A 144,179-nucleotide genomic window follows, 5' to 3' on the forward strand; every position below is an offset into this window, starting at 1 on the left:
GTGTATTTAGACGATGGAAATGCTGAGGCAGAAATCAGAATTAAATAACAGCAAGGCAATGGAAAAAAGAAAATTTGAACCAAACAGCAATTGGTATCTCTCTCTCTGGTCATGCGAAGAGATGTTAGATTTTTAAGTAGTTTCAAAGGGAATAGAAATGGAATTCATCTCTGATGTTTGTAGTTTCAATGTTGCCTAGAATTAAAAATAATTTATAGTTATGTGAGATACCTTAATGTAGTATTCTCAAGCAAAGGGACACTGTCTTCTGCTGACTTACCCCATTAGGATACAGAATAGGCGATTAAACCAAGATGAACATGACAGAGAGATAATTGCATATCATAATAAAACCTATGCTAACCACCAACAACAATAAACAAGACCCAGATTTTAAACTAATAAAGGCAGGCACAGAAGTGGGAAGTATTTCAACACAACTTATTATGCCAAACAGTATGGATAACTCAATAAAACAAAACTAGCTGCATGCCATCAGCTTTATGTCAGCAGATAATTTATTTGCTTCAGTTCACCACACACAACAAAGCACTGCTCATTAGAGACACCTGAGAAATACAGCACATCTCAGTAGGATCCATAGCTGTGGCTCCAGTCAAGGCTCACTGGCAACACTGACAGAGATGACCCATAATTCCTTTGGTGTTTCTTACACAAGGGAGGTGGAGAAAAGGCAAAGAAAGGGAAGAAAAAAAGCATTTGGCTTCTAGGGCCAAAGGTAGTCAGTTGGGCCCAAGTACCTTTAACCTTGAACATAAAAGAGGAAAAAGTAGACTGTGAATCTTTCCAGAAACTTCCATTTGGGGATAAAGTCACAGTTCTCTGCTGAGCTTGCATTCTATGACTCTACAACACCAGATATCTAAGATTAAGGAAACAGATAGAGCAAAAACACACATCTTAGAGGTATTAAGAAATTGGGGATATTTTGACCAAAAGAGAGACTGATTTTTTAAAAATTCTAATTATTTGTCGACTCGGCCTTTAGTAATTCATTGACCTATACTCACACATAAGCCACACACCTCCAGTGCAATAAATGTCATTCAAATGACACACATCTGAGAGTTAAAGAGGGTCAAATCACTTCTGGTCACTAGTTAAGATATGCAAGCTAAATGTTAAATTTTCTCCAGGGAATGAAAAAGCATAGTTGATATTTCATAAGGATTGAAGCCAGGCATGGTGGCTCATGCCTGTAATCCCAGCATTTTGGGAGGCCAAGGTAGGTGGGTCATTTGAGGTCAGGAGTTCAAGACCAGACTGGCCAATATGGTGAAACCCCATCTCTATTAAAAATACAAAAATTAGCCAGGTTGTAGTGATATGTGCCTGTAATCCCAGCTACTAGGGAGACTATCACTTGAGCCTAGGAGGCAGAGTTTGCAGTGAGCCAAGATAGAGCCACTACACTCCAGTCTGGGCAACAGACTGAGACCCTGTCTCAAAAAAAGAAAAAAAAATTCATAAGAATTGCTTATTTATTTTTTTAACAGTCCATCAATCAATTAATAGTGAGTGCTACAGAAGCTGTTTTGGATTTCTATGACAAAATTGACTTGAAGCATTAATGAGGAAAATTCCATTTAATTAAGGCTTTCTGCAAGATGTGCATTTGTATACTTTGCCTTTAACACATACTCCTTGAAACTTGAAGATAGATGTAGATGATATTTACAGAAGGTATATGCTATAGTTTCCAGACAATGAAGTATTTTATCTTTTTCAGATTTACAGTTCCATCTAAAAACAAAGAGATGGTAGGGTCATTTTGTTTATATTTTATTTGCAGTTAAATAAAAAAGGTAACTGATAACGGTCCTGGAAGGGGGCCCATTTTCAACCTAACAGGTCAATCTCCACTATATTTAGAAAAGTTTGTCCAAGGAGGCCAGGCGCAGTGGCTCACGTCTGTAACCCTAGCACTTTGGGAGGCCAAGGCGGGTGGATCACAAGGTCAGAAATTTGAGACCATCCTGGCCATATGGTGAAACCCTGTCTCTAGTAAAAAATACAAAAAATTAGCTGGGCATAGTGGTGCATGCCTGTAGTCCCAGCTACTCAGGAAGCTGAGGCAGGAGAATTGCTTGAACCAGGAAAGTGGAGGTTGCAATGAGCCAAGATTGCACCACTGCACTCCAGCCCCAAAAACAGAGCAAGACTCTATCTCAAAAAGAAAAAAAAAAAAAAGCAAGCAAGCAAGCAAGCAAGAAAGAAAGAAAGAAAAGAAAAGTTTGTCTAATGAACAAGAATGATTACCCTAACCCACAGCAAATCAAATATCAACCTTTTAATAAAACAACAGCCTATGCAATCTATATATGTGCTTCTTGAACAATCAATTTAATTTTTAAAAGGTTTGCCTTCTTACATTTTATAATTTTATTATTTGAGATGTTTTTCTATAAGTTAGAAAAAACAAGGTTTCTTTCAGCATGCCATCCTGAGGAACTGAGAATTCAGGGTAGACAGGACTCACCACGCTTTCATCTTTCTTTATACTAATGCCCAGACCACCGCTTTGAAGATCTGCTCTTAATTATACCATCAATGGGCTGTAGCTTAATTGTTTCCTGAGACTGACGGAGACACAGTTAGGAAGTGTGAAATGATTGAGGGTCTAATATTTACCGAGCGCTATTCTAGGAAGTGGGGGTAACAAAGACCAGCCTGTCTTCCTCAGGCTTAACCCAGCTGTGGCTGTGCAGAAATAAGGTCACACCAAGGCGTTACCTTCCTCAGGTGGAAACTTGCTCTGTCTCTGGGGTTCAAATCAGAGTTAAAATTTGCTGAGGGTTCCCCATGCACCAAGCACTTTACATGGATGACTTTACTTAATCCTGAGGTGAACCCTATGAGCAAGGCACTACAACCTTCACCTTTCAAAGAGAGAGAAACCGTGGCCTGGAGAAGTTCAGTAACCCGCATGGATCACACAGAGCAAGAGTGGTGATGCCAAGGGGTAGACTGGGATCATCCACCTCCAAACGCTGCTTTCTTTTTGTTTAAGGTGCAATAGAATCCCACGACAGGGAAATGGTGAGTGTCATCTTGGATGGGGACTGGGAGGAGAAAGCAGGAAAGGCTTCAAGGAGGGGGTGATTCTTGAGCCAAGCCTAAAGGTGAGTGGTGCATATGGGGTGAGCAGCTCAGAAGAAGGAAGCCTGGCAAGACGAGGCCTACAATCTCAGCCCTCCAGGGAAGCTTCAGGGCCAGGGTTGGCAGACGTGTGAGCAACACACTGAAGCTGTCTGCAGGGCAGGGCCACCAAATGGTTTGAAGTGGATGCATTCATGTGGTCATATCAGCATTTTAGAATGATCTGGTGACAGGGTGGAAGATGGATTCAAGGGATACCAGGTGGAAGACAAGAAAACCAGGCAGGAAATTGTAGCATTCATATGGGGTAAAATGAGTCTGTTTGCAGCACTGGGGGTAGAAAAGAAAGGATGCAATGAATATAGATGAATGGCAAACAGGATTGTGATTGATTAGCCCAGGGAAGAGAGGGAGAGGGAGTCGGCAGGGAAGGCACCGGGATTTCTAGCCTAGAGGATTGAATGAGGCCACTTCCTAGGTCAGAGAGTGCAGAAGGAGATGCAGCTTGAGGGGGTTGGGGAGAGATGGTGAGCTCACTGTTGAATATGTTAATACCAGGTTCCTAGGGAGTGTCTAAGTGGAGGTATATACAACAGGCCGGTGGATGTGGAATCAGAGCTCCTTACAACAGAACCTATCAAAAACCATTTAAAAAGCAATGGAAGAAGACACCCTGGTTGCCTATGGGTGGGTGTGGACTCCTGTGTATGCACCACCTCAGGAAGCTTTTGAAACTCCAGAGGCAAAGGAAGGCGCATGCTCCCAGTTTCACCACATGAGGGCAGCACAGAGAGCCCTCCTCGTTGGGGATCTGTTGCTCTCCAGCTTCCCTGACACATTGCCTCTAATGGGTGACACGGGGTGGCAATGCTCCACCTGCAAAATGGTCCCTAGTGCTTGCCCTTGGCCTCTTCAGCGAAGAGGCTGGCTGGGAGAAGCAGTTTTCCATTTAGTAAATTAGTCCTAATCATCTGCACCCCTGTGAGGGCTAGGGTGACTTAACCTCTCCTCCGCCCTAAAGTAAGCCAGAGGTAAAGGCCACAGAGGTTTTACGTGGCCATCCCACCACCAATAATTCCACATGCCCCTGCATGGTTTCTCCGCGAAGGTATTTTATAGTTTATAACTGCATGTGCACGTGGTCATTTGATGAACATTTCCCTTACTATTTCTGTAAGCGCCTGTGTCGGTCTACCCACTTCATCCTAGCTGACACGTTACATTCAAAAAATAATATTAAATGTCTGCTATGTGTCAGCCGCCATGCTGGGTCCTGAAGAGGTCAAGCTGGCTAGGTCCGGTCCCCAACACCTAGTTGCTTACAGCCCGCTACGGCCCAGATGGCATCCTCTTGGTTGGCTAAGGACATTAATTCTGACTGTTTAAAAGAGCCTCCCTCTGGTCTGGTCCCATACTAAAGCCAGAGACAGCTCAGGGAGAAGGGCACTGCCGTAGGTCATCACATGAGGCAAGACCCAAGATTCAAAATGACTTTGAACTGCTCTTATAAATGCCATTTGCGATTCTTTAGCGAAATGGAAATTATACTTCCTTTCAGAGTCTCACTTGCCCCCTTCCGTTTTGAGCTGTGAGATGCGTCCCCAGGGCTTCATAATTAAAGGACACTGCCCATTTCCCACAGTAAACACAGCCTCATTTTTGTATTTTTAGTGGAGACGGGGTTTCATTTATCTTGGATATATACCTCGGCATGGAATTACAGGTACATGGTAACTATGTTTAAACTTTTTTGTTTGGTTAGTTCAGGTATTAATCTCTTATCATATATAGGGGTTGCAAATATTTTCTCTCAATTTGTAAATGCCTTTGCACTCTGTTGATTGCTTCCATTGCAATGCAGGAGCTTTTTAGCTTGATACAATCTCACTTTAGTTTCGCTTTTGTTGCCTGTGATTCTGGTGTGATGTTCAAAAAAAAAAAAAAATCATTGCCCAGACCACTGTCAAGAGATTTCTGCCCCAGGTTTTCTTCTAGTAGTTTTATGGTTTCAGGTCTTTCTTATATTTAAAAGTCTTTAGGCCAGGTGCAGTAGTTCACGTCTGTGATCCCAGTACTTTGAGAGGCCGAAGTGGGTGGATCACTTGAGGTCAGAAGTTTGAGACCAACATGATGAAACCCCGTCTTTACTAAAAATACAAAAATTAGCCAGGCATGGTGGCACACACCTCTAATCCCAGCTACTCAGGAGGCTGAGGCAGGAGAATCACTTGAATCTGGGAGGCAGTGGTTGCAGTGAGCTGAGATCTTGCCACTGCACTCCAGCCTGGGTGACAGAGTGAGACTCAATTCTCAAAAAAAAAAAAAAAGTCTTTAATCTAATTCAAGGTAGTTTTTGTACATATTATGAGACAGGGGTCCAATTTTATTCTTCGCCTGTTGATATTGGTGTCTCGTTTTCCCAGCACCCTTGACTGAAGAGACTATCCTTTCCCCATTGTGTGTTCTTGGCACCCCTGCTGAGGATCAATTAACTGTAGGTGTATGGTTTTATTTTGGGGATTTCTATTCTGTTCCATTGGTCTCTGTTTGTTTTTATGCCAGTATCGTGCTGTTTAGATTACTGTTATTTAACCTTTTGAGAAACTGCAAGACTGTTTTGCAAATCACTACACCATGAATTTCTCCCAGCAGTGTATGAGGGCTCCACTTTCTCTGCACCCTCATCAACACTTCGTAGGATTGGATCATAAGAAGTTAGTCTAAATTTATAAAACCCATCTAAACCCACTTTTTGGATGGTAGCCATCCGAGTGGGTAGGAAGGGGTGTGTCCCTGAGATGATTTGGGTTTGCATTTCCATGATGGTTAATCATGCCCATGGCTTTTTGAAACATCAGTTTTTGGATATCATCTAGATTTTTTTTTGCCTGCACTGAAATGAAAATCAGCACTTCCAAGAAGTTCAAAAAATAATAATAATAATAAGCCGGCCAGGCACGGTGGCTCATGCCTGTAATCCCAGCACGTTGGGAGGCCAAGGCAAGCGGATCAGGAAGTCAGGAATTCAAGATGGTGAAACCCCATCTCTACTAAAAAGAAAATACAAAAATTAGCCAAGCTTGGTAGCATGCACCTGTAATCCTGGCTACTCAGGAGGCTGAGGCAGGAGAATCACTTGAACCTGGGAGGCGGAAGTTACAGTGAGCCAAGGTGGCACCACTGCACTCCAATCTGGGTGACAGAGCAAGACTCCATCTCAAAAAAAAAAAAAAAAAAGCCATGAGATCTATAAGGTCCCTATAATATCAACAGAAGTTGAAAGTGCCAACAGCAGTTTCAGGGGAGACACTGGAAGATGCAGTCAAGATAAGCTGTGGATGGAATGTGTTTATGTTCTTGGGCCTCCAGAGAGAAGGGAATTGAGAGTTTCATCAGAACTCCACCACGCAGGGAGGGTTTGTCTAAGATTCCATGAGCAAGGCCCACTCCCAACTGCCCCAGTCAGTCCTCGTGTCAATGACTTTATGAGAAAAAAAGTCATGACCCAGTAAGATATGTAGGAATCTAGGGCAGAGCGAACAGGTGGTCTTGCTGAATTGCCTCTGGGGAAGATCTGGGTTGGAGTTTAGGAGGAGTTTGGACCAAGGATCAGATCATAAGAAAGTTAGTCTAAGGTTCTACAACCAAAATCAGGGAGGCTGTAATGAGTTCAATCTGGAATTTCTGGCATTGCAAACCAGTTGTCAGCACAGCTGTGGTCATGGCCACCGTTAGGTAAATGAAATGTGTATGTGCCCACAGTTCCTCACCTGTCCTATCTGCAGGGAATGCAGGGAATGTCTGTGAGCCACAGCCCCTCACCTGCCTTATCTGCAGGAATGGAAGCACAGCACGAGCGATGGAGGAGCTCCTGTTCCTGAGGTTTGTGTAACTTGGTTCCTGTTACAGGAACTCATAGGAGCCACTGAGCTGAATGATGGAACACTTAGAAGAGATGCTAAGACCCGGCCTCCCTTTAAGAAACTTACATGTTTAACAAAGGAGCAAAAAGTGAGGCCTTTTGGCCATCTTTATAACTTATCATATGATACATAACCAGTAAACTCAACTCTAGAGTTTACTTTTTTAAAAATCAAAACTCACCAGCTCAGATGTGACTGTTATTGAAATCAAATTGCCACCCTAAGCTTATTCCAGAACAAAAAGGAAACATGGGGGCAAGAACACCTTGTGTGACTACCACATAATCAGCAAGCTCTTGGCTGTGGGTCATTGTTCAATATGGAGAAAGTTCAGGCTGCCCACCTAAAACCACCACAGCCCAGGAGGCTCCTCCCCCTCTGAGTAAAGCCCCGCCCTTTCTCTCAGGCCATGTTGGTTGGTTGGCCCTGACATAATCCCCAAACTGGGGGAAAGTACAGAACTCATGTCTGACCAGTGAGACTCATCTCAGGGACTTTAGCTAGGATTATTAAGAAAGAGAAGCCTTCACTTTCTGCCGGACTTGAAGAAAGTACCTGGTGACCATCACGGAAAGGAAGCCTGCCTTCAGAAGTGCCCCACAGACACAAAAGTGCTAAAAGTGATGCCAGAAAAAGAAAGGCCTTTGGCATCATTTGAGTGTCTGTAGACACCCATGCCTAAAAAGAATCGCCTCTGGGGTTTTTCATTACATTGACAAATGATCCCCACTCACACGCAAGTACACACTCACACTTGGTTTTGGTTGTGTATTGCTTAAATCAGCTTAAGTTGGGGTTCTATCACTTGCAAACACAAGTCCCAGTTGACACAATTTGGAATTTTTTTATTTTCTACAGTCTGCATCCTATCCACCTGCACCCCGTTTGGCACTAGGGCCACTGATTAACACAGCCATCTATGCTTTGAACATACTCTCCTATGTACTGACAAGGCAAACCACGTCCATGTTTCACTAAACATGCCAACTACCTCTGTCACTGGCTTGCCCAGAGGCCTCCTTCCTCTCACTCTCGTGGTTCCTTGTAACGTGCCCCAAGGCCCCACCCAGGACCTGCTCAGCTCGTCTTCCTGTTCCAATGCTACCTGCATCTTCGACCACAGAAAAATAAACCTGATGCATCCATCAGCTTGGCAGCTCCCTTGCAAGGCATCCCCAGCTCACTGATGCTCCATGCCTCCTTGCTCTTTTCTATTTCCAGCATACGAATGAAGGGGTTTTTAACTACTATTTCAATATGCTCATTAGCAGAGGCAATAACCATCCTAAATGATGCCTTCATTTTTCCCCTACTTGCTAATCTTCAGGGAATAAAGCCAAGCACAGTGGGACTCTTTGCAGCACCAATCCAAGCCAAAGTTCCCATTATCCTACAGGGGTTTTCTGGTGATATTCACAGCTAAAGAACTTTGCCTAAAACCTCCCACTGGGGATGGCAGATGTATGCAGATGTCCTAAACCCCACTCACTCACTGTCCTCTTGCAAGTCGCCTCCTCACCACCTCCCCTGCTGTGACTCGCCACTGCCTGACATTCCAAAACCTTTTAAACAGGCAGAAACATGGACAAGATGAGGTGTCTTGTCACCCTGGGTGGGCCTTCATTCCCATGCTGCTCCCCAGGGAGCAGAAAGCTGCCCAGGCTGATGTGTTCCTGATAAGGAAGACTGAGAGCAAAAAGCATCCCTCAATTCTTATAATGTGTTTTCAACCTAAAATTATATTTCCCTGGTGTTTGGGCAAGACTGAGTTATATTTTTCAGGAAATGGGTAGAGACATGCATATGTATATAGCACGGTGATTTACAGTGTGGTCTCTGGCATCAGACTGTCCAGATCTACATTCCAGGTCAGCCATTGGAAATATTTCACTCACTGTTCTCGTGTCTTTAATAGGGATAATAATAGAAGCCGTATTATATAGTCCCTGGGAAGATCAAAAACGATAATGTATGCAAAGCACTCAGCATGGTGCTGGGTACAAAGCAGGTGCTCAATAAACACTCAGGATTGGGACAATTACCTTCCACTGTGACAAAGGAGCTCATTAGTCCAAAGGAGCTTGGAGTTGGAGAAAGCTGGCAAACCTCACTGCCCTACCAGCAGGCAAGTTTAGTAGTGCTATAATGGGATCCACCAAAGGGATTCTCCAAAGAACCCCCACCTCCCTCCCACAGGTAGTCACCAGGATCAAAAGACACCCTCCATACATGGGGTGGCCACGTCTAGCACAGCTTGGCTTCAGTGGGAGGTTATCTTTCCCTCAACGGTGACAGGAACTCCTCACTTCTAGCACCCTGTCTTGTGTTGATCAAAACGTACATTAGCAGATCCCAAGGGGAAGTACTGTCTATGGCAGAGGTTCTTAACCAAGGGCAATTTGCCCCCAGGGAACAATTGACAGTGTCTGGAGACATTTTCTTTTTTTTTTTTTTTTTTTTTTTGAGACGGAGTTTCGCTTGTTACCCAGGCTGGAGTGCAATGGCGCGATCTCGGCTCACCGCAACCTCCGCCTCCTGGGTTCAAGCAATTCTCCTGCCTCAGCCTCCTGAGTAGCTGGGACTACAGGCACGTGCCAACAGGCCCAGCTAATTTTTGTATTTTTAGTAGAGACAGGGTTTCACCATGTTGACCAGGATGGTCTCTTGACCTCGTGATCCACCTGTCTCGGCCTCCCAAAGTGCTGGGATTGCAGGTATGAGCCACCATGCCGGGCCGGGAGCCATTTTTAACTGTACCAACTGGGGGGAAAGGGGAGTTGCTTCTGCATCTTGTGAGTGGAGGCCAGGGCTGCTTCTGGACGTTCTAGGATGCATAGGACAGCTGCCCATCGACTGACTGTCCAGCTCCAGTGTCAATGGTACTGGTGCCGAGTATTCCTGTTCTATGGTTGCAGCGTTTGAAGTTTGGGTCTTGGACTACCTGCATCAGAATTAGTTTAGGGCATGGTTAGAGATGCACATTTTGGAACAGAACCCCCTAACCAACTAAGTTAGACTCTCCGGGGCTTCCTGTTGATCCTCAGGAGGACCAAGGTTTAATAGGATTCCTCCAGGTCTCACCTAGAAGCCCAAGAACTTGAACTGTGCTTTGGGAAGCAGCCTTCACAGGACCTGCCCAGACCGTCCTGCTGTCACCCTGACCAACTTGTGAAATTGCAGAGGATTAACACCAGAAGCTACTTTAGGTGCTGACACATCTCTTCACCAAGTTCCAGAAATGTTCACAAGTAAATTTGGGGGTGTGGAGGACAGGCACTGTAATTGATTTAAAAGCTGGAAGGGATCTGTGAGATCATCCAGTTCCATACCTTCTGTTTGCAGTAGAGGAAACTGACATCGTTAAGAAAAAAAAAAAAAAAAAATCCATGCTTGGTAACATTTCAGCATCAGTTACATTGTTTCTATTGTTCTTTTTTACTATCTTAATCAAAAGCATATCAAAAGAGACATGGAGGGGGAAAAACTGCATCTAAGGAGACAGGAAGGTGAGGGATCTGGGAGCTGGACAGTTGAGACTAAAGCACATTCTTCCATCACTGGGGTGTGGGAGGGAATGGCAAGCCCCCAGCCAGTGAATGACAAGCCAGTGACCCCTTCCTCCACCATCAGAAAGCAGCTGTGACTCCTGCACAGTTCACAGGCCTGAGGGGCCTGCAGCTGACAGGGCTGTGAGTTATAAGCCACCAGGAAAATATCATTGGCTGTAGTTTTCTATCCTTCATTTTGAGAAGAAAAAGCAAAAGTGTTATTAACTTTGAATTGTTACATAAAAGAGCAGATATCTTTTATATGTCTTTTACTTAGCAAGACTACCATCCAAGCAAAAGGAACTTATGTTATGCACGCGTGCGCGCACACACACACACACACACACACACATTTGTACATCCAGAGACCTACACAGACACTGTATATGCACACACAAAAAACACACATGCAAACACACAAACACACACACACAGACACACACACACACACACACACACACAATCCAGGGAAAGACTGACACCTGCTTTTCTCCCCTCCAGGCCTATTTGCACAAGGTGCTTTTAGAATGACATCTTTTGTTATTTTGTATTCTTAAAATTTTATAATTGAGGTAAAATCCACAAAATATAAAATTAATCATCTGATCTTTGACAAACCTAACAAAAAAAAAAAAAGCAATGGGGAAAGGATTCCCTATTTAATAAATAGTGTTGGAAAAACTGGCTAGCCATATGTAGAAAGCTGAAATTAGACCCCTTCCTTATACCTTATACAAAAATTAACTCCAAATGGATTACAGATTTAAACATAAGACCTAACACCACAAAAACCCTAGAAGAAAACCTAGGCAATACCATTCAGGACATAGGCATAGGCAAGGACTTTATTACTAAAACACCAAAAGCAATGGCAACAAAAGCCAAAATACACAAATGGGATCTAATTAAATTTAAGAACTTCTGCACAGAAAAAAAAAAAAAAAAAAAAAAAAAAACTATCATAACTATCATTAGAGTCAACCAGTAACCAACAGAATGGGAAAAAATTTCTGCAATCTACCCATCTGACAAAGAGCTAATATCCAGAATCTACAAAGAACTTAAACAAATTTACAAGAAAAAAACAAACAACCCCAACAAAAAATGAGTGAAGGATATGAACAGACACTTCTCAAAAGAAGACATTTATGTGACCAACAAACATATGAAAAAAGCTCATCATCACTGGTCATCAGACAAATGCAAATCAAACCCACATTGCGATATTACCTCACGCCAGTTAGAATGGTGATCATTAAAAAATCCGGAGACAGCAGATGATGCTGGAGAAGACGTGGAGAAATAGGAATGCTTTTACACTGTTAGTGGGAGTTTAAATTAGTTGAACCATTGTGAAAAACAGTATGGTGATTCCTCAAGGGTCTAATACTAGAAATACCATTTGACCCAGCAATTCCATTACTGGGTATAAACCCAAAGGATTATAAATCATTCTATTATAAAGACACATGCACACGTATGTTCACTGAAGCACTGTTTACAATAGCAAAGACTTGGAACAAACCCAAATGCCCATCAATGATAGACTGGATGAAATGTGGCAAATATACACCATGGAATACTATGCAACCATAAAAAGGGATGAGTTCATGTCCTTGCAGGGAAATGGATGAAGCTGGAAACCATCATTCTCAGCAAAGTGACACAAGAACAAAAAACCAAGCACCACATGTTCTTACTCATAAGTGGGTGCTGAACAATGAGAACATATGAACACAGAGAGGGGATCATCACACACCAGGGCCTGTTGTGTGGTGGGAGGCTAAGGGAGGGATAACAAGGGGTGGGGAGATTGGGGAGGGATAACATCAGGAGAAACACCTAATGTGGATGATGGGGAGGATGGATGCAGCAAACCACCATGGCATGTGTGTACCCATGTGACAATCCTGCACAAGCTGTGCATGTACCTCAGAACTTAAAGTATTTAAAAAAAAAAAAAAGTTTTAGAATGGCATCTTAAAAGCAACCCATTAGGCTTGCTAGGAAAAGAAATCACAGTCCCTACCCTCAAGGATTTTAAATCTGGGAAGACAGGAAGGCAGCCTTTTTCATGTGGCTTTGTCCATATGTTTATGGAATACATGAGAATGCCATACGTGCCCCATAAATGTATGGACAACACCACATGAAGTAGAGTTGGATCAGCTGTTATCTGGGTTGGGTGTGTGCAAGCAAGAACTATCCTTTATTTCTATTCACTCCTCTCTGCCTTCCTGACCCAGGTCTGAACTTCAAGGGAGTCCCAGAGCTCCCAACCCAAGGGCACGGTAAGGAGCTACTAACAGGCTGTCAACCTCAATCAAGAGGGATTCCCTCATCCTGTGCCCTCCTCTCCTCCACACAGATGCCCCAAATTCCTTCAAGAGGGATGACCTTCCTTGCAGGCTACTGCTAGAGCCAAGATTAGACTGTAGTCATCCCTGAGGAAGGAAACTTTAGACTGTAATTTGCACTCCTTAAGGGAAAGAAAGCACATTTTACTCCACATGAATGCTCTGCAAAAATGGAACTGGTTGATGGAGGAGGGGGAGTCACCTCCCTGTTGCTGGAGGAACCCCCACTCCATCAGATAGACTGTGTGCCAGGAAGTGCTATGGAGTGTTCACAGGGTGCTGGAGCAGCAACTGGGAGAACTGCCGGCTTCAGAGTCAAACAGAATCTGGTGCAAATTTTACTGCTGTGCAAAATTAATAGTTGTACAAAATTACGGACATTATTTAAATTCACTAAAGCAGATGCTGCTTTCTTGGTTTCTTGGACTTTGCAGCATCCATTTTCTGTTCTCCAGGTAATGGAACCATGACTTTCCTTTCAGCTAAATATACCTACCTTCCCCCCACCACCGACTCTAGAGGTGGGCACGCAGTCCAGGGGTTCAATTGGCATGTTCATCCCACAGCCACAGCAGCTGAATCAGCACGGCCCATGATTCATATTAGACCAAAGGGACTCAGTCCTGGGATTTGAGTTAAGAGCCCCAAGAAGAAAAAGATCTCTCTCTTACGGTGCTTCAAACTGAGAAGGTACAAACCGGAAGCTGCAGTTCTTGGAACTACAGCACCAAGAAAGTTCAATCAAGCAAGGGAGTAAAATTAAGTCTCAATGACATCATTGAGACCTAGATGCAGCTGTGCCTGAAGCCCTAGAATTTCTACTTACATAAATTCCTCTTTATTTACCTAAGCCAAGACCTGAATTCTTTTTTTTGTATTTTTTAAATTTCAGTTTTTAGTTGATACATAATAGATATGCATATTTTAGGGTACATGTGATAATTTAATAAAGTCATATAATTTGTAAAGATCGAATCAGTGTAATTGGGACATTCATCACCTTAAATATTTGTCTCTGCTTTATGTTAGAATGTTCAAATTATTCTCTTCTAGCTATTTTGAAATATATAATAGCTTATTATAAACTATAGTCACCTAATAATCTATGAAAGACTAAGGACTGAATTCTTAGCATTTGCAACCACAATTCCCAAATAGTACGCTCTTTAAGTCTCCATTTCTCCATAGTAAATGAAGATAATATTAGTACTTACCTTGTAGAGTTATGGTAAGCTTAACCAAGATAGAATGACAAGCATAATGTATTGCTTTTAGTGCCAGTTTCTCTCAAGGTAAGGTAAGCTAGAGAGCTAGATTTTACAAATAATTGATATTAGATATGGCAGAAACGATCCCACTCGCCAGATATCCCATATGCTACACTCTATTCTGCAGCCTCTTGCATTAAGTAAGGCTATGTGACCAGCCTTGGGGAATGGGCTGTGCCAACACTGAAGCCTGAAGCTCCACCCTCCATTTCTCTCATCTTTTGCCACAGTGACCCAGGAGCCTCATGAAGAAATGGTGGCATGAGATCAAAGTGGCCAGAATTGCTGAGCAACTGCACGGAGGGCAGCAGCCCTGGAGAGCTGCTAGACTTCCATCTGCTGGGTGAATCCACTGGGATTTGGAGGTTATTAGTGACCGTAGCACTGTCTATCTATAGGGGTTAACAGAGATGTTTTCCTAAGCAAGCCTCCACAGCTGGGCAGATGAACACAGTGAATAGCTGATCCTCCACAAAGGGAAACTTATGCAAAGAGGTGGAGGCTCCTCCCACTAAGATAAACTTCACCCATGCCCTAAGTTTTCAGAGGGGTTGCCTGTCCGTCTCCCAAGGCTCTGCCTCAAATTGTGACATGCTAGGGCAGGCCAGGCTCAGATATTGACCAGAGAGAACCCACGACTGGGAGGAAGGACCCGGGTTGGCAATGCTTTGCCAATGCTCTTAGAGTTCAAAGGCTTAGTCCTCACCCCGGTCTGAAAACCCATGGAGATCTGGCTCCCGCCAACCCTGTGCTTCGTCTCCTGCCCAGCTCCCTCCATCACCATGACCCCAGCCCACCGACCTCCCAGCAACTCCTGGGACATGCTGCTTTCATGACCTCTTCAGGACTCGTGCACACGCCATTCCCTCTGTTTAATGTGCCCCTCACATGAAACTCATTTTCTGTTTTCAAGTCTCATCTTTGATGGCCTGTCCTTAGAGGGGCCTTCGGGATCACTCTATGGAAAGCAAGCCCCCTCAATATTGCCCCCCACAGCTTCCTACTTGAGTCCTCCTCCTCCTCCTCCTCTTCCTGCATTCCCTCTTCTTCCTCTTCCCCTTCTTTCTTCTCCTCTTCCTTCTCTCTCTCTCCCATTATTAACCTAGCTAACATTGATTGACTGATTCCTACAAGTTGGGTGGAACTCTAAGCTTTCTACATGGATTACCTCATTGAATCTATTAACAACTCAATTGTCTGATTGGTATATCCTGATCAGGATTCTTGATTCCACACAACAGAAACGAATACTCTTACACAGAGAGTACGTTTATTGGAAGGATATTGAAGAGCTTGCAAAATCAGTGAAACACCTGAAATCAGTTAAGACTGGATGTCCAGAATTCCAACCCAGGTCCATCCATAGGCAGGGCCTGGCAAAGAGCAAATGCCACTGCTGGACATGGGTCGCTGTTGTCACCTCTGTGCCTAGAGACACTGCTGCCTGCATCAACTCTGTCATTGCGCCTTTGAGGCACTTACTTTCTCAAATCAGAGTCTTTGGTAGAAGCATTCAATTGCCTCAGGTAAGGCCAAAGGCCCTTCCTAGTCTGCCATGGGACGGAGATGTCATCTGGCAGGAGGGCTGCTGCTAAAATGGGTATATTGGGGATAGACAGAATGTTCAAGTCACAATTTTAAAAAATCCTTGCCGGTACCAATGCCACCCCCACTAAAGAAATGTGGAACAAGTACTTAAAGACTATCCCTTTGAAGGAGCCAAATTCTCAGATGGGGCACCTGACTTGGGCACTGAACTTCCCGGTCTCATTCTGCTGATGTTTCCCAGAGGGAGAGAAGTTTCCCAGAGGGATGTCTGCAGCCTGCACTCTCATGGACTTGTAGTTTCTGACAGCAGAGCCATGTGATTGCCACACAGTGTGGTCTGGAAACCAGTGGCAGCATCGACTGGAAGCTCGCTAGACATTCTGAGTCTCAGGCCCCCCTGCAGCCCTCCCCGATCAGAATCTGCATTTTCACAAGATCCCCAGTCATTGATGGGCCCACAAAAGTTTGAAATGTATAGTTCTAGTGCTGTGGTTCTCCACCCCCCTCCGCACACTGAAATCACACGGGCAATTTTCACAAAGCATTGAGGCCCACCCCTCTCCGAGAAATTCTGTTGTGGTTGTTCCAAGGTGTGGCCTGGGCATTAAAATTTTGAAAAGCTCCCCAGAAACCCTGATGAGAAGCCAAGGTCAAGGACTATCTAGAAGGAGATGATGAAATCCAAACCAGGATAGTCTTGGAATGAAAACTATTCTTATGAAAACTCTTGTCAACACAGGGCATCATTTCTCAACATGTTCCCTCTGAAAGGATCACAGAGCATCACCACTCACCCAAGGTCCCTTCCCAGAGAAGTCACTTTGTAAACTAAAGGGCACTGATTGGCCATTGGCTCTCTGAGCTGCTTACTCTAGACCTTAGTAATTTAATTTTTCCCTGCAAGCATTCAAGTTCAATAAAGCAGCAAAAGGAACTTCAGAGGCCATAGGGGTTAGCCCTCTCGTTTTACAGATAAGGAAACAGGCAGAGAGACAGGAGCTGATTTTTCAAGCATAATCAAGGAGCTGACTTCCAACATTTAGACCACACACAGCCTCTCAAGCAAAGAGTGTTCACGAGGAAAAGATGCTGGACAAGTGTGTGATCAAAAGTCCATCGCCAAAATGTTTATTATTAATAACGAGGTTAGGCTTCAAAGCCTACCCAGCAGTGCCGGTGGCTCCCATGAAAGCCATTTTTCCAATTTCTTCACATCTAATTATGGGTAGGTATAGTAATTGGAAACAGGCTATCTCCAACAGGCAGGGCTTCAGGAAATGGAAACCTCTAATACAATTCTGCTTGGGTAGAGTCAGCATGCACCATCGCATGCAGCCAGAAGGAGGAAAAGAAAGCCCATTCCAGGATGGGGAAAACAGGCTGAAAAGATAAGATTGCCAAGGTCTGGGGAAGTCATAACCTCACCTCCCTGGACAGCTGAACACTGGGCTCTGGGTCCCCTCTGTCACAGGCCAGTGCTCCACGGGCTGTTACTACAATGGTTATTATGCAAGACCCACATGGTTATCGTCTTGAAGTGACCTCATTGAGTAGGTATTGGGTACTAGGTACCAGGTACTGCATTAAGTATGCTCTTTACATTATCCTAGTTAATCCTCAAAATCTTTCTGTAAGGTATGTACTCTCAAGATCCCCAGTCATTGATGGACCCACAAAAGTTTGAAATGTATAGTTCTAGTGCTGTGGTTCTCCACCCCCCTCCGCACACTGAAATCACACGGGCAATTTTCACAGAGGAAACTAAGGCTAAAAGAGGTTTAAGTTACTTGCCTGTAGTCCCACAGTTAGGAGTGGAGCCAGGATTGGGGTCCAAGTCCATCTGGGCACAGAGCTCTCCCCTCCACCGTGCTACTCTCTCTACCTCTTCCCACTGCAACAGCCTCAATTCCTAATTGAGAACAGCCTGATCCTGGCAAGTGGAGGTCAGCAGAAGCACCAGGCTCCATCAGAGCAGAAGGGCAGGTGACAGCCGAGAAAAGAGGACATGGAAGGAAAGAAAAGGCACACACAGAACGAACAGATGCCCTTCTCGACTGCTCGGGGAGTGCCAACAACATGAGTTCAGCTGACCCGGGAGCTGTGAGTCCAGGCATCCGCTGCAGTGTGTCCCCTGTGATGGGACCCCACGTTCACCATCACTGCACCATCTGGCCTTCGAGCAGAAGAGATTCCACCACCACTTGCAGCTGGGCATGAGCTGAGCAGGTCTCCAGCAGATACCGTTTAACAAGTTTATGGCTCAGTGGTTCCCGAGATGGATTACTCCAAGCCCCGTAACCTGGTGCCAGATTTTCCGAAAAGTCAGCTGCAGGTGGTATACTATGGCTGCTATCAGCCTTGTAAACGGGACCTGATGTGTAAATCATCATTTTCTCATCTGATGCCCATCAGCTGGAGGACTGATTTCACAATATCTCTATTTTCTTTTCTTTCTTTTCACTGCTTCTACACCTACGCGTTTTTATTATAAACAAACTTTCTCATCAGTTCAAAACTCCATACCCCCTTTGACCTGTTTTCAAACCCAACCTGACATATGTTCTGTCCTCTGTCACATACAAACATCAACCAAGACTGACAATACTCTTTCTTGTCTGATCAGGGTGGTGGAGTTTACATCAGCCAATTCAGGTCCACCCGCCCTTTCCCCTGAAGTAGCCCAGAAGGCTTACGCCCAGGTTCAGTGGGAGCAGGGAGAAGAAAGGGCCATTTGGGCTGTGATAGCTTACGCCCATGCGGGTCACCACCGAGCCACCCCCAGTCCTACCTGTGAGGCCCTTTTTGGACTCGCGGCCCCTGTGGAATCATCTGTTGTGCCTTTTTCATGTAGTTGGTGGATACACGAGGCTGTTCAGGGCATGCTTTATCAGGACCCGTGAGGAAGCCATTTCTTCTCTGAGGTCCTATTGCCTCCCTGGAAAACAGACCCTGCTCTGCCCTCAGCTCCCACAGATACACGTGGTGACATCACTACCTGCCTAGGGCTCAGCCCAGAGGACAGGAAGCCAAACCCCTCCTGGGGTCTCTCCGTGTCTACACCTTCCCTGCCCCTCTCCAACTCACACTCCTGTCCGCAACCCTGAGAATCTTTTTCTGGCTAGTGATAAGGATGGAAGGGGGGCCTTGCTCTCATGCATCTCATGCCCTTCAAAATGATTTTTTGCAAACAGGAGTGCTTTCTGTCTGCTTGAGGGTCTGGTCTACTGAAACTCAAAGGCCAACTTCATCTCTTTTCTGCCATCACAGGGAGGGGTAGGGAGGAAGACAGGATTCTCCCCGATGAATGGAAGGAAGAGCTCTATAAGGGAAAAAGAAATAGCAATAGTTTCAACAATCAGATCACGTTTTTAAAATATGGTCCTGCCACAGGTCTCAGAGACGTGAGGCGTCCCGCCCAAAGACACAAAGCAAATGCCTGTAGAAAAATTTGAGCCAGAAATTTACCCTCAGGAATATGAGCTATGGGAGAGAAATTTGTTCAGTGAGTTCAGCTGTGAGTGAGAATCATCTGACCTCACACAGGAAATCCAACTTTAAGGAGAGCCTCGGGAAACTGGGAAGCAGTAATGCTAAACTCTTCGGAAACCACGTTGCAGATGAAAACGCTAAGCCCAGAGAGCGTCTGCTCTCTGTTAGTTATAATTGATAGTCCACTTACTTCCAAAGAAACTGAGGCCGTTCCTCACCAGTTCATGCCATCAAGAGGAGAACAGATGCCCAGCTCAGGTTTCCTCCCTCCAGAAACCAGCCTGTCATCTGCCCTCCACCCTGTCCACTCCGTCAAGGGAAACGTTTTATCCACTGTTTTTATCATTTGTAGCCAATTCATTCATGCTCCAGTAGTTATCCAGGAAGCCAAAATGGCTGAGAGAGAGAAATCAAAGAGGAGCCCATGCCCAGGTGTGACTGCCTGAGCACGAAGTGATGTAAATCAGGGGTCTCCAACAACCGGGCTACAGACCAGTACCAGTCCATAGCCTCTTAGGAACCGGGCCGCAGGGCAGGAGGTGAGGGGTGGGAGAGCATTACCTCCTGAGCTCCGCCTCCTGTTGGATCAGTCGGGCATTAGATTCTCATAGGAGCACAAACCCTCTTGTGAGCTGTGCATACTGGGGATGTAGGCTGCACGCTCCCTATGAGAATCTAACTAATGCCCGATCATCGGAAGTCAACAGTTTCTTCCTGAAAGTATCCCCTCCCTACCCACGTCCATGGAAAAATTGTCTTACGTGAAACTGGTCCCCGGTGCCAAAAAGGTTGGGGACCACTGATGTGAAAAAACACAGGGTCAACACTAATCTGGTCCAGGCTGTGTGTATGTGTGTTTGGAAACAGCCAATCAAAGAGGAACCGACGATACCAACCAATCTGACCGGGAGGTACAATATTAGTCCTAGGAAAGTACTGGACGATATTGTAAATTTTATCTTTGTCAACAACTGAAGACTGGAGATATGCTTAAGAATGTCCTCTAAGGCCCTACCCTCAGAAAATTCACATTTTCATGGAAATATAGGCCAAAAACTAAGGGGAAAAAATGAAAATATATAAAATAATTACATGTGAAAGATTACATTGAAGAAAGCCAATGAGAGGCTGAGCTAGAACAGGGGTTGGCAAACTCTTTTTCTACAAAGGGCCAGATTGTAAAGATCTCAGGCTTCGTGTGCCATGCAGTCTCTGTCACAACTCCTCAGCTCTGCCGAGGTAACCCGAGAGCAGACAAGCCCACAGGTAAAGGAATGGGTGTGGCCATGTCCCAGTGAACTTGGTTTATAAGCTCAGGTTGTGGTCCGACTTGGCCCTGTAGTTTGCAGACCCTGGAGCTACAGTAAAATGTGTGCCGGGTGAAACGGGGGCAGAGACCTATGTTACATCGATGGTCACAGAGGAGGTCTCCAAGGAGGTGATGAAGCGTGGGAAGGTGCAGCCATGGGGACAGAGAGCCCCTGGTGGGGATGAGCTTAGCTGAGTGGAGCATCTGGTGGCAGAACAGAGGTCAAGGACTGGCATGGGAAGGGGTGGCAGGCCGTGGGCGTGGCTTGTAGGCCCTGTAAGAAGTTGGAATTTTCTTCCAAGTGCAACAGAAAGCTAGGGACAGTTTCACGTAGGGAGTCGGCAGAATTTGAATAACTTTCATCTTAAAAATCTCACCTCCTTGAAGCTGCTTTGTAAAATATAGACTACCTGGGAGACAAGAACAGTGGTGGCAGCAGGAGTGGTGGCCAGAAGCAGGGCCTTTGAGACATGGTGGGAATCAAGACTGCAGCTTGATTTCACCTAAGCAGGTGGGCAGGGCTGGGGATGCATCATTGCTGAGTGAGAAAGATTCCGATGCCTCAGAGGATGGAGCAGGTCACAGAAAGAGTGGGCTGGACCCTGTCGCTCAAACCATCCGTGGCTGTTCATTGTGTCAGTCAGTCTTAAATGAGCACCACTGTGCATCCAGCACAAAGCCTCCTTGTAAGGCCCCATGTGTTTGGACTCGGACAGGTACATGAGGTCCACACTGCTATGCTTTCCCACCCCCGAGTTCTCATCTCAGGCTCCCAGACATCAAAGATTCAGGACAGCAGCAAGGACAGAAGTGGGGGCTTCAGACACAGCAGTGACTGTCCAGCACTGGCAAAGCTGTTGAAGAAGCTAGAAAGTTTTTAAAAGTTTAAACTTTCCATAAAGTAGAAGAGTCACCACTGTGAGCTTTAAGTAAAAGCTGGGCCAGATGAAGTTATTTAAATGTAAGCCTGCCAGAGAGCAAAAGGTGAGGTTCTCTGCTTGGTTTTTGCTGTTTTTCTAAAAGAAATGGCTCAAAGGAGGCAGGAAGGGCATAAAGAGACATGGATCCAGGCCTGCGCTGCCACAGGGGGATGCCCAAGGTGGGATCTGGGCTAGTCACATGCCCCCAAAGGCCTTGGTGGACCCGTCTGTGAACTTGGAGTTGGAGCAGATGCTCTGTAAGCCTTTCTCTCTCACCCTGACACCTGGCAGCATGCCTGTGCAGTAAATTCCCTTTGCTGGGTGATGTCATTTACCACAGTTGTGGCCCAAAGGGTCTGTGGCCCTTGTAAATCGTGACCACCTGCCCTCTGTCTGGCAGCCATAAATCACAGCACAGATAGATGAACAGCCTTTCCTGCTCAAACTCAGGGCCTCCTCACTGGCAAGCAGAGCTGTTTCTGTCCACTGGCAGAGTCGTCTGGCACACAGTGATAAGCATCCAGTGCCCCCAAGTTTGCAATGAGATCCAGTGACCCTCCCTCATCAGCATGTCTGACCCCTAGAGACATGGACGGAGTCGTTTCTGATTTCCTCCCTCTTCTCCACCAGCCTCTTCCCATGAGGTATTTTCATTTACGTGTATGTTGGGTACATTTATTCAGCAGGCATTTATTAAACACCTACTATGTACCCAATGTGGAATTAAGGGCTGGGGATACCAGACAGACAAGACAGATACCTGCGCCCACAAAGAGGCTGCAATCTGTTAAGGAAACGGGCCTCGCAATTTATTCAAAATAACAACATGGAGTAAGTGCCATGAGGAAGTTAGAACCGGACGGAGGGGAAAGAGAAGCACAGGCAGACCTGGTTTTGATCAGAGCAGGGTCTGAGAAGGACAGGCCAGGGAAGGCCTCTCTGGGGGACTGGAGCGTGGAGTGATTAGCAGGAGGACAGGTGAAGCATGACGTGCGGTCACAGCACAGGCCCAGGCAGCAGGGGAGAAGCAGCCGGCACACGCCGGGCCTGGCAGCCATGTGAATGGTTTTGGATTTCATTCTAGGTACAATGTTTCAATGTGAATGCCATTTATTACAGGTTTTATTAGATTTCCAGGGCTGCCATAACAAAGTGACACAAACTGGGCTCTTAAAACAACAGAAATGTATTTTCCCACAGCCCTGGAAGGTGACTGTGTGAAATTTAGGTGTCGGCAGGGCTGTGTCCCCTCTGACAGCTCCAGGGAAAAAAAAACCCTCATGCCTCTTCCTTCTAGCAGCTGCCCACAATCCCTGGCATGCTTTGGATTAGAGCAGCATGATATGGTTTGGAGGTCTGTCCGCTCCAAATCACATGCTGAAATGTGATTCCGAATGGCGGCGGTGGGGCCCGGTGGGAAGTGATTGGGTCCTGAGGGTGGACCCCTCATGAATGGTTCAGTAACCTCCCCTTGGTGAGAAGTGAGTTCTTGCTCAGTGAATTCACACAGGATTTGGTTATTTAAAAGGGTCTAGGACCTCCCCAATTCTCTCTCTCTCTCTCTCTCTCTCTCTCTCTCTCTCTCTCTCTCTCTCTCTCGCTTGCTGGCTCCTTTTCTCACCAAGTGACCTGCCTGCCCTCCCTTCACCTTCTGCCATGATTGAAAGCTGACTGAGGCCCCTCAGCAGGAGCAGATGCCAGCCCTCAGGTTCCTGTACCCCCTGCAGAACCGTGAGTCAATCAAACCTCTTTTCTCTATAAATCACTCAGTTTCACGGGTTCCTTTACAGTTGTGCAAATGTTCTAATAGATCACTCCAATCTCTACCTGTCTTTGGGTGTTCTCTCCTCATCTTTTAAGAACATCCATCATTGGATTTAAGGCCACCCTCATCCAGGATGACCTCAACTTACTTACAACTGCAAGGACTCTGATTTCCAAATAAGGTCACATCCTGATGTTCTGGGGAGACATGAATTTGCAGGGGCTGGGAATCCCTGTTCAATCTACTGTAAGGTTTTAGGCAGGCAATGGGTATAATGAGATGAATGTTTCAAAAACAGGGTTCTGGCTGGAGTGTGAGGAATGGATTCTAGTGAGGAAGAGGGGAAGCAGGAGTGAGCAGGACACTTAGGGGATGATGGGGGCCAGGCTGGGCCTGGGAAGGTGGAGAGAAGGGGTAGATTTGGAATCTGCTTTGGAGGTTGAGGGGATATGACGGGCCCTGGCCAAATGTGAAGGATAAAGGAGAGGGGTAGAGATCGCCAGCCAGTTACTTGGATACCATACATCCTCTGAGAGCACGAGAAAAGCCTCTTCTTCCCCCAGCACAGACGAGGTGCTCCCAAAGCCCCTGCACAGTGATGGGTGGCTCAGGGCAAACATTTCCGGCACCAGAGCAGGCAGCTGAGAAGTGGAGCACACGGCCTCTTTCTCCACTTTGCAGCTGACACCTCCAGGCTCAGTCTCGGCCTTGGACAGGGGCTTCCACCCAGCCAGAGAGGAAGAGGTGACCTGTCCCACCAGGCCCTCCCCCAGGTCTCCTTCCTCTATTTTCAGGGCACCCCTGGGGACCTCTGGCTGGTAGGTGGGTGAACTATTGTTTTTGCCATTTCCATGGCAGCCTGCCCCCCTCAGACCACAGGACCTCCCGGGGAGAAGCCCGAGTTTACGTCTAACTTCACTGGAGCAGAGCTGCTATGTGGTAAGTCACTCATCAACAGGGGCTGAGCAGAAGGGAGAGGGAGGGGAACACTGGATCCTCAGACCTCTTAAGGATCCTGACAGGAAAGACCCCAAAGTCAAAATATGGGCAACAGAAGGAGGCAGTGGGAGGAAATTGAGGTGCAGACCTAAAAGAAATTCTGTCCTTGATGAAGCCTTCTCTGAGGCTTTGACAAAGAACACTTGTTCTTTGCTCCTTGCCTGCTCTTTGACAAGCAGTCTTGAAGCAGTTTTGTAACCTCAGGAGGGGCTTGTGACCACCAGAAAGCAGAAAGCAGTGGTTTCTGAGAAGTGGCCCAGGGAAAAGGGAAAAGCCCAAAGGCGCGCGCGCGCGCGCACACACACACACACACACACACCCCTGCAGCTCAGCAGGCGCCTTGTGATCCTTGCTCTAAGAACTCTGGCACTAGAAAAAGTCAAACCTTTCATCTGACCAGTTTTCTATTAAAGCCATTTCCATGATGATGATGATAGGACTCAAATATATTTTTTATTTCAGTCACTCCTGATACATAACAAATGTGGAGAAATAAAAATATCCCCCAAAAAATAAAAACAAAATAAACCAAATAAAACCTCAAACCTGAATCTCTTCAAGCCTCCTGCTTCAAGTTCTAGATTACAGGAAATACCGGGGACAAAGGAACAGGCTAAACAGGACCCCAGGGATGCAAACAGCAAACGTGAGGTGTGGAAACCATAGAGGAGACGACCAGATTTTGTAAACCACCGCATTGCAAGCAAAGAGAAAGGGAGAGAAACTACAGCTCAGATGAAACTTTAACGACTTACTTGCATGCCATGCATGGATCTTATTTGGATCTTGAGTTGAACAAACCAACTGGTAAAAAAATAATTGAGGCAATTGATCATTGAACACTGACGGGAATTACTGTTGATGTTTTTAGGTGTGATCATGGGACTATGATCATATACTTTTTTAAAAGTCATTATCCTTTAGAGCTGCCTGCTGAAATACTTATGGATGAAATGAGATGATGTCAGAGATTTACTATGAAATAATCCAGTGGTGGGGAGTGCAGAGGGCATGAACAGAACGAAATTGGCCCTGAGCTGACAACTGTGGAAGATAGATATTGGGAGCGTGGGACTTTGTTGTCTTCTCCACTGTTGTACATGTTTGGAATTTTCCATGACGAACAGGAATTTAAAAAGAAAGAAAAAGAAAAAACTACCCAGCAGACTCGCAGCTCCAATACTGACTGACTGGAGCCCTCCCAACCATTCCTGGCTTCCCTGAACCTCGATGTCCCCAGGGCTAGGGGTGCTGCCTTGCAGGAAGTCGTGTGTAGCAAGAGCTTCATCCCTGTTCATTATTTCTGTTATTTGGTTATTAGTGTTTACTCTCTGTTTCTCTTGGGACAGTCTCAAAGGAGCATCAAATGAATGGATTATCCTTCAACAGAATGCAGGTTCTTTTTGCTTCCTCCAGGAAGCTTGCTTGATACCTGACTTGGCCGAAGGGGGCCTCTCCCTGGGATCACCCTGGCACTCTGCAGGGGCATCCCCCATTACGCTCTGAGCTGTCCTTGGTACCTAGCATGCCATAAGCACTCAGTAAGTACTATTTGACCAAGCAAACGAATAAACTCTGGATCCCTGGCTTCTCAGGGTCCCACTTTGCTGAAAGAACTCCAAAAGATACGATGCAGAAATCTACCTTCTTGGCATTACTCTGTCTCTGCTTTGCTGTGTGGCCCTGAGCAAGAATCTCAACCTCTCTGAGACTCTCCTCTTAAGTCACACTTCCTGATGTTTATAGTGAGATAGGGAGTGGATGGAAATCTAACCATTGTTCATTGCCTCCCAGTTTCAGGTGAACCTGCTTTTGTAACACAACATTGCTTGAGGGTGAGGCCTGTACTGAAGGGAACTGCCCAAACGCCCAGCCCAATGCAGCTCCCATGGCCTCAGCTTGAAAGGTGCCACCACATCCAACCCACCCCGCTCCCCTCTCTGCTAAATTCCCTCATGGTCCACACAGACTCTACACAAACTCCTTGGGCTCTCAATGGCTTTCATCACTGAGGCTCTCATTGTGGTGAAAATCATCCACTGATGACCTTCAGGAACAAATAAGTTAACATTTCAGACAAGCCTGTAACACAACGAACCCAATGAGGGATCCTTTCAGACACGGGAATTGGCTGCTGGAAACCATCAAGTGAGCAACATTCTCCGGCTGCCAGAACTGCAGCTTTACCAGCTGGGAGAAAAAAACACAGCCTGCCAGAATGATTTACCCATGGTCCAGCATGTCTATAACCCATATCAGTGTGGCTGAAAACCCACACAAGAACTTTGGGCAGCTCCATACCCAGGTGAGCAATATTCAGAGATGCTGGCGGTAACAATCACACCAACTGCAACCTCTGCAGACTATGACACCTGCACTGGCAGCTGTGGAGACCTCCATGGATCCTGAGGGGCACAGGCCCCAGCAGCTCTGGGTCCTCGGCCCATGATGCAGAGGAAAGGCCCAGCCCGAGGCTGCGGCTGAGCAGTGTCTGGCCAGAAGGGCACAGCTGTTGCGGGGATTTGATGGCCGGTCCCCCTGGATCCTCCAGAGAGCTTGGCAGGCGATACCACAGCTAAAGGCCACAGTGGAATGAGTAAAACATTTCCCCTCTGTTCCCTGGACCAGAACAGTCTAGAGGAGAGGGCTTTGGGAGCCAGAAGCAGAGCCAGCTTCCTGGATTGGTTTCCAAAACACTGGCAGCCCAGGTGGCGATCAGGCCAAACCCTTCCTTAATGTGGCTCTTCTGTGCCTGTCTGAATCCTTCCCCAAGCTTCCAAGACCAGTTCACTGCCCTTTCCTTCCTCTTCCTCTCCGTCCTCCACAGCCAGCATCCCCAGCCTCCCAGCCCTGCTGTGATCCCATTTTGCATACCAGCTGAGCCTTCTCACCCACTCGCTGTTCCCAGAGCTCTACTTCCACTCTGCATAGCAGCTTCCAGGGCCAATGCACAGCACGCACACAGGTGCAGTGGATTTGAGGAGCACCTACTCAGTGCAGGGTCTAGTGAAGCCCTAAGAAAATAGGGAATAAAAGAAATAGGCAAAGACAAGCTCTCTTTCTCCAGCAAACTCTCCCTCCAGGCAGAAGGCCATAGGAACCGGAGGCTCCTGGGCAGGCAGACCCAGCTGCAGACCAGCTCAGGGGTTCCTCTGCTGCTCATCACAGCTGCCCGAAGTCCACGGGTCTGCCTGGAGGTCCCACAACCCAGGGCTCATGCTGGCAAACGTGGGGCCAGAGCTGGGTTGGGAGATACCCATGGAAACGCAGCCCCATTGGAGCAGCAGAGGGGAGCAGGGAGCTCAGAGGGTGCAAGGCAAGAGATTCCAGGTACACAGTGCTTCTGAGACCCTGAGATGCCCCAAACCTCTTCCATTCTCAGCTGTCTTCCCTACTAGAGCCCAAAACTCCAGGCTGCAATGCGAGGTGCTGGCGCCCTCTAGTGGACGAAATGGCAGGTGCCCTCACCTTGCTCCACCTGGAGCCCCCAGCTCTCCTACTGAGGAAGGAGGATTCAAGTTCCCAGTCGGACGCCAGCCCAGGGCAGAGACTGTGCAGTGCAGGACACTTGCTTTGAGCTCCAAAGTCCCTCCCCTTGTCCCTTCTCAGCATTTCCCCCCTCTTCCCACAGATCTCGGACACAAAGACATTCTCCCTCCCACTCTTGCCCAGTTTGCTTTGCCAATCTCATGTCTACCAATGTGTGAAATTTACACTGTAAATGACTAACGAGGGATAATATGGAAGTCTTTTTAGGTGCAGCTGGCACAGTCTCTGTTCGGAGGGAAGTTCCAATATAGCGATTTGGGCATTAGAGGGGTGTTTCTGGGTGGCACGGGAGGCACTGCTTTCCCCTTCTGAGAGGAAGTATATCTCTATACTATATGACTTGAAATCAGGAGCATTCCACTTTTTAAAGGTCAAGGCATAAAGGGGTGGACCCTAAAGGGGAGTGAGAGGGATCCTGACCTCACTGCCTAAGCAACATCTGGGAGGACCAAGTGGGCTTGGAGCCCCCTAGCCACAGCAATGGAGAGTGGAGGAGAAAAACAATGACCCCCTGACCTGCCCTCACTCGGCAGCCCCTGCAAGCATTCCTAGGTGCTCCCAAGACAGCAGACGGCATGTGGCAAGAGAAGCCTTTCCAGTCCCATTGGCCCCCATTGCTCCAACAGTATCAAATCCCTATGCCTGCTAGAGAGGCCATGTCCCCATATCCCAGGAAATGCTTCTGAGAGGCACAACAGTGAGCCAAGCACGGTTCCTGCCCTCGAGGAGCTGGGAGGTCATTCATCGAACGTCAAATCCAACTGCCTATCTCACACAGCCCCTCCTGTGCTCCGCTGCAGTAGAGCTGTCAATCACATCCCACTGTACCTCCCAGACTGCAAACAGCCTCAGAACCCCTCCCTCACTGCATTCTGAAGGTGGCTGTTCTCTACCCCAACCCAAGCCACTGGAGTTTACCGTGACAGTGCAACTCATCCCTGTATGGAGAAGGCCTGCTCACCAGTCTCCAGAATGCCCAAATCCACCCACTTCTCTGCATCCCCACCCAAGCTACCAGCATTTCTTTCTGGACTATGATTTCCTTTCTTCCCTTCCACTTGGGGCACTGTATACAGATCAGTGGGGAAAAAAACTGCTTCTTAAAAAGCTTGAGTCTTCATTATTTCCCTTCAGCAGCTTCCCTACCTGGACCTCTGGCACCCCTCTCAGCTCAGATGCTGGCTTCAGCTTTGATATAGGCTGGCTGTGTCCCCACCCAAATCTCATCTTGAATTGTAGCTCCCATAATTCCCTCCTGTTGTGGGAGGGAGAGGGGGAAAATAACTGAATCATGGGGGTGGTTTCCCCATGCTGTTCTCATGGTCGTGAATAAGTTTCACAAGATCTGATGGTTTCATAAGGAGTTTCGCTTGGCCCTCATTCTCTCTACTGCCATGTAAGTTGTGCCTTTTGATTTTCGCCATGGTTGTGAGGCCTCCCCAGCCACATGGAACGGTGAGTCCGTGAAATCTCTTTTTCTTTATAAGTTACCCAGTCTTTGGTGTGTTTTAATCAGAGGCATGAAAACGGTGGAGCTTCTCCACCAGCCCAGTCTCTTCCCACCTTAGGGTCCTACTCATGCCATCCCCTCTACCAGGGCCGCCCACTCCCCACCCCAGTAGCCCCTTGCCAACATGGCTCTTTCTCAGCCTTGAGGCTTGGCTGAAACATCACCTTCCTCAGAGAAGCCTCCCTAGCTGGCTCCCCACAACACGCTCTACCACAGCACCCATGGATTCCCCACACTGCCCTCGTGGCAGACTGGGATTGTTTTCCTTACACTGTTTACTTTCAGGCCCATCTCACCTGCTGGAATGGAAGCTCCGGGAGAGTTGAGATGTTGACTTCATTCACCATCGTATCCCTGGCATCTTGCTGCACATAGTAGGTGCTCAGCAAACATTAGAATGAAAGAATAAATGAGAGGGCCCAGCACCCTAGAAGCGACGCAGTGAGGCTTCAGAAGAGGAAGTAATCGCTTCTGGGTAGGGATGGAGGATAAGATTTGAACATGCAGAGGTGAGGAATAAGGAACTGCAGGAGCAAAGGCGTGAGTGTCGTGCGCCTGAGGAAGTACTGAGTGCAGTGAACAGGGAGCGCCGGGAGAAGCAGGTGGTCTTGGAGGGCTCTGACAGTGATGGATGGAGGAGTAGAAGAGCTCAGGGAAGATGGGCTGCAAGGCAGAGGTGGGCAGGGAGACCGGAGAGAAGGCAATAAAATCAACAGAGACAATGACAGAGAGTGACCAGGGCCTGGACCAGCACAGGGGATGGGCAGATGTGAAACCCAGGAAGAGGTGACAGGGCCTGTCTCCTAGCAGGGGATGGGCTGCCCTGGGTCCCCACCAATCCGCATCCCTGTGCCTCCAGGCTGCAGACAGGAAACGAAGACTAGATGGAGACCCTGGGCTCCCTGAGCCACGCCCATTGCTGCCACTTTTACCCCACTTCGTAGCCCTGTCTTTCCTTTTTTGTCTTTTCCCTGTCTTATCCGCATTTCTGTCTTTTCCTTTTCTCCACTTGAAGGATCCATCCTGAGGTCTCATTTCTGGCAGTCAGTGATAAGCCTCAGTTGCTGACAAGCACCCCAGAAGCCGTCCACCTGGTCCCGAAGGTCTGGGTGGAGGCCACACCTTTTTTCCAGTCCGGGGCTTGGTACCCCTTGATGAAATCCGACCGCCATCTAGTGGACAGAGTTGGAATGCGCAGTGTGGCCACACCCTGCATCCTGGTCCAGGTGGGGTCTGATGCAAACAAATTAGCATCGGAAATTCATGAGCAACAGGAAGGCTGAGGCGGCTGGTGAACCCCAAAGCACTCGTCCTGCACACGGATGCCCCTGTTCACGCAGTGGTTTCAATATGCTGGCCAAAGGAGCCAGTGCGCTGGCAGGGGTAGAAAAGCAGTGGTTCCTGCAGAAAGTTTGCAGACTCATCTGTAAAGGGCAGACCTCTTAGCAGAGCTGATGTTTAAAAGGCTTTTAGCATGTGCCACACTGGTGCTAAAGGCTTCATGCATGTTCATTACTTCATTTACCTCCTATCAGATGGAGATGACTAAGCAAAAAGCAGGCACAAGGTTCACATGGCTGGGAAGTATGGAGCAGAGATTTGAACCCGGACACCCGCAGCCAGATTCTGAATCATAAAGCTATAAAGCCCTAGACAGCAGTCACATGCAAAGACAGTTGAGCCAGAGGCATTTCAATAGGAAGCTGCCCCCAGACCAGGCACCAGACTCTACCTGCTGGAAACTCTTGTTTGCTGGTAGTTGAGAGCTCTGGTACCGGCTGTGAAAATGAACTTGTCCATGACCTTCCAGGTGTGGCTTTCTATTATCTGAGGCCCCTGACATGAGATTGGCCCACCCATCACACCCAACAGCGGTGTGTGCTTCCCTGCCTCAAATAGTTATAGCCCCTTTATCCTGGAACAGGTGGGTTTAATTCCTAAGGCAGACACACAGGTCTTGGGAAGTCGGCTTTACTTTTTTTGGGTAAAGTCCCACTTTTTCTAGTGCATTATCTTCCTTCTTCTCCCTCCCCTCCCCTCATCTCGAAACCTATACCCAAATGTATTGGCTGGGGATAGTTAGTACACCCAGATCATGAAATCTTGACATCCAGGAAGAAAATCAAGGAAACTCCAGATTCAGTGGGAAGAGCTGAAGTTTGAGTGCCCAAAAGCCATGCTTCCCTTAAGTGCTGGAGGAGTTTCCCAAGACTCACTCATTTTGCTACTTCATCTGTAAAATGGGAAGAGGCTGGTCATGCCTGTAAAGCTGTTAGCCCAATGACTGGCAATTCGTCTTGCTCAGTATGTATTACTTTACCTCTACCCTGAAAAAAACAAATCATCTGTCTGCTTTTTTTTTTTTTTTTTTTTTTTTTTTCAATTTTAAATAAAGATAGGCATTTGGAGACATTGCTTTCTGTTTTGGAAAAACAAAAGCAAACAGTGTACGTCCAATAACTAACAACCCTTGAGCCTTGGCCTGAGAACCAGGGGACAATTGGGTAGGGGGAGTGTGGCACACGAAAGATACATGCCCCATCCAAATGCTCTGTTCACTAGCAACCCCCTACTCCAGGCCGGGGCACAGACTCAGGCCTGCCAGGTCCTCTTACAGCTTTAACAAAAGCTAGAACTTTACAGAAAATTTTCTGCCATCTGAAACATTGACCTCATTTCTTTAACGTTATCAAAGTAGGCAGGTCTGTCTGGAGCCTACAGGTCACCAGTGTGTGTGGCCACACACAGGTCTCACATATGAACACTTAAGAGTTTAAATTTCACTGTTGGGGCCAGGCGCAATGGCTCACGGATGTAATCCCAGCACTTTGGGAGGCTGAGGCAATCAGATCACTTGAGATCAGGAGTTCAAGACCAGTCTGGCCAACATGAAGAAACCCCATCTCTACTAAAAATACAAAAATGGGTCGGGCGTGGTGGCACTCATCTGTAATCCCAGTGACTCTGGAGGCTGAGGCGGAGGTTGCAGTGAGATGAGATCTCGCCTCTGCTCTCTAGCCTGGGCAAGAGTGAGACTCTGCCTCAAGAAAAACCAAAAACAGAAACTTAAAGTCCTGTGTCTCCCGAGAGGCAGAGGGCTGCCCAGGTGAGGCCATGGTTGACCCTTTTTACCTTCTGTGAATGCGCACCCTCTGGGCCCTGCGAACGCGCACCCTCTGGGCCCTGTGAATGCGTTCGTTCTAGGTTCTGCGAATGCGTACATTCTAGGTTCTGCGAATGCATACGTTCTAGGCTTTGTGAATGCGCGTTAATGATGGCGATAACCCTCCCTGAACATTTCCCACCCGGAATCCTAATCTCTATAACCACAGAAGTTGATCATCTTTCTTCCTGGCAACCAGCAAAGGAACCAGGGCAGTGTTTCCAGATCATTTCTCATCACCAACTTCTGGCAGGGACCTCAAACTGGGAATTAGAAATGCCAGCTTCTCTCTCTCACTCTAACTGTTCTGCTATCTAGAGTGACACTGCATTGGTGAGGGCAACTTCATAGTCTTTGGAAACACTAGCTGTTGATGTGGCTTCATAGCTCAGCATCTTTTTTGTTTTTGAGATGAAGTCTCTGCCGCCCAGGCTGGAGGGCAGTGGCACGATCTAGGCTCATTGCAGCCTCTGCCTCCCGTGCTCAAGTGATTCTTCTGCCTCAGCCTTACGAGTACCTTAAATTACAGGCATGTGCCACCATGCCTGGCTAATTTTCATATTTTTAGTGGAAATGAGGTTTTTCCATGTCGGCCAGGCTGGTCTTGAACTCCTGATCTCAAGTGATCTGCCTGCCTTAGCCTCCCAAAGTGCTGGGATTAAAGGCATGAGCCACCATGCCTGGCTGGCTCAGAATGTTGTCTAATAAAGTCTTAGTTTGGGTCTCCCTAAAAGACACTTCAGAGACAAGAGTTGGCTGCAAGTCATTTATGTGTGAGCTGATGCCAGGAAGGCCCAGTCAGGGACTGTGAAAGGGAGATACAGAGGGGAAAAGCCAAGAAACAGGCGCATGTGAGTGGGTCACTGTTGTGGGCAAGTGGAGCATCATCCCACGCACAGGGACCCTCCAAAGCATGCCCTGAGGGGCCGAGAGGGTGGGCTGTTTATCCCCCAGCTCTCACCTCTGGGGTATTGGCTCCCAAGCACCAGAGGCAGAGACCAAGAACTCCCTCCACAGAGAGACCCAGGAAGAGAGGGGGTGTAGGAACATCCATGGCTGTCATCCAGGGTGGCTAAGGGGATAGAGGGGAACCTACAGAATCTACTGCAAAACTCTGCCTCAAGGAAGTCCAATTCCGTGACCAAAGCCCATCCTTATACCTAAACTACACTGCAAAGCACTGTACACTGGCTCAGCTGGATTTCCTAACACTCCTGTCACTCATTATTACTAGCCCTAATTCACACAAGGGAGAGATCAAGTGAGTGCCCAAAGGCATATACCAGTTACTAACTCTACTTTGCAGACTTGATGACCCTCAGATTACTAAAGACCTTGCCAGGCCAGGGGCTACCTAAAACAGCAAAGCATTTAACCCTTTAAAATCATTTTGTAATTGTTAAAGTTGATTTCCTTGGAGCTTTCTGGGAGTTCACCTGGTGTGGGGTGTCTCCTGCCTGTGCCTGGCCACAGTAACTCCACTCTCAGTATCTACCAAGTCCTAGCCGCTCACAGAGCCTCGAGACCCACGTCTTTCTGACAGATCCTCTTTCTACCTCCACATTTCACCTTTATATAAAATTATTTCCTGGGCCCTCAGAAGATTTTATTGTTAATAAAACTGGATTAAAACAGCAAGCATAGGCATACCATGTCAGCTGAACCGCCTGGTTCAAAAGATTAGAATAAAGAAATGCAATGAGGTTGGGCACGGTGGCTCACGTAATCCCAGCACTTTGGGAGGCCGAGGTGGGTGGATTGCCTGAGGTCAGGAGTTCAAGACCAGCCTGTATGAAACCCTGTCTCTACTAAAAATACAAAAATTACCTGGACATGGTGGTGTGCACCTATAGTCCCAACTACTTGGGAGGCTGAGGTAGGAGAACTGTTTGACTGTTTGAACCCGGGAGGCAGAGGTTGCAGCGAACCGAGATTGCATCACTGCACTTTAGCCTGGGCAACAGAGCAACACTCTGTCTCAAAAAAAAAAAAAAAAAAAAAAAAGTGCAATGAATTGTCACAGAGAGAAAGAACTAAATGCAAGGTTGTTACTAATAAAATTAAGTTTCATCCTGACCAGAAACTATGATCGTGTTCCATTGCACATTTTAGACATACTCTCCACATTTAATTTCCTGCTTTGTATTTGCAGGGAGAGGGAATTTCTATGGGGGAATGTTAAGGAGGCTGGAAGGCTCCTACAAAACAGATTCTATGAAAATTCCTGATCTGGAGGTAGACATTTTCTATAAAAACAAACAAATGAAAAAATAGCTTATAGTTTAGAGCCTTAAAGTATGATGTAGCTTTGGCCTTGTTAATATCATTAACATCCCAGGATTGCAGGTTTGGAAGTCATCCATTCGGTGTCTTGGAGGGGAGAGGTGTCTCCTGACTGTAGATGGGGGGGAAGGGACCAGAGCCTGCACAGGGAGGGAGAGCAGGGCAGAACTGCTGCCTGTTCCCTCAGCCATAAGACACAAGTGAGTTTTCCAGCCCACTTAACACAGTGGGAGACTTCAAAGTGAACCTGACTAAAGCTCGCTTTGTGCGCAAAACACTTCCCAAATGCCATCTTCAGATTCTGTTTCAAATTTGTTGTTCTCTCTTCCAGACATGGATCCACCAGGGGTGCTAAGTGACTCCACTAAGCATTTGTAAAACACGATGTTGAAGATCAAGTTGGAAAAGCAGCCACACAGCTTCCCAACACCATGACCTTGAGAAATTGCTTACATTCAGGTTACTATTAGGGTTGTTTAGGATCATGATCAGCATTGTGTCTGGAGCATACAATTCTAAAAATACCACCCTAAGCTAAATTGCTGAGTATGGCTCTGTGCCATAACAGATTTGCAATAAGCGGTAACACATTCTGGTTATTTTCAACCTCAAAGACTCTCCACCTGCTCAACTCTGTGCAAGACAGTCTAAGAGAGCTTCTGCAAAGCCTTTTGCTTACTTTCTCCTCCCCTATCCTAAGGATGTTTTCCTAAGCACCGTTTTCCCTGTGCTTCTATCGCTTGCTTGGGTTTGCAAACCCCAGAAAGAAGCGTGTTACAATGATCAAGGGCAAATGTGAACTCTTATCTTACCAGTCTTCAGCAAACTATTTCACCCCGAGCTTCAGTTTCATCACTGGTAGGATGGGACTAATAGTGCCCACCCCAGAGGATTAGAGATGATACATACAAAGTGCTTAGCACAGTGTGTTGTGGAAATTTAAGCCAAGAAGAACAGAGAGACCAAGAGTGGGTCCTGGGTTTCGGCACCACAGTGATTAGCGATAGAAACGCAAGTCAGTCCTAGGTATGTCTGCCACGCTGTTTTGCTGGAGCCAGTTCACTTCCTTCCAGTTCCACATCATATGTCATTTGCCAAGCTTCACATCAAACACATGGATGATTCAACTTTGCTGCAGGAGAACTTGGTCATTTTACTGACTTGTCCGTGTTCCATTTGGCTGGTGTTGACCAGACTGAGGCAAACAATGTTGCTTCTGGTCTAGATTCTATCAACCTACTGTGTGAGCACTGGTAATTTTCTCTTCTGTAAGACTTGGAGGCAGAATACTAGGTGACCCCTAATTTCCTTCTGAAGGACCCACAAGCTTCCTCAGAGCTAAACTTTCTGTCTTTTGATTCTTTGACATCTTAAAAAGACTGTGTGGCTTGGGAGAGACTGCCCCTCCTGGCACTAACCAACTGCTAGAGATAGCAAAGGACTCAGCCAGGAGCCTACTTTGATATACACACTAATTCATCCAGAGCCATTCCTTCTCAATCTGGCCCATGCACCCTTGTAAGCAATATTGCTCTACTTAACTCATCCCAGGGACCAATACCAGAAAACTAGGGACCACCACTATAGTTTAGCACCTAATGAAATTATCCAACTGTTCAATTAATTATTAGTCCTAAATGGTTCACTCTGCCCTGCCCTACCTTGCCTTTCCCTCAGAAGCATCAATAAAGGCTCTGACCTAAGCTCACTGCTCTCCTGTCTTCTGCCTCCTGACCACGTCGGTCTTTCCCATGTGGCCCTGTGCAGTATGTCCCATGCCTCCTGTCTTTGCAACCTGTGACTACAATACACTGTGTCTCTTCTGCAGCCACACGTAACTGGCCATCATATGAAAGCATACAAAATACACACAGTCGCTTCCCACTGGCAAGCCTACAGAACACTTCCACATTCATCAAACCTAATCTCATCTTCAAAAACCCATTGCGCATTTGCACCTATGCCATATGGAGAACAATCACACCCACAGAAGCGATGTGACCAGCTCAAAGTCTGCCTATGCACAAGAAAGCCAGCTCTCAGCCCTAGGTTTACTGACCAAGGGATCAGTGTAAAGGACTGTATAAAACTCACACACAGAATTAAACTCGGGCAAGCCTCCTTTTCACAGATTGAGGGCTGAGAAGCACCTCAATGCCTAACTTTGTGGTGTAAGTCACCCAACTGCACAGGAGCTATGCCAGCGTCTACAGAGACGGCCCGGCAATGATAAGGCTCAAGGCTGTCATTTCTCATTGTAGAAACATCTCCAGGTGCATAGAGGATCTAAGTACTGTTACTTGAAAGCCCAGCTTTGTCCCATTTACTTGACTGCTTTAATACGTCCTGGAGGAAAAGCCATTTTGGAAGGACGTCTATCACCCATGCACTCTCCCTTGTTTTTGATTCCGGAGTATATTGCGTAGAAGCGCAAAATGCCAAATTTTGCCAAGGTAATGTGTCTACAGCAAGGGTGCTCAAACTTTAATCACCTGAGGACTTGTTAAAAGACATATTGCTGGTCTCTGGGTTGGGGCTCAAAGTAGTTGCATTTCCAACAAATTGCCCAGGGGAGGCTGATCCTGCTTGTCTGGTAACACTTGACAACCACTGGTGTAGACAGAGCCACCATATTCCATGGCTCCTTGAAATCCTCACTGTGGGCCCCATGCCGTACTACTTTTTCCTCATTAGGAGAAGGGAATCAGTGCTCTCTTCCCCACCACGCACACCTAGAATCATGAAATAGAAGCGGGATGTCTGCCCACCATTTCAACAATGGAGAAATAATTAAGCAGGTAAATTTGGCCTCAAACCCTCTGAAAGTAAAAGACATGGGCTTTGTGGGATTCTCTGAGAGAGGTTACTTGGGGACAATTGGGCCATTTCTGAGCTCTCTCTAACAAGTGCTCAGATTGGTTCAAGAAGCAGAAGTTAAATGTTTTATAGTGCATAAACATTTCCTTATGCATAAACTCAAAGGCTGTTAAAATTCTCAGATGATAAAAACCTGAATATATATTCTTAAGATAACTTTTCTCAATTCCAGCAAAATTCCCTGTCACTAGCAGCTGCATAGCCCATGAATACAGCAACCAGTCAGTCTATCCTGCACACCTAGACCCTTCTAAGAGTCAGAGGGGATTGTTGATAATTACAAAGAAAAAGGAGATTATGGGCATAGGATTAGCCCACCAGTAAGGAAGTAAGCAACAAGGTGAAATGCACACTCAGGCATACCTCTGCTCTCACCTTAGAGAGTCACCTCACTTCTAGTAAGTACCATATGATGTATCTTGGCTATGTAGGTTGGGAACTTTAAGCAGGTAGTTGAGGGCGTGTCCATGTGTGTTCTTTCCTTACTGATCTTCCACCAACCTGCAACACAAAAGAGGCAAGATGTTTTCCTAGAAGGCCGGAAATTGAGTTTGTCCACTCATTTACTCTAGTCACCTGTCAGCCCCCAATGCTAGCTTGTTTTAAATACACACTATCTTTGACATGGGCACGGGAGTGAGCCAGCTATCGAAGGCTGACCCAGATGTGCTCAAGACCTAGTTAAACACCACCATTGCTTCTCGGCCTTTTGGCTAAGATCAAGTGTAGTTAAACACCACCAGTCTTCATCGGATACTTGCCTCAAGCTCTAGCCTTGCGTAAGTCAGGTGACCAAGGTTAGCTTTCTCTCCCCTGGGAATTGCCTAGTAGCTCCTCCTGGAAGGGGCACTTTGAATCTGGTCCTTTCATGCTTCTTTTTCCTAGGCCAAATGATATGAACTGGAGTTGCCAAGATGGAAATGGCCTGGAAAGGCAATTTACTTGATCCATATATGTTGTTGGACTATCATGTAAAAATTAGATGCTTTCACAGAATACACAAAGTCAGATTATATATATATATATATATTTTTAAACCAGAGGATCTGTCAACATCACCAGGACTATCTGGTAAAGGATGGGAGGGAAGGAAGAGTTGGAGAACGAAGTCATGAAGGGAGATGGGAGACAACAGGGCCATGGAAACTGAAGGGGCATGGGAAGCCAGGTGGGGGTGTCAACACCACAAGTGCCCCTGTACTTTTAAGGAGGCATGTTGGAATTTTACTAGCTAAGTGTGTAGAAGACAGCAAGAGCTTAAAAAGGACAATAATAGGACTCAAATTAGAAAGTAGACTAAACATCAAGAGATGAGGCTTCAAAATTAACATCCACTTACCTAGTGGCTATCAGTTAGAATTTAGCTACAATAAAAGGAAGGTAACCTCTTGCAGCAGCAAGAGACTTGCTAATGCAAAGAATGAATGTGCCAGGATAAGGGCACAGTCACAGCAACAACATCACAGAGGAAATCAGAAGGGTTCAAAGTCTAGGGAGAGGGGTTGGCTGGAGAATGGCTGGGATGGTCTTGGGCATCAATCAGTTTCACAGTCACATCATGCATCCAAATGACACAGACATTATCAGCAGGAATACCTCTACCACTGTTCCCAGAGCACTATGGAGATCAGGCTGTATTTGAGAACTTTTAAAGAATCCACAAAATCTATCTGTGCTCTGATAAAAGAAAGAATTTTCTAGTCAAAAAAGTAAACTAATACTGTTTGATCCACTCTGATAAACTGGCGGAAACACTTTTTATAAACTTAAATATGTAAAACTATAACAAGCACCAAGCTTAAAGAAATCTTTACAAAAACCCAAAGAATCTCTCTAGAATATGGATATTTACTAAATAAAAGGAGAGCAACAGCTAAGTAGACCTACATCTCCAAATGCTTGATCAAATTTGGAAAGCTGCACATCAATAATAAAAGCATGTACTGTAGGGTCATACATTTATGGAAGCTATCATTAAGCATTTTAATAAGTTTCTATGTAAAGTCAGAAAAGATAATTGTTTGTCTAATGATTTATGTAAGAAACTGTTTTAAATACAAAGCCAACACATCAAGAATATGTTAATTTTTTGGTTTATTAAAACAAATCTACATTTTCTGTGTTTCTTGCAATACATTAACAAGCATAAAAATCAATCAGCATTTCCAAGTATGTTTTGCTCACAAAATCACGCAGTATTTCACAGTACCTTACGGTAATTCTTTTTACAACAATCTTAACATTTCTTTGTACATAGGCAAATAGTTTAATACCTTCCATCAAAACATTTCACAGCTTGAGATGTTCAGAAATAAGGTCAAGAATCTCTTTCAAATGCAATCATTAGTTTGTATTAAACTAAAATGCCAGATGGCAAGTCTCAGGTTTCTAAGAAGTTTTAAAAAAACGGGTTTACAGCCCATAGTAAGTCTTATAAACCTCAACAATAGGTCCTGTCATGTCTAAACACTACAACTACCTGTCGATAAAAATCTGCATTCCATTGTACAATACTTTCTTCTAGATCTGAATTAAAACCTCATTTACCGCAATTCATCCATGCATTCTGATACTTTCAGTGAAAAGGCCAGGATCGTTGGGGCTGTTCTATCAAAGGAAAGAGCTCCAATCACCTATATTATAATTTTCTGTGCTTATTTTCTCTAGGGGAGGAAATACACACCTATTCATCGCAACACTGGATGTTACAAAACGCATGCAAATTCTGCCCCCGTGCCATCTGTTCATTACTGTTTTGTCTCCTTAAAGAACTATCTAACATAGTGTTTCCCAAAATGTTCTCCACAGGACATGAATGAGAGGTTCATAGATATCCCAAAGGAGAAAAATGTCCTGGTGTCAAAACAGTTTGGGCAATGCTGGGTTAAACAGTTTTCAATGCTGGATGCCAAGCCCTTACTGCGCTAAAGTGCATTGTAAGTTTCCATGTGCAAACTTAGTTTCCCAGCAACACCATTTCTATAACACACTGATGAACATCTCACAGAGCACTCACATTACATGGAGCACTATGGGAGATGCTTTTTCCCATCCAGGTTACTGGAAATTCCACAATCTGAGCTTACATTCATTGTAATCCCAGAAATATTTTCTCCACTTACCCTCATGACTTTGTGAGAATTAACAGATCTCGGAAGGAAGGCTCGATGCCTTCTCAGTTAGCAGTTCTACATACTTCACACTGGTTTTTGCCTTTGTTTTTCATGCAATTTTAAGAGTGCAAAAATGCCTTACTCTCTTCTGAATCATTTAGGACATTCTCATTTTTAAAAACAGAGTAGTTTCATATTGCTTAATATTGTGAGTGTGTGTGTGTGTGTGTGTGTGTGTACGTGTCTGTGTGTTTTTAACTTGACTCACAGTCTTCCCCTGAAGGGCATGCATTTCATGTTATAGAAATGCAATAAAGTAAACTGTAATAAATTATTTACAAGCACCTAGTTTGTTTAACCTTATGCGGAAGCTATTGCTGTTGGAAAACAATGAGAATGTATCTTTAGCAAAACGGTGCATCTGGAAGCTTTATTGTGAAGATGCTTTGCTTTTTTTTTTTTTTTTTTCAGTCATGAGGCACTGAAGAATGAGTTGTGCTGAAATTAACTCAAAGGTCAGCTTGTCTGGATGAGCCTAACTTTGGTTGAGATTTTTCTCCCTTAAAAAAGATTTTCAAAGCACCAGTTAATTACAAAAAGCATGCATATTTATCCTCACAGTGAGTTAAGTGGTGAGAGCTAGTAAATCATACATTGCATTCCCCAAAGCATCTGATCGAACTTCTAGAAAACAAAACCAACCAAAAGGGAAAATAATGCAAGAGAAGCCATATTTTTTCTGCTCAGGCTGGCAAAGCAGCAGCTCTTTGTAGCAGTGACAGGCAGGGCAGAGTATCCACTGGGAACTGAGTCCCAATCTTGACTAATGGTGAGTTTGGGTAATCCTTAATCTACAACTTAAAGGATGAAAAAAAGAGACTAGTGAAATGTTTGGTTTCCCCTGATAAGGGGAACACCCAAGGGAACACACAAGACTCCCTGGGTATCCTCCAAAGTAGCCAAGAAAAAGACGTGTTCTTCTACCCTACTCAGTAAAATGGAATGCTAAAATGTGACATCTTATTTAACAAAGTTACTACAGCTGACAATGACTTAATGGTACATGAATTCCTATAAAGAAAAAATGTATTTTAAATGCAGAACTTGAGAGGGATCACAACAGCATCGCATTATTGCTATGAATTTCAAACATGATATTTCATACAATGTGAAATATCAATCATCATCCATCCCTCTCCCAAAACACACGTTATTTATGAGATACTATTAGTATTTAAAATCCAAGCTTACGGAGGTTACAAACTTAATTCTCAGTACTTTTATACTAAATTCAAAGAACCTGTATAACACTCATCTAAAAGAATTCTTAATTCCATAATATCTTAAAGATAAGCAACAGTAAACTGTTAGAAAATGTTTTAACATTACATGATCTTTAAGAAATCACCATAATTATAATAATAAACTAATAATTATGCTCCCTGCTCACAAAAGGCACCTACCTATTATGAACAGATCATTTTTCATAATTATTTACCACTATGTGGCACAAGGGTTTAGGCATATAACCCATAAAAATTTGTTAAAAGCCATGGTTTTTCCTCAAAGCTAAAAATCCATAAATGCTTCTAACCATTACCAGTCAGTAGGGCCACCACATACATAAACTGGACAGGCTGTGCCCTGCGCAACTTGGGTGGGCACCAGTCACCTGGACTGGGGTGCAGTGCACACAATGTGTGTGCAGTACAGAAGTCCTCATCAGTGGTCTGCAGCCAGAGCGCTATATTCTAACACAGTCTGTCAGCCCAAGCTAATCAAGTTAGGAAAGTTGCTATTTGGTTGGTGGACTTCCAAGAAACAGCTGTACCTGTGAGAAGCAGGTGTTACCTGAGGGCTAGGATGGGGTACAGACATAAAACAGAAGGGTTCTAAATACTTGCTGGTCATTTAAAACTCAATGGCACTTTTTTATAGGAGCAAAAGCTTTCAATACCAGTTTTCTGGCCAAGTTTACCTAGAATTTTGCCAGCTAAATTAACTTCCTCACGTCAGCTATTTGATTACAATATCTCAGTTCCTGACCTAAACTAATATTGTCTGTTTTCACATAGCTCTTAAAAACATTTTCTAAATCTGACTGCAAAGGACAGCACAGTGATACCTGGGTGTGATATGTATCAGTCCATTCATTTATAAAGCACTTTAGGATAAAAGGTGCTCCCGTTAAAAATGTAGCTACTATTGACAAAGATAAAACTGAGAAAGAGTGAATGAATTAAATTATTTTTAAAGACAGCATTCACCATTAGCCAGAAAATATACTAACAAATTACCCGACAGCATTAAGAATATCATACAAGATTCAGTTCTAGAACACAGCTACATGTCTGTGTCCATCACAGTAATTAGTCCTTAAAAGCTGGACTTAAAATGTAAGTCTTTAATAAACTCCAAAATAATTTACTGAGATTTCGTCTTGTAGTCTACCGATTAGGAGTTGTGAATAGAGGCTGAGGTCTCCTCAGGTGTTATCTCCAGGCTTCTGTGTCGACGCAGAGCTGGGAAGATCACAGAACCATGGAGGGAGAAGGCACTTGTCTTCCAGGAGGTCACTTGGGGACAGGGCAGGCCTGACCTTGTGACGGCACCTTCAACTCTCAAGCCAGAAGCTGGTACCTACAAGGGACTCATCTTACGACCTTCACTTGCCAGCAGTGCCACACGTTACCTACAGCACCACAAAACTCAGAATATATTCTAGAAGTTTTTGCCGGTTGCATTGAGGTAGAAAAGTGCTGCTCAGTTCTAAAACAGACACTCTCTTTTGTTTGGTCTCCTTGAAAACCTAAAGAAAAAGTTTAGATTAAATTAAAGGCAAAAAAAAACCCCACCCATTTCTATTACTAACCTGACCTGTGGTATGCTAGACCTCAGAAGGCAGTAAAGGCACACAAAACCGTATCGTGGTTTTAAGTATGTATGCATGTGTGAGTGTGAGTATGGGGTGGGAGTTACCAATGCAAGCAAGGTTTTTTGTTTTGGAATAGAGGTCAACCAATATTCTAAAATTTCAACCAACATAACTACACTATAAAATGCCTTAGGATCAAGTTATAAACAGTCCCTCAAAAAGGCCCCTAGTCTCTCTATGGACTCACATTCCCCATGAATCATGAAAGTAAAGGACACCTGAGGATACTTCTAGGAATACTTATAAAAATACAAGAAAGTAACTAAAAATCATATAGAATAATTAAGAGCCAGGATTGTGGTACATGTTGAGCATTCCTAATATAAAAATCAAAAATCTGAAGTACTCCCACATCTGAAACGTTTTGAACACCAATATGGGGCTCAAAAGACATGTTCATTAGAGCATTTTGGGTTTTGGATTAGCGATGTTCAACCTGTAAGTATAAGGCATGTATTCCAAAATAAAAATAAAAATAAATCTGAAATCCAAAATACTTCTGGTCCCAACATTTCAGATAAGAGATATTCAACCTGTAGCATCTTGAAACATATTGATACTAGTTATATATAACAGTTTGGGAATAGATGTGAACTTAGTAAATTCCAGAACATTCAAATAAATCTGCACTGATGGGCTTCAGCTTCAACACAGCCCTATCCATCCTACATGCCCCATTCCCAAAAGTGCCTTTATCATTAAACCAGCAGAAGCCGCTCTTCTCGGGGTCTACCCCACCACAAAGGCAGCTCAAACAGACTAGACCTAAAGAGAACAGAAGACAGCTTTTGTACCATAAATGGTGGACACCTACCCCAATATCCTTAAATATTTTCACAGCATTCTTCACCAGACAATATGTGGCACTCTCAGCTGGAGAGAGAAAATAAAACCCCATCAAATGATTATGCCCAACAAATCATGACAATCCCAATACCCACAGTAAGAAAGTATGGGGAGCTAAAAAGAGAATGAGGGCAAGTCAGCAGACAGGGGTGGGGCCCCACTTCTACGGCCGGCAATCTGTGAGGTCTCAGATGACTTGCTGCTTCTTTAAAGCTACTCTGTCCTCTCTTGAGGTAAAAAAACAAAGGGAGAGGGAGAGAAAGGGGGGTGTAGAGAGAGAAATACGGAGGAATGGAGGGAAGTAGAAATACCTCAACCATCCACCCTGCAGGACTTTTGTGAGAATCAAACGAGACGGTGTATAAGTATTCTTTAAGCTATACGGTGGTACACACATAATTCCTACATCGGTGGAAGCAGACAAAGCATAGGCCTAGAGGTTAGGAAATAAGAATTCTGATCCCAAGATTACCCATTAACTAGCTGTGTGACCTTAGGTATTTTCCACATCTATAAAATGAGGTGATTAGATTAGATTCCTTCTGGCTCTAAAGATTGATTCAAAGTAGATTCAGCTTCAAATTACAACTGTAGAAAATACTACTCCCACCCCAATCATAATTCCTAAAACAAACAAGACAGAGTGCTGGCCAAGACGTACAGCAAGTGAAACACACACTGTTGGTGGGAGTACAAATTGGTATAACCACTTGGAAATTGTTTGGCGGTATCTACTAAAGCTGAATATGCCCAGAGCCTACAACCAGGCAGTTCTGTCCCCACAGATATGCTGTATATAGGGGCACAGATGTTCAACAAAAGACATATTCAAACATGCTCACAGCAACACTGTTCAAAGCAGCTGTGAACTGAAAATGACCCAAATATCCATCAACAGTGGAATGAAAATGTGGTAAACATTTATACAATGGAACACTACACAACAAGAACAATGGAACGACTGTATGAATCTCAAATATAATGTTACATGAAAAAAGCCAGATGTAAGTGTGTATGACTGTATCATTCAACTTACATAACATACCAAAGAGTCAGAGGTCAGGATAAGTTTGCATTTTTCCAATTTTCTACAATTAGCGAATTTCTGTAATCAATAAAACAAAGATTTTAAAAAAACCAAATAGTGACTTAACATACCATATACTGCAACATTTCTTTCTGTTCTGGTTATTAGGTATTTGTGCAACTTCTGCAGATATTCAGGTTCCGGAACAGGACCGCTGAAGTTGTGAACAAAGATGGCAGCAGAGCTGTAGGCCTCCAGCAAAGGCCCCAGGAGCCTCTGTAAGAAGGTGATAAACTGCTGGTGCTCCTTGGATTGGCTCACCTGAGAGAGCAAAAGCAGGAGATGAAGTCATGAGGAAGTGACGAGAGACACGAAACAGGTGGACAGAGGACTTTCTCTGGAGAGCCAGTAACATGAGAAGATGGCCACGCACCCCAGTACTACCTGAAAGCGGCCCACTGCCCCTCACGCAGAGAACCTCTGCTGGAAAAAACTGCTGGCTTTCAAACGTTCTTCATTGCCATCACTCACTTTTTTTTAATAGTATTTAAGGCTTGTGTTCATTGAACAGCCATCTAGAAGAAATTTTCATAACTGAATGCCATAATTACGATATGTTATTGTCACTGAAAATAGTTGCTCTTAAGACCAGGCCCTCCACAGTTTGAAACCTGGGCTCAACCGTCACTCAAGTCTGCAAAAAGGCCAATGGGAGACCACCAAGACCATCTCAGTCCTTCTTCAGCACCTATTCCCTGCCTCCCCTAAACGGCCTTTGCCCACAGTACAGTACTGTGAGGAATGATGGCCACCATGACGAGTGCTTTATGGCTGGGAGGCTCTCACTGGACCTACCCAAAACACGTTGGTTCAGTGAAACCCCTCTATAGCAGGCATCCCCAAACTTTTTACACAGGGGGCCAGTTCACTGTCCCTCAGACCGTTGGAGGGCTGCCACATACTGTACTGCTGTCACTGACCACCAATGAAAGAGGTGCCCCTTCCTGAAGTGCGGCGGGGGGCTGGATAAATGGCGTCAGAGGGCCGCATGCGGCCCGCGGGCCGTAGTTTGGGGACGCCTGCTCTAGAGTGTGAAAGCAAGATCACCGCCCAATCTTGAAACTAATACCATCCAAGTGAAAAAGAAGACAATTCTAACTGTCAAAAAAGGGTTAGGTTAGGGTTAGGGTCTTCAGAAAAGATGGGTCATTACTACTAAGTTCTAAAATTATAAATTAAACAAAATTGATTTTTCTAAAAAGGGACAATTTTTTTTAATCTAAATTTTCTCCTATAATGGTATTTGTTTTAACTGACTGCAAAGTGCTTAATGTATGACATTTTTGGAGGGATAGCAAGACTGACTCAAAAAAAGCAATCAGGCCGATGGCAGCTCAACAGCAAAACTGCTGCCTCATGAGGGGTGCAGGTACAGGGAAACAGGTATGCACCTGTGTATTTCATAAAAGGGTGATGAAAGTCTCATCTATGACATTCATCCTCCTGACTTTTCAGACTCTCCTTTCCTTTTCTACTTAAACTGACTAAAGTACTAATTCAACTCAAACAGTCTGAGTGTCTTGACCACATAGGAGGTACCAGAGCTAGTTGGGGTTCTTTAGATATGAAGACATCACCAGGGCTCCAGCTGATTTCACTGCAACATAAACTCCAGCACATCCCTGTCATATCCACTAGAATTCTTCACCAAAGTACCTTCAGGTAGCAATCTCGCTGTTCCTCCCCAAAGTCACTGTCTTCATCTTCTTCGTCACTTCTCCAAGACAAAGGTTCAGGAAGCTTCTTGTCCCACTGCTGCTCAGCAAGACTAGGACTGATATCTTCCTGGTCATCTTGCTAGGTCAAGGAGATGATGGATAGTAAATAAATATGCACTGGCACACAAACTGCCCAGTGGAGCCAGGACAAGGCAGTCCTCTTCTCTGGCCCTTCCTGGCTCTTCTCTGTTTAGCCATTCATAATGTCAATCCACTTCCCTTCCAAACTCAAACTCAGGGGACAAAAAAAAAAGAGTGGGTAGGAGGGGAGAGCTACCAGAAAGATCATATAAAAGCACCCCCACATATTCTTAATTGATATCTACTTTTCCAGGCCATCCCCTCTACACCAAATCTACCTAAATTAAAACAATCTCAAAAATGAAAACTGCAGATGTGCAAGCTACAAGCACACTGACAGGTGTAATGTCTCGACTTAGCACACAAACCTCTGGATGTCACACAATCGATTCAGGATATGTTTTAGACAACACCACTTACAAATAGAAACCAAAATATTAAATAACCCCAAAGGATACTTCCTCTCCCTATTCTTATTTTTTGCATCTCTACATGTGAACATAACTATATACCAGATGTAATTATTGGTTGGTTTATTTATATATTTATGAGACTGAATCTCACTCTGTTGCCCGGGCTGGAGTCCAGTGGCATGACCTCAGTTCACTGCAACCTCTGCCTCTCAGGTTCAAGTAATTCTCATGCCTCAGCCTCCCAAGTAGCTGGAATTTACAGGCATGTGCCACCATGACCAGCTAATTTTTGTATTTTTAGGAAAGACAGGGCTTTGCAATGTTGGCCAGGCTGGTTTTAAACTCCTGACCTCAGGTGATCCACCCACTTTGGCCTTCCAAACTGGTGGGATTACAGGCATACACCACTGAGCCTGGCCAATTACTGGTTTAAATAAGTGGCAGAAAAGATAAGGGAATGAAGAACAAGTAATGTCATCAAGGCAAATAAAGAAAAGCTCTTCCTCTTACCTCCGCCACTGTAAGAATGCCATACTGGATAAACTTTCCTACTGTTTCATGGCAAACTTGGTAAAATGTCTGGCAAGGCTGAAAAGAAAAGTCATTTAAATGTAAATGCCACCATTTTATCCTTTTTGAAGGCAGAAAAAAATGGTACAAGGTAGCTGCCATATCCTTCCATTCTTTTACCTCCCTCACCCCATTGGGTAAAGTCGTGTGATTCCCAATGCCCAACCTCTTGATACACACACGGTCATGGACAAAGCCTGAGAAGAAACCTCTGTCACTGACTGGCGGAGCACCCAATGCTGCACCACCTGCAAAGGGTACACCTGAGCTCGGTGCTCTCCCCACACCCACACTGTGGCAAGCCCTCTGAAGGCTGCTTATCAGTCCCCCACTATCCATTTCTTTTACTTTATAAGACAATTTCTCTGCAGAAGTTATCTTATAATAAACACTGTACACAAAAGTGGTGAATGAGGAAATACAACACTGGAATAGGTAAACAAAAACCAAGGAAAGGGAAAGGTCAGTCTTAGGAGTCTTATCTGCCCTCATCCCTCCCAATCCACCACCCAAGGTTCATGCAAAACAGATTCCCCAACAGCAACACTACTACACCTCACACAAAGGATAGTGTGGAGGGGGCGCTACTCCCAACACATGTACTCATCTCATCAACATTCAAGACACAGTCATACAAAGGAAAATACCAGAATTCAAATAAAATATGAATTCTACACGTTGATGAATTTGAAAAAAAAGAAATCTACTGCTTAATACATATGTCTCATGATAAATGCCTAAAAGTGTTTGGGTATATAATGTACATGCTCATGAGTACTGCGTGGCTTTGATTTCCTCTCTTGTAAATTGAGAGGGGTTGAATAGATGATTTTTAAGGATGCTTCTGACTCTTAACGTCTGTGGTTCCATCATCTACAGGTGGGTAGGTTAATGATTTACAAACCACTGACCCAGTGCCTCATACACAATACGTGCTCACGAGCTTTGGCTGTGACTGCTGAGAACACTGACCAATCTGTCCTATCATGGCTCATAGCTGCAGAATGGATTCAGTGGAACAATGAGCCAAAGAGCAAACCAAGATAGGAAATGACATACTGGTTTGGTGGTCATTGAAATCCAGGAGTGGAATATAAAGTGTCAACAATGGGCTGAACATTCTCTAACAGAAAAACACAGGGGGTTTATGTTTTCATGAAAACACTCAAGAAAAGAGACCAGACAACACTGAAGAGTCTTCACTCACCAGCGAGATAGTGCCTTCATTGGAGAGAAGGTAGCACAGGCTGGCCGCCTTCCGCACAAGCTGCTCCTGGCTGATCAGGTTAGGTGGGGTGCCAGCGGGCTCCCCCAATCCCCTCTTGTTCAGAACTGCATAAAGGCTGCAAGCTAAGAAAAGCAAAGCAACAATGAAGTTGCCAGCTCTAAGTCTCCAAGAAAAACTTCAACTGGTTTGAATAACCTTAAGACACTGTTAATACATCAAAAATAATGGTCTGTATTTGCTGGAGAAATTTAAGTAAATCCCACGATTCAATTCTTGATTCCATATGATCCTAACTCCATCAAAACCTTCTCCAATGACATGAGCCCCCTGTCCTCTCCTTCCTCTCTTCTCCTATCACAAATGAGATCCTCCACTCACTTTGCTGCCCTGTATGTGTCTCATCTCAGTTAGATTTTCAGCTCCTGGATAGCAAGACACTCTGCCTTTCCTAATCAGGATAACACTATACAAATGGTAATTCAGAACTACTCATTGTAGTTATGAACAGTGATATAACAGGAGATTACATTTTCATTTGGAAACTAAAAATATAGCCACATTCCCTTAAGCAAGGGGCTATCACCCAAATTAAAGCAGATACCACTATGTGTTTTAGGCTCTTTTACTGGCCATGAAAATTGCTGAAAATATTTCAAGGCCTGACATACCTATGATGGCCTCCATGATAAAGACATGAAGTACCCCATTGCTGTAGAAGTTGAGTTCAAAGACTGATGGGACAGTTGTGCTGGGGGTGATAAAAAACTCATCGTTCCTGCTAGTGTGGGTGATTGTGACACAATTTCCCAGCAGCTGTATGGCATGCATTACTACATCTTCTGAATTTCCTGAGAACCCCAAGTCAAAATCACGAGCCAGGACTTCCTCTTTCATCACAAAGAAGTCTTCCACCAATGTGGAGAGATCGATTCCCTAAAGAGACAAAAACAGTATCATGACAGTGGAAACCTACTTTCCAAAAAGCTGAGAGGCCAGCACTCCAAGACTTTCTCCTTGCCTTGGCTTTCCTGCAGCTCACTGCTGGCACATAGAGGAGGGCCAGAACACCAATGCAGAGTGAGCCAGAAAACTGCTTAAAAAGCTGGTCCTCCAGGAATGACACATGCTAGTGAACACTCCAGCCATGACATATGATATGCGCTAAGATCACAAAGGGGAAAAAAAAGCCATCTGCAAGTAAGAAGTGCTTATTTTTTAGCAAGATTCCCTTCATTTTAAATATTTATCTGACAAATATTTATTGGGTGCCTATATATACTGGCACTGCGTTTGGTAGTGAGAACATGACGGGACAAGACTGGTGTGGTTTCTCCAATCATAAAGCTTAAACAAATGTATTTTGGGAGGGTAAAGGATGGATTCTAAAATGCCAGTCAATTCATTTGAAAAGCATCTGCTATCAGTATACATCTACATGTTAATGAAATAGAACTTATTTACATTATTAATCAAGCAATGTCTTAGTACTACATATATTAAGCAGTCTGGTTTTGTTTCGCTTTGTTTTTTAATGTGGACTCTTCCTCCACCAAGTTGATAAACTCCTTTGGACAGGGTCCTTAGCTTATTTTACTGTTTATCTCATAGTTACCAGCCAGGAGTGTGCCAAATCGGCCTCCTGAATATGTATTATATGTATTTGAGCAGCTGATAAAACATTCTCCTGCTTCCTACTTAACTGCAGGTGGCACTGCACACATACCTGCCTGTGTCTGTAGAGGAGCAGGCAAGCCACAATGTGTGTGGACATAATGGCACAGGACTTGCTAGCAGCTGGAAGGCAAACACAAAGCTTTATTTAGTTGTACTTTTTTCAAATATAGCTGAACTTATTTGAAATATCTAAATTTTAAACAGGAGTATTTAAAACTATAAAAGTCTTCTATCACATTTCCAGTAAGTGTGATTTACCAACAGAAAGTTATAATATCACAGTGTTCTGGTACAATGGAACCTCATTAGAGATCACTATTCATCATATAACAGGCTAAGACCAGTCCACCTCCAGGCCAATGGAACTTAATTTCTGAATGAAGAAGAGACACTCTTATTGAAATATAAGACCCAAAGTACAAGCCTGTTTGAGTTACTACAGGATTTCCCATTTCCATATTCCCTGACTTGCACCCACTTGCTATCTATTATAACTACAACTCCACCCTTCTTGCTGGTATTCCCCATGTTAAAAGGAAAGTGTAGTAGAAGGGTAACAGCTGACTTGAAGTCAGGAAAATCTGAGTTCAAATCCTAACTTACTCACTAACTTCATGACTTGGGGCAAATTACTTACATTTCTGGCCTCATGTTTCTCATTGGTAAAATGGAAATACTACCCTAGCTCATTAGACTGTGTAAGAACAAAATGATTGGCCCAGCACAGGAGCTACAGTCATGGGTGCTCAATATGTTTGCGTTTCCTCTTTCAACCTGACCGGGAGGTAAGAAAGAAGGGCACAGAAACACACTTGAGAATAACTAGAGTGCACAACCCAACACTGCAACACTGTGAATTTGCATAAAATTATAATTATATAAATCAAATCTGAGAACATCCATGGAGTAATAATCTGAAATCACAATAACATTTGTGAGTTTTCTAAGATAACAATAAATTTATGAATACTTCATTCATCACTCATAATTGAAGTTGTCTCCAGTATTTAAAAAAGTACTCAGTACTATATGTATAGCTATTAAAAATATTTATAAAGAATTTTTAAATATTAATACATACGTTATAAATAGAAAGCAGCATAATACAAAACTGTAAAAAAATATTTTGAAAGACTACATAGCAACACCACTGGTTATTTCAGTACTGGGTTTTTGCTATCTATTTCATCTTTATGTTCCAACTTTTCAACAATAAGTTATTATTTTTTGTATCCAGATTTTAAGCAGGAGAGAGACGTAATCAAATGTGCTTGAGAAAGAATCCTCTGGCCCAAAGTTAAGCAGGAATAGCAGCCCCCAGAACAGGAGGAGCAAGGTGAAGGAGGGAGGGCTCCCCAGTAGCACCGGCAGGAGATGCTAAGAGTATCACCAGGGTCCTGGCCCAGAGAATAGCAAGAAAAAAATCGCAACCGGGCTAAGCAGGACGCTGCCTTGGGATTTTAAAGCAGCCTCCATGACAGGATACAACTATACAACTTGGAACTTAAAGAAGACTGAACTCACACTCCTCTCTGGGTTCACTTTAATTATTTGTGTACAACCATCCCACTGACAACAGCATGAGCTTGTTGAGTGCAGAACCATTAATTATTCATTTTGTATTCTCCATGGCTAAGGGAAAGCTTTATAGAAAGCTACTCATATTTGCTGCATTATGAAAACTTATGGGGTCAAAGGAGAAATGGACATACAACTATAAATCTAGATGTTGTAGCACAAATTAGTTCAAATAAAATATAATGATAAGCAACAGAGGCAACAAATCATTTTAATAATACTATCTTTAAAAAGCACAAAAAACTACCACATGCACACCTACTAATTACCAGACACTGTATAAGATGTTTAACTCATATTATCTCAATCTCCATGGTATCACCTGCTTTCTAATAACTCAGCTCTTACCACCTGTGAATTAATAGAACCTGAAGTAGAAACTAACCACAGCAGATCCCAAAACCTGTATAGTTTGCACTGCACTATGATGAATCTTAATTGCAGAATTAAAGGGTTTGGTATTCTACTTACTGAAGAGAATATGCTCAGCCAGATTTGCAATCAATCTCCTTCGTAGGGATTCATCTGTTGCATTTCTGGACTCATTAATGGACGTGTCTCTACCTTCATCAGCAGCATCACTGGGTCTGAAAAGTGTTTTGAAAAATCAACCCACAACCACACTCTTTTACAAGGCAAACTATGTGGAATTGATCTTTAAATAAATTAGATACTTTAAATTGCAACATACTTTAAATCCAAACCACATATAGATGATTTCTATGGGTTGTTTTCCTCCATAACATACCGTATTATGGCCAGGTCAAAATATGTTATTTAGTTATGACTAAACAGTCTGTTGATACATCATTTCCAAAACCACCGACAGAAAAATAGATAAAGCAAGATGCCCTACTTTAAAACATTTTTTAAAATTCAGCACTTCCACATATTAAGGGAAGGGCTTCATATTCAATTTCCCTAAGTTGAAATTCAATTTGAATTCTGAAAAATTCAAACAGCAGAATTCTTTTATACATTTCACTTACATACAATACGAATAACCTACTACCAAAAAAAAAATCACTTCAAGCATTCAAAAAGCATAAAACAAATAAGAATTCCTATATGATTCACAAAATAAAAAAGATTTTACAAGCAAATAATTAAAAACACCCTCCAAACTAATATGAAAACATGTCATCTCAACATCCCTTATTGGACCAAGGGAAAAGTTACCTGACTAAAGAAGTGAAAATAAGAATGTACACATTATTAATAAGGTTAATCCATGAAATACAAGAAATAACAGATGTTTAGTGGCTTAATTCATGTAAAAATATTCTACAAATTTTACCTTGAAGGAAGTATAGCTGGTAACAACGCTTGCTCCAGAGAAAGTGGAGCAGATGCAGGTTTCTGACTTTGGCTTTCTAAATATTCCTGGAGAAAAAAAATACAACATGATCATTTACTCTCACTTTCCCACCAACATATAAAATACAATTTCATCTTCCAAAGGTTAAAAGGGAGTTGTTTATAAAATAAGCCATGCTATAAAACATGGAAAATACTCTCTATATCCCAAGCTACCTTTGGAAGTCCAGAATGACTCAAGAATGTTGCTAAGCATGAAACTGAACTTAAGAACTGAAGACCCAAAGAATAGGATGCTCAAACAAAATCATTTTAAAATTAAAAGAAAATTCTTACCTTTTCTCACACATCTTCATAAAATTGACATTCCCAATATCATTAATAGTGATAACAGACATAATCATACTTAAAAATCATCTGGCAACCCAAGGGTCACATTATTTTCAAAAGAACCTCAATCTAAAAGCAAATTATAACAAGATAGAGGAGCTATGTGACTGTTTAAAAAACAAAGAAAAAGAAAAGTGGCAAGAAATGATGAGACTCTAAAAGATCAAGCATTTAAGGCCAGCAAGCATCTACCACAGCAGCTGGAGTCTCCTAAAGTGAAGCCAGGAAGTTGAATAAAAGGATGCGGGACCTTCTGCTCCTTATCCCTGGGCTCCCTACTTCTGTACCCATTCTTCTCCTTCTCCTTACAATTTGAATATCTTAAGAATTTACAACAGCAAGGACTTCGGTGACCGGCCAGCCCCAGACTTTCAATGAGGATGGCACTATCCCTTGGATGTGTGGGTACTGGATTCTACACAGTAGGACACAGAGAGCATCACCCTAAATGCCAAATTTACCCAGCTTTGGCTGGGCATGGTGGCTCACGCCTGTAATCCTAGCACTTTCAGAAGCCAAGGCAGGCAATTCTCCTGAGGTCGGGAGTTCAGAAGCAGCCTGGCAGACATGGTGAAACCCCGTCTCTACTAAAAATATAAAAATTAGCCAGGTGTGGTAGAAGGCACCTGTAATGACCAGCTACTTGGGAGGCTGACGCAGGAGAATCACTTGAACCCAGGGGGCGGAGGCTGCAGTGAGCTGAGATTGTGCCACTGCACTCCATCCTGGGTAACAAGAGCACAAAACACCATATCAAAAAAAAAAAAAAAAAGTTTACCCAGATTTTATGGGAGCTGTTTGGAAAAATTTCCCCTAAACACAATTTTAAAAAATAAGATATAAATACATATTATAAAGGCACATGAAAGATTCACATGAATTTTTATTTTTTACAATTATTCATTTATTCATTCATCCATCTCAAAATGGTTTTTTGACTATTGGGGGTTTTTAATTGATATATAACAGTTGTACATATTTTGGGGTACATGTGATATTTTGATACCTATATACAACATGTAATGATAAAATCAGGGTATTTGGCATAACCATCACCTCAAACACTTACCTTTTTTGTATATGCTGGGAATATTACAATTCTTTTCTTTTACTTATTTTGAAATATACAATAAGTTACTGTTAAGTATAATTTCCCTACTATACTGTCAAATAGATTGTCATGAATTAAATAATAGCAATAAATGTTGAGCCTGATATCTTCCCAAAAGAGAAATTCACTCTCCTTTGTCAATAGGCAAATTTTGTGGAAAAATGTAGGAAACACCACCTTCGTCATAGTCCTCATTTTACGGGAGAGCAAACTGCAGCCCCACATTACACAGAGAGGTGCTGTTAAGAGTCAGGACTGGAACCCCTGACTCAAGTCGATGCTTCAACATGGTTTCATTTCAATAGACACTCACCTTTAAGGAAAATGGCTGTGCAAAGTCCACTCGGACACAACCATAGTTTTTTCGTAACATTCTAATAACACCTCTTGCTACACTCCACAGGCTCTCATTCTTCTTAGGTTTGCCCTAAATTCCAGTGAGAATAACATAGTGAGAAAGCCAACACATACACAAACATTCTATTATCCACAGAATAATTTGTTTCATGGAAACTGTAAGTTCATCTTGAAAACGAACAATGAATGAAGAAGGAAAGGAAGGAGTCATTAACTGCGGCCTGTCAGAAAATGTTTGGTATTCAAAGATGCTAAAAGATGTAATTGTGTCATTGGGAGATATAATTCAGTCAATGAAAAATGAAACATCTAATGCTATTTCATTTAGTATAACGGTCACACAATTCACAAAAATACAACTGCAAACTAACAAAGGAAAAATTGACATAACCTGGAAAAGTGTTCTGTGGTTCTTAAACAAAAATCAAACTTCAAAGAGGCCATTTATCTGAGGTCTGATGATCCCCAGAGTCTAAATATCTAATATTAGCCAAGTAATTGCAAATCCAGCCTCACAGCAGCCTTTGAACTGAGTATTCATTCAGTAGGCACCTAATATCTATTATACATAAGGCACAATGACAGGACATATAATGGACACAGACTCATAAATGAACTTGCGAGACACAGTCAGAATGAGCAGGGTACACATCAAGGACAGATTCACAGAACACAAGAAGAGTGCCATGCAAATCATATCACTTCGTTTGTAAGCCTAACAATTTCTAAAGCCTCTTGAATTTCTGACATGTGTGGAGGCATAAGCTTGAAATAAGTACTTCACCCCAAATTTCTGCAATAAATAATAACAAAACTAAATACCACTGGAACTCTTAACTGCTGATTGGAGTGGTAAGTTGGTAAAACCATTCTGATAAAAGTGGTTGGCAGTACCTACTACAGCTGAAAATACACATTTTTTAATGACCCATCAGTTCTTCTCCTAGGCACATACCCAACAAAATGAATGTATGTGGTCATCAAGAAAAAATACACAAGCATGATTACAGACAAACATTTTGCTAACAGTAAAATAAATTGTGGTATTCTCATACACTGGAATACTACACAGCTATGAGAAGGAACAAACTACATGCAACAATGTGGATGAATCTCACAAACAACCGCTTCAGCAAAGGAAACCAGATGCGTACAGATCACATATTATCCAATTTATGTAAGAGCAAAAATAGGCAAAACTAACCCAGTGTGTAAGAAATTAAATTAATGATTATCCTTGAGGGGATAAAGATAGGAGATGCACCAGGAGGGTTTCAGAGGTCCTGGTAATATTGTTCCTTGATCTGGGTGCTACTTGCATAGATGTATTCACTTTGTGATAATTCAAGCTACATGCTTATGATTTGTATACTCTTTTGTTAACTATCATACGTCAATAAAAAGGTGTATTGAAAAAGTTATTGCTACTTCTCAAATTAATTTGTAGCTGTTTTCACCACCATGACCCCTACCAGTTCTTCAAGCCCAATTTAAAATATGCACATTATCAGTAAGCCCTGGGTAGAACAAACCACAGATAACCTTCCACAGCAGAGATGGCAACGTGGTGACAAGTCTTCTCCCACTTCCCAATCCCCTGACCAAGGTTAGCACTGATAAATCTAACCATGTCATTTCTGCCAAGCTCAGGAAGACACCATATAAGCACTACTATTCAAGTTAATAATAGGGCATGAAAGCTACTCACTGTGCCCACCCCGTCACATTTCATACAATGCTTTAAACATAGGGAGTACCAAAAAAAAAAAAAAGCTTAGTTAATTCTAAAAGCAAATCCAAATTCTAAAAGTTAAATCTAAAAGCAAAACTTGATAAACGAAGACAATTTTTGTGGAGGTACCCTTACCAGTTGTTCGCCATTGTAGTGACCTTCGATAATACGATCATAGGAGATTCCAACAGGTATTACCAAGAGGTCTGGGATGACATTGGTAGACAGAGTATCTACTACAACTGACAAAAGTCCTGCCCGAGCACAGGAGGTTTTTCCACTCCTAGAACGCGTGCCTTCCAGGAATATCTCTAAGAACTGCTGCTGCCGAAGTAATTCAACAATATGCTAGGATATGAGAAGAAAGTAAAACATGAATTCAAGACCACTCAACTTAGAATGAGCTCAGAAAAATTAAATCTTAAAAAGCAAAACAGAAAAATATAACTTCACTGCTGACAAAGTATCTTATTCACACTATTAAAGCAGCTCCTCCATGCTCTATTTTGGTAATAACAACAACAACAACAAAATCACCAAGCTTAAGCAATAATCACTCAAGTTACCCAAATAGTAGTTTCTTAAAAATCCGAACTCAATAGCATCATTTTTGCTTTTCCTGTGATAACCAACACAATGGCTCTAAGGATAATTAGCAATCATACATACCCCATGGAGCAAAGCTCTATAGAGAACATCTTTCCGCCCATCTGGTGTTTCATCGAGCCTTCGTCGTATGAAGAAGCCCCCAAGCTTATGGATCAAGGTACTACAAATTCAGAATGCATGAATTATTTATGAAGAGAAATGTAAAAAGAATACTCACATTCCAAGTTAATTCAAAACATTTGCCAATTGGATATAAGCCATATGTGCTGTATGAGCTGCTGACAGTAAAAATGCAGGCATTTTTTCATTTTCCATATATTGACGTGTTTCATTTAAATTGTTCATCAGTCTTTGGGATATCACTGTGTAAAATGAACCTCTATGACATGTGTTCTAAGCCAAAAGGAGTTTGCATGACATATTACCATAAAGGTGATAGTATAAATTTTAAGAGGATTATGTAACACTTCTAAATTTTAAAATCCTGCCCAGGGTCTGAAGACACTGACCCTTAGATATCCTGCAATTTGCTCATGGCATGTTTACTACAAAATGAATATGATGTTTATCATAAAAGCTCCTTGGGGGAAATTTTCTCAAATAATTATTGCTTATAGGGGGGTCCTTGTAATAATTTTATCCAACTGAAAATAATTGCATTCAACTGAAACCACGCATAACCATCTTTCCAAAACATAACATGAAACAAAAATATGCTTCATTTGCACATACACAGGCATAAAACAATTCTTTTTCCATTCCCATGTCTCTTTCTACAACACTAATTTTGATATGAAGTTGAAATCGTCTAAGTCAATCTTTCCAAACTCACAGCCTCCTATTCTTTTCAAGTGATACAAATGTTAATATATATATGTTATTATATATATATATATATATTATATAAATGTTAATAAATATATATTTTTGGGGTATAGCAGTGGTCCCCAACCTCAGGACCACAGACCAATACCAGTTCCTGGCCTGTTAGGAACGGGCCACACAGCAGAAGACGAGTAGCAGGAGAGCAAGCAAAGCTTCATCTGTATTTACAGCTACTCCCCGTTGGTAGCATTACCCCCTGAGCTCCGCCTCCTGTCAGATCAGCAGTAGCATTAAATTCTCATAGGAGTGCAAATCCTGATGTAAACTGCACCTGAGGGATCTAGGTTGTGCATTCCTTATAAGACTCTAAATGCCTGATGATCTGTCACTGTCTTCCATCACTCCCCGGTGGGACCGTCTAGTGATTCTACGTTATGATGAGTTGTGTAATAATTACTTTATATATTACAATGTAATAATAATATAAATAAAGTGCACAATAAACGTAAAGTGCTGGAATCATTCCAAAACCATCCTCCCCATCCCTGTGGTCTGTGGAAATTGTCTTCCATGAAACCGGTCCCTGGTGCCAAAAAGGTTGGGGACCGCTGCTCTACAGTAAACACAAGGAGTCCACAGTAAGTTGTTGCCAAAACTTAGTCATCACCCTTTGACAGTAAAACTCTGCAGAATAAATTCATAATGAATGAGATGAGCCATTCACAAAAACAACACCTGAGAAGTGGTTTGTGAATGGGGAGGCTGTCATGTAACAGAAGAAAGCTGCACGAAAACAGGCTGGGTTATCTACAGCCTGCTGTGTCTGAAGGACAGATGAGCTACGCAATGGCTGGCACAGAGTCCATGAAAGGGAAAGCTGGATTATAAAAAACTATCAGTGTTTATTAAGTAGTTCCAAGAAATCCTAGTTGAGAACCAAATGCGGAGGAAATGGGTATAGGAAATAGTCTAATTACAAGAGAAGCAAGGGCTCTCTAGAGCCCCAACAGAACAGTCCTCTTCCCTTTAAGTCTATGCCCACCAGAAACTTCCAAATGATTTTCTAATTCAGTTTCCCAGGTTCCTTGGTCCTGGGAAGAGGTACCCTGGAGAGTAAACACAGATATTCCAATTCTTGGAAAAGCACATCTACCCTATAGGGTCATATCACACTCTATTGTATTATCCATTCAGCTATGTGAAGGCAAGGACTATGTATTTTGTTCTCTCTTGCCTAAAGCACTGCTGGATACATATCACTGACTGCATGAATGCATGGCTTCTCTTTAGGTGGTCACAGGAGTCTGGTTAGCTACAGAACTCTGAAAGCCTAGAGAACTCTGAACCAAGGGATCAAGGAGCTCCTTAGATTGTGATACTGAGGACACAGCACACAAAGGTGACGAATGCCATCTTGTGAAGCTCTACTGCACAACCTTTCCTTTCCTAAAGCCAGCCCACTTGCCTTCTAGTCTCTTCCTAAATTCATGCTCCTCTTACCCACTCTCTACCCACAGAGCTGATGTTAGAGTTGCTTTGTGCTTTCAGGTTTGAAACTTTAACTTCCTAAACCAGCTCAACCAGTTCCTCACCAATTCCTTGGTGGTGATCAGACCTACCATCTACCCAGTTTCCTAGGTGGTAAACACCTGGGAATCTTGTTACTTCCTCTCTCTCTCTATTGAGCCCCCATATGGACTAGCACTGGGTCTTATAAATTCAAGCTACTAAATACTTTAAAATCTAAGCCCTCCTGTCCAAAAGCATTACTATACTTTTAATTCAGGCCTGCATTATCTTCTGCCTAAACTATCTAAATGGAATCAGAATTGATTTCATTCTTTCTAATCCAGAATGACCTTGCAAAATACAAATCTGAACACGCCATTTCTCAAGTACAGGACAGACTCTAATCTCTTGGCTTAGAAATTGTTTTGATCTGGCTCTCACTACCTATGCAGCTACCACCTTCAGTCTCTGATCCTTCCCAATGCATCCCATATTCCCCCCTTACCTAATTGTCCATCACTTCCCAACCATATCATGCTCCTGTATCTCTGCATTTGCACAGACTATTTCCTGCAAATGGAATGCATTGAGGAAAACCTCTAAAAAACCTTTAAAAAGCTGAAAACCTCTAAAAGACACCTTTCACATTATACTGTACTTTTTACGTGGCTCTAGCTCTACTAAATTATGAGGTCAAAGTACCAAGTATGGTTATCTTTATACCAGTAACCCCTCTCCCACATCGCTGCCCCCTCCCTGGCCACACAACTCCTTACTGCTGAGCCTGGTACAATACTTTGCTATCTTGCCTTTCTAATTGCCTTTTATCTATTTGATAAATAATGGCCGTAAAGTTTAGGGAGTCACAGTTCACCAAGTATCCCACATAAAATACATAAATAATGGTGACAGTCTTAATGCAATTTTTGTATCTCCAAATTTTACACAATAAATATGTATCACTTTTATAATAAAAGAAAAAGTGCTAATGTCATCCTTACAATAAGATATATCCAAAGGTATAATTTTAAAAACCCAAAAATTCAAAACATAATCTTTTTAGTTCCTTAAATCTCAAGCTCATCTTACCTGAAGATTGGGATGTTGAGATTATTGCCTGAAGCAATGTATGGTGCTTTGATGTTATGGCAGAAGAGAATGAAAGTGAGCAGCAGATAGTCAATATGGGATCTATGAACTGGTAGAAATATAAGCGGCAAATTCGTCTAGCAAAGGGAAAAATGCCAAATTTAAAATTCAAATGTAAAATTCAATCACACTTTGCAACTGCATATTTGGCTAGAGTCACTCAAACACTGGCTAATTAGTGACTCACTCTTTAAAAACATTTTCCAATAATATGAACTTCCTTCAATGTAATACTTACCGAGCTAAAAATAAAAGCAACTATAACAACAGAAATCAGTTGGGGAAAGAAGAGCAATCAAGAGTTCCAGTTGACCTACACATTTTCTGAGAAGCAGCTCTACTGATATAAAAAGAGCACAGCTTATGGAGTCAGGCTTGGATTGGTTTGAAATCCAGGGCAAGTCACTTATTATCTGCCACTTGAAACAACCTATTTATCTATCTGTGTCTCTATTGCTTCATCTACAAAATAGAGATTGTTCTACCAGATTTTCAGGGTTGTTGCAAGGTAACTTACAAAAGGAATCCTGCATATTGCTGGTAAGAACTCCCATTTCTCCTCCCCAAACACACAGCTACTGAAGTTACCACAAATAAGGAAAATCTCCCAAATGAGTTGAAATACACAACAGCACACAAGAGAACATTTCCACAAGAACTCTAAAAGCACTCTACAAAGGAGGGGAAAACGGGGCCATATATTCACAGAAATTCTTGCCTCAGTTGCAGCTTTAACCATCTCAAGTTGACCTTTGTGAATTTGAATGTTCCAAAAGAAGCTGTTGAACAGTTTTAACAGCACCCACCCAGTCAGTCTGAAACAAAGTACAAACAAAAAACATAAATGTACACACATATATTTGTATATACTATTGACTTCTGTCTACTTAAATTTCTGGACCTACAACCTAAACGTACTTGTAAATGACTTTGTGTGTGTGTTTACATGCGTGCCTGTGTATTTGAACTGCTGGATTAGACCTAACTTTATATATATACAACTTACAGAAGTATCCCTTTATTATGGACTACAATCATATATCACTCTAATAACACTTGATACTGCAGAAGCAAATGACCAAGGCAAACGAATATTTATTGAGCAGAATGATGCCTCTGATGCATGCAAACCACTCCTTTTATGACTCGGTTATGTCAAAGTTGGTTCACAACTAGTCTAGATGAGCAGATGTCAATTGTAATACACTGGCTGCTATCAATTAACAGAGAGGAAGGTACCTTCAAGCCTAACACAGTGCTACTTTGCATGAAAGCTGAATAAGAATATAAACAAGAGTTTAATTCAATATCAGGATTCATTAAAACATTTTTTGGGCAAAGAACTGTGCTAGGAAAGTTCAATAATTCAGTCTTATTTGCTCAAATCACCATGACTGTGACTGAAAGCTTTTTGCCTTGCTTTTTAATACCTGATCATTGCTGGTGAGACGGTGGCAACCATTTCTTGAAGAATCCTTCTAGCTTTCTTTTTCACTTTGTTAAGGGCTTTTGATTGTTGCTGGGCAGAACCATCAGGGTTTAATTCAGCAGCCACTTCTGCAATTGCCTCTTGTACTCTGGTATGAAAATGGAGAGACGATGTAACTGGTTCTCATTCTATATTCAGTATTTTCTAAACTGCAGTTATAAATCCCCAAACAAAATGTACGTTCTCTTTGAAATGTGATAATATGAAAGAATAAGCTCAAGCTAAAAGTGCTCTTTCTGGTTATTAAAGACACTGGCTCCTATCAATTAACAGAGATAGGAGAGGTAGGGACATTCACTGATATTCCTAAATCAATGAATCTCTGAGGAATCTGAAAAGCAGACTGAAGAATTTAATTCAAATGTACTGGGTGACAACTCTATGAATCTGAATGTTCCCATTAAAGTGTGAGAGATGCAAAATTGCCTTCTAGCAGAAGAGAGTAAAGGAAAGGTTATCCCTTTAGGCACGTAATTCAGAGGTATCCAAAACTCTACTACCAAATCAATGTGTGATTTTTCTTTTGAAGACCTAATTTACTATTAACTCTATTGTGACTCCGTTAGTAAAACTATACGTAAAACACTGGGAGGGATCAAAAATGGACATAAATATTTATAAATATTTTTTCAACTCAAACCAGTAATGTTTAAAAGACACAGCTCAAGATCTAAAGGGTACAGCACATAGTAATAAGCGGTGAGATAAAAGGAAACATTTAATCCAGTTTTATAAATCTTCCAGTTGACTTAGGGGAAAAAGCATGAGGTCCAACCTCCTTCAACCACTTCTAACATCCCAGTTACTAGTCAAAACATCAGGATGAAATAAACATACTTGAAGGTTTTAACAAGAAAAGAGAATATATAATAATCTAAGAGTTTCAAATAATGGTGTTTTCTCCCACTGGTGTTGATTTTGGACTAGTGAAGTAGAGCAAAATTCCACAGAGCCCCACATTTCACTAATACAAAAAGACCAATACCAAAGGACATGAATGCACCCCAAGTCTATTTCTTAAAAAGCATTAATTGCATCCTGGCCCGGAATGTTTCCACAAGTCATTACCATGACTGGTGCATCTCTATTATCAACTACTCACTCATTCATTGAAGAAGTATTTCTTGAGTATGTACTACGTGCCATCCCTGTTCAGGCCTTAACAAACATAACACAGAATCTACAAACGACTCTTGAGAAGTCAAAGCAGGCTTTTAAGTCACCCTGGTTTCCTGCTCCCCAGATCCACGTAGACCTCTAAAACTGGCCACACCAATGAGGCCAGTATTCTAGAATAAACATTCTAGAGTATGGGAGTTTGGAACACCTTCACCCAAACTCTCACGCTGTAGAATGTGTATTTCCCCTTCCACCTGAGTTCCAGCCAATCTCTAGCATTTGTAACCAAGCTCCTGTGAGAGCAAAGGCAGTATCTCATTCTCTCAAGATTTCTAGCAATGACGAATTTCGAGTACAAAAATTTCTACCTAGGTAGTCAGTAACTGGCAACAATATCAAACTGATTTCTCTTTTGGCTATAAAATAGGAAATACAGTGTCTCCAACATTTATATTACAGAAAACAGAGAACTCTAGAAATATATGCATCTCTGAACTCCTATTTGCCTTTCATGTTTTAGAAACCCATTTAATTATTAATCCACAAAACAAGACTACCATTCCCTCATGGCACTGTCACCAAAGCATCTGTTCTCCTTAGTTTCCTTTGGAACTTAACATTTAATGTTTGGAAATGTGAACACTTCTTGAGATATACTCCCAAAGAAACTAAAAGTTACTAAGGAGAATTACTTCCCCCTCCCACTCCTACCACCCCTCCCTGCCTCTGCCCACCTTTACACCTATGCCCCGCCCTTACCTACTGCTGTCCAGCACATTTTCAGTCACGTTGGTGGCAAACATGCCCTTATGCACATCTCGCTCTTGAATAAAAAGAACATAAGAAAGGCATCTTGCAAGCCATCCCCGGTGTCTGTAATGTGAAAATGATTTAGCAGAGAAGTAGTATAGGTACACCTAAAACAAGTCGCTTAAATTATAAACTAATTTTGCGCCCATTAAAAACAAGGCCTAATGTCATCTATTTCTGAGATTTAGGGTTCTCCTATAACAAATTCTCCTTAGTCACTCAGAATGCTGTGCAGCCAATTTTATTAATGTACTCACAGCTAAAGCTGAAACTTGGAATTTGTGTATTAATGTTTGAATAGTGTTACTGTGCTGAATAACCCTATATAAAAACAAAAGAAATAAGAACATTTGGCTTTATTAGTACGATTAAAAAGGCAAAAATGTGTAATGCTGTATACATATAAGCTATATCTATTCTGATAAACCATACAGTTTATAGTTATAGCTATGGGCCATAAAAAGATAAATTTGGAGGCAGGGTGTAGTGGCTCACACCTGTAATCCCAGCACTTTGGGAGACTGAGGCAGGTGGATCGCCTAAGGTCAGAAGTTTGAGACCAGCCTGTCTAACATGGTGAAACTCCGTTTCTACTAAAAATACAAAAATTAGCCGGGTGTGGTGGCACATGCCTATAATCCCAGCTATGCAGGAGGCTAAAACGGGAGAATCACTTGAACCTGGGAGGCAGAAGTTGTAGTGAGCCCAGTGAGCCGAGATCGAGCCATTGCACTCCAGCTTGGGCAACAAGAGCAAAACTCCATCTCCCTCTCCCTCCCCCAAAAAGATAAATTTGGAAGTCTTTTCCTATGATTAAAGGCTAATTTTTTTTTATTTCATAGTTTTTTTTCCCTAAGATAATCAATGACTTTCTAATTGAACTCACAAGGCTGATCAGTTGAAAGAAGTCAAGCACGATCTAAATATTTGTGCCCTGGGCCAACGAAGCCAGAATTTCTCACTTTTTTACCCCCTCTACATTTTAAATATACCTGAGGTACAGAATATATTCCTGTCAGTAACAAATGACTATGTGGTATTTAGATGGGAGGATGGAAAGATGAGTTTCAGAATAAGAATGCTATAAGCTTTCATTACATAATAATTTGAAACCATTTGTAATGACTACATAATGCCACATTATCATTATCAATTCAGTAACTCTGAAAAGACCCAGAATGCCCTCAATTGAGAAAAAGTAATTTGAGGGAGAATTGTTTATGAATCAACTATTTCGTCATCTCTCCTTCCTGCCATTCTCTTTCTTCCTCCTTTCTTTTGTGTAAATCTTCCAAAAATGTGGCCCAGTATGTCAAATGTTAATCCTGAACTCTTCCTTCGGCTAACATTTTCAGAAATATTACTGGAATGTACAAAGTCCAAGCTCTCTATGAAATCTCTTTGCAACCCTTTGCAGCATTGTGTCTGTGTACATGTGCATAAGTGTCAGAGTGACAGAGTGTGTAAAAATGTTTTAGGCTTTGCTTCACATAGTGCACCTTAGAATTAAATAGCTGAACATGCAGCTTATTTCACTGAATAGTTTCATACTGCCTAGTCATCATAGCAAATGCAATTTTCCTTAACTGTCTCTGAGGGCAAGAAACTTGGCTTTACATATAAAATATCTACTTACATAAGGAAGAGAAGTCTCTATTAGATCCCTTTTCTTAGAATCTTATCATCTTATCAAAAACAAATTCAACACCAAAGTCTCTCCCCTCTCCTTTAAATTTAAATTTAAAAGAGAGAGAGACCAAAAACCTGGGAATGGGAAAGATATGCTCACGACTTAGACTTAAGTTCTATTTTTCAAAAGTTTGCTACAAATGCAAGTATTATCATTCTCAAGTGTGATCTAATCATCAAATTATGAGAACTAATTTCATAAAGTCTTCAAGTAGTTGATTTCTTGCACTAATTCTCACAGAATTTCAAGTATTTCTCACCATCTGAGTCAACCTGCCTGCCTACTCCAGGTGTCTACTCTTAGAATTACAAGGACTGCTAGCATTTGGCTAGTGATTCTCTTGCCTCACAGACATTCACACAAACTTTTGACCCCCCTTCCTTGTCCCCTTGCCTAGAATCAGATCAAACAAAGGCCCTTTTCTCTCACACTGGTACTTACAAGCCCATCCCATGTGATTGGAAATTGTTAAGAGTTCTACATAAAGTCTTGTGTAAATAATAAATCAAAGGGCATTTGCTCAATAGAAAAATGTCTTCTAACACTCTACAGATTGGGCAGATTTCAATAATTTATACTTTTTCTAAAGTAGCAAATAGTTACAATAAATCATATGAGATTCAAACCTACCGGTCTCCTCAGACAAATATTTCCCACGTTTTGGCATACTGCATATCCAAAATCAATATAAGAACAAGTCAAAGAACACTCTAAGTGGTATCTACACTCTCATGAAAATATTTATAACTATAGAAGTGGTAACAGTAATAGTTCTTTCTATGGCTATACTGCTTCCAATTTTCAGATAAAGCCTCTTGTGTCAGAAACTCCTATTTCTGTTAACTCATTCTAGTAACTCTCAATAACTCAAAGTACTTCAGCTTAAAGTGTGTTAACTGATTATTAAGTTTGTCTTTTGAGATGTTATTAAACACAAAAGAAATTTCTTTTTACCTTGTGTGAGTTTCATTGATATAAATAACATTCCGCAAACCCAAAGACGGGATACTGGGGTTGAAAAATTTGTCCTATATAAAACAAAGTAAATGTAGACATAAATACACAACTAGATTGATAGTGAAGAGCTCTCATTACCAGTTCTTGATGACTTTAATATCAAGCATAAAAACAGACATTGACTCAAAAATCTAAGTGAAGAAAAATGTTTGACTGAAAAATACTTTTTAGCCTTCAAATAAAGTCATAAACTCAAAATTAATCTTTAAAACTTTAAAACCAAAGGAAATAATATCCCTTCCTTCTTGACTCCTCATCTCCAACCTGAAAGAACAGAAGCTACAGGAATGTCAAGATTTCAGTTTTTCCAAAATACAAAGATCATGCTAAGTACCATACAGTTATTGTTGCTTACTACATCTCCCAAAAATCCTGACACATAAGAACTATTAATATCATTTTACAGGTGAGAAACTAAGGCTGGCAGAGGTTTAGAATTCAATCTTATGTCTTGCTCCAAAGAGTATGACCTTTCTGTTAACCCCAAATAACTGTCCACTTAATGAGAAATCATATGTCTACTGGTCACCCTCTGTACATGTGATCTTGAAAGATAATCCAGAGATAGCTTTGCTGAAAAGACAGTCTATAGCACAATTCACACAGCACAATTACCTAGTCACACAGGTTATAAGCCACCTTTATCAGTATGGGCAAAAAGGTAACTGTTCCACACTGAAATGCTGAAAAAGTATAATGTTCCCTGAATAAAAAACATAAAATACTTAAGTGGAATCTCTTTAGAGAAAAGGAAAATACGATTTCAGAGAAAAGATAGCAAATATCATAAAGTTACCAATAAAAATATTTCTAAACAAATGATTTTAAGTGATCATATCACGAAAGTAATTCAAGATCAAGTTCAGCTCCACCAGGTATGACAGTTAGGCAAAAATCAACTGTCTGTTGTACTATCTACCCTTATTCTAAAACATCACCCAATAATTTCTTATACTCTCTGACTTAAGAACACATTGTAGTTATTGTTTTGAGTAAACATTCAAAATTAGAATTAGACTAGAGTCAGATCTAAAAAGAAAAGCCACATAACATTCTGTTTAAATCTTGATTTCAAGTGGCCTATTAATCTGAACCAGCTTTACTCCTAGACTAGAAATGTTTAGGATCCTTCAATTCTACCAAATTCTTGCAACAATGCACTTGTGGTTTAAGAGAAGCAATATTTATAACAAGACATTCTGGAGCAGACCTGAACATTTAACACAAACTGCTTGGATTACACAATTCTCTCCCATGTCAGTAAACCCCTCTATACCAGACTCAGAATTCTACTTTCTGCAAGCCAACCTTGAGTAGAATATTCACACAGCACAATTACCTAGTCAAACAGGTTATAAGCCACCTCTATAAATGGCAGACACTTAAATGGCAGAATTTCTACATCCTAATAACTGGATCCCAGAGAGAACGTAATATCCAGAAATGACTTTTAAAAGGCAATTACACTGCCTTTGATATAACCACATGAAATTCTATGTTCCTGTGCTAACTTGATCTTCTCTTCAACTACCATCAAAAACCTACCTCTCACCCACTCGACTCTTCTCAAAGACTACACTGTAACACAGAAGATATTGCATGGCTCATGTTTTTTCACCAAAATACAAACAATAAACCCATATACACTATCTAAAATCTTCATCCTAAGATTTTAGGTGATGATCCTTCACTATCACAAAGTCAGAGGACACCTTCCATTAGCCAAGGCTCAGAGGAAAGCCACAGCTTTAACTTCTTCTTCTGTCCCATTATCTCTTTCTTATGTTGCTAGGATTTTAATGTTAAGTGCTGAAGTTCAACACCTAAAAGTTCATGAAGGTTCCCACTAACTCCTTGGAAGACTTAACTGAAAGTAAGATCTACTCTCCCCTTTAAAATCCTGCTAAAACCTCAAAAGAACTAGAATGTTATCTAGTATCAATTATGGAACCTATATTTACTATATAAATGAATGGAAAGAAAAAGTGTGCCAACATCTTTACTTGAAATATTTGGTTCATAAACATGAGTCTCTGTTAGGAAAGTGAATTTAGTAGAATAAGACCACCCACTACAAAGTTGGAAATCATATTTCATGCTGCACATTAAGGCCAACAAGCAGTAAGATTCTTACCCAGCTCTGGGGAGTGCAGGAGTAACAACATCTTCCAACAAACGGCCTTTTCCGACTCATTAGGCTTTCTTTCCATTTTAAAGTTGCAGATCTGAAGACGGTAGGTCTAAAACCACACTCACCCTGACAAATATTAAGAAAAAAAAAATAGTGTCTAAATGGCAAAAGAATACTCATCTACTTGATCTAAAAAACTAAGGTATTTTGGACAGAAGAAAGACTTATGGCATATTCTTCTTTTGGAAACGGTGATTTTCATTTAAGTACTCCCTCCATGATCAACACTTGGATAAAAACTTACCACAGAAGCAAAAGTTGAGCACCCAAGAATAGTAATAGCTACACACTGAAGGCAGCATTCAAAAATTTAAAAACTAAATTGTAGAAAGTTAAACAGACTTTCGACAGCAAGACAAATATATTCAGACTCCTGGATCTCTATGTTACAATTAACCTTACTCCCTTTTAAACCACACACTCCCACTACAGAACTATAAAGACCTTACATAGTGAGCAAGATTTTACAATTTCACAATATAGGTCACATTACATTGAAATAGAAAAAACAATCCAAGAAAATATATGCCTTTTAGATTTGAATTCATACTATAATTTTCTATTTTTAATTTTTTTAAGTTTACTTTTATTATAAAACCCATACTTTTTAAGTAAACTCATGGAAAGTACATATTAAGAAAGAAAAAAAATGAACTTGACCAAAAACTATTACAGCGTTTTTTTCCTATGCAAAAGGATTGTTTCATTTTCTAACATAATCAGTGTATGTAAATTTTCTACCCATTTTTTCTTCCCAACATAATGCCATAAAATTTTTTATTAGGCTTCATAAAGATACCAGATTCTGTAGCTATTAATCTCTCATTATTATGTTGCTGCCGGTATTTGCACCTTCATAAACATTATTAAAATGAGTATTTTTAGGCTGAATGCTCTTAAGTCTTATCCTAAACTTACCCATTCCTCACTTGTGTGCTTGCATCGACCAACACTGTATTCTGATGAATTTGGCAGATAAGAAACATCTATTGTACCAAGGGTCAGTGCAGATTCATCCATGTCACAAAGTGTAATTCCAAAATCATGTGCTATTAAAAAAATATATGTACCATTTAAATTAACAAGGAATTGGGAAAGTAAATACCAGAACTCAAAATTCTGATTTCTACTTTACTTTGCTCCATAATGGGATATCAAATGAACTGACAGACTTGTACCACGTTAAGTCACAATGTAAAAACTGACTTTGATGTGTCTGTATGAACACAGTTAGGCTGCCCTGACTAGAAAAAAAAAAAAAAAAAAAAAAAATTGTATCCTAAGACTTCCTGAATACGTAAGGATACAACATTGTATCCTTAGACTTTCCAAACAAAATAGCTATTACTAGTCATTTGTAAGTGTAACTAAAAGCTTATTTTTTTCATTTTCGTTAATATTTGAAAAGTTCCTGGCAGAATAAAGGCATGTTTATTTAATTAAGGCAATTAGGGCATGCCTTAAGTTCCCCCACTTAAATTGAATTAAGATCTTAATTTTCTCGTGATGTCCTAAAAGAAATATTTTCACTTTTAATACAAAGGTAATACAAAGCTACAAAGCTCTGAAAGAAAAGTACACTATTTTGAAAAATCTGATGTCTAAGTTTTCATCCTTTTTGATAAGCTTTCTTCTACCCTAAGGAAAAAGCTTCACTGAAAGTAAACTCCTAGAATAGATATGAACTCAAAATATAAAAACTCTCTAACATAATCTCTAGTCTCAAATTATTTTAGCTTTTGCCTGTTTCTCACCTGGCCTAAAATCATTCCATTAAAATCCTGAAGGGTCATGTCGAGCTTAACAGTGTTCCTTCGTAAGGCATATTCGGATTTCTTTACAATTCCCACATGGGTTTGCTACAATCACTGCTACTCTCGGCATAACTACCTACGTCCTCAACAATTTAACATAAGTACAAGATAACATAATAGGCCAGGGGAGAGAATAAAGCAATGCACCTGGGATGAAAGTTCTTCTGTATCATAACACAAAACTTCAGGACTCAGCTATCAGTTTCGGGTGCAGAATGTCTGTACAACAGGGAAGCCGCTGCTGCCTGCGAAAACGAAGAGGGGATGAGGGGAGGAAAACGAGACCAACTTTTGCCAGCAGGAAGTCCACGTTTTGCACTTCCTCCCCACAGTTCGCTCAAGGTCAAGGAGTAAAAAAAAACCAATACCCCAGAGGCACCAGGCAGCAGGTGCTGAGGGGAGCAGACTGGAGGATCTGAAAAAGGCAGAGGCTGGAAGACCAGCTCTGAGGCTTAAATCTTCTACTGCTTACCATCTGTGATTTTTTACTAACATAAGCTGGTTAACTTCTATGCCTTGGTTTTCCCATCTGGAAAATGGGCATGATCGCTCTTACCTCTTGGGTTGCTGAGAAGACTCAATAAATACAAACAAAGGATCTACCACAGGGTGGAACAGACAGTGAGCGCTCAACCCAATCCATGGGGACGCTATCATTAATTATTTTCAGCACACTGGCTGCTCTCAGAGCACCCCTGCTGACTCAATGTCCCCCAGGGACCCAGGCGGGCTGGCTGGCGGCGCCTCCGCGAGTGCAGATGCTTAGGGGACTGAGTCCATAAGGACTCCTTCCTCCCCAGAAGAACCCATGCCCCAGCCTGGTCACCCCAGGAGAATGGAATCCTACCCCCACCCCTGCACGAGCCCGACCCATTTCTGAGGGAGAAGCAGCCCGGAGCTCGGAGGACGGGGGGGAAAGGGACAGGACTGCCCCCAGCAACTTGCAGGAGTCGCACCAGCTCCACACACCTGTCCCGGCGCTCCAAGCCCGAGCAGCCTCCCGCAGCCGATACCCGCCCTCGCAGCTCGCACCCCAGTAGCTCTGGCTTCGGTGGCCGCAGCTGCCCGCAGTTGAAGCCAGCGACCAGTGCCTGCTGCAACGGCGCGCCCTGATGACGCAACAGGCGCACGGGGTTGACGCTCGGCCGCCGGGGGCGGGGCCCGGCCTGTGTGCGTCGGGGAGCGTGCGTGGCTCCGAGACTAGCGTGTGTGCACTCGCGTGTGCGTGCCTGTGTGTGGCTAAAGATAGTGTGTGAGCGCCTGGACAGATGGTTACACTGCCTAGGCCTTGCGTGTGCGAGTGTGTGTGGGTGTGAATTCAGCTTATCTGGGAGCTGGTCCCTCTTCAACGCTGTGTTGGAAGTGTGCGGGTGGACTATTCGGTTCTGTGTGTGGTCTGACTTTTTATGAGACCTGTAAGACTCTGCAGGATTTATTACGAATGGGAGGCAGGGATTACCAATGGTCGTGTTGCGTAATTTCTACAAAAGTGGCTAAGTGCCTTTTCCTTTAAGGAGAATGAGATATGAAATGAAGCAAATAAGGCTTATAGGATAAAAAGCCTCCGTTAGGAGAAATAAGGGTTCCCCCCCCCCTTTGGACTATAGGTTGCACATCATGTTAAATATAGTAAATAATAATGTATTACACAATTCAAAATCGCTAAGAGTACATTTCAGAAGTTCTCACCATGAAAACTGAGAAATAGGTAGATGTGCTAATTAGCTTGACTCAGTTATTCCACGTTGTATTCATAATGTGGAATAACTGAATCAAGCTAATTATAACATTGTACCACAGAAATATATGCAACTATTAAATTAATTTAAAATATAATTTTTTAAAAATGGCTTTTAGGAGTCTGAATTTAAATTGGCCTACCCTTAGCCCTTGAAACAAATTAACACCGAGCATGAAAAGGTTCTTTCACAATACTTGTCATGCCTTAGACAAGGCCAGTGATTATCAAGAGATTAGCAATTTAGAAGGAAAAAGATAACCGCTGGGGATGGTGGCACACGCCTGTAGTCTCAGCTGCTCAGGAGGCTGAGGTGGGAGGATTGCTGAAGCCCCATTGGCAGGGGTGGCCGTGAGCCAAGATCATGCCACTGCACTCCAGCCTGGGTGACAGCAAGACCTGTCTCAAAAAATAATAAACTTTTACGTGCACTCAAGCAACAAACATTCAGTATGACCGAGGATCTGGGAATACAAAGATGATTAAGGCATATGCCCTTCCCTCAAGTCTCCACCACCACTCCTTGTCCTTCCTACACTCACTAATCCTAATTCCCTATTCAATACAAATCTTCGTGCATATCCAACTGGAAAAAAAAAAAAACCCATCGGCCTGGAATATAATAATGCCTCCACACAGAGGCCTCTGCCAATCCCTCTTCTCCAGCAGAAGCCTTACACTTCCTCTCTGATTGTTCTTAGGCAAGCCATGGGCACTCATCCTCCTAATTCTGCTCATACTGTTCTCCCTGAAATTCTACAGTTCCTTCCTGAACTAGTTCTTCAAGCCTTCCCTAATCTCTCCAGCCCTCAATAACCACACCCATGATATCTCAAACATATACTATGATACCACACCTTGGATCTTTCTCAATTTCTGTCTTCTAGAAGATTACAAACACATTATGTCAGTGACTTGCCTCAGTCTCTTAGTTGATAGCAAAATCTCTTATTTTTATAGTAAGCACTCAATAAATACTTGTTGGGGCTAAGGAACAATAAAAAAAATTCCTACTCTTGAACTTTCTTGTACCTCTATGTATAAATCCACCCCAAAATGCAAATGTTCTCCTCTTTTGAAACAATTCAAAACAATGGGAGTAGATATTCATTTTGTTAAAAACAGATTTTGAACTTCTTGAGGTCAAAGACCCTATCTTTAGTCAATCCACACACATAATCTTAGCAATAAGCACACACCTAAATACTTGAGCACTTTATGCTGACTAGTCAGGAATATGAATTTTAATCCCAAAACATTATGAAATTTTGTGTACAGGTTACTGGCCCCTGACAAGGAAAAAAGAAACGGGGGAAAACAGGGGAAAGTCTTAGGGTTTGAAGTCACTACTAAAGGGAAACTAAGAACAATTGCACTAGAGAGAATACCACAGGAATTTTGAAATGTAAGCCAAAGGGAAAAATGGATCATCTTACATAAAATTTATTTTGCAATGCCCGTTGCAAAGTGTTATTGTGGAGGAGATGTACATTGCAATGTCAGATGTTTCATGTTACTTAATGAGAATTGTTTTGGAAACAATTGACACCCTTGACAATTGTCACCCTTGACAATTTTATGAAGAGAGACACAGTAATTTATAGCAATCCAGTCTAGCCAGCTAAGATGGAGCAACAGGACTGAATTTAGTCTCCTGCCTAAAACAACTAAAAACAAAAACAAACAGGTGTATATAAGACAATGACTTTTAAAGATTGTGCTGGACAGTGGTCCCTGAGGAGAGAAAACAAATGAGGTGAGCCCTGTGATTGCCTTGATTTACTGACTAGAGGGAGCAGCCCAGGCGCAGTACAAAGAGGGGAATCCAGGAAGAGCTAGGCAGACTCCCTGAGTTGAGGAGACAGAACTGGGAGAGCAGGGAGGCCAAAGCATCTAGAATTGGGAGTCCTATATCAGAGAGGAGAAAGCTACACAGAGAAAAAAGGAGCTGTGGAAATCTACAACAGAGCTCACTTCCGCTGATTAGAGAATGTGTGTGAGCAAGCTTACCTAAGGCCAGGTAATAATCATCTATGAAGAAAAGAGAGAAGAACTAAAGCTTACACAGGGTAGGAAATTAATCCTGCTCCCAAAAGGCAGAGTAGAAAGACACCCTGTGATCACACAAGACCAAAAATAATACCCAATCCTGGCACCCAGACTGGAAAACCTCATAATTCACAACTCAAATGGTTTTGTTTGAGTAATGGGGCACAATTAGCCCCAATGTAAATGCTACTCTGATTCTAAGAAATCTTAAAAGTCAGCCCCCAAAGGATTAAACTGTTTTTAAGAACAAAGTGTCTCAGAGTAAAGCACAAAAATATTCTATAGGAAATTTAAAATAACCAACACCTAACAAGGTAAAATTTGCAATGTCTGGAATCCAATCAGAATTATCAAGCATGCAAAAAGAAGCAAGAAAGTAATGAGAAAAAAAAAATCAACCAATTGAAAGCATGCCAGAAATGACAGAGATGATAAGAGAATAAAGACATTAAGAAAGTAATTATGATTGTATTCAATGTGTTCAAAAATAGAAAAAATAGACTGAGCATGGGAAGTAGAGATGTAAAAAATCTTTTTTCTTTAAAAAAGACACAAACCAAACACATAGGAGATAATAAAATCACTGAGATTTTTCACACACACACACACACACACACAGGATTAATAGGATAGACTTTATTAAAAAAGAAACAGTAAAAAACATGAAAGCATTGTGATAAAAACTATCCAAAATGAAACACCAAGAGAAGAAAAAGACTGAAAATAAAAATAAACAGAGTATCAGTGTGCCTAGTATACATGCAATTGTAGTCCCTGAAAAAAATGAGAAATATTAGGTGAGAATAGATTAGGGAGGACAGAAAAAAGTATTTGAAGAAATAATTAATGAAAACTTTCAAATTCGACCAAAACTATAAACCCATAAACCCAAAAAGCTCAACAAACTCAGTAGAAACATGAGGAAAACTATACCAAGAAACATCACGTTCAAAATGTGTAAAACCACTGATAAAGAGAAAACCTTAAAAGCTATTCGAGAGAGAGAAAAAAAGACATTACTGTACAGAGGAACAAAGATAAGAATGACAGAAGGTTTCTCACTAGAAAAATGCAAACCAGAAGATGGTGGAACAGCATTGTAAGTACTGAATGAAAAATCTGTCAATTGAGAATTCTTTTGTATTAATATATAACATGTACATTTTATATATATTATATATACATATATCAAAACAAGACAAAATAAAACATATTTTGACAAAGAATTGCTGAAAGAATTAACCACCAGCAGGCTTGTTCTACAAGCAATGTTAAAGAAAGTCTTTCAGGCAAAAAGAAAATGCTATCAGATGGAATTCTGAATCTATGCAAAGGAATTAAGAGCTTAAGAAACCACAGATATGTAGGTAAATAATTTTTCATATTTTTAAAGCCCTTATTTTATTTTATTTTTGAGATGGAGTCTCACTCTGTCACCCAGGCTGGAGTGCAGTGGTGTTGTCTCAGCTCACTGCCAACTCCACCTCACAGGTTTAAGCAACTCTCATGCCTCAGCCTCTTGAGTAGCTGGGGATACAGGCACCCGCCACCACACCCAGCAATTTGTGTGTGTGTGTGTGTGTGTGTGTGTGTGTGTGTGTGTGTGTGTTTAGTAGAGTTGGAGTTTTACTACATTTTCCAGGCCAGTCTCAAACTCCTGACTTCAAGTGATCCACCTACCTTGGCCTCCCAAAGTGCTGGTATCACAAGAGTGAGCCACTGTGCCCAGCCATTAAAGCCCTTTAAAAGATAATCGCTTAATGCACAAGCAACAATACTTTGTGGGGTTTATACCATATAGAGAAGTAAAATATATGATGAGAAGAGCACAAAGTCCAGGAAGGAGAAGTATTCTGTTGTGACATTCTTATTTTATGCACTAAGCTGTGTAATATACTTTAAGGTAAACTGTAATCAGTTAAAGTTGTATACTTCAACTTCGAAAGCAAGTACTATGAAAGCAAAACTAAGAGTTACCATTAACACATCAACAAAGAAGATTAGTTGAATTTTAAAAATATTTAGTGAATTCAAAAGAAGGCAGGAAATGAGTGTGGAGAAAAGAATAGGTAGAATAAAGAGAAAATACATGGCAAGATGGTAGATTTAAACTCATATAAGTAATCACCCTAATTAAAAGGTAAATATTGTCAGATTGTAAAGAAAATGAAGATCCAACTATATGCCACCTATTCACTCTTAAATATAAAGACAAATAAGATTAAAAGTTTAGAAAACAGTATGCCATACTAATGCTAATCAAATGAAATATAGACGGTTATATTAGTATCAGGTAATTTATAGAGGATCATTTTATAATGATAAAAAGGTTAATTCATAATGAGAACAAACCAATTCTATATATTTATTCCTCTAATACAGTGCTTCAAAGTATATAAATAAAAAGTAATCAAATTGCAAGTTTTAAAAATCTACAATTGTAGTCAGCAATTTCAATATCCCTCTACCAATAACTAATAGAACAGTGGGTAAAAAATTAATAAGGATATAAAAGGCTTGTACAATCCTATCAACCAACCTGGACTAATTGACATTTATAGAACACTCCACCCAGTAACAGGAGAATAAACATTCAAATGCACACAGAACATCCACCAAGACAGATCATATTCTGGACCATAAAACAAGTCTCAATGCACCTATGAGGATCCAAATTACATAAAACATACTCTGAGCATAGTGCAAATTAGAAAACACTAACTTAAAGGTATCTGAAAAATCCTTAACTATTTGGAAACTCACATACTTTAAAAAAATCATGATGTTAAAAAAATAAAAATTAGTAAGTACTTTGAACTGAATGATAATGAAAACACAATATGTCATACTTTAAGGATTGCAGCTAAAACAGTACTTAGAAATTTATAGTCCTAAAACACCTACACTGGAAGAAAAGAAAGATCCCGAATCATTGATCTCAGATTGAACCTTAAGGAAAAAAAGTAAATTAAACCCAAAGTAAGCAAAACAAAAACAGAAAACAATAAAGGGCAGATATCAATGGAAACAGAAAAATTTTAAAATAGGAAAATAAAAATTAAAACTGAAAGTTAATTCTTTGAGAAAATCAGTAGAATTAATTAACTTTTAGCCAGATTCATAAGGAAAAAAGAGAAGGAAGACACACATGATTGCTATTAGAAGCAGGAAAAGAGGCATGATTATATATTCCATATACATAGCAATGCAGCCTTTCATTGCCCAAGCCAGTTGCCTTTTGTTCTCAGGGTGGTCTTACCAGACGTTAGATTTCCTATCTTCATAATGACAGTCTGATTAGAGCCTATAAAAAAATTGATCCCACCCATTGTACCAGCAGAGAAGCTATTCCCTATTTCCCTCTCTATGATTTTGTTCAGGACAATCTCCTGGCCAACTCTGAAAAAATAATGAATCATAATATCTAAGCCAATTATGAAAATGGCACACACCCTGCATTTGTGAAAGTAATGTACATGTACTTCTGTGTACACTACATTTTGTTTTGTTTTGCCATTTTCCAGATTTTCAAGGTATTTTAAAACCTTTTCTTCTGCCGTTCTGCATGCTGACCAGTACACCCTCTACGTTTTAACATGGCTCCTTCTCATGATGATCCTGTAAGATATTAAGATCCTTAATTTACAGATAATAAAAATGGGCTCAGAGTAATTAAATAAATTGCCGAAATCAACCAGACAGAAAGCAACACAGAAGGGATTTGAACCTAGGCCTTTCTCATACTAAACTTCATATTCTTGACAATAATTCATGCTGCCTTCCTAATAGTCCCTGTTCAAAGGCTCCCCTTCAGACTGATCCAGATTAATTGACCAAAACCTCCCTGGATGCATTTTTTCAAGTAGCTGCAGGTCTACCTATGTATAGTAGCATTTCTCTACAAGAAAAATGTGAGGACATTTTCAACTGACTTGCCAAAATCCAATAATAAAATATCTTTAAAATCCCTTATATAAATATAATGATTGTTCTATCAAAAACTTTTAAAGTAAGTAGCTTGGCATGAATTATTCTTACCAGATCCATGCTGTTCTCATTATGACCTACTTTTCTTTGGGCTGCTTTTGTTTGTTTATTTATTTATTCAATAAATATTTAATAGAACATCTACTTCATGCCAAGCAAGCTACTGTAGACAGAGTTGAAGAAGACAGCACCATACCTCCTCCCTTTGAGATTATAGTCAAAATAGGCAAGAATATTTATACTATGCCTGTTTAATCATTGTTTCAAAAATCAGCATCAAGTTCATTGAACTGTGGCTTCCAGAATTCACTTCCTAGTTCCAGCTGATTTGAGGCAGTCGCTGAGACCTGCCTGCTTAAGACGTATTTCCACCCTCTGGTTATATTCAGGGTGATCTCTTGTATAGTTCTGAGAAAAGAATGAATCAAGGTATCTAAGCCAATTATGATAATCTTGTTCCCTAATACTGCAACAATTCTTGCAGCCAAGACGGTCACATGACCCAGTTCTGGGCAATGTGAACTGAAAGCAAGGCAAATTTAGGGTTCCTGAAGAAGTTTTTCTTTCCCGGTAAAAGAGGACACAGCTGGCACTGCTTTCTTTTCCTCTTTCCTCCCATTTGCTATGTAAGTCAACGTCCAAACCCAATACTCCCAATCATACACCTCTGGATTCTGCCAAATCTCCACCTGTGGAAGCCACTACAATGTTGTCCTCTGTCACTCTCGGATAAATGCATTCCCGATCGTCACCACATATGTTTATTGTAATGAAATGGGCAGCTTAGAGCCCTATTGCAACACATCCCAAGCCCAGTTTATTTAAACAATTCATCAAACACTTTTTTTACTGCCTACCTATACTCTGTGAGGAGGATACACTCTAGTTCCTGTTTTTAGAAATTCAAGCTCTCATTAGATAAAACAAAATATACAGGGTTAAATAGCTACAAATAAATAAATAAATGCATGTCTAATTATATTTGAGCCTGGATCTCATTGCTAGAACAATTCAAACATTCAAAAATAATAATAAAAGAGAGAATGTCTAGAAATAGTGTATCACATGCTGAGGGGTGGTAGTGAAGGTGACCTTAGATTCTGCCTTTAAGAAAAGGTCTTAGGCCAGAAGAGAGGGAAACCCCTCTGACTTACTTTTACCACACTTACGGCATAATAAGGACTTCATTTTGACCAAAATCTGCTTCATCAGGAAATTAATCAACAGACTAAGCCTCAAATAAGAGACCTTAAAGGATGGCTGGAATAGTTGTAGTGCCAGCTGGAAATGTCTGTAAGTGCACACCACACATGGACTGCTAATTGCAGTCCATCACATATATACTGGTTTATGAAATCATAATTCAGAACTGAATAATTCAGAGCAGCAAATAACAAATATTCTTCCTTCTTAGGAGAAGGCAGAATCTTCCAAAATGCTGCCCCCAAAAAAGTGAGCCCATCCTACAGACACAGACAACTATTTCCTTAGTCCCAAGCAATTGCTCCCAAGCTATAGGATATTTCTTCTTACATACACACTTGCTTCCAGGTCTTAAAGAAGACTGACCTGTGGCCAAACATCATGGCTTATCATAATGTAAACTTCCTGGGCTCAAGCATAAGGCATGCTGGGACCTCATTCTAGGAGGGAGAGTGAGGAGGGCAGAACCAAACAGAAGGGAAGACAAGCACATTTTCCCAGATACTGAAGTTAGTTATAGCAAGACATAGTGTTAAAAGAATACACCAAGCCCAGGTTCAACTCAGACAGCTTAGAATGGAAAGGGTCTTTGTGATGAGGCAGCTTAGAGCAGCAGTCCCTCAAGATGGTCATCAAATACACCGGAGCCAGGCAGTAGTAGACAGCCAGGCTTCTGGAAGATCTCTCTTGCCATCTCCCACCAGATAGAGTATGTGACGAAGTTCAACTCCCCAGGAAGAAAACACAGTGGGAACTAGGCAATGTTGTGCCACTGGGCAGGGCACCAATACTAGAGGGAAACTGGGGCTCTTCATGGGATAACTAGCAGAATCAGTTTGGATGTCTCTTAATTTTTAACTACTGTTTGCTCATTTTTAAGGAATGAAAGGTATTTTTCCCTTCTCCCAGGAGTGTAGCCAGGCTCTGTGGTTTAAAGCCTGAGGTTCCCTAAGCCCTAGAGTAATTGCAATTAACTGCCTTTTTGTGATCAAATGCCAAAAAATGAGAAGCTGCTTGACTGGAGTTGGTATCCAAGAAGACAAACCCTAAATGGGCCTTTGTTTTCTCATAGTCTCAAGCCGGATTGTGGGAGGAAAGATCGTCCAAGGACAGAGTGGAGGCCAGGATGGCCTAGGCATTGAGAAGGGACAGGGCTCAGGGGTCTGATGGTGGCTCAGATCTGAGATCCTTCAGATGCAGAGCCTTGGAGGTGACAGGACTTCAAAAAAGGGTTAAGATGGGGGACTGTGAAGAATGAGAGTCTAGCACCTTAGAAACCTCAGTGAAGGTCCCAGTGGCTGAGTATGTCATGAAGGGAATGGAACTTCAAGTACCAGGCAGAGCCCAAGTAAGGTACAATCAGGAAGGTGACTGGCCTGAGCCGACCCAGGGCTTCTGCTTGGCTTGCACACAACACAAGCACCAGGGTAAGAGGTAGGAGGGTGGAATACCCCAAATTCCCCAAATTATCACTATTGGCCTTTAAGAGAACTTTGACATGAGCTGTTTAAAGACAGGTTAGTACAGTATTCACTCATCCATCCATTCATTCATAACACACTGACTGAGAGCCTTTTTTTGCAGCAGGCATCTTGCTAAGTGCTGAAGACACACAGATGAAGAAGTCACACACAGATCCTACCCTTGTGGAATTCATGGTCTCATGGCCTATGGTAGGTAGGGATGGAGACAATAGGAAGAAAGATAAACCCACTTTTAAAATTACAAAGCAATTTTTTAAAATGCATTAAAGAATCCAAACAGCATCTGTCCCAGAGAAAAACAGAGGTGGTCGATATCGGATAAGGTGGTCAGGGAGGAATTCTAAAAGGAAAGAGCATCTACACTGAGGCTAGGGTGTGAACAGGGCTCAGCCAAGACAGGAGCCCAGAGCACACCTTTCCAAGAAGAGGGAGAAGCACATGCCAAAGCCTGGAGGGAGGGCAGAGCTTGGCAGGGAGTGAGATCTGAAAGAAGGCCAGTGTGGCTGGGGTGGATAAGTGGGAAACTGGCTGAGGGAGGAAGCAGGAACACAGGGAGACCAGGTCTTTTTAAGCCATAGTAAAAAGTTTAGAAAATTCCAAATAAAATTGTGACATTTGCCATAAATGTCGTGGAGGTATGTTAACACCCTTTACCTTGTAAGAGTAGAGAAGGATGACTCAAAATGGAAGCCAAGGTCTATGAACTTGGTCAACCAGGAAGAGGGGAAGTGGGCAATGATTCAGGAACTATGTTGTACGCAGGGTCCTGCCTGCCTGGGTTAAATTGGCAGCAGAGAATCTAGGTAGGAAGAAAGTAAGTACATTTTGTTAACCACCCTTTATTGAGCACTTTCTATGTGCTAAGCGCTATTCTAAGTACTTTAGAGGCATTTTCTCAATAACCTGTGTCAGTCGTGGCACCATCAGGAGAAAAGAACCCATGCCAGACAGCTCAGTAGTGAGACTCATACAGAGAACTACTTCGAAAGATCTTGGAAGAGCTGAGAGGACAAAAGAGGAAGAGTGAGGCCTAAAGATCAGCAGAAACACAAGATCACTGCCCTCCCTCAGGCTGGAGTGGCAAAGAGACATGTTAACAGAGCCAAGAGCTATCACCTCACAGGCTACAACTGGGATGAAGGAGGGGTTCCTGCCCGGGAGGAGCCAAAACCACGGAGCCACCACTGCTGGAGGTGCCACCTGGGAAAGAGGGAGATACCATGACCTTTGACCTTTCTCTGCCAATTGGGCTGACCCAAGCTTCAAGGAAGCCTGAGGAATAAGTTCATGAGGGAACATTGTCCTGAGATCTAGAGTAGAGCAGGGAAGGATGGGGAATAGATCCGAGAGCAAACAGGCAGATGAGGGACTTGTCCTCTCAACAGCCCCATGGGTTAGAAACTATTATCAGTCCTGTTTTCAGATGTGGAAACTGAGGCACCAGGCAAGGTCAGAATCTGTAAAGTGGCAGAAACACACTTTGAATTCAGGTTCTACCTGACACTAAAGCCAAAACATACAACTGATATATTATTCAGCTAGCCTAGGCAAGAACATGGTGGTTAGAGCTGGACTAGCAGATCCCAGGTCTGAAAACAGGATTTGCTTTGGAATTGACCCTAGTTCTTCAGTGGTCCTCATCTTGAGGCCAGGCTGCCAAGACCCTGTGCTTGGAAAAGGTACTTCTTGCAGACACTGTGGGGGACGAAAGAGGAAATACCGTTCCTCTGAGCTTGGATCCTCGCAAAATTTGTCTCAAAATTTTTGAGACTCTTAAGATGAACCCTTAAGGTTACTTTGTTCTAGGAAAAATGACTCTGTATCAGTCAGAATGGGCTAGGTTATAATATAGTAACAAAAGTCTCAGTCTTGAAATACCAGAGTTTATTTCTTGCCTATGCTACAGGTCAACAGCAGATTATTCTGGAACTCTGCTCATAATGGTCACTGAGGGACCCAGGCTGAGGAAGGTTCCATGTTGACACATGCCTTCATGTTTGTCAAGGCTGGAAAAGAGAGTGTAGTAAGTGCAATCCTACCGTGTGTCCCTAACCTGATAACTAAACATTTGTGAACAGCTGTAATGACAATCAAACCACATTAATGACACTTCTGGTTGGGCTGAGATAAACCAAAGATCCTAATGTAGAATGAAGACACTTAGGAGCTTCTAACAAGACAGGCTACACTATATAACATCATAAAAGCTGGTCTTTGCTGTGCTCAGAATTGCATCTCTGAAGACACTATGTCTTTCAGGAAAATCTTTTGTTCCTAAGTATTGCTTAAGACCATTTCCCTAAAAATCACCATTGCTTCTTGAAAGATACTGTCCAAGATGGTTTGTGGAGCTGAGATACTGGCTGGAATGATGTAAAAGAAAAAGTGTCTTGTCTTCTGGAAGAGAGATCCTAATGTGAACTAGATTCTAACATGAACAAGCCCAGACTCATTCCAAGCTTCCTAACTGTTGTGTAACCTGACGGAAGACTATTGGGGAGGGATGGCTTGCTGAGCAAGTCCCAGTTCTGGTCACAAAGAGGAAGGCAGTTGCTCGGCTTTCACAACCCCGTGCTCTCCTGCATTTCTTTCTTCCCACCTATATGTTTTCTCTTGGCATGTTTTACTGGCTCAAGTCCTTCTTTCATTCTCACTTCATACCATCTCCCTAGCAGGCCAAGAACCTAGAAGTTCTTGACTTTTTCCTACATCCAATAGAACACTAACTCTTACAGTTTTACTTTCTAAATAGCTTTAAACCAGGCGTCCCCAAACTTTTTACACAGGGGGCCAGTTCACTGTCCCTCAGACCGTTGGAGGGCCGCCACATACTGTGCTCCTCTCACTGACCACCAATGAAAGAGGTGCCCTTCCTGAAGTGTGGCGGGGGCCGGATAAATGGCATCAGGGGGCCACATGTGGCCCACGGGCCGTAGTTTGGGGACGCCTGCTTTAAACCCATCACCCACTTATCTCCCTTTCCAGCTGCACTACCCTAATCCAAAACATCACCATCTTCCCTGGGGGGCATAGTGACTCACTGCTTGGATGCCCCATATCTACTTCTGCACCAGCTACCCGTCCAGACATCCCATACATATCAGCCAGACCAAGCATTTGAAACTGCAGCACTGACCATACCAAATAATACCCCCATGTCTCTTATCACCATTCCAACTGACTAAAATCCTTCCAATTGTTCCTTACAGATTTTAGAACAAAAACTAAAGTCTGTAACATGCATCGAATACCTGGCTCAGTCTGCCTTGCTAATCTCACCACCCCCATCACCTTCCACGTACTGTTTCTCTTTCTGAGTCCAGCCGCCCTGGCTTTCTTTCACTTCCCTAAGAGAGCCAGGCTCTGCCCTTCCCTTGCATTTGTTCTGCCTGCAGTGGTCCCCACCACATCTCCTTCTTTCCAACTCACACTTCGTAACACAGCTGAAGCCTCACCACCTCATGAAAAGCTTTGTGGACCCTTTAGACTAAGTCAGGCCTCTTTCTTTCTTTCTTTCTTTCTTTCTTTCTTTCTTTCTTTCTTTCTTTCTTTCTTTTTCTTTCTTTTTCCTTTCTTTCTTTCTTTTTATTTCTTTCTTTTCATTCTTTCCTTCTTTCTTTTCTTTTCTTTTCTTTTTTTCTGAGACAGAGTCTCTCTCTGTTGCCCAGGCTGGAGTGCAGTGGTGTGATCCTGGCTCACTGCAAACTCTGCCTCTCAGGTTTAAGCGATTCTCCTGCCTCAGCCTCTCGAGTAGCTAGGATTACAGGGGCCTGCCACCAAACTGAGATAATTTTTGTATTTTTAGTAGAGATGGAGTTTCACCTTGTTGATCAGGATGGTCTCGAACTCCTGACCTCGTGATCTGCCCACCTTGGACTCCCAAAGTGCTGGGATTACAGGCGTGAGCCAGCCACCACACCCTGCCAGTCAGGCTCCTTTCTTAATCTTCTTTCCCATAGGAAGTACCACAATTATAACCAAATACTTAATTGTTGAATTAATCATTTAATATCTGCCCCTCTCTCTCTTAAATGTCATTCTTGACTTTTCCCCTGCATTCCTAGTACCCAACAGTACCTTGCGTAAAGCAGATACCCAGTATTTATTTACTGAATGTCTAAATACAAAGCATGATTAGCTACTTATAAAAGAAGAGGGTGCTTGGCTGTTATAACTACCAGAAGTCCTGAACAAGGATAGCCCTAGGAATAGAAACATTCAAGGAGGGATGTGTGAACCACAGCGTTTGGAGGCTTGTGACGTTGTAGCTCTTAGAATAGGCATGTATCTAAGGTAGGCAGCAGACTTCCCATCTTCTCTCCCTCACCTCACTCCCTGGGTCAAAGTAGAGGAAATGCATAACTACAAAGAATAGGGAACTTGATCTGCATTGTAGGGGTGGTCTACACAAAACAGAACACCCAGTCTAGAACAAGGCCAAGCAGAGGCTGGGAGGTAAACACACAAATGTCCAATACTCTTGAAAGAAAGAACTTGAAAATGCCTAGGCATGGCTAGAGATTTATTTTTATCATTCCTCCCTCAGACTCAGTCTTTGTCAAAATGAAATAATTTTTATGAAGAGGAGAAGCTGAACTACTTCGCATTTAAATTATTCTTTTTCTAATAAGTTCAAAGTAAGGTAGAACCTCACTCATTAAGTTTAATTGGAAAAAAGATCAATCTAAGTTCAACTAAGGCTAATTTTTAGAATGCTTCCAAAGAAATTTAGAATTTTTAGAATACTTCTAAAGAAACTTGATATATAAAAGTTCAAATATATTCTTTTGGAAAATGTATTCTCTTGGATGTTCTAAACATACGAAGTCTTTAGCTTTTAACTTACAGATTTCCCAAAAGAAAAGGTCTCCAAAGTAAAAAGTGTTATCAACCTAGTTTCCAATTATCTAAATTACCTTATATAAAGCAAAACCTAAGCATAGCAGGATTGGCTATGGTTTTAACCACATCTTTTCTAACTAGCAGTCATCCTCATATTATTCCATACAATATCTGATGTTTATTACAAAGATGATCTCCAACATGCAGGTGAGATAGTAGAGAACAGGCTTTTCATAATCCAGGATCACAAGGTGCAATGTCCTCTTCTGGTCCCATTTTTTTTTTTTTTTTTTTTTTTACTACTGGCTGGATGGATCACAGAGCCCAACACTTCCCTCAGTTAGGGTGAGTTAGACCTCTCCTCATTCCTTTTGCACATCCGATTGTGCTTATGAGATGACAAAGCATCTTCCCCCTTTATCAGTCACATCATAGTTACTTTTCCAGAGGCTCTCACTTCTGGGCCAGTGTTCCTATTTCACCTCCGTAAAGCACTGGACACACATAAAAATTAAGCACACATACATAAATTGTAGAATTCCTAGTAACCGCTACAGGTAATCAATGGGTTAAATAAATCTTAACATCAATAATGTTGGATTTTCTCTAGCTTATTTGTAAGTGATGTTCTTAGAGAATAGTTTGTTTAAATTTCTAGGTCACCTGCTCATTAACTGTTGAATAAATAACCTAGGTAGAGGGTGAATTACATCTAAAACCCCATCAATTGATCAAATCCTGCAATGAATTAAATTTTAACCTCCCAGAGATAAAGTTTCATTGACTTTAAGCTCCACAAAGTTGTAGCATGTCAGGCCAGGTGTGGTGGCTCATGCCACTATAAAATCCCAGCATTTTGAGAGGCTGAGATGGGCGAATCACGAGGTCAGGAATTCCAGACTAGCCTGGCCAACAGGGCAAAGCCCCATCTCTACTAAAAATACAAAAAATTAGCTGGGTTTGGTGGCAATCACCTGTAGTCCCAGCTACTCAGGAGGCTGAGGCAGAAGAATTGCTTGAACTCGGAAAGCAGAGGTTGCAGGGAGCCAAGACCATGCCACTGCATTCCTGCCTGGGTGATAGAGCAAGACTCTATCTCAAAAAAAAAAAAAAAAAAAAAAAAAGTTGTGGCATGCCTTAGGTAAACAATCTGAATTGTTTTGATTGTGCTAATAGTTACAAAAATAAAATTGTCTACTTGGTTGGTAAACCTATTTTATAAGCCAAAGTGACTCTTAGCCAAATTCTAATTAAGCAAAGCAGTTAACTGGCTCTCCTCTGTATATGACCTGGTAAGGCATTCTTATTCACAAAACCAGAGGTGGCATGTATAGGAATTCTATTATTAATTAGGTATGTACTTCAAGATTACAACATGGCTGCTATTTACACATGTCAAAATGATAATTATTCTGAATCGTTAATTACAGCCCATCAAACTACACTGTCCACAATTGTGAAGTGTCTTGGAATGTTTAAAATAAACTCAGTTTATGGTTTTTATCTGTCTGTGCCTCATTTTCCTCATTGATGAAACAAAGCTAATAATAGTACCTACTTTATAGTATTATAAGGATTAAGAGTTAAAATATGTAAGGCACTTAGACAGTGCCTGTCACAGAATGGGTGCTATGTAATGTTTGCAGGTCCTAGGAAAATGTCCAGTCACCTAAAAGTCCGAAAGTTCCATTGGATCTCGACATCAGTTCCACTTGCTTTCACATATCATAGCTGGTAAAAGGTGTATTTCAGAATCACAGGCTTCTCCAGATTCAACTTCAGCATGTTTTTCTTTTCCAGGTATAAACTTGCAAAGTTTTCCTTCGACAACTATACTATTGATTGAGTCAGTGAAGTCTTTAAAACAGTAGTTCCTCACTTTTTGGCATCTGGGAACGCTTCGATAATATGATGAAACTCCAGGCTCTTTCCCAGAAAAAATGTATATGTAAAAGTTGATATTCCTTTTCAGCAATTTCATAATCCCCCTCTAAGGTCATTCATGGATCCCAGATTAAGAATCAGTGTTTGCAGTATAGCTATTATGGAAAACAGTATGGGGGTTCCTCAAAAAATTTAGAATAGAACTACCATCTGATTCAGTAAGCCTGCTTCTGGGTGTATATTCAAACGAATTGAAATTGCTATATTAAAGAGATAGTTGTACTCCCATGTTCATTTCACCATTATTCACAATAGCCAAGATATTAAAGTGACCTATGTGTCCATTGATGGAAGAGTGGATAAAGAAAGTGTGGTGTATACGCACAAGGAATTACTCTTCAGCCTTGAAAAAAGAAGAAAACCCTGTCATTTGCAACAACATGGATAAATCTAGAGGATATTATTATGCTAAGTAAAATTAGCCAGGCACAAACAGATGAATATGCATAATCTCACTTATATGTGGGATATAGAACTGTTGAACTTGAAGAAGCAGAGAATGGAATGGTAGTTATCAGTAGCTGGAGAAGGTGGAAAGCTAGGAGATGTGGGTCAAAGGGTACAAAGTGTCCATTCATCAGGAAGAGTAAGTTCCTGGAGATCTATTGTACAGCATAGTGATTATAGCTAATAATAATTTATACTTGAAAATAGTTAAGAGAGTAGATTTTAAATATTCCCACCACAAAAAGTTAAGTATGTGAGTTGGATAATATATTAATTAGCTCAATTTAATCATTCCACAATGTATATGTATTAGTCTGTTCTCACACTGCTAATAAAGGTAATTTATAAAGAAAAGAGGCTTAATTGACTCACAGGTCCACATGGCTGGGGAGGCCTCCCAATCATGGCAGAAGGTAAATGAGGAGCAAAGTCACATCTTACGTGGTAGAAGGCAAGAGAGCTTGTGGCAGGGGAACTCCCATTTATAAAACCATCAGCATGAGATTTACTCACCACCACAAGAACAGTAAGGGGGAACTGCCCCCATGATTCAATTATCTTCACTTGGCCCTGCCCTTGATACATGGGGATTATTACAATTCAAGGTGAGATTTGAGTGGGCACACAGCCAAACAGTATCAGTATACATATCAAAACATCACATTGTACACCATAAATATATGCAATTTCTGTTAACTAAATCAAAAAAGAATCAGTGTATGAAAGCATGACTTGGGAGACAGCCACACTTGGATCTTCTTTTAACTATGTCTAAAGCAAGTTGAGACAGGAACACATACTTACACATTGCAAAGGAAATATATATAGAGAGAGAGAATAGAGTTTTCCTTCAACACCTATACTATTGATTGATTGTTTTGAATCTGTTGCCTAGACTAGAGTGCAATGGAACAATCTCAGCTCACTGCAGCCTCAATGTCCCCATCTGAAGCTGTCCTCCTACCTCAGCCTTTCGAGTAGCTGGGACCACAAGGCCCAGCTAATTTTTTCTTTTATTTTTTTGTAAAGACAGGGTCTCACTATGTTGCCCAGGCTGGTCTCAAACTCCTGGGCTCAAGGGATACTCCTGCCTTGGCCTCCCGAAGTGCTGGGATTACAGGGATGAACAACCCTGTACAGCTTTGTAAGGAAAATATATAATATTTTTTTCTTTTTGTCTCATGCACCTTAAGACTTTTAGCAGCATGTAAGGAAAATATTAATTACTGTTAGTGAGCTGAGTACTTCTGATAAAAAGTTTTGCTGATGATGAAGATGAAGAATAATGAAGAGGAGAACAAGCAGAGGAGAAGAGGGAGTCATTCAAAATGAATAAAGGTAAGTAAACTGAAGGGATACTTTTACCTCTAAGTGAGCCAAGGGTATGCAGTACTGGTGTCCTGTGGAGTACTGTGTAGCTATTATTAGCAACTCTGGAGGCAGTTTGAGCAGCTGATTATATCTAGGGCCTTCTTTTAAACCTTAAACAGGTAAAATATTGTCATGGGGCTCTCCACACCTGTTCAATGAGAGAGACATAAAAGAAATGCTAATTATGAGAACTGAGCTGTGAATTCTGAGTGACCCTAGAGACAAAATGCTTATCTGATGGTCTTATGTTGCTGGACATTTATTAGAGTTTTGAGATTACATTAACTGATTTCACCTTAAGTGCTCTACCTGGAGAAGCATTAAAAGTTTCTGAAAAGGAGTGATTTTAAAGAGGTAGGGATATTGGCCAGAAGATCTATCTGGTGAGTCAGGGGCACTGTGAGGAGAATCCAAGTAGGGTGTGATGGGCTTGCCACAGCCAACAGCTGCCACTTTGACCAGGACTCACAAGGACCCTGCTCATTCTTCTATTCAACAGTGGCCAGTGCCTGAGACAGAAGAAGATAGATGATGACACTTAGAACAAAGATCATAGAATAAGGTCAAGGACCCACTTACACGGTCTTAGCTTGCACTCCTACCTCTGAGCCAATTATCTTTGCTGGGACTGCAAGCTCTGACATGCTTTCACCCCTGCCCACCTCTCCTCCCCAGTCCTCTATCGCTCTCCCCTACCTTACTCAACCCTCGTCCCCAAGGTCACTCTGTTCCTGGACCATCCCAAGAACATTCCTTCTGCAGACATTTGTGTGGCTGACTCATTATTATTTTTAGATCTTAACTTGGTTAGCAGCTTTCTGTCCCTTGCCTTGTCACTTTCTTCCATATCATCCATTTATTTTATTGATAGCACTTATTTCTCTCTCTCTGAAAATAACCTGTTGATTTGTTTTCTTGACCATTCTCTGACTTCCTCATTAGAATGTGAGCTCCATAAGAGCAAGAACTTTCTATGTTTTAGTCACTGCTGTAGCTCCCAGGCCTATCATAGAGAAAGCATCAAATATACATTTGTCGAATAAAAGAATGGAAGATCACCAGCATAGCTACCATTAATTGTGCATTTACTCTGTGCCAGGCACAAGACTGTAGGTTTTTCAATGATCTCACACAACAGCCCTCTAAGATAGGTATTTATCATCCACCTGCTACAGATTAGGTTTCAGAGAGAGGTTATGCAACTTTCCCAGTGTCACGGCTAGCAGGGAACCAACCTGATTTAAACCCAGATGTATCTGACTCCAACACTCATTCTCTAAGTCAAGAATCAGCACTTTTATTTTTTAATCAATGGTCAGATAGTAAATATTTTAGGCTTTGTGGGCTATATGGTCCTGGTCATAACCACTCAATCCTTTTGTAGCATAAAAGCAGCTTCAGACAGTACATAAGAAAATTGATGTGACTGTGTGCCAATCAAACTTTATTCATCAAACAGATAGTCACCAGTATTTGACCCAGGGGCCACAGTTTGCCAATCTCGCTATTAAGTCATTATTCTATATATGTTATTCTAGAAAAGAGTTAAAAAATGGGAGGGTGAGTAAAAGAAGAACATCCAAATGTGTGCTATGTTCATGGTGAGCCCTCTTTGATAAAGTAAGACAGCAGATAGATACATGTTAAGTTAAAAAAGGCAAAATAGGAGATAGAGTTCTAATAGGAATTATTACTCCCCTAATTCAACCCTTTGACTGAATTATAATCATCACTTAAAACTACAGTAGTGTTTGATTCAAATAATTTATGACATTTTAAGCAAGGTTGCATTCACATTGTAGTTATGCCTAATTTTACACACTGACACCATAAAAAACCTACACAAATTTTCATCTCAGGCATGTCCAAAATAGTACCAAATCCCTCCATTAAAAGTATTCTTCTCTCAACCATGGAGCCTGGACCTCAGTCTTTCCTTCTCAATCAAACTTATGACTCACTGACCAGGGGTAAAAGGCAAGATATGAATCATGAGTCTGAGCCAGCCCAGAGAAATCTAAAATTTCATTTGGAAAGGTTAACATTTTTGTGCTCAGTTATTCAGTAATTCAGAGTGGTTCTTAAGAACGAATATCAGCATTGAAGCAAAATATCAACTCGCCATCCCTTGGGTCCGGGCTGGGAGTTTGGGGCTGAACTTTGAGGAGGTGGGAGACCAAGGGACAAAGGAGGTAGTTTCAATAGTGCTTGACGATATGTAAGCAGTGGGTTAGTGCAGGAAGGAGTGTAGAGGACAGGCCTCCTCTCAGCACTCGTGTGTGTGTGTATGTGTGTGTGTGTGTGTGTGTGTGTGTGTGTGTATGGGGGGAAGTGGTGGAGAGGGAGAGAAAAACAGTGAAGCAGTCAGTCTCCTCTTCCTGTTTCATCTAGCTAAGATGGAAATTTAGAAACTCCCTTCTCTAGAGTAGCCCTAGGTATTTAGGAACATATCAGACAAAATATTCATTTCTCTCTCTCTCTCTTTTTTTTTTTTTTTTTTTTTTCTGAGATGGAATCTCAATCTCATCTAGACTGGAGTGCAACAATCTCAGCTTACTGCAACCTCCATCTCCCAGGTTCAAACAATTCTTCTGCCTCAGCCTCCCAAGTAGCTGGGATTACGGGCGCACACCACTATGCCTGGCTAATTTTTGTATTTTTAGTAGAAATGGGTTTTCACCATGTTTGTCAGGCTTGTCTCAAACTCCTGATCTTGTGATCCACCCACCTCGGCCTCCCAAAGTGCTGGGATTACAGGCATGAGCCACTGTGCCTGGCCTCATTTCTCTCTTATTCTGAAGAAAGAATCTCTTTAAAAACAAGCATTCAAAATGATTTCCTCTGCAAACAGCACGCGGTTCTACAATGTCATTTTCCTTAATTTTTTTGTGTAATTTTCTAAACAGGGGCCATAAATGTTTGAGCAGGAAAGCAGTCCCAGCATGGAAGAACCAGAATCTGAAGGGTACTCTGGAGAGAGGTGATCTGACCCAGCTCTACCAACAGCCAGCACTGAGGTGCTAGTTACTAAGGCTTTCCCACTCTGTCCCTGCCTAAGGCTGTTTTCTTGTCAGTAACAGAATGAGTCAACCTCATACTTTTTCATCCACCCAAGCTTCTGCATGTTGTTGTCTGTTTAACATGTTATATTCATTAGAGTTTAGAGTTACCATTTAAGATAATACATATTATTAACAATAATGGATTTCTGGTGAGCACTTAGTGTTTACCAGGACTGTGCCACGCGCTCTCCATACGCTCTGTTATTTAATTCTCACAACTATCCAACTCGAGAAAGACTCATGATTACAGACGTCTCAGCTCTGATGCTGAGGTTTAGGAAAAAGAACTAAGTTTCCCAAGTCACACAGGGAGTAGGTGGCGAAGCTGGGATGTGAGGCAGAGTCCGTTTTTTTAAAGAACTACCCGTCTTCATGTTCCTTGGATGCCCTAGTCAGTGTCTCACTGACAGGAGGATGCAGCTTCAAACTCCCTCACCCTAAACTTCTCACTGTGCCGTGAGGCCTCTCACTATGCCAAGCTACCAAACACCAAGATGTTGTCTGTGGAGGCAATGGCACCGCAGCTGCTGTCAATATCCAAAGCATGGTCTTGAGACACTGAGAACCCATGCCCAGTCAGTGCCTCCATGAGGAGCAGGCTGCTAGTGTACATGGTAGAAGGTCCCTTGTCCTCAATTCCTATTGCCATTGTCCTGCTCAAACACACAGATGGAACAACGCTGTCTGCAAATCTCTGATTATTAGATAATTTTTTTTTTTTTTTGGTAGGAAGAGACAATCCCTTCCAGGATGGCCCAAGTCAACAATCTGGTGACACAAGAACTCTGGGGGCTCTTCTCAAAATAGACAGTTGGGGATTTTTTTTTTTTAATTATACTTTAAGTTCTTGGGTACATGTGCAGATCGTGCAGGTTTGTTACCTAAGTATACACATGCCATGGTGGTTTGCTGCATCCATCCCCCCATTATTTACATTAGGTATTTCTCCTAATGCTATCCCTCCCCAATCCCCCAACACCTTGCCATCCCTCCCCTAGCCCCCCACCTCCCAACACGCGCCAGTGTGTGATGTTCCCCTCCCTGTGTCTGTGTGTTCTCAGTGTTCAGCACTCATTTATGAGTGAGAACATGCAGTGCTTGGTTCTCTGTTCTTATGTTGGTTTGCTGAGAATGATGGTTTCCAGCTTCATCTATGTTCCTGCAAAGGACATGAACTCATCCTTTTTTATGGCTGTATAATATTCCATGGTATATATGTACCACATTTTCTTTATCCAGTCTATCATTGACAGGATTTTAAGATGATATATCAGCATTGCCTTGAGTAGGGAGGGAGGTGCGTGTTCGTAGGGGAAGAAGAATAGGTTGTAAAGATAGAGCAATACCGGCAAAGTTAATGATTTTCACAGATCTGACTCCCTTGGTGGTCAGGGATAGAAGTTTAATTACTGCATGTCTACTGTGATCTGTTGCTTTCCTATACACTGAGGATTAGTTCCTGACAAGAGTGTGGAAATCTGATGTTTTACAAATGAGGAAATGCAGCTTCTGCTAGTAAGAATGAAAACAGGGATTCTATTTTTTCCACTCTACATCCAAGCCTGTGCAAATAATTCAGGTTATCCAGCTCGAATTCAGGTTTTCTTGAAGTAGATGCCTTCAAGAAAGGCCTTAGACTATACGATACAGTGCCTAGTACAGAGTAGAAGCTCAATAAAACAGGCTGTATTAACAACTCTTACTGTGGTTTCTCAAACTCAGGTAGAAATCATCTGATCCAATAGTTCTCAACCTGAGGTGATTTTGTTCCCCAGGGGATATGTGTATGGAGATATATTTAGTTGTCACAAATGAAGGGAGGGGTACCACTGGCATCTGGTGGTTAGAGACCAGGACACTGCTAAATGTCCTACGATGCATGGGACCATCCCCACAACGAAAAGAATTATCTGATGTATAGCACCTATAGTGCCAGGGTTGAGCCATTCTGATCCAACCTAATGCATTCTACAGATAAGGACACCCAAACCTAGAGAGATAAAGAGACGTGCACAGGTCCACACAGCTAGCAGAGCCTTGATGAGAAACATTGCCTAAAATCTTCCACAATGTTCTTGCCCCTGCGTAAGCCACCAGCACAGATTCCAGAGGAACACAGTGTCCCTCTAGGGGCCCTGCCACCAGCTTCATGCTCCCTCAACTTCTTTTTCTTAGGGGTGTAAACACAATGATCAAATCAAAGAAACTTTTATTTTAATAACAAAATAGGCAAGTTAAAATATCAATAATTAAGTAGTCACATTAGGTCATGCTAGAAACTGCCAGAAACATTCTCTCTAAAATGTATATGTTTTGCATTATCATTGTCACCAGCAACCATGTCTGGCCTCCTATGTGCCAGGAGATGTGTTGGGTCTCAAGGGAGAGACAGGCAGAGGGAGAAGGTGTCCACCAATATCACAAAAGGTATATCCTTGACCTCTAGAAACACTCAACCCAAGCATGAGAGTCCCTTTTGCAGTTGCTGTCACAGAGAGAAGCCAAGATTACAAACATGGGTAGAATAAAATGCTTCTTGCCACTAAATATCTAAGCTTAGCATGACTTGCTTATTTTAAACAATGTTTAAGTCCAAGAACTTGGATTTTTCCACTTACATTCTTGAAATGCAGCTTGCCTGGTGGACATATTGTTGTATCCATCAAGCTCGTGAGGGACTTCCAGTGCCCTGGACCATATCTCAAGTGTCAGAATAACCACATGCATCAGGACACTTCATTTAACCACAGCAGAGCCAATGATCTCAAGATCCCCTAACATTTAACCACAGCAGAGCCAATGATCTCAAGATCCCCTAACATTTAACCACAGCAGAGCCAATGATCTCAAGATCCCCTAACAGAAGCAGGTGGATGGAGAACTCCTAAGATTTGGCTACCATAAGCCAAGGTACTGGCATCTTTTGCAGCAGTTTCTAAGCTGCTTCTAAGTGGAAGCTGGTGACCTGAGTTAACACCACTCTGAAGATCAACTTTATCTTGAAATATCAATGAAAAATTAAACATCCTGATAACACTAAGTACTAATTGCTTTTATTTCCATTGCAACTGCTTTCTGAGACGGATAACTTCCCCTTTATATTTTCATGACTTTGGCCCAGAGAGTGGATACCCGAGGCATTAAACATACAGGAGCCTGGGACACCAAGAAAACAGTAGTTCCTATTTAAGGATTTGGCTGCAATAGCCAGCTAAGTGTCTTGGGGAAGTGAATGGAATTTGAATAGATCAACTCTGCCACTCTGCTACAGGCTGGGAAATCAGAAACTAAGAAGGATATCCCAAGGGTGCCTGCATGGGTTTGGGCATGAATGTTAGCCTTGGTGAAAACCAGCTTTTTGAACAATGCTTCCTGGACTCTGAGCTATCAGTGCTGTAAACCAAGGGATACTAACTTTTTTATTCTGCCCAGTCTTGATGTTAACATTAAATTAAACATAAATTGCCAATCAACAAACCCCATCGTTTGATAAAAGAAAGAATGCTTTAAAAATTCCAGCAAGCAGGAAGGATAGACTCTCAAAACGAAAGGAAGTTCCTCAAATTGAATATACTCACCCTAGACTGGAAAAAAATCATAAAGCAACAGCTACCTGAGGTCTGGCATGTGGGTGCCACGAATGCTAAACAACCACGGGTGGTGGCTGGAGAAGAATCAGTTGAGACCCAGCTGGAATGGAGATGGTGTTGAGGGCATGGACAGGGATTGGGGAGGAGGAGAGTCGGGAAGAAACACACTGCACTGTGAATACGCTGCACCGCCCTATGGTCTGCTCACATTTTCCACTCTGTAATCCTGCAGTAAATTGCCTGTTTAATCCCCAGTCTCTTCCACTGGGCTGTGAGTTCCTTGACAGCAGTGACTGTGCCTTGTTGCCCTGATTCATGGAGCTGAATAGACATGGGGCAGACATGATGGTGTAGTCAGGCACTGAAGGGGCGATGGCAAAGCCCCAGGGACACACAGTGCTGCTTCACGGATCTGTGCCATCGGAGGATTAGAGAGCATATTTTCTAGTATCTAATAGTGCGTGTTGTTCTGTCTGGGTAGTGGAAGGGCCCCACCCCTGCCTTACCCAGCAGGCTCACCTGAGCATCAACCCACAAGATAATTAAAATGCACCCCAAGGGGAGCCTGATGGGAGCCAAAACTGCCGCGGCCCCAGCCTGGGGGATCGCTGAGCAAAAGTTCAGCTCCTATCCCACAGTACCTGCAGATGTCTGAGGGGGAGCAGAGCTGATGGTGGGGTGCAGCCAGCCTCCTGCCTGCTGCTGCTTCATAGTCCTCCTGGTTTTCCCACAGCCAAGTCCTAGCAGAGCGCTCAGTCCAAGGTTTTAATTTTCCCAGCCCCACTTCGGGGTTCATTTCTATAGCAACCACCCACTTCTTGCAGAATGTCCAACTCACAGGGAAATGAATGTTACTTTCTTTCAAGACTCATTTTGGGTGTTTTTATGGTCAATCTGATTTCTGGAAGGATGTTGAAGCCCCTAACACAGCTATACTTCCCGCCAGCCCCACAGGGCATGAATGGAGTTTACATGCAAAGCTCGCCAAACAAATGTACCCAGGCAAGGAGTGGAAAAAGGGCTCCTGCCTGCCTGTGCCTGGAGAACCCAGGAGCTGTGATGCAGCGTCTTCATTAGCACTGGCTCAGCCTGACACATCCAACATGCTGTGTCACGTGGAGACCCCAGTACCATGTGGTGGGAATAGCAAGGCTGAGGTTCTGGGAACTGAAAGATGAAAGTGAACTTTTCATTGCACATATACTGTCATTTTCCTCTTCGGAGCTATTGGGGGGTCATTGTCTTGGGGTAAAACTTGCTAATCAACCTCTCTTGGGAAACAGTTCTTGATCTTGTGTTTTGTTGCATAGCATCTCTGCCCCTTTCTTAACATTCAACTCTCTATGACTCTACCATCAAACAGGGAGTTTTCAAATCTTGAATTCATGTGGAGAAGAGTTGTGTGCCCTCAAGTCTCAGGCCTACCACAGTTTTCCCACCATTATTGCCCTCTTCAGGCATCATCAGCTAAAACACCAATGGCCCTGGAGGTCCCACTAAGCCCCGTGACCAGCCAGCAATAGGAGGGGATAGGCTAACAGATAACTGAAGGCAAGAATGAGACCCCAGGTAGGGAAGAGGAGAGGGAGAAAGAATGGATATGCTTCTGGAGAGGTTGAGGGGACAGCCTCCGTCCACCCAACTCAGGAAAGGTGGGAGAGAATTAAAGATGCTGATAACCGCATTCTTTCAGGAACCTGAGGCTAAGCATTTCCTTTCATCACCCTCTGAAAACCTCGCCTCCTCACCACCTCCAGAGTTTCTGCTCTGTCTGGAAAAAATGCTAACCAGCCACTTGCAAGAGATGTCACTAATAAGAGCTCACAATAGATACGGTGTGCTGTGCAAAGGGAACATGGTGCTCCTGGGAGAGGTCGACTGGAAAGCGTTGGGAGCACGCATGGGCAGCCAAGGATCAGACCTGGGCCTGTTCTCAAATCCTCAGCTCCCTGCTGCCCTCGCAGCCTTCCTGTTCTCAGAATTTCACCATCCAAAGAATCCCATCTCAGGTGGGTTGAGTGCCCAGGCTGGACACGCAGGTGCTTGGAGAGGAAGGACACAGAACTAGGTCTACAGGAAGGATGGACGTAGTTCTTGGAAAGGGGCTTAGGGGCTTCTTCTGATAGGATTGACTGCAGTGGGGTGAATGCTGGGCTCCAACTGGGGGAAGTAGGAGGGAGGTCCTGAGAGAAAGGGGATTCTAGGAGACAGAACTGGCCACTTCTTCCTCCCACCATCCTTGAGTTTGGGCCTAGCTTCTCTCCACCAGCTGGGGAAGGAGCGCCCAGGACAGGGTGTCAGAGGCCCTCGTTTCATCTGGGTCTAACCTGCCATCAAATCACAAAATGCCAGAGGCGGGCACCTCAGTCTCATTTTATGCTGAGGAATTATTCACTCCAACGCTCTCATTTTATGCTTAAGACTCTGAGCCCCGGGGAGGCGCAGGTCCATGGCCAGGGCGGCTGAGCACTTCCTGCATTCCGGTCGAATACAGGAAGGGTCCAAATCCTGTTGGTTCATCAAAGAATCTTTTCTTGGCTAGCTCCCACCCCATTTAAACTAATTTCTTTGTTCTTTTTCTCATCATATATGGGACTGACCCATTTGTTTGTGTGATTTCTTTTTAATGTCGGTCAGCTGTTAAGTTTCACAAGACCAGACAGCTCTCTCAGCCTCATCTTCCACTCTACCCACCATGCCTCATAGACAGTAAGCACACAACTGATACTCATTCAACACAGAATCTGTACTCTCAAAGTAACCTGATGAGAAATTATTACACTCATTTTACAAAGGAGGAAACCAGACCTTGGACAATTTAAGTGAAAAAAGCAAGATCCAGTTGTGGATTCTAACGACCTTTTTCCTTAGGCTGTCTGCTTTTCTAACAAAAGATTAACAGATTTATGAGGGTTTCTTAAGCTGTGGACCTTGGTTTAGACTTTTTCAAATGTGATGTTCTAGAGCCAGATGCCCCAAGGCTATTCCCTGAGAGAGGAGAAGAGGAGGGGTCACTTGGAGGGCGGCTCAAAGCAGGTGTCCCCAGGCAGGTGCCCCATCTTGCCGAGTCAGGCACAAGTGTGGAGCCCACAAGCATCAGTGGTCCAAGAAGATGCTAAGTCAGGGTTCCAGGCAAGGAAGAGGGGGCTGAGGACCACTAAGCAGGGAGCACACCCCAACTGGAGAGGCATACAAACAGGAATATCTGTCTGATAGGAATACTATTAGGTTTGTGCAAAAGTAATTGTGTTTTTTGCTGTTACTTTTATTAACAGAAATCAGGCACCCGAATGCAGTAAGCCCAAAGCTGAGGGTCTAGAGAAAGCCCCCGGTAGAAGGAAATGGCAAAGGCTTGGAGGCGAGACCAGCCTGCCATTGAGTCTCAGCTCCAGTACTCACCGGTGTGGGCATGTTCCTTACGCTCTCTTAGCCTTGGTTTGTTTCATCTGAAACACAGGGTGGTGCTAACCCCCCTACCCATAAGGAGGAAATATGAGACAGCCAGGGCAAAGCACTCGGCACGGTGCCTGAGATACAGTCTGCTTCCGGACAATGCTAGCTTCATTAAGCACATCCTTCAAGGCTGGAACAAACTCCAGATTTGGGGCTTCTCTTCGTGTTTAGGTGAGAGACTGTGAGCACTTAACCCTGGCTACCACGGCAGGTGAGAGGGAGATGGGGAAAGCTGATCCCAACAGAGAGAACAGAGCAGATCTCAGAACTGGAAGCATCTCAGCTCAGGGTCTGTGCTTGCTAATCACTGAATTCTCAAAGCCTGGCTCACAGCTTAGCACGTGGTTGGTGCTCAGTAGGCCCAGCTGAATGAATGGGGTCCAACCAAGCAGGCAAAGCAGTTGCTATGTGTTTACCATCAGCCTGCTATCATTCGTCAATTTCTTATTGGCTCATTCAGTCCTAGAGTGGCCATCATGACATAGATGTAAAAAAAAAAAAAAGCATGGGCTCTGAAGTCTGCCATTTACTATGCTAACTTGGGCAGTTTCCTTAACTTATAGTTTGCTCATCCGTTAAATGGGGTTGACACTCACCTCAGTGACCTCAGTGGCTCATTGTGGGTACTGAGTTAGTTAGTACACAGGCCTTAGAAGAGTGCTGGGTGCATAGAAGACACTCCGTCAATGTTAGCCATTATCACAAGAAAGAGTCTACTGGATGTCATGGATTCCTAGGTGCTGGGGTCATGGCTGAGAGCCATAAAGACATGAAACCTCCCTTCATAGCTGTCAGTCTGGCAGGGACAATGGATCAGGAAACAAGCAATCATATGACAATATGGTTAGTGGTCCAATAAGGGGAAGTTCAGGGGATCCTAACCTCATAGCAGAGGAAGTGGATTTACTCAGAAACAGATGTGACTGATCTGACTTGGTCAGGCCAGGGGGCAGGGTAGGGTGAAGAATGCTTTAAGCAGACAGGATAACATGTGATAAGGTTTGACCATGGTGGGTCCGGAAAACTGGAAGAGTGTTCCTGTGGTGAGACAGCGGTAGAGAAGGATGAGAAAAGAGCACACGAGATCCAAACCATGCAGGTAATGGCAAAGAGAGAAATCGTTCCAACAGAGCAGAGAAGAATCACATCCGAGAAGCATAACCCCTGCACCGGGCTTGCCCTCCAACTCTTGGCAATTTCCACAAATTTATGAAGAGGAGCACTAGTTATTATGACAAACTTCCTGGCCCTCATGCTCTAAGTAATGTCAGGAAATCCCATGGGGCTTCTGCAGAGAAGGCTCCCTAGGGACCACAGAGGTCAGCACAGGAAGCATCTTCACCGTCCTGTGAAGCATCTTCACCATGGACTCATTCCACTGCAGCTAACAAAGCAGGGATGATCAGATACCAACACTGAGAATTAAGACAACACAGACAGAAATACTTGGGAATAAAGTCAGCCACAAAGAGTGGAGAGAGAAAATGCTGTTGGCATGATTACTTCTTAACCTGCAATGCATATAGGGAAAAATCAGTGTTAAGAATACTGACGTACTATAAAAGCATTCTTTTCCACTCAATACTAAAATAAAAAGTATTGTTTCCCTTGGTTTTGTATCATATCTTCCCCTCTGCTGCCACCTCTAGCCAAACCTAACAGAGAGAATGAAGTCTGTCTTTTCTGCTCTTCCATCTTCATTCCAGATGGTTAAATCCTGCTGGCCCCACATGGAGCCCAGTTTTCCCCTACAGTGAGAAAGTCCTTTGACATAAAGCTATCAGCCTGACCGAAGCTCAGAAAACACCCCTAAGTAGGGAATACAGTGGGGATTAGAATGAATATCACCCATTAAACACAGACCTTGAAGTGGGAAAGAAACTTTCATAAAAGAGGGGTTCAGCCCCTCCTCTTTTCTCTGCAGCCAACATCACGAGGATTGATACCAGGATTTGGACTACTAAGCAGAGCCTTTGAAGGCCATGTGCCATTCTGGATTTGATCACATTTCAAGCTAAAGCAATTGGATTTTTCATAAAGTGTCCAAAATCTTCTCAGGACTTTGGGGATTCTGAGCCAGGGTGGAGGATTACATGGAGGCCAAAAGAGTAGCAAAAACTCAGGAAGGATTTCATGAGCAGCAAATGCACACAGATGTGAATGCTACAGCACAAACCTCTTTGCAGCTGCAAACAATTATGGTCAAGAGCCTCAGTTTTGCCTGGGCATAGAATTCCGTGATTCTGAGTTCTTTTCTTTGTCTTTCTTCTTCCTACTGTGTCTGCCTCTCCTGTATTCCACTCTGCTTCCCCGGCTTCCTCGTCCTAACCTTGTGTCTCTTGTCACGACATCCTAAGAAATTACACCCTGTCCCCCAGGTTTTTAAATACCTGTATCCTTGACTTGGTGGTGTTTGAGGAATTATTTCCAATCAGTTGATTAGCAAAGCTGATGGAGACTCTGGAGAAGACAGTCCCAGGCTGTGGGTGAACAAAAAGCAAAGTCCGGTTCCTCTGGGTGCCCGTTTGTATGGCCAAAGGCTGACGAACTTTGGGCGCTCCACAGTAACCTCAGAAAGAGGCCCCCAGCAGCAGCGAATTCTCCCAGGGCAGTTTTGAAACACCACAGGAGGAGGAAGGCTCTTTAATCAAATAATAACCAGTCAGAGATAAGGCCTGCTAGGCTGAGCTTGGCCAGCCAATCACAGGCTTCCTTCCTACTGCAAGGACAAACAGACCCAGGCTTCTGGAGTGCATTTCAGGGCTTGTTATAATTTAATGATGCAATGAATGGTGTCTTCTTCGAATTGCCTGGTGGGGATTTTCTAACTGGGGAGTGAAACTCGGAGCGCAGTAGCCTCATTCCTGGTAGATGTGTCGGCAGCTTGAGTGTTCACATGGAGCCCCAGGCTCCTGTCCTGCCTGGTTCCAATTTACAGGAGCGTTCTCACTGCTGAGGGGAAGGGAGGCCTGAGCGGGGCTGAGCAGGGCTGGGATCCCCACGGGGTGAGCCTATTTGACACCAGATGTACGACTCACTGACTGTGACCCTGAAAGGGTCGTGGAAACCCTAGTGACTTGCTCTCATGTGTTGAAGATGCTTTATGTGCATTTCCCACTTGTCTTTAATCAGTCATGACTTTGGTCTTTTCCATTTCTTCATCCTGTTTCCAGCTGCTGCCACCCTCCCCTTCCAAAGCTATTATTGCTCTGTTTGGCTTATGAAGAGGTCTTGAAAAGAGTGTAGGTTCTGGGTACTAAGAAGGCTGGCAAGGGGGATGCTGGGGGTCAATAAAGACCCTTGCTAGCCCTGTCCCTGTGACTTTGAACATTGTCAGTCACTTCCCCGCTGAGCTGTCGCTGCAAAGACTAAATGTCTAAGAACTCCCTCTCTTCCTTCTGAGGCTCCTACAGGCCCTGAGGAGTGGAAGACAAATCCTCAAAGGGTCTTGATATATTAAAACTCAATATTTAAAGGAACTTAAAGGAAACCCTCTTGTGATGTCAATACGCACAGTTATATTTCAAATAATTTCACAGTTATGTTTCAAATAATTCAACAGTTACTTATTTTGCATCTACTTTGGTGCTAATGACTGGGGGCACTAAGGTGAGCCAAACCTGGCAGTTTTCTGCCTTCCTGAAACAATGTCAGCCCAGGAGGTTGCAGTTTGTGAAAGAAGTCCTTAGTGTAGAGGAACCAGTGGCAGGGACCGGTGAAGAGGGATTGTTGTGAAGCGTATGAGCCTGTCCAAAGGAACTAGAACAAAACCAGCAGTGGTGGGCCAGAAGTGAACACTAGTCATTAAGAGACCCACACAAACCCAAACATATTTCTGTAGCTTTGTTTTTTTAAATGACTCAACAGTGCCTATAACACCCCTCAACACCATAAATTTGTTTATGGCCAAGGACCCACCTACTTGGTGAACCTAACATAGAGTCTTGTACTACTTGGTAGGTACTCAGTGAATGCCAAATGGATGAAGGCGACCTGTGGGTGTGGGGAAGGCTGAAATGACTCAGAGCACCCTGCACACGTGCCTGCCATCATGCCAAATGGGAACATCCCAGGCTTTCCTCTCAGGGTCCCCCGTTGAACCACAGCACATATTATTCCTGACAATTTCAGGCTACTCCACTACACACCCCCTTTTATTATTGCCTTATGCATATTTGCTTGTTCAGGTGTGCTTGTTTGGTCTTCCCAGCTAGATCGTGAGCTCCTTGTGGATGGGAACAATGTTCTCTCAGCTCTCTGTAGCCTCCAGGCCTAGCACAGAGCAGAGGCCCAGCCACAGCATTCACCCATGGCGTGGGTCAATAATGCATGCCATGCCAGCCACAGAGGAGCACTGTTTAGATTCCCCTTCAGGAGAACCTGCTGCAGGTTCCTGGTTGACTGGCAGCCTCTCAGTGCTGCCCTGTTGACTCCACCATGCCATTCCTGCCAGAGCCACACGTAACCCGAGCCACTCCTGGTCAGCAGCTGAACACAGTGGGGACATAGGAACCAGTCCTCTCCTCTTCTCCCTATGTAGCCTTTTCCCATCAGCCTGACAGCCTTTTCAGAGCTGCCCTGTGGTCTGAGACTCCTCTGACCCAATCCTTCCTTCACTCTGTCCGTTCACAGGGTTCAGACCTGCACCCTGGTCCAAGGTCTGCCTAATTCTGCTCTGTTTCCTTCCATCCTTCACAAGCACCTCCCCCAATAAATCTTTTGCATAGCTACTCCTGTTTCATCATCCTCCACTAGGACTCACACTGGAATACATGAAGTGACCAAGGTCCAATAACAAGCAGGGATTTCCAAGCTCCCTGTCTTGCACATGAAAAACATTCTATTAATCTCCTAGTTTACGGCTAAATATGTGATGTGTAACTCTTATCCTAAAACAAATTAAATCAACTCTTCTACACCAAACTAGGACATTCTAAGTTGAAGTCACATGTTGCAGTGGGATGAACGGTGGGCCTTGGGGGACCTATGCAGTGATACCTGGCCTTGTGACCTTAAGCAATCACTTCTTATGGTATCTCACTTTCTTTATTCTTAAAGTAAGTCTACTAGGATCTTCCTTCCTCCTTCATGGAGATGTTGGATATATATATACATGTTTTTTAGAAGTACTCTAAACTGCCCTAAGACAGGGTTGGCAAACCTTTCTGAAAAGAACAAATAGCAAATATTTTTGGCTTTGTGGGTCACACAATCTCTATTACAATTAATCAGCTCCGCCCTGGTGCACAAAAGCTGCCAAGAATAGCATGTAAACAAAGACTACCGCACAATTCTATTCAAATAAAAACTTGTGGTGGGATGGACTTAGTCCCAGGGCTGTCATCTAGTGACCCTTGTCCTAGAGTCATGGACTGTTATGGTTGGAAAAGATAGCAGGCCTCACAGAATTTTGGGTAACTAGTTCCTTCCTCTGACATTCATCATAGAGCTGACTAATCCATCAGGAAACACTGTCCTGCAGAGCTCAGAAGTGGCCTCAGAATCCTTCTTAACAGGGTGACCGATCCAGCTAAGCTGGCATGTGTAGTGATGTCTATCACTTCCCCTTGATGTTGTTCACATCCCACACTCCCTAACTGAGAAAACTGAGACCAATGATTCAGTAATAACAAACATAAAGTATTTTGAAAAGTATAAAGTATTCCTTCAATGTAAGACATTCTAATCTGGAACCAAAAAAAAAAAAAAAAACCAACCATTTAAAATAAAATTTAAATAATAATAAGTTAAATTATTTCATACACAATGACCATAATTATTTTTGCAACAAGAACAACCGGGCCCAAAGTGCCATTTTCCCATGTCCTGGAAAGTAGGGATTCATTCTTTTAGTATGCACAGATAAATGTCTGCCTGGTTTCGCCACTGGCAGAAAATGAGCTGAGCTGCCTGGCCTTAGGTTACAGTCCAGGAGGCAAGGTTTACATTTCCTCCTCTGCGAGACACAGGTACTGGGAGAGGGTTGCAAGTTATCTTAGATTCTCTCCAAGCAAGTGTCTGTATTGAAAGCAAAACCCATCATAAATGGAGCACACAGTGCTCCCCTGGCCTCTCTTCTCCTTGAAGCTGTTTGTCTTTGTATTTCGGGAAGGCAACCAACCTTGACATTTTCTCTCTCTATTCAAACTTATTGATCACAAAGATCAAAGCCTTCTGTAAAATATGTAAGTAGTAAGGACTAAAAACATCCTTTTCTGCTCCTAAGAATCCAAGGACTATTACGAATATTAAATAGGTGAATCTTTGCCATTTGGGAGTCAACCACCCCTTTTGGAATCAGATGATAGCCATGCAGCTCTTGGCAGGAAAGGCACACGTGCCATCGTGCCATCATCACTGAAAGTTCTCCAGCCTCCAGGATCACCTCTTTGTTTATATCCAAACAACAATCAACCCAGACCCGTTAATAGCATGGTCATTTCCACAGAATTCATATAACCTTCTCCTTAAGCAAAGCACTTAACATTCTAGTTGGAAGCACAAGCCTTAGGATGATGTTGCCTGGTCAGGGCCGACCTGATGATCCCATATGCTAGCCTCTCTCCCCAGCAAGAAAGTGGTCCAGGGATCTCTGCCAGAATAGAGTGGCTGTCACCCCAGCCTGGATTTCAGCTTCCGATCTAGAATGCAGGATGTGCTGCCTTTTCACAATGTGACACTATCCAGATTCCCCCACTATAAATTTGCCCACAAGCACAAATTTGCCCACAACTCCAAAATCCCAGAGGAGAGCCCGGCACTGGATAAGCCCTTCTAATGGTCTTGCCTGGGAGCTACTGATTCCTGGAGGGAAGAGTCTTGAGGGTGGGACCACTGAATCAAGTCCTAGAAAGCCAGGGACTGAGGTTCACAGCTTCCAGTACTGAGAACCCAGTCTGCCTGTGATCACCACCACCTTTCCATCCCACAATGCCACCCTCCTGCCTACGCCAGCCAGCCAGCCTAATTCCACTACCAGGAGGTTTACGTGAGGAAGCAAAAGGAAAAGAATGTTCTGGGGAGTGATGGGTTTGTCAGAGCCTGAGTGGGATCCCCTGGCACAGTGATCAGTTTCAGAGTAGTTCACAGTCCCCTTTCCATAGGTAAAGCTCTCTCTGACCTCTTCATATAAAACCTCAGCTTTCCCTCAGCTTCCCACCACCACCCAGCATCTCTGTCCCTGCTACCTTCCTTCATTTTCCTCCATTACATGAATCATCATAAAACAGTAGAGATCTCATTTCCTATCAACTATCCCCCTCCACTAGGGTGTCAGCTTCTTAATAGCAAGGATGTTTTGATTTGCTCGCTGCAGTGTTTCCATCATTCTAGAAGAATGCCTGGCACAATAAGTATTTATTAAATCGATGTAATGAATAAACAAAGAAATCATAGGTAGCCTTGTTTCTAGAGCCGTGCTCAGCCCCACCTCCCCTGGGAGCCTCCCCTGACTGTTTTTCCCATGGTGCTTATTTATTTTGTCAACAAGCTTGTATTGAGCACCCACTATGTGCCGGAATCCCAAGCTAGGCCCTGGGTTTACAGAAGAGACCAAGCAAAGCCCTTGCTGAAATAGCTTGCAATGTAGTTTAGCACAGAAAAAGCATCTAACTAGAGTTTCCAATTGTTTCCTGATCTTCCAGGAATCAAAGAGATGCTAAAGGAGAGAGAAGGCTGATGTTGCTTGAGCACCTACTGTGTTCTCAGTGTGTGATATGTGCTTTTTTGGAGCCAGGTGGGTTTTGTCCCTAAAAGGAAGGTCATCAGTGGGGAGAAGGTGGAAGGGGAAGAAGGAGGACTTGCAGAGCACAGCAATCAGAACACAGAGGCTGCAGGGGAGTGGGAGCCATTTCCCACTAGAAATACAAAAGGAGGCTCAGAAGAGCTATGGGGAAGGATCACCAGGCCTGGTGTCAAAATGCCCAGTTGTACCCTGACCCCTTAGGCATGCTACTCTCCCTCTCTTAGTCATTTCCATATTAGTAAATGGCAATTGTTGGCCTAAGTAACCTCTAAGGCTCATTACATGCAGACATCTATGATTCTTTCTAACACAGTATCTTCCTCCTTTACTTCCTCTGGACCCTATCCTGATACCTCCGTTTAGAAAATGACTTATGGCAGTTAATGTGATCTTTCCACAAAGGAGGGTCCATTACACCTGACCTTTGATTTAGACTAATAGTTTGGAGGATAAAGGAGCATGAAAGAGCTCAGTGGTTTTCACTGCTCTATTCTTTCCAACTAACCTTAGAGCCTTCTCTTTTGCTCTACCCTCTCCTGGGACCTCCCCATCTGGAGCCCAGCCATAAGCAGTCTTAGTTCTTCAGTTGCTCAAGTGAATTGCCTGTTCAGTTGTAAAGTCCAAAGCCTACTAGGACCCAAGAGACCTCCCTCAGGGCCAAAGCCAAGAAGACTGGCCTGTTAAGTAACTTCTCCCTCATCATGCTGGTTCCCATCCCTGTAGAAGATGGACTGAGCCAGGCAAAAGAGGGCATTAGCTGAAGACACACATTGAGCAGTTGCCTCTTATCTTGCTGCGAGTGGCTAGGCAGAGGTTAAGTTTCCCTGTCCCCACTCCCTCCCATTGCCCAATTGTCCACAAGGAGAACCACATTGCAAGTACTGGGTGGCTTTTGGAATCACAAACAGTCTGGATCAATTTGTTCTGAAGGCTCGCTGGGCAACCACATTGCCCTCTTCCCTCTTGTCTGTCTGGCCATGAGGCTCCCTGCTGAGCCATTGCCTACCCAGACAGGCAAGAATGCCAGCTCCTCAATTATAAGGATCTGGGCTGCACAAAGCATAGCTCAGCTAATTGACCACATCCCACTTGCAATCACAACAAGACAACATGAATAGAATCATAGTTTCCTCACTAATCATTTCAAGGTCTTTCTAAACACAACCTTTCAAATGTGTTATCTCACCACCAGACTGAGATACGTTGCTAGTGACAATAATTAACTGATTGCTATTGGATGACAGGAAGCTAAAAATATTCTTTAAACAAAAGAATATGTTAACATTTTAATAGCTCTGCTTAGCATTTTGATAAACAAACAACATTTTGTGTTTGTGGATTCTGTAAAGATGGCTAAATCAATAATCTCAAAAAGCCTGACATATTCTGTAACCAAGACACCAGAGAGTTAAAATTAAACAATTCAATTGCTAATATTTATTGAGCATCCACCATTCACAAGGCAATGGGCTGTGGGTTAATTACAGATGTATAAAGCTCAATCCTTCACTTGGTGAGTTGGTCACTCATAGGGGTTTGAGGACAGAAAAATTTTGCAACCTACATAAAAATAAAGGAGTGAGCTGGGCACAGCGGCTCATCTCTGTAACCCTAGCACTTTGGGAGTCCAAGGCAGGAGGATTGCTTAAGGCCAGGAGTTTGAAACCAGCCTGGGCAACATGGCAAGACCTCATTTTTAAAGAAAAGAAAAATTAGCTAGGCATGGTGGAATGCACTTGTAGTCCCAGTTATTCAGAAGGTTAAGGTAGAAAGACCACTTAAGCCCAGGCATTTGGGGTTGCAGTGACACACGATGGCACCACTGCACTCCAGCCTCGGTGAAACAGTAACATCCTGTCTCAAAAGAAAAATAAAATAAGGCCGGGTGCAGTGGTTCACGCCTATAATCCCAGCACTTTGGGAGGCCAAGGCAGGCAAAACAGTTGAAGCCAGGAGTTCAAGACCAGCTTGGCCAACATGTTGAAACGCCGTCTCTACCAGCAAATACAAAAAATTAGCTGGCTGTGGTGGTGAGCATTTGTAATCCCAGCTACTTAGGAGGCTGAGGCATGAGAATCACTTGAACCCAGGAGGCAGAAGTTGTGGTGAGCCAAGACTGTGCCACTGTACTCCAGCCTGGGCAACAGAGTGAGACTCTGTCTCAAAAATAAATAAAATAAAATAAAATAAAATAAAATAAAATAAAAAATAAGGAAGTGGAAACAGCCAGATGTTATGAACTCCCACAGAAATAGGTATCTGAAATATGTAACTTGCTGGATTAGGCACATTATTGTGAACAGGACTCTCCCAAGTTCTAATCTGAGCATTGACAATTTGGCATGGAGCATGGAGAGATACGGGACAGACATGAATAATGCTAGATTGGGTTAAATGTCATGCATCACAAAACAGTTTGGAGAGTATTCAGCTGCAAGTAACAGAAAACACACAAACAATGGCTCAACCAAGTATGAGACATTTTTCTCACTCAAGAATTCCAGAGAAAGACTGTTCCTACCAGGGGAAGTTGCCATGAAAATCATCAATAATTTCTACTGTTTTCTTTCTATATTGTCCCCCACTTGTAGATTTTGTCCTCATGTTTTCAAAATGGCTGCAGCATTCCAGGCATCATGTCCACATTGCAATAAGGAAAAAGGAGAGAAATACAATGGACAGAAGTCTTCTCTTTTGTAAGTGACTTCCTTTTTATTTTCAAAGAGAAGCCTTTCTCAGAAATCTACTTTCATCTTATTGGCCAGAACATCTCACACGGCCACCCACAACTGCAGAGGACCTGGATATTTTCTACTTTGCATGCTCCAAAGGAAGTCAAGAGGAGGTGATTTAAATAGGTTTCACTGGACCAATAGAATTTGTCATATATTTATCACATAATAATCATGTCATGTATGAAGTTTACTTGATTTTACATTATAGAAAGCTATTTTTTTTTTGCCCCTCTGAATGTACAATTTGGCTCTATTTGTCTTTTTAAAAATTAGGTTTTTAGATATAATTATGTTTTTAAGAATATATTTTTAAGGAATAGTTGGGTACAAACTTTGTAGTGATTATCTCTCAGTGGTAGAAGTGTAGGTTTTAAATTTATTTCTCTGTGCTATCTAGTTTTGTTGTTTTGTTTTATTTGTTTTTAGATTTGCCATAACAAAAGTGCATTGTTTTATAAAAACAAAGCAGAACAATTTTTTTTTCATGAGAATGTTCATGACTCATTATGGTAAATTATCAAATGGAAAGCACTGTATATGATGTGTTCCCAATTTTCAAAGAGAAGCAAAAGCCTAAAGAGTTGCCCCGGAATGTTGGGAATATATTAATAGATTGCTTTCATTTTCATTCTCTGCTTTTTGGTACTTTCCAAATTGATCACAGTAAAAAATATTAAAAACAAAAACAATTGTGGCCTATGGGCCTATGCAGCTTTCCACTTGGACTTGGAGGAAATGGAAATCTTCTGAGCATAAACTGCAAAACAGAATTTGGGGAATAAAAATCACACCAAAAAAAAAAAAAAAGAGAGAGAGTAAAGAAAAAGAGAAAAGAAAGAAAGAGAGGAAGGGAGGGGAAGGAAGGGAGGGAGGGAGGGAGGGAGGGAAGGAGGAAGAGAGGGAAGGAGAAAGAGAAAGAAAGAGAAAGGTGAAAAAAAGGGAGAGAAAAAATGACAAAGAAAGAAAGAAAGAAGTAAAGTTCTAGTGAACAGGCCTTGTTTTTTAAGACCAAAAGGAAAACAGTAAAATGCTTTCCTCCTCCTAGTTTTCTTTCTCTAAAAGTAGTTTCTGCTGAGAAACATTAAACCCCCTTAACATTCTTCAGGGGATTCTCAAGTCCAAGTCTCAGAGCCGGATAGAAAGAAGGTGTTTGTTCCTTTCTGGTGAGTCAGCTCTGAAACATGGCCCATTGTTTAAACAAATATGGCCACCAGAAGGGGCCCTTTCATGGTCTTGTCTCTTCCCAGGAGGCTGAGAAGCTGGGGAGCAAAAAGATGCCTCCTTTGCCTTTCAGACAGGCCATTTCACACAGAAATTCAGCAATCATTTCCTTTCTCGTATGTTTTTTTCTTCCAGTAAATACAGCTTTCTCTCAAAAAGTAAGGAGCCATCTACAATTCTCCTGAATTTGCAAAGCCAAAGGTCTGGGAAATGAACGTCTGGGTGGAGTTCTCCCACTAGATCAATATCAAAAGCAGACAGCCCATTCATTAGGTATTCACTCGTTTATTCATTCATTCATCCATCCATCCATCCACTCAGCAATAGCACCTGGCCTGAGGATACAATTAGAGCAAGGCAGAGTAAACATGGCCTTCAGGAAGCTTATCTGGGGAGTCTGGGTGGTAGGGAAAGACAAAGAATAAGAAAAAAGGAAGCGACCGGGCACGGTGGCTTAAGCCTGTAATCCCAGCACTTTGGGAGGCCGATGGGGGGTGGATCACGAGGTCAAGAGATTGAGACCATCCTGGTTAACATGGTGAAACCCTGTCTCTACTAAAAATACAAAAATTAGCTGGGCATGGTGGTGAGTGCCTGTAATCCCAGCTACTTAGGAGGCTGAGGCAGGAGAATTGCCTGAACCCAGGAGGCGGAGGTTGCGGTGAGCCGAGATCGCACCATTGCACTCCAGCCTGGGTAACGAGCGAAACTCTGTCTCAAAAAAAAAAAAAAAGGAAGCACATCAATAAATAATTTCAGAAAGTGAGACTGATTGAAAACATAAAGCAGGGTAAGGTTCTAGAGAGTCACAAAGGAGTAGCCAGATGGTCAGGAAAGAGTCTCTGAAAAGGTGACATTAGAATTGAGACCTGAATGATGTGAAGGAGGGAGCCATGAGACGTTCAGGCAGAGCACAGGCAGGCAATAGCAGAGTTCCAGGTGGGGCAAGTGACAGGAGGTAAGCCCAGGGAGGCAGCACAGAAGCACAGGGGCTTTGAAGCCGCAGGGAGGAGTGTAGCTTCAAGAACAAGTGGCCATCTACAGGGTAGTGGGGATCAAAAGCCAAAGTTTGCAAACAGCTATAGAGTCACGCGCCAGTACCTGTTCTCCAGTTGTGCCAGAGAAGAACATTAAGGATTACAGTGAAAGGTTTCTGCTTTCTCAGAGCTTCCAGTCTAGACCAGGAGACAAAAATAATGCCCAATGCAATTATGGAACGATTCAGGGCCAAGTCATGTGACTCTAATTTACACAAACACATTTGGAGAAAGTGAAATCAGTGAGAGCAGAAGCAGTCAGAGGATTGCATGGGGGAAAGAGTGGGCTTGACCTAGAAGATAGGCAGTATTGCATCAAGGATGGCGAAGGTGAGGCAGTGCACGCCCACTCTTCCTTCCATTGCAAATACATTTAACCATTCACAGCTCTTTCCCACTAACCTTGGCCCTGAAAACCTTCTCAAACTAGCATTCCAGGCAGATGCTCCCCACCCCCGGTTAATCAGAGCTATCAAAGGAGGAAGAATTGCAGCCTAAGCCAGATATAGTGAGTCAGGGGAACTGGGGGGAGAAAGTGCCTCCCAAATTGAGAGGCCTAAAGAACAAGTGGAAGTTATCGAACTGAAATGACAAAGACAGTGGCTCCTCACACAATAGCTTGTGGAAGGGCTGGAGGTAGGAAAGTCTGGAGCAAGCAGTTCAATGTGGCTGGGGTTACAAGGGCAGGGGCAGAAGGGGCTGGAGAAATAGATGATTATAGAGGGCAGTGGAAGCAATGCAAAGAGTTTGAACTTCATGTTACGGTGGCAGAGAAGCCTTGAAGGGCTTCAGCAGGAGAGAGGAGTGATCCTCGTTTAATTCCCAACATGACTCTAGCTTCCTTGCCAACCAGAGAGCACATGAATTCGGAGGTTGGTGCAGGAACCCAGAGCCTAGACTCGAGGACGTCAGGGTGAATGGAGATAAGCAGGTGGCCTGAAGCTATTTAGGAGATGAAATGATGCAAAATTAGTAATTAGCTCTCAGGGTAGATAGACTGGATAGGGAAAATGTGGTACATATACACCATGGAATATTACGCAGCCATCAAAAACGATGAGTTCATGTCCTTTGTAGGGACATGGATGAACCTGGAAACCATCATTCTCAGCAAACTGACACAAGAGCAGAAAATCAAACACCGCATGTTCTCACTCATAGGAGGGTGTTGAACAATGAGAACACATGGACACAGGGAGGGGAGCACTACACACCAGGGTCTGTTGGGAGGGAACTACACAGGGAGGGAGGGTGGTGGGGAGGTGGGAAGAGATAGCATGGGGAGAATTAACAGATACAGGTGAGGGGAAGGAAGACAGCAAACCACACTGCCATGTGTGTACCTATGCAACAATCTTGCATGTTCTTCACATGTACCCCAAAACCTAAAATGCAATTAAAAAAAAGAATTAAGTCCAGCCCCTCAAGTGAGTCCACAGATTCCCCCCACTGACAAGGGAAAAATGAGAACTGCTAAGTCCGACTGGTCTAAAACCTGCAGGAAGATCTGACACCTGCAGGAAGCCAGCAGTGCCTGAAGCTTCGTGAGATGATGTTTGCACTCTGCTGGGAGCTTGACATGCCAGGCGTGCACCCATTTCTTACTTCTCCTTTAGGTCTCAGACAAACTATGCAAAGCCCTTTACGTCCAGGGCATTTCATTTTTCATGGCAAAGAGCAGTGACTCAACCTTTGAAAGCCACTTGACAATTTAATTTGCTGGTACCTCACCTTGGCAGAGGATAATCCAAAGGTTCAGAGTGGCCAAGGGTGTCATTCAAGGTCACTTAGCAAGTTGGAGGCGAGTAGAAAGTTAGAACAAAACATTCCCAATTTGTCAGACTACTTGCTGCTCAGGTTCTGAATAAATCAAGTACCTTAAGCTATGCCACTGCCCTCCTTAGCATATGTAAGCAATGGTGCTAAGAGTAGGAGAGTTTTCACTCTGGGCCATGGACTCCACCTGCAGCTGGCAGCCCAGATACCAGGCTTCAGGTGGTCCCTGGTTTGAAGATGAGGTTTTACCAGGGACCTGCCCCTTTCTGCCCAGGAGCCCAGCTGAGTCACGAAAGTGCCCAGGATCAGCCATAACTTTGCTGTGCACTGGAGTGGGAACCAGGAGTGGGGAGAGGCCAGGGAGTAGGAGCAGACACTTGCAAGCCTGGGGTGCAAGGGCTTCCTGGACCCCCAGGAGTGTAAGGATGCTCAGGTCTGGAGCCCTGGGCAGCTGCAGCTCTGCCCAGAAGCACAGGCTCCTGCTTTTCACCAGGGGGCAGAGCTCTCACCCGTTCCCAGCTCCCACCAGCACCACAGAACTCACAACCTCCCTGCATCTGCCCCGCTGCAGGTGGTGTCTTAATAACAGCTGCTCTAGACTGGCCACTGCTGCCATCATTATTATTCCTTTAATAAACTTACTTTTTTTAATATAAGAAAAAGAATAAAGAAGACAAAGAGAGAAAGAGGAAGACGGAGAGAGAATGGGGGTATTGCTTTATTAGCCCGGGCTAGAATGCAGTCTAAATATGGGTATGCCTATAATTGTGCTTAATAATGGAGACTATCCTATAACTTCCTATCCCCTTCTGTCTCCCTGCCTTCTCCTTAAAATCAATAACTCTTAGATTTGCCCTTTTGAGGCTATTTTCCAGATCTTGTTGGCATGCTTCCTTTTTTCTCTTTTTTTTTTTTTTTGTCACTTCTGTGTATTTTCAAATAGCCTATCTTCAAGCTCACTCATTCTTTCTTCTGCTTGACTGATTCTTCTGCTAAGAGACTCTGATGCATTCTTCAGTATGTAAATTGCATTTTTGACTCCAGAGTCCTGCTTTACTCTTTAACTATTTCAACTTACTTGTTAAATTTATCTAATGGGATTCTGAACTCTTTCTCTGCGTTGTATTGGATTTCGTTGAGTTTCCTCAAAACAACCATTTTGAATTCTCTGCCTAAAAGGCCACGTATCTCTGCCTCTCCAGAATCGGTCACTGGTAACTTATTTATTAATAGTTTGTGTGATAAGGTCACATTTTCCTGGATGGTCTTGATGCTTGTTGTTCATTAGTGTGTGGGCATTGAATATGGAAGTATTTATTATGGTCTTCACAGTCTGGGATTGTTTGTACCCATGCTTCTTGGGAAGGCTTTCCAGGTATTCGAAGGGATTTGGGTATTGGGATCTAAGTCTTTGGTCACTGCAGCCATATCTGCTTTAGGGGTGCTCCAAGCCCAGTAATGCTGTGACTCTTGCAGAATCATAGAGATACTGACTCGGTGATCTGGGTAAGATCTGGAAGAATTTCCTAGATTAACAGGCAGAGACTCCTATTTCCTTCCCTACCTTCCCCCAACAAACAGAATTTCTCTCTCTCTCTCTCTCTCTCTCTCTCTCTCTCTCTCTCTCTCTCTGTGCTGAGTTGCCTGGAGCTGGGGGAGGAGTGACAGAAGAACCTTTGTGGCCACCAACACTGGGACTTTGCTTGGCCAGACCCGAAGCCAAGCCAAGGACTGAGTTTCGCCCAAGACCCACAGTCACTGTTGCCTGACAACTGCCTATGATCACTCAAGGCCCTAGACCTCAGGTAGCAAATCCAGCCAAACTTATGTCCTTCCCTTCACAGTAATGAGATCTCCCTGGCCCTGGATGGGTCCAGCATTACCATTTGGGAGCTAGGGTATAGAGTCAAGAATCTTAGGAATCTACCTGGCTCTCTATTCTACTACAGCTGAGCTGACAACCAAGCCACGTGACAGTGTTTCCCGCTCTTCCACTTCCACAATCAGAAGCATCTCTCCACCATGGCCTGCACCACCCCAGGCCCACGGTGAGGACTTCCTGGCTACTACTGTGGTTCACTCAAGGCTTAAGGGCCTTCTATCAGCTTGTAGTGAAGGCTGCCAGGCCCAAGCCTCTCCCTTCAGGGCAGTGGGCTCCTCTCTGGCCCAGGGCAGGTCAAGAAATTCCATTCAAGAGTCAAAGCCTGGAATCAGGGATCCCAGGATCCCACTTGGTGCTCTACTTCTCTACAGCCAAGCTGGTAGCCAAGTTGCAAGACAAAGTCCCCTTTAACCTTTCCTCAAGCAGAAGGGGTCTTTCCCTGTAGCCACCACAGCTAGGGATGTGCTGAGTCACACCAGAAGCCAGCACAACTCCGAGTCTCACTCAAGGGCCATGGCAAATGCTTCCTGGCTGCTACTGCTGATTATTCAAGGGCCCAGGGGCTCTTCAGTCAGCAAGTGATGAATTCTGTCAGGACTGGGCCTTTCCCTTCAAGGCAGTGGGCTCCCTTTTGGCCCAGGTACATTTAGAAATATTGTCCAGGAGCTGGGGCTTGGAATGGGGGCCTCAGGACTCTGCCTGATGCCTATTCTACTGTGGCTAAGCCGGTGTCCAACTTGCAAGACACAGTCCTCTTTATTCTCCCCTCTCTTCTCCTCAAACAGAAGGAAGAAGTACCTCCCAGAGCTGCAAGCTGTGCTGCCTGGGGTTGGGAGAGGGGTGACCCAAGGGGTGACTCCCTTGGCCTCTCTGGTTTATGTCCCACTAGGTCCCATGTGTCCCAAATCCACCGGCTCTGAGCCAAACACAGCACTAGGGCTTGCCCAAGAATTATAGTCCATGTGGCCTAGACTGCCTTTCAAGTGTATTTAGAACCCCAGAGCACTTTAGCCCACGATGGCAGGGCTTGCCTGAACTCAGCTTCTGACCACTGCAATGGATGATGTGCTTGTGGCTAGGACTAGTCCAGATGTTCCCTCCATGGGTGTTGGCTGGGTTCTGTCTGGTGTTTTTTTCTGCTATGACAAGGCAGCACTGAGTTTCAATGCAGAGTTCCACAATCACTGCATTCTCCCTACAACAAGCACACAGATTCTCTCTCTGCACCACATGGCAGCTGCTAGAAGACCAGGGAGAGGTGGTGTAGGCATTTCAAGGCTGTCTTTCCTACCCTCTACAGTGCCTCTTTCCTTAATATGATATTAAAACCAGGTACTGTAAAAAGACACCTGATTTTTCGTTCTCATGAAGGTTTTTTGTATTTTTCTTTTGTGGATAGTTGTTCAATTTGGTGTTCTTGTGGGGGTGGACAATTGCTTGTAAATTTCTTTTTATTTATTTATTTATTTTTATTTTTTAAAAATATTTTTTATTTATTTATTTATTTTTATTGCATTTTAGGTTTTGGGGTACATGTGAAGAACATGCAAGATTGTTGCATAGGTACACACATGGCAGTGTGGTTTGCTATCTTCCGTCCCCTCACCTGTATATGTCATTTCTCCCCATGCTATCTCTTCCCACCTTGCTCCATCTCCTTCCTGCACCTCTTTTACAGCTTAGTTTGTGAACAAAGATTCATTCCTGTTATGAAAGTTATCACTGATCACTCATTCATTCACATATGCATTTATTCAACAGCATTTTTGGCAGAAGCTGTTGTAGGAGTTAGGGACACTACAGTGAACCAGAAAAACAATCCAGAAGTAATGGATGCATGGTACATTCATGCAATGAAATATTTAGCAATAAAAACACATGAAGTACTGATACATGCTACACCACGACTGAACCATGAAAACATTATACTAAGGGAAAGAAGCAAGAAATGAAAGACTACATATTGTATGATTCCATTTCTGTGAATAGGCAAATTGATGAAGATACAAAATAGATTGGTAGTTGCCAGAGGATGGCGTAAGTTGTGGTCAAGTGAAGAGTGACTTCTAATGGGTTCAGGGTTTATTTTGAGGATGATGAAATCTCTAAAATTAATTAGGCTGATGGTTGCACAACTCTTTAAATTTACTAAAAACCACTTACTTATATACTTTAAGTGGGTGAATTGTATGATATATGAATTGTATCTCAAAAAAAGCTGTTAACATTATATTTAAAAAAATTTAATTAAATTAATAGACAGACATTTAAAAATTAGTAGATACAATAGTAACTCACTATGTGACCACCAGGATTATTTTCATGTATTTAGATTTTTTTTAACTTTTTTTTTGTAGAGATTGCATCTCACTATCTTGTCCAGGCTGGTCTAGAACTCTTGGCTGGCCTCAAGCAGGCCTCCTGCCTTAGCCTCCCAAAGTACTGGGATTACAAGCATGAAACACCATGCCTAATCAGTATATTTTTAAAGACATAATTAATATTGCTGCCAGGAATCATCCAGAATGCATCAGTAAATGAGGCATCAGCTGACCCAGGCTGAGCTCAGAAGCTCAATCTCAAATTGAGAAGTCTGCCAAGAAAAAAAAAAGTGTGGATTTTCTGGGGCTTTTATTGTCCCCACTTCTTTTAGGTTCCATTAGTCTAGAGAAGTGAGAATCAGCAAATTGGATGAAAGTTCCTCAATCTGGAGCTTTTTAAGAAAAGTCTTCCTACATCTCCTTGAGTGATGGCTGGCATGGTTTCTTTTGGTTCTGCAGAGACAGAACCTAAATCAGGCCCTTGGAAGCAGGTAATGTGTTGGGAAAAGATACAGTAAGCATTAGTGAGAGACCCTAGAGAATGAGACCATGGTGGGGAGCACCAGTTAAAAGTTCATTATCAAGCTGATTCCCACCTTGGAGAATGGAGCCCAAACTTTCTGGGGACTATCTGAGGCACCATGTAGAATATAACTCAGAGTGGCCTTTCTTTCTTTCTTTATTTTATTTTTGTTTTATTTTATTTGAGACAGTGTCCCATACCATTATCCAGGTTGGAGGGCAGTGATGTGAATGGGGCTCCCTACAGCCTTGATGTCCCAGGCTCAAGTGATCCTATCTCAGTCTCCCAAGTAGCTGGGACCACAGACACACACCACTATATCTACCTAATTTTGACATTTTCTATAGAGATGAGGTCTCACCATGTTGCCCAGGCCCAGTCTGGTCTCAAACTTCCTGGCTTGAGCAATCCTCCTGTTTTGGCCTCCCAAATGCTGGGATTACAGGTGTGAGCCATTGCACCTCGCTGGAAGTGTCCTTCTGAAGGATCTGGACAGGCATTTATCCCTCTGCAAGGGCAGCTTGCCCAGCTCTGGGCAACACCTACAGGTGGGTTGAGTGGGTTCCCACGGTTTCAAAGAAAGCTCTGAGGCCGAATCTGGCACTTGAGATGGGACACTGGCAGTAGGCAAAGACGTGTCCACCACTGCTGACCTACAGGTAGGCGGGGGCCAAGAGACTGTGATGTGGGGCAAAAAAAAAAAAAGAGTCTGCTTCATGGGGTGTGGGATCCTGGGTGCTCACTGCCTAGAGAAGAGACACATGTCGGGAAGGTGTATGGGAGTAGGGCTGACCTAACCAGAGAAGTACCCCGTGAACATGACCAAACCACTGGGGAAGGAAGACAGCATGTTTCAGACATTGCTTGTGAATGGCTTCCTTCTCTGCTTGCAATCAGTCCTAAAAACATAAGACAGACATTCTTCTGTTTCAGCAGAGGAGAAAGCTTGGAGAAATTACACAAGCTGCCTGAAGTTGCTCTGGAAGAATATGTTAAGGTAGGGATTGAAACTCGAAGACCCACCTAATCACAAAGCTCATCTTTCTCTACTTTGATGACACATTATACAATACATTTTATGTACAGGCTCAGATCACACACGCATGCATACAACTAAAAGTTTCACAAAACCTCCCTTCTTGTGGGCAATACACTCTGAGGTTTAGCTCTGTTCTGTTTTTAAATGCCGCTTGTAACCATTAAATTTATTTCACAATTCACTAATGGGACACATCCCATGATATGGCAAGCATACTCGATTACTTATTTATTCAATTTGTGAGACACATATAGTGCCCATCCAAGCCATTCCCCTATTAAATTAATAATAATTGTCATATTATTTTTAGTTAGCTCTCTCCTTCAGTCTTGGCCAGTTCCCAATTAAATGCTCTTAAAATTGGGTCAGTTTTCTTTAGAGGGCTAATATTAAATTGTACTTACATATCCCATTTGTGTGGCTATTGATATCTGCCTGTCTTCCACAAACTATAAGACCTCCTCATGCCTTTACTCACCTGTCTCTCTAGCACCAGCAGCATGCATAGTATACAGCAGGTGCTCAGCGTTGGTATAATGAATTCACTTTAATAAAAGTGATTAGTCTGAGGTCACTACCCTCAGATGTATTCTTTTTTTCTTTATCTTTTCTTTTTTTTTTTTTTTTTTTTGAGATGAATCTTGAACTGTCACCCAGGCTGGAGTACAGTGGAACCATCCTGGCTCACTGTAACCTCTGCCTCCCAGGTTCAAGTGATTCTCCTTGCCTCAGCCTCCCGAGTAGCCGGGATTACAGGTGCCTTCCATCATGCCTGGCTTGTTTCTTTTCTTCTATTTTTAGTAGAGATGGAGTTTCACTATGTTGGCCAGGCTGGTTTCAAACTCCTGACCTTGTGATCCACCCACCTCGGCCACCCAAAATGCCGGGATTACAGGAATGTAAATGTATTCTTAGCTCCTTTCTTCTTCACAACTCCATGAGCGGACATGGGGGATTGGGAGGTGGTCAATTGCTTGACTTCAAATCCTGCCTCCGATTCCTATAAGCTGCATGACCTTCAACAAGTTTCTCATTCACATGCAAAAAAAATAATAATGTCTTACATTATGGAATTATTGTGAGAAGTAATTGATAAGATCTCATTGAACAAAAATAAAGTAAGGGTGGAAATAAAGAAAGTTTACTGTAAAAAGCCCTGAAACAAAATATGGTCAAGTGAGGCAGATGTTGTGAATTGAATTGTTATCTCTCTTGCCAAAAAAAAAAAAAAAAAAAAAAAAAGAGAGAGAGAGAGAGAGAAAGATATATTGAAGTCCTAACCTTCAGGATATCAACATGTGAGCTTATTCGGAAATTGGGACATTGCAGAAATAATTAAGATGAAGTCATACCAGAATAGAGTGGGCCATTAACCTAATATGGCTGGTGTCCTTATAGGAAGGTGGCCATGTGAAGGCAGAGAAACAGTGAGAACACCATGTGATGACAAAGGCAAGATGGTAGTGATATACCGATAAGTCAAGAAATGCCAAGAACTCCAGGCAAAACACCAGAAACTAAGAAGAGGCACTGTCAGATTCTCCTGCAGGTTTCATAGGGGATACGGCTCTGCTGACGCTTAGATCTCAGACTTCTCGCTTCCAGAACTATGAGATGATAAATTTCTGTTGCCAAAAATAATAACCTCAATGATGATTAGTCACAATTATCATCATTGTACAGATGAGGGCAAAGTAGCATCTTTTAGACCCAAGTGAATTAATTGGCATTCATCCTTTAGGACTTGGGGCTGGTTTCTGGGCTACACCTTGCATATATTTCAGATTCACACTCTTAACAATAAAACAATTCAAAATTTTAATCATTTAAACCCTTCCCTCTGGTAGCAAAATCCCATAGCTGGTGATTATTGCAGCGTCCCAATTTAAGGACATGTTAATAACATGTAAATGTTCTATTCTTACCAACACACATTTTAAATTATCTCTTCCAATCATCAGGCCTACTAAACTGTCCTTCTTAAATTTTATCACCTGTGACATTAAAAATCTCTTGACCGGGCTGAAGCAGGCCCTAAAAAAGGTTTGTGAGAGGATTTAGCAAAGACCTGAAGGTGGCATGCAAGTGACTGAAGTTAAGGAAGTATTGCCTCTTATCGTCAGATCTTAGATTTCCCAGACAGTAATGATCATGCCTTTTAGGGTCTAGAGTTGACCCGCATTTGGGTGTGTGTTTTACCTGCAGTGAGATCTTACCCAGAAGGGGTGAGGAGTCTTCTTAGAAGTAGGACCCACAGGGTTGACCTGACTGACTACTAGCTTGGGGCCCTCCTTTCATGACATTGCCCAGGATCCCCAAGCCTGACAATGTGGCAATGTGGACTGGTGATGGAGAATCCAGAGTATGACTCAGACAGAACGGAAGCTGGCTCCCGGCTCAAACACTTACCAGCTGCCTCACATGTCCTCATCTATAAAAGGTGAAGAAAAAAAGCTCCTGCTTCATAGCATTGCTGTGAGGAGAAAGGGACTTGATGGGTGGATGTGCTAACACATCACAGAGCACATATATGCATTTTTAAAGGTTTGTCTTCTCTTTTTATATTATTATTGCAATTATTATAAACATGAGTATCAAAACCTCAGGTTAACTTTGACAGCTTCAGTTCCCAAATGCAATCATTTTCTCTCTCTCTTTTACTCCTTTTTGTTTGTTTGTTTGTTTGTTTGTTTGAGGCAGAGTCTAGCTCTGTTACCCCGGCTGGAGTGTAGTGGTGAGATCTCGGATCACTGCAATCTCCACCTCCCAGGTTCAAGTGACTCTCCTGCGTCAGCCTCCCAAGTAGCTGGGATTACGGAAGCCCGCAACCACGCCCAGTTAATTTTTGTATTTTCAGTAGAGACAGAGTTTTATCATGTTGGCCAGGCTTGTCTCGAACTCCTGATCTCAGGTGATCTACCCGGCTCAGCCCAGCCACTCAAAGTGCTGGGATTACAGGTGTGAACCACCACCCTCGGCCCAATGCAATCCTTTTCTAGGTGCTATTGATTTCATTTCTGCAGAGCCTCCACTGTCCCCTTTTCTCCATTTCTATCCCTTTCATTGTGTCTCACCTGAGTGCAATTAGGGCCTCAGTCCTTCCCACCACTATATATTCCACTTATTTGTTGTGGTCCACCTCCCTCAGTTAGGAAGGTCTTCAACAGAGCCCTGCACAGAGGAAGGGCGGGCACTTGATAAATGTGTACTGAATCATTCACGTCCCATGCCATAGCCACGGCACTTTACTCCTCTTGTTTGACTCTTAGGACATAGCTCCAGTTCCCAGTTGAACTCGAATTCTGAGGCCAGGCAGCATCTTTCAAAACTGTTAATGTTCAAGTGGCAAAGTTCAGTTGCAGCAAAGCATTCTTTGCTCACGTGAACATAATCTTTTCAAAGCCTTGTGACCTTGCTTCCCTTAGACCCAGAAAGGGAAGCCCTGGACATCAAAGGAACTCATCAAGTGTTACCGACAATCATTCTCGCGATGATGAAAGTCTAATGTTTTCAATGACCCCTGGCCTCTCATTTGAGCAATAAACCCAAAAGTGATTTTCTTCTTCGAATGTTCTTTCCCTAGTCAGACCAACAGACACACACAGAAGCATGAAATAATGGTGTAATAGAACAAGGCTGGACTAAGAACTCAGGAAGCTAACTTCTAATGTAGCCTTCTTTACTTCATATCTGTGAGTATAGGTGAGCCTTACTATCTGAGCCTCAATTTCCTTATTTTAAAAAAAGAATTCAATCTAGATCATCTCCATATACCTCCTTTTCTTTCTCTGAAATGTTAGTGTTCCATGAAATGCTAAGTCTCTGCAAAGAGATGCTAGAACCATCCAGGGTTGCATTTCCACAATTCCCCCATGTGAGCCCTATCTTTTCTCTTCATTTCTTTCCTCTGTATAAAACTATCTTCTGTCATATCCCAGGGGAATTCTTATTATGAGGTTCTTGAGAGGCTCTCCTGAGCTTATTCCATACCTAAACTGGAATAGGCATATGACCTGTTGGGGCTCCCTGAGTATGAAATGAGCAGATGTATACAGAGCAGCTGTCTCAGCGCTGGCATATAGCAGGATCTCAGTAAATAGTCATTCTCTTCCTTTTGTGTCCTTTTCAGGGTTCTATTCTGATGAGCTTAGGAAAAAAGAGAATGCATGAAACCATTAGCCCCAGCCTCCGTCTGATCACATTTGCCATCTCCATCTTCAGAAATGACAGAGCAGGCTGCCTGACCTGGGTCCATACAATTCTACCAGGGATTGGTCACATCATCTTGGTGTCAACGGGCATTTTGTGGATCATTCACAATGGCTTTATTTTTTTGCAACATATATTCTCTCATTTAATCTTCACAATAGCCCTATGAAATTGCTATCACATGCCGTTCTACAGATGAGGAAATCGAGGAACACATGTTGCTGAGGGTTATCACAAGCTGGTAAGTGACAAGTTGGGCACTCAAAGTCAGGTTTTCCAATGCACAGCTCCTTCCTCCTTCCCAAAGCTGTAGAGTGAAATGGGTTTGAAGGAATGAGTCACTATCCGAAAATGCTGGGTTGACATGTACCAGGTAAGAGAAGCTAACATTAGCCTGGCCCCACCTTATTTTTCTCTTAAGGGGTAATAACGAACAAACCTTAACCTGTTAAGTATCCACATGCACACAGTATTACATCTAATTTCTTATTTTTCCAACAGCTCTGAAAGAAAACTGAGCTCAAAGAGATTAAAGAACTGGCCTGAGGATACCCAGGCAGTGGCTACTAGAGTTGGGGGTCCTACCCAGGTTCCTCTGGCTCCATGGTTCCCTCTCGCCACTCTGCAGTTCTCTCTAGTAATGTCGATTGTTGAGTCCTAGGGGTAAGATTTTACCACCATATTATCTGAGTACTTACCCTGTACAGAATCCTGCTTAGCCCATCTGAGTCTCTGGCACAGGAACCAACAGCACGAAGTTGGCCTCAGCTCCACCTCCCGTCACCTGAGCACCACCTGAGCCCACCAGGTGCCCTCCCTGCTTCAAACGCCTAAGATCCTTATGGACTGCCTTGCTCGCTAGGCCTTTAAATAGCCGTATTTTGCATCACTCTCCACACTTCCTAATGGACAAGGGATACCTTGAGGGCAGAGCTTCTATGGGGTATGTTTTTGTGTGCTCATGGCACCTGGTATAAAGCCTTTCTTATAAAAGCCTGAGAATAGATGGATTTATGCTCAATGCCTTGGGAATTGTAACAAGGCACGCTGTGCTTCTTTAACATGTTTCTCCATCCTTGCGTGGAATAGGCTATGAAATTTCAGGGGTAAGCAGCAAGAAACTAGGTTGTGAGCAACTTGAGAACAGGAACAATGTCTGATTCAAGGTCTAATGCTTAGGCCAAAAGCCCTTCCTCTAGCGCTTATGACCTCAATGAACAAACAGACTTCATCAAGTCCAATAACCCCTTCAACAGATACGTAAATGTTTTTGAGGATATTCATTTATACACTTGTCTGCCACAAACATCCAGAGCTTTCATTTGATTCTCAAAGTATATTAAGACTCACTCTTAAGAACATAATAGACATACACTCGTACATTCAACAAATAAATGCTGAACGAGCATTTCCTCAGAACCGTTTGCTCTATGGATTGATGAAGGAAGGAAAAGAATTGTGCAAAGTGCAGACTTTTAAAGTTGGATCCATTGATTTCACTGATTTTAGTTAAAGCTTTTGAGGTACTGCTAGAGGGTCAAGTCCTTCTTCCCAATTAGAGTCCCCCTTAAGTAAACACTTAAAGGCCCAATTTTTAAAGCAGTGATATTAAACAAGTTTCAGGCTAGAAACTAGGACACCTGAATTCTGATTCCAGAGTTATTACTGATTGGTCAGAGTGGCCTTAGGCAGGCCCCTGAAAGTGGGTGGTTTGTGACACTTCTCAATTTATATTCCACCACAACCCAGTGACAGATGACTTTCTCATAGGAGAACAGATTTGTTATTTTTTTAATGTATGGAAAAGTAAAATATAACCATAATTCATAAATGCTATATTGACAACATGTTCTGAAAGATTCTTTCTAATACCACACCATCCAACCCTCTATTCCCCTATATTCCTCACTCACCCATGCCTCCCCTTTTATTTCCTCCCAAGAAAGCATGTGAGCAAGTGAGAAATAGTGGTTCCTCCTAATTTAATTGAAATGTGAGTTGTCTGCAAACATGAACACTTTGATAGTTGTGTGTTACAGACTCCCGGAACATTGCTCCCAGCACATCGTGAGCATTTAGAGCTCAAGAATGTCAACGTGTGTGGAGAGATCCCTGGATTTAGTCAGGATAATTACATAGCAGATCTCAGCTGTGCTTATTGGCTGTGTAACTTTGGGAAGTTAGATGACTTCTTTGAGCTTCTGTTTCATCATCTGAAAAACAGAGATGACACCCGTTATCTCACAGGGTTGTGAAGGTTAAACAAGACATAGGGCGGAAAGGGCCAGTGTGCCTTGCCCATATAATGAATTTCAGTGTTCTTCTCCTAATTACTCTCTCTGGATTTCAGGTTTCTGGTCATCAAGATGACAAGATCAAATTGGATCTATGCTGACGGGATCTATATTGGTTTCCCTCACCTCCTGACTCCAGCATGGATCCTAGCTACCTTGAGGGTGAGGCTTTAGTAAGATAGAAAGCAAAGAGACAGACTCTGATTGCAGTGGCTCACACCTGTAATCCCACATTTTGAAAGGCCAAGGAGGACAGACCACTGAGGTCAGGAGTTTGAGACCAGCCTGACCAACATGGTTAAACCCCATCTCTACTGAATATACAAAGAAAATTAGCCAGGCTTGGTAGTGTGCACCTGTAGTCCCAGCTACTCAAGAGGCTGAGGCAGGAGAATCACTTGAACCCAGGAGGTGGAGGTTGCAGTAAGTTGAGATCATGCCACTGCACTCCAGCCTGAGCAACAGAGCAAGACTCTGTCTCAAAAGAAGAAGGAGGAGGAGGAGGAGGAGGAGGGGGAGGAGGAGGTGGAGGTGGAGGAGGAGGAGGAGGAGGAGGAGGAGGAGGAGGAGGAGGAGAAGGAGAAGGAGAAGGAGAAGGAGAAGGAGAAGGAGAAGGAGAAGGAGAAGGAGAAGGAGAAGGGAAAAAAGAAGGAAACCCTGTTAGCAAAACAATACATCAGATTTGCTACTGAGTTCGCCAATATTATCAAGGGAAACTTCTTTGCAGATGCTTCTCTCTGAAGCACAGGAAAGGTCATCCTTCACCCCTGTAGCAATCACAAGGAAAAACTGAAGGGAGTGGCCTGGCCTGGCCTTCCAGGCGCCATGGCTAGAATTCAGCAGTTACAGATCTGTACTTTTCAAACTAAGGAATAGGTATCCTTGCAGGAATGCAGCAGGAGCTAGGGAGGAGGCCCAGGGCAGGAGAAAGCCAGCTTATCTTACTGAGACACTGGTTGTATTGCAATTTTTAAATTTTTATGCTGGTTTTTTTTTAATGGCCATATAAAACTTTATATTTTGCTTTTATTTTTAAACACACACACATACAATGATAAAACTGCTTTTATGGATTTTTAAGACCAGGGTGGGAAGGGGGAATAACCCATTCATATACTCTTATGAGGTAGAAAAGTTTAGGAAACACAGACCATGATGGTCCCTAATATCACATGTGGTTGTACCTCTGTGCCAGCTTCAGGCCTGCCTCTCCAGATAAGACTATCAGAGCTTATCAAAAACAAACAGCTAAATTAAAATATAAAACTGGGGCAGAAAATTGAAGTTCACCTTTTTTTTTTTAAGAATAATTTATCCCTAGTATATTATAGCTCTCTTGCACATATCTAACGCAGCATTTTTTAGTAATTACCCTTTATCAAATCTTTCAAAAAAATTTAACTTAATTTTCACAGAAACATCATCTCTTTTCTACTCTTTTCCTTGGTTTATGTAATTATTTAAATTGTGTAATTAGGCCGGTTGTGGTGGCACATACCTATAATCCCAGTACTTTGGGAGGCGGGGGCAGACAGATTACCTGACCTTTGGAGTTTGAGACCAGCCTGACCAACATGGTAAAAACCCATCACTACTAAAAATACAAAAATTAGCTGGGTATGATGGCATGCACCTGTAGTTCCAGCTACTCAGCAGGCTGAGGCACGAGAATCCCTTGAACCTGGGAGGCAGAGGTTGTAGTCAGCTGGAAAAGAATTAGCTCAAAAAGCAAGCAAGCCAGGGACAACTGACAAACTAAATGCTCCCTGGAACATGCTGCAGGGTTGCGTGGTCCTGGGGGAGTATTTTCACTTTGCGCCCGGGATAAAAGGCCTTCGTGGACATCACATGGACTGAGGCAGGCACCCTGGTGATGTTGCAGGCAAATAGGGAATAGGCCAATTGTTCTTATGGTATGTAAAAGAAAAGCAAGAGCTATAAGCACTCCAGTGGATAGAAAGGTCACAGATCAACTAAACACCAAGAATGACGAAATTCTAATCATTTCTGGATACTGCCTGCATGTTGAAAGCAATTCATTTTATTGGATAAATTTGGAGATGTGCAGAAAAGCATAAACTAAAAGTAAAAATCACCCACAATCTCTTTGCCCTGAGAAAATAACCAAATAAGTGTTAACATTTTGTTGTAGCTTTGTAGCTTAGACAGACAGACAGATAGGGGTGTGTGTGTGTATAATTTAAATTTGGGATTATACCATACACAATGTTTTGTTGCCTGTTTTTTCACTAGACATTAAATTATGAGCAGTTTTCCATGTACCTATTCTGTACAATTATAGTTTGTTGGTTTTCTTTTTTTGCAAGAGTCTCACTCTGTCACCCAGGCTGCAGTGTAGGGGTGCGATCTCAGGTCACTGCAACCTCTGCCTCCAGGATTCAAGCAAGTAGCAGGGATTACAGGCACCTGCCTCCACACCTGACTAATATTTGTATTTTTAGTAGAAACTGGGTATCACCATGTTGGCCAGGCTGGTCTTGAACTCCCAACACCAGGTGATCTGCCTGCCTTGGCCTCCCAAAGTGCTTGGATTACAGATGTGAGTCACCATGACTGGCCCAAAATTATGGTTTCTAATAGTTTATTGTATTAATTATAATGCATTTTATATATTTTTATGATATATAATACATATAAAGTAAATCATATATTTCAATTATGCAGTTATATGCATTTCAATATTCATGTATGTGTATGTATACCTAATTTATTTAAGCAGAACTTTTGGAAATTTATATCTGATTTTTCACCAGTATAAACAATGACAGTAACAATAGCTAATATTTATTGTGTTAAGCACTTTATCAGGATTATTTTATTTCATTATTTCACAAGGATGCCACAAGGTGGGTACTGTTATTACCTCCATTTTACAGATGAAGAAATAGAGACAGAGAGAAATGAAGAAATTTGCCCACTCATAGAGCTAGTGGGGGATATAGCCAGGACATGAACCCAGGCATTCTTTTCATCACATGAAATCTGAATTTCAGTGTCTTCCTTAGTTAAAAATACAACAGCAACAACGGCCACAACAAAAACTGTTGGCAGACAGATAGAAAAGATCCCTTCCAACTACATGTTCCATTTTATCCATTTCATCACTAAGAGAGATACAACAGTGGTAAAAGTGGAGGCTTTATAGCCAGACTTGTCTGAGCTTACAATCCTATTTATACTACTTATCAGCCTTAACTCTTAAACTTTAGTTTTCTCTTCTTAAAAATGGGAGAGAGAGAAGGGGAGGGAAGGGAAAGGGAGGGGAGGGAAGTGAAGGGGAGGGGAGGGGAGGGGAGGGGAGGAGAGGAGAGGAAAGGAGACACAGATGCCGTGACCAGGAAAGGAAGGAGGCTCCTACACTCAAGAAACAAATTCCCTTGCCAATTGTTGAGGTGGCCAGAGCTGTGACAATGGACTCAGCAAAGCACAGGCCTCCCTTACCACCACCCCACTCCCCGAGAGAGAGAAAGAGTTTTCCTTTTTAAAGTATTATTTGGTATTTCCAAAAGGGCATTGAAAATTCAGTGCTATGTTGGATTCCTGATATCTATTTTGCCATTTAGTGTTTGTGTTTTGTATTCTAAATAGGAGATGGGGTAATACAAGCTTTTTCAGGCTCGAGGCCTTTGCAGCCTTGCTCCCCACCAGGTCCCCAATTTCTATTTCAAACACCTGCCCTCTGCCTTCAAACACTCACATGCACAGCCCACTTGAGTGGCATGTGGACTTTCCGTGACATTTTCCCTTTTCTAGAAGCTGTCTACGACACTCCTGTTGACCTTTAGCTTTGGAAAGTGCTGGAAGCTGGAGTGTAGAGGGAGAAGAGGAAGGCACATGGATATTTCCCCTGGTGGGAAGAATTAAATCTACACAGAGAAAAAGGAAGGTGAGGTCAAGATCACCAAGTAGCTACCTAGGATTGCACAGATGAGGGAACTGAAACCCAAGGAAAGACTCAAATTACTTGAAAGCAGCGCCAGGGTCAAACCTCAGACTCTCCAGGTCCAGATCAGCATGATGTCCACCTCATATCCTGGGCATTTAAATCCAATATCTGCCCTATGGAGCCTGGTACCTTTTTAAAGGGTAAGGATTGTAGTTATTACAATGGGTCTGTGGTAGACATTTTTAGACTCCAACACAGAGAGGGAGAAATAAGGAGGCCAGGTGGCTGGAGGAGCCCCTCCAATCACACCATTCGGTATGTTGGGGAGGAGCCAGAGGCTGTCCATGGGAATCATCCAGGGGCTCTTCTCCCACCCTTTTCATCTGAGCCTCCCTAGGTGGGGAGGGAAAGCTCTCCCACGTGATTCTGGGAGAAACTTCTTTTTCCTTCTCCCATGACAACATTGTTGAAGCTCAAATGAAAGCCTTAGAAGCAACCTCAAAGCAAAAGTTTTTCTTTAACCTTCTCTGCCCTCCTGTCAATCAGTCCTATTCTCCCACGAGGCTAGTCACAGCAGCTAGAAGAATCCCTCTTCCCCAAGGTAGATCATAGAAACCGGAACCCCCTTTCCCCAAATCCAACCGTAAAACCTAAATATGTTACTCTAAATTTCCCTCTGCCTTTCTGTGTAAAAACTCACCATAAGAAATGATCTGAACAGCCAGGCACGGTGGCTTATACCTGTAATCCCAGCACTTTGGGAGGCCAAGGCGGGAGGATCACGAGGTCAAGAGATCGAGACCATCCCTGGCCAACATGGTGAAACTCCGTCTCTACTAAAAAGTACAAAAGATTAGCCAGGCATGGTAGTGTGTGCCTGTAGTCCCAGCTACTCAGGAGGCTGAGGCAGGAGAATCACTTGAAATCGGACAACAGAAGTTGCAGTGAGCCGGGATCGCGGTCACTGCACTCCAGTCTGGCGATAGAGCGAGACTCTGTCTCAAAAAAAAAAAAAAAAAAAAAAAAATGATCTTACCTACCTTGTTTGACTGTAGGTCATAAGACTCCCCTTATTCGAGAGAGGATCCTCCCCCATACCCAGAAAGAAGGAGAGACTGAGAAGAATCTAGACAGACAGGCCTTGCTGGGGGTCCCCACCCAGTCGATTATCATTAGATCATACCCTTTCTATCCAATCATATTTATACACATCCTTCCGAACTTAGTTGAGCCTAAGCATAAAAATAGACAATTTCCCCTGTATCCTTGGGTCTTCATTCTGAATACATACATATATATATATATATATGTGGATTAATTGGAAGGAATACAAATGTTTTATATATATATTTATATATATATAAATAAATAAATATATATAAATATATATATTTATATATATAAATATATATTTATATAAATTATATATATAAATTTATAAATATATATTTATATAAATTATATATATAAATTTATATATATAATTTATATATATTTATATATATAAATTATATATAAATATTATAAATATATATATTTATATATATATATATAAAACATTTGTATTCCTTCCAATTAATTTGTATTCCTTCCAATTAATCCATTTCTCGTGAGCTGATTTTTCAGGGAAACTTCAGAGGGCCAAGGGGAATTCTCCCCTTCACCCCTACAATGGTGGGAACCAACAGCAAGCCCCAGCCCTTGGACCCTTTCTTCTCCCCCTCTACACCTCCTGAGGTCCTGGGAAGTCTTCTTGTAAACAAAACTACTATAAAGGTCACCTAGGAGAATGACTGAAAAGATATGTCCTGAGGTCACTCGAAGAGTGTCACCCCTTTTGCCGGCTACATGCAGCCAAGTCGCAGCCTCACGAACCTCCAGCCTGAGAGTAGACCCAACGCTCATCCTCTCAGCCAGATCTGCCTCCCAGACATCAGGAACTGGAGGCTTTGGGTTCAAACTTTCATGAATATCAGGGTGGGAAAAGCAGAGGGAGGTGAAGAAATGGGAGCCTCGATGTAAGGACCAGCTAATTGGCCAACACCGATGGAATAAAAGACATCAAACAGCAATGATCTCCTTAAATGACAACCAGAAACCTGCTGGCTGGAGTGACAGAGTGAGGAAGGAAGGCTTCAGCCATGCAGGCAACCTTGACCACAGCCTTGGGTTCCCAAAGCCGTATCAGCCCTGTCCCCAGCTCCAGGGTCAGCTTCCCCTTTCTACACCCAGGCCCAGAGTGGTCAAAATAAACCTCTCATTCCTTTTAGCACCCCTAAACCAAGTAGTATTTTCACTTAAAGCAAACAAATAAATGAATAACCTATAAAGTATTAAGGGGAATCAAAAAAGAAAGAATTATAGAAAATGCACACTAGGCCGGGCGCGGTGGCTCAAGCCTGTAATCCCAGCACTTTGGGAGGCCGAGGCGGGTAGATCACAAGGTCAAGAGATCGAGACCATCCTGGTCAACATGGTAAAACCCCGTCTCTACTAATGGTGCAAAAAATTAGCTGAGCATGGTGGCGCGTGCCTGTAATCCCAGCTACTCCGGAGGCTGAGGCAGGAGAATTGCCTGAACCCAGGAGGCGGAGGTTGCGGTGAGCCAAGATCGTGCCATTGCACTCCAGCCTGGGTAACAAGAGCAAAACTCCGTCTCAAAAAAAAAAGAAAAAAAAAAAAAAGAAAAAGAAAATGCACACTAGCTGTCATCACATTTCTATAGTAACATGTTATGATCTCCGTAGAGGTTGTGAGATGCATTGTGGACCAAAGAATACACCCACCCGAGGATACGAGTGTGTGTCATGCTGCTCCCAATTCAATGCTCATAGCAGACATCACTAATCCATCACAGCATTTTATCCAAATACTAACTCCACTGATCTGAAATTCTTCTCGACACAACTTCCTAGACAGCCGCTAGCTGGTTAGTCAGTCAGGGTTAGTCAGAGAGAAAGCCTAGATGCCTTCTCTACTCTTGCTAAGAGGGCTGGAAGAACAAGTCACCTTTCCCAGTTTCTTTTCATCTAATTACATTTGGTGTTTGGCCAAGAGGATTGCAATTGTCTTGTTTCCTAAGACATGGTATAAGTCACATTCTTCTAATTCTCAATGCCTCCCTCATTGACTTGCAGCCTTATTCCATGTTGCATGGCACCTAGGATCCTCTAGGTTCTGTCTCTTTCCAGCCTCGACAGATCTTGTCCTCTCTGAGTGACTTAACTGTGATGGTGGTCCCACTGAGGGAACCCCATCCCTACCCAGGCTAGCACCTTTGACGTATTTATCGGTAGGCAGGTTTTTGATGGACTCACACAAGTATCTTTCACCTGCCCTAACAGCTCAGTGTCTGAGTTCCATAGTCAGAAAAGCATGCTTCATGTTCCACAAACGTGTGAGCCGTTAGGGAAAACCACATTATGTCACAGTTAAGAGTCCAGTGTGAGAGTCACTGAGGCTGACTTTTTAGCCTCATGATATTGGGCAAATTTCTTCACCTTCCCTGGAGTGTGTTCAATGTGCTTAACATGTGTTAAAGGTGACATGCATAAAATGGGTGAGCTGGAAGTCTGCTGTTTATCCTCTCAGATCTCATTTATACCCTGTTCTCTGCCCCAGAAGTGTGACCTATATATGACCTCTGTGAACCACTTCAATGAGCTCCCTTATCCTCCAGCTTCCCATTGGTTACTCAATGGAGAGACCACCATAAGACTGGAGGGAAGAAATAGGCCAGGGTGCTTAATCCTGCCTGCCACCTGACCCCTCCATGTCACCTAGGTGGCACTGGTAGCTGGGTGTGTGCCATCCCTATTAGGTGAAACTATCCTCACAGCCCTCTTTCTCCCAGGTTACTTCACGTATCCCCTTCCCTCATCTCTTCCATCCCCACAGATGCTGGGCCCAAGGTTCCGCCCTTCCTGCATCTTGCCCCCACCTGGGAGAACAGTCCCTTTATTAAACCCTCTTCAAGCTGTTTTGAGTGAGTCGCCGTATTCCTTCAGGGCTCCTGCCTGTCACAATCACGTGTAAAAGACAGGCCTATCAGGGAGAATACAATAATGCAACTGCATCCAGATGCACACATCCTGCCACACGTTCTACTTCTATGCTTGGGGGTTGTGTTCACTTCCTAGGGCTGCTATGACAAAGTACCGCAAACTGAATTGCTCAAAACAACAGAAATTTATTTTCTCACAATCCTGAAGGCTAGAAGTGCAAAATCGCGGTATCAGCAATGCCACCTTTCCTCTGAAGCGTGCAGGGGAGGATCCTTCTTTGCCTCTTCAAGCATCTGGTAGTGGCCTAAAGTCCTTGGAGATCCTTAGCTTGCAGATGTGTCACTCCAACCTCTGCCTCTGTCATCACATGGCCAGCTTCTCCCTGTGTGTCTGTGTCTCCTCTTCCTATAAGGATCCTCGTCATTTTGGATTAAGGGTCCACCATGCTCTAATATGGCTTCTTTTTAACTAATTACATCTTCAGAGACTCTATCTCCAAATAAGATCACAGTTGAGGGACTAGGGGTCAGCACTTTGACATATCTCTTGGGACGACACAATTCAATTCCTAAAAGCTGTCTAACAGGAATATCGTCCACCAGGTTCACAACCAAGCTAAGAATTCCCTCCCAGCCAACGTTCCTCATGGTTTTCCCTCCATCTGTAAATGACAGCCCCACTTTCCTAATTTCATAATGAAAACCTGGGCATCGCTCTTGACTCCCGTTTCTCAAATCCCACATTTCATCCCTCTCTGTCTGCCCATAGTATGTGCTGATGGGACCCAAGCAGGTGGGACTATTTACCCAAAGATCACAACCCAGTCACCCCCACCCACTCTGCAATGCCATGTTTAACAATCCCCGAGGATAGATCTGTTCTTAACACTCTCTGATTTGGGGCAGTGGTTCTACTTCTTTGGTGATTCATTTCCACCTCACTTGTAAGATTGTGGTGAAGGTTAGAGGAGAGGTTTCCAAAAGAGGTTTGAGTTGTATGTCAAAGCATTCATTAGGATCCCTCCCCAGTGATTATCATAGGCAGCGTATTGCTTTGTTTTAGTGGTACTTTAGAAGACATTGTGTGCATGTGTATTTTCATTATCAATTTATTATTTGTAAAGTATTACTACTTTATTTAAAGTAGGCTTTGCAAACGCAAGTACTTACAGAGTCCAGACAGGAAATACAGATGTGAAAAAGCAAAAGCAGGTGGCAGCACACATGCAAACTCTCAGGGCAGGATGGAGCCATAACAAGTAGAGACTGCATCATCTAACTACAAGGGCAGGAGCTGATCTGCAACCACTGCTACGACCACTGAGCAGAAATGTGGACACATCATTGCCAGACTTTGCCACTTTTCAGGTCAACTAAAAAGTTAAGTTGTTATATGAAATCTGCCTTTTTTTTTTTTTTTTTTTTTGAGATGGAATCTCTCTTTGTCACCAGGCTGGAGTGCAGTGACACGATTTCAGCTCACTGCAAGTTTGCCCCCTGGATTCAAGCAATTCTCCTGCCTCAGCCTCCCAAGTAGCTGGGACTACAGGCGCATGCCACCACACCCAGCTAATTTTTTGTATTTTTAGTAAGAGACGGGGTTTCACCATTTTGGCCAGGATAGTCTCAATCACTTGACCTCATGATCCACCCACCTTACCCTCCCAAAGTGCTGGGATTACAGGCATGAGCCACTGCATCTGGCCAAAATCTGCCAATTTTTAAATGTTGCCTCAAATTCATAAAATCCTAAAACGGATTGAGCTAAACCATGGCCTGATGCCAGTCTCTAACCTCTGATTTAGGGAATGCTCTCCCAGAAACACTCGCAAATCAGGAAAGGAGTGGGAAATGACCCTGAAAAGGAAGGAGGGAAAGAGGAAGCAGTCATTATTAGCAGAGTGGAAACATTTAAGCAGAAGTCCAGAGGTGTTTATAATAAAATACAACAAAGAGACTGATTAATCCAGTAAAAGGGATGGGGAGAAAAGAAATGAAACTGGAAGTATAAGTTAAGGGAGATCATTGGGAGATCCAAATATTGATATCTGGAGATTTTATTTTATTCTGGTAATAATAGGGAGCCATTGAAGATGTTTGAGCGAAAGAGTGACGGCACCTGGCTGCAGAAGGCTTACACGAAATCAGTCCTCTTTTACCTAAGTGTGAAAATCTCTCTCTCTTTAATGAAACTAATACACATGCACTCAAAGGAAGAGCTCTGGAGGGCTGCTGTGCTTTTTGCAGCACTGGGTCAGCTGAAACTCGAGCCCAAATCAGCTCCACTGATTTACTGATTTGACTTTGTTCTTTTTTCCCAAAACCACTGTCTTGTCATCCTGTCACTTGCAATGTGTAAGCTGCCTCTAAAGGGCCACCTTGAAGTTATTTAATATGAGTTCCAAAAGCCCTGGGACAATGAGTCCTACTCCATGGAGGACGCTGTCAGCTCCCTTGAAATCACAAATGTAGAAAAATGGGATTGCCCGGTAGGATAATGGTTTCGGTGTAGAGAAAAGGAGGCCCTGGTGTGAAGTCATGGGTTTGTGTGATATGGAGGAGAGAATTCTGATTCCACTCAAGATAAGCTCAAGTGCAGAGGGGAGAGAGAGGTCAACATTTGCATTTTCCAGCTGCCATTTGATAGGGTCCTCTACAGGGATTCTGGTGGGCTGCTTACGGTTTACATTGCAGTTAACCCCACCTGACTCCCTTTCACCAGCTAGAAAATAAAGACTTTTGCTGTGAGTCATCCCTCCCACAATGGCAATGAGGCTAAGTGAGGTGATTCTCTGAGGTTCCAATTCTCCAAACTCCACCTGGGAAAGGATAGAGTACAGACAAGACAGAATCTTGAACTTCCCCTCTTACTCACTGGTGTGGCGCTCAGGACACCCTTGGCTGTCAAGCTGAATATCTGAGGTTTATTCTATATTCAGATGTAATCCTGAAAGTCCAACATATGAGTCATGTGTTATTTTGGGTCATGTGAATTTGAGTTTCAAGCAGTGGTGAACGGGGTGATGACATCCAATTCCATAGTTATTGATGGACCCCAGTCACGGAGTCACGATGCAATGCAATTGTTATCACTGTCCTAATTTGTGGAAAGTAATGGAAAGAGACCCTGAACAGAGTCAAATGCTGAGGGAAAGAAAGGAAGATGTTTCAAAGAGAAGGGAAGTTGGATTGAGAAAATTATTTTCTATGCAAGTGTTAGCAAATACGGAAATTCAAGAAGGTCTTGAGATCCATCCCCAGTGATCTTCAAGGTTCTACTATGCTATAATCAAAAATGAAGGTTTAGCAGGATATCAAAACTTCGTAAGCAATGGGCTCTCGATGAATAGTTGAGATCCATCTACCAGTCTGTCTCTCTACCTAGTGTTAGTAGCAAAATGCATAGTTAAAATGCAGAGTTAAAAAATAATAACAACAACAGCACAAGAAAGGAAATAGGTCAAAGTCTTAACAGAATTTGACTCAAGACGATGGAATCCTGTATTTTTCTCTGCTTCTTTAATATTTTATATATTTTCTAAATATTTCAGCAATGATCAAGTATTACTTCTGTAATATGAATAAATAAAAACACAAAGGGGAAAGAGGAAGAGGGCATGAAACACAAAGGGAAGAAACTGAGGAAGGAAAATGCTAGGAAGATGTCTCAGCCGAACTCTAGCAGACCAGCTCAGAGTCAAGGGCCCCCTCCACTTACTCCTCCAATAAAATGCAGTCAGCATAACAATCTAACCAGCAGCCTTTGCTCAAAATAAAGGCACCACTAGCCCCACAGACAGCTTCACTGTTAGAAATCGTGATCTCTAATAGTGCCTTGCATTCACGTGTGGCCTTGTAGTTTTGAAAATGCTTTCGCAACTTCCAACTAGCAGTCTGTCTCTCTACCTAGTGTTAGTAGCAAGAGATGTCATTAATTCATAGGTAGAGGGAGAGGGAGATTTGACATAATTCCTTATAAGTTATTAGTGCTTTGATATACAACTTGCAATTTTTCAAAACATCTTCTGAATGCCTCTCCTCTGACCTTCACCACAATCTTATAGGAAGTGAGGTGGAGGCCGGGCGTGGTGGCTCAAGCCTGTAATCCCAGCACTTTGGGAGGCCGAGGTGGGTGGATCACGAGGTCAAGAGATCGAGACCATCCTGGTCAACAAGGTGAAACCCCGTCTCTACTAAAAATACAAAAAATTAGCTGGGCATGGTGGTGAGTGCCTGTAATCCCAGCTACTCAGGAGGCTGAGACAGGCGAATTACCTGAACCCAGGAGGCGGAGGTTGCGGTGAGCCGAGATCGCACCATTGCACTCCAGCCTGGGTAACAAGAGCAAAACTCCGTCTAAAAAAAAAAAAAAAAAAAAAAAAAAAAAAGAAGTGAGGTGGAAATGAATGACCAAAGAAATGGAACCATTTGCCCAAGATCAGATAGAGAGTTAAGGGTAGAACCAAAACCAAGGGAGAATCTAAGTGCTTCCTAAGTCCACATCCTTCTGCCTCTGCAAGGGTAAACCACACTTTTCTGTGGTTACCTTTGAGGTGTACACAGAGCCATCTGTGGATTTCATGTTCATTTTAACCAACTTTTAAATCCTCTGGGAAGGATCCATTTTCATAGCTTTTAAATCCAACTATAAGAGAACAGAGAGTTGATTTCAAACCAGAAGCTAAAGTAATGTGAATGGTCTGAGGTCATGCGTAAAGTGATGGAGCACAAAGGCCAGGGCATGAAACTGTGAAACTATCCACCATCTACAATATTTGGAGTAAATCACAGGCCTGACTATGCAGCTCCCAAGTTACTCAAATTCAGCTTGCTGGATTACTCTGTTTTGTTTCTTCTTTCAAAAGAAGAAAAAAAATCATTGCACTATATTCTCCCATAAAAAAAAATCCTGCAGCTGAACACAATGCTGACTGACCCCAAAATATCAATACCATTATTTGGACCAACGTACTGACTCATTAGGTCACTGACAGATAAAGCCCTTCTATTGCAAAATGTTAATGAAGTGGGGAAATAGTAACCAGGAAATCACTAAATAAATTGTGTATGTAAAGACAGAGCCAATTCACAGGAACACAAATGGGAATGCAACCAGAAAGACACTTCCAGCCCCAAGTCCCAATATTGCAGTTAGAAGGTGATAAGGGGTTGTCCTGAATTTCTCCTAGAAGCTCAGATCTAGAATGTTCTTCTGCTTTGAACTGATTTCTCAATGCAAGAGAAGACACAGGCTAGTAAGACAGAAATGATGGATGGATAGTTCTATAGGATGTGATTTAAAAGCAAGGTTAGTATGAGACAGATTCACTGCAGGGTGTGAAGCACTTTGGGACTTGAAGCACCTGAAATCTTGAAGGCAGCTGTGCTGGCATCATGAAAAGATAAGCCGCCAGTTCCCCATACATGAAGAGTCCCGAAGAGCCTCACCAGCAGAAGCCCTAAGGACTCAGATAAAAGATGTCATCTAAATGGTTTAAATGTCATTTAAAGGTTGAGTAACTTATCCGCAGACACACAGGCAGTCTGTCTCACATTCATGCCCTGGCTCCTAACCATCCACATAGCCCCTCCCATCATTACTGAAACAATTGCATCATCTTCATGGGCTAAGGCAATGATACTTTCTCCTGGTATGACAAAGACTGGGACAGCAATCACTGCACTTTATATCATCATTTAACGATTATTTAGTTAAATGCCAGGCACGAGGCTGGGTGATGAGAATTCAGCTGTGGATAAGCCAGGGACAGTTCCCTGCCCTGCAGCACTTCCAATATAGTGGGAAAGACAAGAATTCAAATAATAACATGACCATTGACACAAAGTTGATAGCCACAGAGGTGCTTAGGAAATGATGATGCTAGAGGTTTTTTGTAATTAACTTGGACCAGCAGTTCTCAAAATGTGGTCTCCCAGTCTCTTTGCATCTAAAATTGTTTCAGAGAGTCCGTGAGGTAAGAACCATTTTCATTATAATACTAAGACATTATTTGCTTTTTTCACTAGGCTGACATTTGCACTAATTGTGCAAAAGCAATGGTGGGTAAACTGCTGGTGCCTCAGCAGGAATCAAGGTAATGGCGCCAAACCAAAATAGTCATCATAACTGTCAATGCAACATACTTGCAGTTTTAAAACAAGCTGCTTTCACAGAAGAATTTTCTTGATGAAGCAGCAAAAAATATTAATCAGAATAAATCTTGACTCTCAAGTATATAATTTTTAATATTAATATTGCATGTGACAAAATGAAAACCATACATGAAGCATTTCTGCTATATACCAAAGTATGATAATTATCTTGAAGAAAAGCACTAAGATCATGTGAATTAAGGAGTGAACTAACCCCTTTTTTATGAAACAACATTTTTACTTGAATAAACAATCTACAGATGTGCTATCATTACTCAGACTTGGATCTTTGGCAGACATTTTCTCTAACATGAACAAAATGAGCTTTTCACTACAAGAAACAACTGATAATGTCTGTTGCCAACATAAAAGTTGAACTTCCACTAGAAAACTGGAATTTCCAAAGTCTACTTTCACCATCATGATCTTAACAGTTTCTCAATACTCATTGAATTTTCTAATTCTGGTTTTAAGGAATGTGATTTAAAAAAAAAAATCTATAATGAAATGTGTCAACCTTTGGAAGCTCTAATAACTTAGTGAACCAATATTTTCTGAAAGATCAATGCGTGGTATTATAAATTCTGCATGAGCAAAAAATCCATTAAAGTGCAACAAGACCCAGTGGAGTTTAGCATTACAGAGTACAAAAAGTTTATCAGTATGGTTTCCGATTCTACATTGCTAGTGATCTGTAAGAAACTACAATACACTGGGTTTGGTGTAGCTATCAAAAAAGAATATTTACAATCATCTAAAAAATAACGAAATTTATAGTTTTTCTAACTATAAATCTGTGTGAAGTCAGATGTTCTTTGTATACTTCAACCAAAACAACATATCACAAAAGATTGAATGCAAAGCAGATATTAGAATCCATCTGTCTTCTCTTAAGCTAAATTTTTTTTCAGGACTCAGATATGTGTAAATTTTATTTATAGTTGTATATAATTGTTAGTATTATAAAAATGATTCTGTAGTCAATAACAATAAATTGTACATTTAAAAATAACTAAAACTATAGAACTGAATTGATTGTAGTGCCAAAAATAAATTCTACAGGTGATAAATACCTCATTTAACCCAATGTGATTATTACATATTGTATGCCTCTATTGGAATACGTGTATATAACTTATATATAACTATTAAGCTAAATTTTAAAGATATTTATAACAATTTAAAAACAGTGGCATTCATGATTTTTTTTATTTTGGAATGCATATTTATTTTTTATCAAAAATACATTATTTGTGTTAGCATGTGTGAGTTAAGTGTCTTTATGTTCAAATAAGTTAATAAATATTTTTAAAATTCTCAGCTTTAGTTTCTAATACAGCTAAATATCAGTGGACATAAACCAAAGCCCTCAACAATCTTTAAGAGCATAAAAGAATCCTGAGACCAAAAAGTTTAAGAACTGCTGCTAACTTAGATCTCTATAGTCAATAATAAGGTTATTAACAAGATGAATAACTGCCTCAATACTTAGGTATTGTCATTCCAAGACTTCTATATGTTTTACTCATTTTTCTTATTTTACTCATTTAAAAAGTATTTCTTAGCTGCCAGGCTGTGTTAATTATTAGCTAGTACTTCTGCTAATAAGACTAGTGAAACTTTTTGCTTTGCTCTTCACTTTACAAATTGAATTGAATTAAAAACACTTGAATTAATGCAAACCTGGAGCCATAGAGCTTAGGATCATAGTCCGTCTTCTTAGGCAAGATCCTGAGCCTCTCCTCAGCTTCACATTAAGGATAACCACACATATCCAACCTCATACAACTGTTACATAGAATAAATCTGTCAATGCATGAAAAGTGTTTATAATAGCACTGACATAACAAAGGGTTGCGTAACTATCAGCTGGAAATGTGATATTATAAAATAGCTTACTATCACTGCAATTCAAATTTGAAAAATATTGTGTAATGACATTTTTACTTTGTAGAAGAAGAAGGGCCTGTCTGAATGTCCTGGACATAACACTCTCAGGGCCTCACACACTTAAGAGCCTCTCTGAAGGAAGGAAAAAACAAAATTCTTTTATACCTGATCAGCATACTCTACCCAATTTGAACATGGCTCTCTGATCTCAGCTGATTGGACCAGGGATCGATCCATCTATAGGCTGGTCAGCAACCATTGAGATAGCTGGCTTG

The 144,179-nt window shown here is 42.6% G+C and overlaps 1 protein-coding gene across 4 annotated transcripts; it reads right to left on the reverse strand.

Annotated features, from left to right (window-relative positions):
* Positions 1 to 41,144: 41,144 nt before the first annotated feature.
* Positions 41,145 to 103,783, reverse strand: GPAM (glycerol-3-phosphate acyltransferase, mitochondrial). Of its 4 annotated transcripts, XM_074382877.1 has the most exons (23): positions 103,561 to 103,783; positions 91,060 to 91,213; positions 72,148 to 72,245; positions 71,105 to 71,235; positions 70,130 to 70,252; positions 67,933 to 68,006; positions 65,238 to 65,351; positions 63,301 to 63,447; positions 62,589 to 62,685; positions 61,811 to 61,947; positions 58,448 to 58,547; positions 57,914 to 58,126; positions 56,003 to 56,116; positions 54,169 to 54,254; positions 53,343 to 53,458; positions 51,343 to 51,413; positions 50,288 to 50,552; positions 49,599 to 49,741; positions 48,332 to 48,409; positions 47,266 to 47,406; positions 45,681 to 45,870; positions 44,491 to 44,549; positions 41,145 to 43,550 (listed from the first exon to the last, which is right to left on the reverse strand). In XM_074382877.1, exons 4-23 carry the CDS (start codon positions 71,204 to 71,206, stop codon positions 43,434 to 43,436), a joined length of 2,487 nt encoding a protein of 828 aa, XP_074238978.1. In that variant the 5' UTR covers positions 71,207 to 71,235; positions 72,148 to 72,245; positions 91,060 to 91,213; positions 103,561 to 103,783; the 3' UTR covers positions 41,145 to 43,433. The 4 variants fall into 4 exon arrangements, with proteins under 4 accessions (XP_074238978.1, XP_003922251.1, XP_074238979.1 ...); XM_003922202.4 differs by lacking the exon at positions 91,060 to 91,213; XM_074382878.1 differs by lacking the exons at positions 91,060 to 91,213; positions 103,561 to 103,783 and adding an exon at positions 98,359 to 102,510.
* Positions 103,784 to 144,179: the final 40,396 nt, after the last annotated feature.

This window comes from Saimiri boliviensis, chromosome 12, assembly GCF_048565385.1.
Source record: "Saimiri boliviensis isolate mSaiBol1 chromosome 12, mSaiBol1.pri, whole genome shotgun sequence".
NCBI lineage: Eukaryota > Metazoa > Chordata > Mammalia > Primates > Cebidae > Saimiri > Saimiri boliviensis.

Bases quoted from the DNA above. Each gene is read 5' to 3' on its own strand.
- GPAM (XM_003922202.4), bottom strand. From the start codon at position 71,206: ATGGATGAATCTGCACTGACCCTTGGTACAATAGATGTTTCTTATCTG. The intron at 54,255-56,002 runs GTGAGTGTCTAT...TTTTTTCTCCAG, and splicing joins CACAGCCATTTTCCTTAAAG to GAATATTTAGAAAGCCAAAG. The intron at 47,407-48,331 runs GTAAGAGGAAGA...TCCTTGACCTAG, and splicing joins GCATTCTTACAGTGGCGGAG to CAAGATGACCAGGAAGATAT.